Below are 115,639 nucleotides of genomic sequence, written 5' to 3' on the forward strand. Positions count from 1 at the left end.
TACCATTTGATACTTTCTGTCCAGATGGAGCTGGAGGTCCGAAATTCGGCATGAAGTTACACCTAAGAAATATTTGATATTTGATTCACCATTCGCACATTTTGGTACCGAAAATGATACCATTTGGTAACTTCTGATCAGAAAGAGCTAGAGGTCTGCAATTTGGCATGTATGTACAACTAAGAAATATATGATGAGTGGCAAAATGATCTATTCACCATTAGTACATTTTGGCACCAAAATTGGTACCATTTCTTACTTTTTGTTTAGAAGTAGCTAGAGGTCTGAAATTTGGCAGATGGGTACAATTAGGAATTATATGATTGGTGACTAAATGATCTGTAAAAAAATTATACATTTGGGTACTAAAATTGGTGCCATTTGGCACTTTCTTTACAGATAGAGCTAGAGGTCTGAAATTTGGCATGAAGTTACATCTAAGAAATATATAATCGGCGATTAAAAGATCCATACCAAATCCGCACACTTTGAATTTAGCGATTCTTGTCCATCCTGTCAAAATCGTTTTGCTAACTTTAGGAGTTAAATTAGGTTCTGGAAATTTTGCACAAAAACCTCTTCTTAGTGTTAGTCATTTGGGATTTCAAATGGTCAAAATTTTTTCATGTTTAGATATAGTCCCATATAAACCGATCTTCCGATTTCCACAACAATTACCTGATTTGGATGAAATCCTTCCCATGGTGTTTTTTTTTTATTATTTGCAGAAGCACTACCACGATTTCTTTAATCGGAAAGAGAGTAAAGTGTTCACCTCCTTGACGCTGACATTGTTATCCGATTTGGCTTAAGTTTTGAGCATGGTGCTTTGCTATGATTTTCAACATCGAAGAACGGATCTCGCATTTGACAAAGAAGTGAAAGTGGTAAGTTTTTCGAAGATAAACCATAAAACACAGGAAATATGTCCTAAATCGGTTTATAGGTGGATATATCACCAATCATTAATTATGCTGGTTTGCGTATGGAAAGAAATTTAAAGAACTTGAAAAATGTTATTTATAGAGGCTGAACTTCAGGTAAATCTCGTCTAATCCCGATAATAAGTTTCCCGACTTCCTACTTTGAAGACCTTTATCTTTTTTTAGGAAAATCTCGACCATATCCGATACAAAATATTGAGTTTTCCGACTTCCTACTTTGAGGACCTAGCAAGCCTACCTGAGGACCTTAAACGTTTTAAATTGTATCGGTGTCCAGATTTTACATCTTTACGGTACAAAAATGTATTTTTCATTGGGTTGCGATTAAATTGTGAATGAAGAGATGTATTACCATCTCCTACACTGTCCGAAAAATTTATACCAACGGTATTGATAGAAATGGAATACCAAAACAATATCGTATTGTATGGTGATGTGATGATTTATAAATAGCATACGGTATTGTTTTGGCATTAATTCACGTTGCTTTGCTATCAGTACCATTGATATCATACGGTATGAATTTTTCTTTGCAAAAGCAACAAAGGAAATTCAACTGTATGCATTATGTGCATACAACGACGCACAGTGGGCCAAACGGCAAAACAATTGGAAATAAGTCTACAACTTTTTATCTGTTGATCTTAGCGTTTGTTCTAGACATTTGTAGAGGAGAACATAAGCTTTCAGGAAAGTACTACCGTGGGTCCAAACCTTTAATACAGGGTGAGATACAGAGTGCCAAAGTTCACCACTTTTGACTTCGCCAACTCTCTGGCGCCATAACTTTTGATCTACAGAATCGATTTGCATGATTTGATATTCTAGAGAAAGAGCTTGACAAGATCTAAAAAAATATGCATGTCATGTGTATTGTTAACGAGTTATGAGTTGTTTAATTTTAAAATATCAAAATTTTGACTTGACTTAAAAGCATTATCATTTCTATCCATTTTTACAAAGTGGATGTGTTAAGAAAGATTTTAAGTGCTGATTTGACTCATTTCGATATGAAACTACCTCGTTATCTTAAGACAAATATGGCAAAATTTTTCAAAAGTTTCACTCTGGCAAAAAAGTTCCAACAGATTTTTTTAAATTTTTTTTGAGCTTGAATTAAAGTTTGAAATGTTCCCAACGATTTAAGGTATTTCTCGCCATATCCTAGCTATAACTGAGGTCATGGCAGCCAAAATACTAAAAAAATCGATTTTCAAGAAGTGCTATATTCACTGTTAAAAACCAAGTACTGTGTCTCATTTTATTGCAAATGTGTGTGTCAGAAACATTTTTCCTGTATCACTTCTACTACAAAGCACAGGAAAAATCATAAAAGTTCATTTTTCAAAATAGCCGAATATTGCAAATTATTTTTGTTCTCGTCATCATTAGCAATGAAAGCCGACCGCCATACGTACGCAATATAAGGTATTTTAAAGGAAATTTTCACACCTTTCCAACGATGTATAAAACGTTCCTCAACTCAAATTCTATCTGCCCTAAATTTCATCTAGGCTTCCTTAAACTCAATATAAAAATCTCTAAATGTGAAATGGAACCTTATATGGGGTCTATACTAAAATATTGATCGATTTGCAAATGTTTTGCAATATATATGTGTTAGACCAGAAAAAGATTTTTTGGAATAGAAATATGTGTTTTATAGCGAAAACACTTCACATCGCAAAATGAAAAATCATTTTAGTTTCGTATTACTTCATATAATTCTCTAGAAAATAGTCTGAAGTATCAAAATTGAAAAGCTCTTTAATTAGAATGGCACCGGGATCATCCTTATCTATATATCTTTATATATATATATATATATATATATATATATATATATATATATATATATATATATATATATTCGCTGCGCCTTCTTTAACTCTCTAATATCTTTTAGGGTGGGGACACATCGCCCTGAATACGGATATCGAATTCGTGCCATTGTAGCCTATGACGCTGAACGCGTTCGAAACCTGGCGGGAACATCAGACTAAGCAGTAAGGTACAATGCCATGCAAAGTCATTCAAAAAATTTTTCCCAAAGAAGTGTCGCACAGCGGGACACGGTTCGAGCTCGACTATAAAAAAAGGTCCCTTTTCGTTGAGTTTAAACTTGAAGTGGAAGTCACTCATTGATGTGTGAGAATTTGCCCCTTCTCGATGCCTGGTGGTAATATTCTTTCTTAGGGCATTTCGACTCAAATATGCACTTCCAAATCCCTGTAATTTGAGCCCCATATTGCCATGGCCGGTAAATATGAACCGTTTGGAGGGTGTTTTGGGACTGGGGCGGCCACCAGCACTTTGCACTGAAAGTAGATATCAAATTCGTTCTTTATTCAGAACGGAAATGAAGTTCAGTTTAGGGGGTGTTTTAGGATGTAACCCAAAACACTTGGCTCCAAAATTGGATTACGAATTTGTTTTCTACTCTCAAATACCTTTCATTTGAGTCCCATATTGTCATAATGGGTCAAATAACCTAATAATAAAGATACGAACGCAAATTTTAATGTCACATTCTAATCTACTCCCTAATACCTTTCATTTGAGTCCCATATAGCTATGGTAGGCTAATATGCCCATTTGGTGGTAGTTGGCGTTGGGCGACGGTCCACTTTAGATTTTGGGTGATGTTTTTGGGGTAATGGTGGAGGGTCCGCACCCGCCCGATATCAAAAAAATATATAGCCTGTGTTTCCTTCCAGGACAACATACACAATATGCGAAATTATAAAGCCTATTCGTACTTCCTGACCATATTCGTAATCTACTCCCGAATACCTTTCATTTGAGTCCAATATTGTCATGATCGTCAAATAAACTTATTGTAAGAGGTTTTAGGGCTGGGCGGCCCCCCAGGTACTTGGACCCAACTTTAAAATTCGCACTCTACTCTTGAATACCTTTCATTTGAATCCCATATTGTCTTGATCGGTCGATTTTTATTTTGGGTAGTAATTTTGGGTTAAGGGGGAGGGTCCGCTCTCTCCCGATATCAAAAAATTATATAGCCTATGTTTTATTCCAGACCAACCTACACAGTTTGTGAAAATGTCAAGGTAATCGGCTCAGCCGTTTTTTAATCTATACGGAACAAACACAAACCAATAACAAACACAAATTGAATTTTATATATAGCGGAATTTTTATGTATATCTTATATATCTTATCTTATGTATAAAATTAAATTTGTATATATATATATATATATATATATATATATATATATATATATATATATATATATATATATATATATATATATATATATATATATATATATATATATATATATATATATATATATATATATATATATATATATATATATATATATATATATATATATAAAGAGTGATTTGTTAAGAGCTTGATAACTTTTTTTTTAAAAAAAACGCATAAAATTTGCAAAATCTCATCGGTTCTTTATTTGAAACGTTAGATTGGTCCATGACATTTACTTTTTGAAGATAATTTCATTTAAATGTTGACCGCGGCTGCGTCTTAGGTGGTCCATTCGGAAAGTCCAATTTTGGGCAACTTTTTCGAGCATTTCGGCCGGAATAGCCCGAATTTCTTCGGAAATGTTGTCTTCCAAAGCTGGAATAGTTGCTGGCTTATTTCTGTAGACTTTAGACTTGACGTAGCTCCACAAAAAATAGTCTAAAGGCGTCAAATCGCATGATCTTGGTGGCCAACTTACCGGTCCATTTCTTGAGATGAATTGTTCTCCGAAGTTTTCCCTCAAAATGGCCATAGAATCGCGAGCTGTGTGGCATGTAGCGCCATCTTGTTGAAACCACATGTCAACCAAGTTCAGTTCTTCCATTTTTGGCAACAAAAAGTTTGTTAGCATCGAACGATAGCGATCGCCATTCACCGTAACGTTGCGTCCAACAGCATCTTTGAAAAAATACGGTCCAATGATTCCACCAGCGTACAAACCACACCAAACAGTGCATTTTTCGGGATGCATGGGCAGTTCTAATCAAATACTAATGCATGAAAATCCTAACCTCAAACAAGTAAAAAGGCGTTAAGTTCGGCCGGGCCGAACTTTGGATACCCACCACCTCGGGAATATACGTAAACCACCTTTCATCAAAATCCGGTCAAAATTGTATACCTGAATTTCGGCGACATTGGATAATAAATGCACCTTTTATGGGCCCAAAACCTTAAAAAGAGAGATCGGTCTATATGACAGCTATATCCAAATCATAACCGATCTGCGCCATATTGCAGGATTATGTCGAGAGGCTTAACGTAACTCACTGTTCCAAATTTCGGCGACATCGGACAATAAATGAGCATTTTATGGGCCCAAAACCTGAAATCGAGAGATCGGTCTATATGGCAGCTATATCCAAAATTGGTTCGATCTGCACCAAATTGATGAGGGATATCAAAGGGCCTAACACAATTTACTGTCCCAAATTTCAGCAAAATCGGATAATAAACGTGGCTTTCATGGGCCTATGACCCTAAATCTGAGGATCGGTCTATATGGCAGCTATATCCAAATCTGAACCGATCTGAGCCAAATTGACGAAGAATGTCGAAGGGCCTAACACAACTCCCTGTCCCAAATTTCAGCAAAATCGGATAATAAATGTGGCTTTTATGGGCCTAAGACCCTAAATCGGAGGATCGGTCTATATGGCAGCTATATCCAAATCTGAACCGATCTGGGCCAAATTGACGAAGGGTGTCGAAGGGCCTAACTCACTGTCCCAAATATCAGCAAAATCGGATAATAAATGTGGCTTTTATGGGCCTAAGACCCTAAATCGGAGGATCGGTCTATATGGCAGCTATATCCAAATCTGGACCGATCTGAACCAAATTAACGAAGGATATTGAGGGGCCTAACACAACTTACTGTCCCGAATTTCATCAAAATCGGATAATGAATGTGCCTTTTATGGGCCTAAGACCCTAAATCGGAGGATCGATCTATATGGCAGCTATATCCAAATCTGAACCGATCTGAACCAAATTTACGAAGGATGTCGAGGGGCCTAACATAACTCACTGTCCCAAATTTCAGCAAAATCGGATAATAAATGTGGCTTTTATGGGCCTAAGACCCTAAATCGGCGGATCGGTCTATATGGGGGCTATATGAAGATATAGTCCGATATTGCCCATCTTCGAACTTAACCTGCTTATGGACGAAAAAAGAACCTGTGCAAAATTTCAGCTCAATATCTCTATTTTTAAAGACTGTAGCGTGATTTCAACAGACAGACGGACAGACGGACAGACGGACGGACATGTCTAGATCGTCTTAGATTTTTACGCTGATCAAGAATATATATACTTTATAGGGTCGGAAATGGATATTTCGATGTGTTGCAAACGGAATGACAAAATGAATATACCCCCATCCTTCGGTGGTGGGTATAAAAAATCACCCAGTATATATATATATATATATATATATATATATATGTATGTACTTTATACGCAATCTAATTCTGTGAAACTAATAGTTTTTATATTAATGAGAAAAATATCAATGTCTTACCCATGCAATCATTGTATAGTTCGGCCTGTGCAATTGAAAACTCAAGCTTGAACTCGCAATCAAATAATCTATGATTTACTTTTATTAAATTAATAAAAACATTAATTAAAAGAGGAGACATCTTTCAAAAAAAAAAAATTATTTTACTCAGGTTATAACTGCTTTAATTGGATTTAGTCTGGTACATAAATCCATATTGCAAAGTTGTTAATCAATAATACAAATTTATAGATCCGATTTTAGCGAATTTTTTAATTGAATGCACTAATTTCGTTATTGAATCCAGTTTTAATTTTCTTGTGTGTTTACTCCATCAAAATTAAATGAAGCGTTTCTCCATCAATTGATGCAAAATTTTGTCATCAACTAGTTCACGAGCCGATTGGTACTGTTCCACAACATCAGTTACAGTCTGAAAAATAAATGAAACATGAATTACCATTTCCACGAAAGTAATTCTCACTCGCATGTGAGTCTTACCTGAATAACTTTTGTTTTAAGATCTTGAGATCTCTCAAGATCTCCCTTTATGAAGCAAAGTAGAAACGGATATAAGATGTCACTATCCGTAACGCCATCTTGCTTTTTAGAGTTGTAATATTTAGTAATTTTATCGGCAATTTGGTTAGATGTGTCAGTCAAAAAAATTGCAGAATTCTCAACACTCGTATCCAGCAATGGGGGAAGGAAAGCTGAATTTATTTTACCACATTCGGGCAAACCATAGAGTGGAGCCTTATTGCGAAACATGCGAAAATATGGATCGTGATCAACAGCGCACGGCATTAACAAGTATTGAGAGCTAACACTATTGAAAGTCACACATTTTTCCACTCGTATTATTTTCTGATCAAAATCTTGTCTGAAATTAAAAAAAAAAAACATATAAAATTAAAAGATCTACCAATATGGTTAATCTACCAATATGAGTTATTAAGCCGGAGTCGGAGTCTTATACGGAGTTAGGACAAGTTTACTTAACTTCATACCGGTCCCCGATTCCGGCTACGGCTCTAAAACCTCAACCCCGTTCGCGTTCGCCTCCGATTGCGATACGACAGAAACAACTTTCGAATTTTCATAACCGCTAATTCAGACATTTCAATTCAATAACTCAAAAAAATGAGAACCTGTTGTATTTACTTGTCAGTACGGGACACGCACAGCAGATAAAATATAGTCTCATTTGACTCGTCAAATTTCATTAAAGTTTTTCGCAAAATCTTATTATTATAAAAAATTTCTTTGGAAGAAAATCAAAAATTCAAAAAGTTAATTTTAAACATTCCACATCAATTCATTCTTGCTATTGACTGATAGATTTCGACTTTTAATCACTATGACTTCCATGTCAATTGCCTTAAATACTATATTGAGTATTATGGAATTCCAAGAAAAAACGAACAGATTTCATTTGAAATAATTATTTTAATATAGAAATTTATCAAGGTGATAATTTTTGCGTTTCTGGTGGGTGCCCCAACCCAAAACCTACCAAATACATATATATATACACCAATCACGACAATATGGGACTCAAATGAAAGGTATTTAAAATTAGAAAACATATCTGATATCCAATTGTAGGACCAAGTGTTTGGGTGACCACCCCAACCCCCAAAACACCCCTAAATCGGACATATTTACCAACCATGGCAATATGGAACTCAAATAAAAGGTATTTGCGAGTTAAATACGAATCTGATATCCAAATTTGGGACAAAATTTCTATCCACCCCTTTCCCCAAAGCACCCCCCAAACAGGACTTATTTACTGACCATTGCAATATGGTGCTTAAATAAAAGGTATTTGAGGTTAGAATTCGAATCTGATATCCAGATGTGGGACCAAGTGTTTACGACCATAGCAATATGGGGCTCAAATGAAAGGTCTTTGGAAGTAAAGCACGAATGTGATATCAATGTTCGGGAAAAGTTTCTATGGGGCCACTCCACCCCCATAACACCACCCAAATAGGAAGAATTTGCTGACCATTGCAATGTGAGGCACAAATAAGGAGTATTTTAGAGAAGAACACGAATCTGATATATATTTTCAAAGCCAAGTTCCGGTCATGTTTGCCGACTTTGGAAAAATGGAGCTCAAATGAAGAGTGTTTGGGAGTAGACCATGAATCTGACATCAACATTTGGGACCAACTGTCTAGCGGACGTCCCACCACCATAACAACCCCCAAGTAGTACGTATTTGCTCACCAAGACAAATTAGGTCTTCAAGAAAATGGAGCTTGATGTTCATTGATTTTAGAGCCCATACCCCAAACCGGACATATTTGCTGGCTTTTTCAATAAGGGGTTTAAGTGAATGGTGTTTGAGATTAGAAAACGAATTTGATATCAAATTTTAAGGCCAATGGCAATATGGGGTTTAAATATATGAGAATAGAGCACGTTGCTGATATATTTTCAGGGCTTAGTGATTGGGGGACCACCTACTCCCCAAAACACTCCCAAATCGGGCATATTTATCGAACATGTCAATGTGGGGCTTAAATGAAAGGAATTGGGGGGTATAGCAAGGATTGATACCCACTTTCGGGACTAATTCTCTGGGGGTCTATCCAAAATACCCCACAAACAGCAATTTTTTACTGACCATCGCAAAATGAGGTTCAAATAAAGGTATTTGGGAGTAGAATATGAATTTGATATCCAAATGTAGGACCATGTATTTAAGGCATCACCTCTTCTCCAAAACACCCCCAAAGGTTAAACATTTTTCGACCATGCCAATATGTGACTCAAATGAAAGGTTTTTGAGATTAGAAAACGAATTTGAAAACTAATTTTGGGACCATGTGTTTGGGGGACGCCTCATCCTGTAAACTCCCCCTCAAAACCAATGACAATATATGGTTTAAATAAATGGTATTTGAGAGAAGAGCACGACGATGATATTTTTTCAGGGACAAGTGTCTGGGGGACCACCTCACCCCCGAACACACCCCTAAATCAGCCATCATGAGAAATAAAGTATTTTAAGAATGGAGTACACCTTACATCCAAACTTAAATTCGTAGAACAATAAAGATCATATGGGATTCAAATAAAGGCACTTATATTGTTAAACTGTTTGTCCAGTGATATACAATTTTCGTAGCATGGTATTTTACTAAAAGCTCTTTAATTGTCGAAAACAAATATTCCAAGGAAAATTTTGTTCCATATAAAATAAAAGTAGGCGCAGCGCAGCGTGCCTGGTACAGCTAGTCCCCTATATAAACCAATCTCCCGATTTGACTTATTGAGCCCCTGGAAGCCGCAATTTTTACCCAATTTAGCTGAAATTTTGCATGTGGTGTGCCAAGTACGGACCAAATCTGACTGTAACCCGATATATCTCTCATATAAGCCGATCTCCCGATTTGACTTCTTAAGCCCCTGGAATCCGCAAGGTGTTCTGTTATGATTTCTTACAACTGTGCTTAGCACGGTCCATATCTGTCTGTTACCTTATATATCTCCCCTATATAAACCGATCTCCCGATTTGAATATTTTGAGCCCCTGAAAGCCGCAAATTTTTTCCGATTTGGTTGAAATTTTGCATGTGGAGTTCTGTTATGACTTCTAATAACTGTGCCTAGTAAGGTCTAAATCTATCTATATTCCGATATAACTCTCATATAAACCGATCTCCCCATTTGACTTCTTGAGCCCTTACAAGCCGCAATTTTTGTCCAACTTGGCAGAAATTCTGCATGTAGGACTTCCAATGTTATGACTTCCAATAACTGTGCCAAATACGGTCTAAATCGGTCTATAACCTGATACATCTCCCATATAAACCGATCTCCCGATTTGACTTCTTAAGCCCCTGGAAGCGGCAACTCTTGTCCGATTTGCCGTTAAAATGCGGTCCAAATCAGTCTATAAGCTCATATTGCTCCTTTGTAAACCGGTCTCTCGATCATCATTGTTCGGTTCCTAGAAGCTTCAATTTTTGCTGGTTTGACAAAAGTTTGGTATGTAGAATAAAATTATGCCCTTCAACTAAATTTATGTGGTATAAATATTTTGCAGAATCCACGATGGTGGGTTTCCAAGATTCGGCCCGGCCGAACTTTTACTTGTTTTTAATTAAGTACTACTAAATATTCCTTGGAAACCCCACTTATTATTTACTAACGTTTTTATACCCTCCACCATAGGATGGGGTATACTAATTTCGTCATTCTGTTTGTAACTCCTCGAAATATTCGACCTCATAAACTGTATATATTCTTGATAGCCGTGACATTTTAAGTCGATCTAGCCATTTTTTCCATCCGATTTGGCTGAAATTTTGCATGACGTGTTTCGTTATGACTTCCAACTACTGTGCTAAGTATGGTTTAAATTGGTCCATAACCTGATATAGCTGTAATATAAAACGATCTGGGGTCTTGACTTTTTGAGCCACTAGATGGCGCAATTCTTATCCGATTTGGCTGAAATTTTCGTTATGACCTTCAACTACTGTGCCAAATATGGTTTAAATCGGTCTATAACCTGATATAGCTGCCATATAAACCGATCTGGGATCTTGACTTCTTGAGCCTCTATAGGGCGTAATTAAAATTCGATTTGGCTGAAATGTTGTACAACTGCTTCTCCCATTACCTTCAACATACGTGTAAATATGGTCGGAATCAGTCTATAGCCTGATACATCCCCCATATAAACCGATCTCCCTATTTTACTTCTTGAGCCCCTAAAGGACGAAATTCTTATTTGATTTGGCTAAAGTTTTATAAAATTACTTCTAAAATGGTCTCCAACATTCAATTTGATTATAGTCCAAATCGGACCATAACTTGATATAGCTCCAATAGCATAGCAATTACTTTCTTTTATCCTTTGATGGCCTAAAAAGAGATACCGGGAAAAGAACTCGACAAATGTAAACCATAATGGAGGGTATATAAGATTCGGTCCGGTCAAACATAGCACGCTTTTACTTGTTCAAACTAACAAGCAAAATATTTTACTTAACGATAATCGTTGGATTTCTTTGTCCAGGTGAAACCAATAGGCATTGAATTTTCTTTTATTTAGAATAGAAAGCAAAATAAAAACCTTTTTAGAAGCTATCGAGATCGTGAATTCGAAGCTGTCCAAAGCTTCATGATCAGTCCGCTAAGCTCCAAAAAGATTACATGCTTCCACCTACTCACTAATTAGTGAGCTGTGCAATATGGTGGAAGCATGGCTCCTTGACACGAACATTGGATGATATTAGAGTACCTTTGTTCGAGCGCACTAAAAAACAAGTAAAAGCGTGCTAAGTTCGGCCGGGCCGAATCTTATATACCCTCCACCAGGGATCCCATTTGTCAAGTTCTTTTCCGGGCATCTCTTCTTTGGGAAAAAAGGATATAAGAAAAGATTTCCTCTGCTATTAGAGCGATATCAAGATATGGTCCGGTTTGGACCACAATTAAATTATATGTTGGAGGCCTGTGTAAAATGTCAGCCAATTCGAATAAGAATTGCGCCCTTTGGGGGCTCAAGAAGTAAAATAGAGAGAGATCGATTTATATGGGAGCTGTATCGGGATATAGACCGATTTAGACCATAATAAACACGTATGTTGATGGTCATGAGAGAATCCGTCGTACAAAATTTCAGGCAAATCGGATAATAATTGCGACCTCTAGAGGCTCAAGAAGTCAAGATCCCAGATCGGTTTATATGACAGCTATATCAGGTTATGAACCGATTTGAACCATACTTGGCGCAGTTGTTGGATATCATAACAAAACACGTGATGCAAAATTTCTTTCAAATCGGATAAGAATTGCGCCCTCAGAGGCTCAAGAAGTCAAGACCCAAGATCGGTTTATATGACAGCTATATTAGGTTATAGACCGATTTGAACCATTCTTGGCATAGTTGTTGGATATCATAACAAAACACGTAGTGCCAAAATTCATTCAAATCGGATAAGAATTGCGCCCTCTAGAGGCTCAAGAGGTCAAGACCCAAGATCGGTTTATATGACACCTATATCAAAACATGGACCGATATGGCCCATTTACAATACCAACCGACCTACACTAATAAGAAGTATTTGTGCAAAATTTCAAGCGGCTAGCTTTACTCCTTCCGAAGTAAGCGTGCTTTCGACAGACAGACGGACGGACGGACAGACGGACAGACGGACGGACATGGTTAGATCGACATAAAATGTCACGACGATCAGGAATATATATACTTTATGGGGTCTCAGACGAATATTTCGAGTAGTTACAAACAGAATGACGAAATTAGCATACCCCCCATTATATGGTGGAGGGTATAAACCGCCAATTCAAGAAGATCATCCAGCATCAGCAACACACACACTATAGCCAAACCCTGTCATTCAGCAGTCTTAGAGTAATGTTTCAATGCGTGTGTATTGCAGCATAAAAATCAATCGGTGTATCGTTCGTTCATTCACCTGTTTTTGCGCTGCTTTTTATTTTGGTAGTTTTATCTTATCGTTGGATTGCTTTAATCAGTTGGAATCTATAAGCTTTGATTTTGTTTCTACTTAGAATAGAAAGCAAAAAGAATCCTTTTTAAAAGTTAAGGCAAAATGTGGTGTGCTACAAATGCATTGCGCTCGTTACGAAGATCGCGATTTAGCCATGTCCGTCTGTCTATCTGTCTGTTGAAATCACACGACAGTCTTTAAAAATAGAGATATTGAGTTGAAACTTTACACAGATTCTATTTTGTCCATAAGCAGGTTAAGTTGGAAGATGGGCTATATTGGACTATATCTTCATATAGCCCCCATATAGACCGATCCGCCGATTTAGGGTTGTTTGGCCCATGAAAGCCACATTTACTATCCGATTTCGCTGAAATTTGGGACAGTGAGTTGTATTAGGCCCTTTGACATCCTTCTTCAATTTGGCCTAGATCGGTCCAGATTTGGATATAGCTGCCATATAGACCGATCCGCCGATTTAGGGTCTTAGGCCCATAAAAGCCTCATTCATTATTCGATTTTGCTGAAATTTGGGACAGTGAGTTGTGTTATGCGCTTCGACATCCTTCTTCAATTTGGCCTAGATCGGTCCAGATTTGGATATAGATGCCATATAGACCGATCCGCCGATTTAGGGTCTTAGGCCCATAAAAGTCACATTTATTATTTGATTGTACTGAAATTGGGGACAGTGAGTTGTGTTAGGACCATCGATATTCTTCTTCAATTTGGCTCAGATCGGTCCAGATTTGGATATAGCTGCCAAATAGACCGATCTCTCGATTTAATGTTTTTGGGCCATAAAAGACGCATTTATTGACCGATTTTGCCGAAATTTGGAGCAGTGAGTTGTGTTAGGCACTTCGACATTTTTCTGAGACTTGGTCCAAATCAGCCTAGATTTAAAGTCTTGGCTCCATAAAAGGCGCATTTATAATCAGATTTCACTGAAATTTTACGCTGTGACTTATATTAGGCTTTTCGCCTTCCGTTACTATTTTTAGATATAGCTACAAAAAAGATCAATATATTGTTATACACAATTGAACAATGACTTGTACTTATTAGTATTTCGTCCAAATCGGAACATATTTCAATTTAGCTGCTATGGTGTATAAGGTATGCATTTTTCACCGGATTTTGACGAAAGGTGGTTTACATATATACCCGAGGTGGTGGGTATCAAAGTTCGGCCCGGCCGAACTTAACGCCTTTTTACTTGTTTCATTTTAATATTTTGACGCTTTTTTCAACCAAATTTGAGTATTACTGAATAAATTCAATGACAAGTTTTAACTTAACATTTTGTTTAAAATAAAATTAGTTTGACAGATTTTGTAACAGAGATGATTAAATCCATTAACTTCTCAGTCATGCCAAAACTAGCTTTAATGCAATAATAAAGTTGCCTTCAAACACGTTGTTTGTCGGTCGTGCAATCATCACTCTATTAAAAACTTAGGATATCATAATACAAGAACGTTTGATTTATGACTTCACTTCCATGTTAGAAACCCTAAATAAAATGACATTAGAAACCTTTTAAAGTTTATTACTAACACAAATTCTCATTTGAAAACCAAAAGCCGCCTTTTACATTTACCTCTGTCCACCTCTGTCTACCTGGGCTGTGCAGGGTTATCAGCCGGTGATGGGCACGCTAACACAGCTGAAAATAATAAATTGCGTTTGTATGAGGGATAGTAACTCCCGAACAATCAACCAAGTGTAAAATAACAACAATGCTATTTGAAATTACAATAATGCGTCGATCGAATAAAGGAAAACGAGTTGCTTACACTGTCCGTGAGCTCTGTTTATTTTTCTGCCGTTTGTGCCGCCGACGAAAAGGCGTCAGCAACACACACACAGGTAACAGCTGAAAACCATGCAAACCATTCACGTCTCGCACAAACAGTATTACAAGGCTCAGTCTGATGTACGCATTTGCCAAGAAACCCACCACCTCGGATATATACCATAATACGGTGATCTCCATCGGTATATATATATATCAGCCATTTTTTAAAATACAAAGACAAGATTTTACTAAGGCCTGGGCTTAAGGCGGCCCTTTTTTTCTTAAGGACAAAATTGTAATGAAATTCTAGCTTAAAACCAAATTTTGTTGAAATTTTTTCAGAAATTTTTTTTAAGACAAAATTTCGGCCTAGGAAATTTTTGTTTTTTGGAACAATTTTCATTAAAAATTTTGCTGGAAAAAATTCCATGCAGATTTTGGCTTAAAGAAATTTTTAATAACTTTTTGATTAAAACAACCACAAAATTGTATCTTTCCAAAAAAATATTGTTCATTGCGATTCGGTCTTTAAAATTATTGCATTAACCCATTAACGACGAAAAATACCCAAGAACAGAGCTGCCTTGGAAAAATTCTAGCTCGAGTTAGAAAGAGGGTTAATGCAATAATTTTAAAGACCGAATCGCAATGTAATTTTTTGGAAAGATACAATTTTGTGGTGGTTTTATTCAAAAAGTTAATAAAAATTTCTTTAAGCCAAAATCTTCATTTTTTCCAACAAAATTTTTAATGAAAATTGTTCTAAAAAAACAAACATTTCAGACAAACAGACATTCGCGATTCGATTTCCTAACAGGGACGAATGGAGGGCGAATGCTGTACTTGAGGAGGATGAGACCTCTGGGCTGGATTGGGGGTCTACTCTGATGCACTCAATATTAGTAGATCTCTGAGACTGCCGGACGAGTGTACGGTCTTTCAGGCAGAGGTCTGTTCCATTGCAGTGGCCGCCAGAGAAATTCTGGAAAGGGGCTTACCGCCCTCGAAACTCAGAATTTATGTGGACAGTATGGCGGCGCTCAAGGCCTTGGGGTCGAGGATGGATAGGTCAAAATGCGTGGCGGACTGTTTGGAGACAATGGTAGGCTCCGGGCCCACGATGTGAAGCGAACATGAGTTCCTGGGCATGAGGGGATTCCAGGGAATGAGAGGTCGATGAGCACCTTGACAGAGGTCATAACCGGACACTGCGTTATAGGCCGCATGGCGGCGCGCATAGGCATACCGCACAATGACTTCTGTAGGTGTTTCCTCGATGAGGATGAAGAGGGGACTATTGAGCACTTGCTGTGTTCATGTGTGGGTCTGCAGAGACGTAGGCTCTCCTTTTTGGGGAGCCGTTTCTTCTGTAAACTGGGTGAACTTGCGAAGGTACCTCCGGTAGGTCTCCTATGATTTGTTCAAGGAACAGAATGGTTCCGATGGGGGCTGCCATAAGGAAAGCCAAAAGTCGGGCGATGCCGACTGTATAATACCCTACAATAAGTACTTTCTTTCAATGTTGCTCAAAATCTGGCGGACATATATATGGGAGCTATATCTAAATCTAAACCGATTAAGACCAAATTTCTTGGATATTGTGGTAGTCTTTGAGAAAAACGTTGTGCAAAATTTTAGGAAGATCGGTCAATAAATGCGCTTGCAGTGGCTCTTGGAGTGAAAATCAGGCGATATAGATATATGACTGCTATACCTAAATCTGAACAGATTTCGATGAAATTCAGCAGTAGCATTAAGGGAAAATACTTTCTGCCAAATTTCGGGAGAATAGGTTAACAAATAAGCACTTTATTGCAAAATTTCTCAAAATCGGACGAACATATATATGGGAGCTGTATTTTAATCCGAACCGATTTCGACCAAACTTTACAGATATTGTAGAAGTCGTCTAGGAAAGCCTTGTGCAATATTTTGGGAAGATTGGTCGATAAATGCGCTAGCAGTAGCTCTAGGAGTGAACATCGGGCGATATATATACATGAGAGCTATATCTAAGTTTGAACCGATTTCTATGATATTCACAAATAATGTCGAGGAATGGGGCAACAAATGCCCATTTTATTGCATTATCTGAACCGATTTTTTCCAAATTCAATGGCCTTCATCTTTTTGCCCAAAAGTGTATGTGCCAAATTTGAAGACTATCGGATGAAAATTGCTATCTGTACTTTGTACACAAATTAACATGGACAGACAGACAGACGGACATAGCTAAATCGAACCAGGAAGTGATTCTGAGTTGATCGGTATATTAGTTAATGGGTATATCTCTCTTCCTTCTGGTTGTTACAAACAAATGCACTAAGCTATAATACCCTGTACCATAGTAGTGGTGTAGGGTATACAAATATTTTAAATTTTGGTCTTTACAGAAATTTCAATAAAATTTTGTTTTTAGAAAATATAATATTGAAATTTTGTTTCTAAAAAATATCATTGTTTGTAGAAAAAATGTTATTTAATATTTTTTAGAAAAATTTAAAAAAATAATTTATTATAAAATGTTTTTGTTGGAAAAATATTTTTTTGGGGACCTTAAGCATGTGTTGCATAATGTTGTTTTTAGAAAACATTTCATCGACGTTTAGAAAATTTTTTTGTCTACAAAAAAAGGCAAATTTGAAAAAAAAAATTTTATTACAATTTTGTCTTTAGAAAAAATTTAATTGATGTTATGTATGTTTTGGCCAAAATTTTCACAGCAATGTCCTTAGACCAGTATCGGGTGGACCCGGTCCATAGAGACTGGGTAAACCATATGCTAAGGAACATGTGGAAAAATTGTGTGTCCCATGGCATAAATATAAGGGAGAAAGTGGCGCAGGGCTCGCCACACGGGGGGCACTCCTATGGGTGACCATCATAAATGACCTATTGCGGATGCTGACTGAGGAGCGATTTGAACCGTCTGCTACGCAAACAATGTTATTATACTTCCAAGAGGTAAGGATCCACACCAGCTATGCAGAAGGGCCGAAAGGGTCTTGCATATGGCATATGACTGGGCTAGAACCAGAGGTCTCAATGTTAACCCACAGAAGACCGAAATATGCCTGATCACGAGGAAGACGAGGTGGGCGAATTTAACGCCCACGGTTCCAATAATACGATCAATGACAAGGTCAAATACTTGGGTGTGATCTTGGACAGGAAACTGAATTCAGGAGCGTACTGAAAAGGTTCACAGATGTTGGGCACTATGTAGATGGGCCGTAGGCTCGAAATGGGACCTGAATCGGAGGATAGTCCACTGGCTCTACAGGAGCGTGATTAAACCAATACTTACTTACGCCTCAGTAGTTTGGTGGACTGCTATGGAGAAAAAGTGCAACATAAGGACCATACAACAGGTTCAGAGAATATGTTGTCTTGGTATAGGCGGAGCGATGGGACCACGCCCACTAGGGCACATGAGACTATTCTAGATATCCGACCCATTGACGTACAGATTAAGTGTGAGGCAGCCACTGCAGCTTTGAAACTTAAGGCGATGGGAGAATGGATTGAGGATGGGAGCCGCTCATACTTTCGTGGTATAATCGAGGCGATTATAGGAAACCTGGAAGGAAGGGAAGAGGTTTCCGATCGGATACCTGAGATGAACCTTGAATTCTGCTGCCATCGCCACAGTCTTGGATTGACGGAATCCTAGTATTGCCATCCGGAAGATCATGTTACACGGATGGATCAAAGCTAGAGGACAGAGCCTGGGCCTGGGGGTTTACATTGAGAACCCAGGAACTGATATCTGTTTTAGACTGCCTAACCATAATACGGTCCTGCAGGTGGAGATCCGGGCGATCACGGAATGCGCGAAGTGGTGTGGTGCTAACGCGAGTACATCGAGTATGTACATCTTTACCGACAGTAAAATTGCCATAAGGGCAATAACAACCCGGACGGTAAGGTCACGAACAGTCTTGCAGTGTAAGAAGGAGATTAACGCCTTCTCCGAGGATGGCAAAATCCGCATCGTTTGAGTGCCGGGCCATAACGGAGTAAGGGGAAATGAACGGGCATACGATTTGGCGGTGAAGGCCAGAGGACTGCCATCAATAAACTTGGTTAACCCGAAGCCTTTCGGGTCGACGCAGTCCGATTTAAAGGAGTTGGCGACGAATGCGCATGCAACATTGTGGAACAGCGAAACGGTCGGTAGGACGGCGAAAATCCTATGGGGGGATCCAGATAGTGAGAATACAAGTCTATTACTGAAAGGAAGCAAGAAGGAGGTCAGTATCATAACGGGACACATAGAACTCCGAGCTCACTTATTTAAATTCGGTGTGGCAAGTGATAGCATGATAATGAAGATAATGAGACGTTGGAGTATTTCATTGCCCGGCTTTCGCGTCGAACAGATACCGGCACTTAGGTGGAGACACAATACCAGACATGAACGAACTTAGGGGAGTGGTATTGAAAACAATTAAGGATTTTGTAAGTAGCACGGAATTCCTAACTTAGATTTTCTTTTTCGAGGTTACTTTATAGTTTTTAGAGCGCACAACAAGCCGATTACTGGCTTAAATATATGTCCATAGTGGCATGGGGCGGATTAATATCTGCACCCTCTTTTCAACCTAACCTAACCTATGTATGTTTCATTGATTGGGACTTTTGGAATTACAAAAATTCTCTTAAAATTTGTTTTTACAAAATGTGTCATTCTAATTTTGTCTTTAAGAAGCGTTTCATTAAAATTTTATCTTTATAATGTTTCATTATAATATTGTCTTTAAAAAAATTATTTTGAGGTGGCCGCTTAAGCCAAATTTTTTGTTTTTAGAAATGTTTTATAAAAATTTATTGAAAGTTTATTTTTAAAAATTTGATTAAAATTTTGTCTTAATTATAAATCTTATTAAAAGTTCGTCTTACATTTTTTAAATTTTTTTTTAGATTTTTTATTTTTTTTTTTGTTTTTGACATTTAGTCTTTAGAAAAAAATTGTTCTTTAAATAAATATTTTATTTACTTATTTATAAGTTTTGTTTTAAATTCTAACATTTTATTTATTTTAAATAATTTCAATTAAAAGAAATGACTAAAAATCTATTAGCATATAATTCGTTGATTTTAAAATGTTTCCTTCAATAGTTAAAAAATTGGAATTAAAAATCAGCAGACAGTGTTTCCTGATGTCAACAAACTTATTTCTATGGGTGTAATAAAAGAAAATTATTGATCATTAACTCGACTCTTTCACCCTTTGGGAAAAAATAATAACGCAAACAGTTTTTATTGGATGTCTTTGCTCTTGAAGGGCTCGGGGAATTAGCGATGCAGTTATCCCGCTGATACAATTTCCATGAGAAGAAAAAGTTCTATTAAAACCAGAAATTTTGTTGGAAGCAGAAGGTGTGACCACAAATGATGGCACTGAAGTAGTTCCAATGGTGTTGGTATTAAAGCGGGTGTTTTATTTTTTATCTGAATATCAATTGATTATTTTCCAATCGATTCTATCGGAAGAGTTAAATTTTTTGTTAATTATAACAAAAATAAGCAATCCGACACTGATACATCGCGCCTATAGAGGGCGCAATTTTCATTCGATTAGGCTAAAATTTTGAACAATGATATCATTCAACTGGCATAAATTTTGTTTTATTCAGTCTGTACATTGATATTGCTTTGACGTAAACCGATTTTGGGTCTTGACTTCTTGAGCCTCTAGAGGGCGTAATTCTCGTTAGATTTGACTGAAATTTTGCATGAGGTGTTTTGTTATGACTCCAAACAAATGTGCTTAGTATAGCGCAAATCGGTACATAACCTGATATAGCTGACTTATAAACCGATCTTGGGTCTTGACTTCTTCAGTTCAGGGAGCAATTCTAGTCCGATTTACCTGAAATTTTGCACGTATAGCTGTCTTATAAACCGATTTTGGATCTTGACTTCTTGAGTCGCTAGAGGGCGCAATTCTTACGATTTGGCTGAAATTTTGCATGAGGTGTTTTGTTATGACTTTCAATAACCGTACTTTGTATGGCGCAAATCGGTACATAACCTTATATATATTTAGCTGACATGTAAACCGATCTGGGATCTTGACTTCTTCAGCCCCTAGAGGGCGCATTTCTCATCCGATTTGGCAGACATTTTGTAAAACGGGTTCTCCCATAACCTTCAATATACTTGTTCAATATGGTCTAAATCGATCTATAGCTTGATACAACTCCCATATGAGCCGATGTCCCGATTTTGCTTCTTGAGCCCCTACAAAGCTCAATTCTTATCCGAATGGACTGAAATATTTCACAATGACTTCTACAATGTTCAGCATTAAATTCATATATGGTCCGAATCGGATTATAACTTGATATAGCTAGAATAGTATAACAGTTCTTATTCAATATTCTTTGTTTGCCTAAAAAGAGATACCGCGCAAAGAACTCGACAAATGCTATCCGTGGTGGAGGGTATATAAGATACGACCCGGCCGAACTTAGTACTTGTTTCTTCTCATTTTCTTTGGAAATATAGGCGATGCGAAATTAACGATGCTATCGATACAACCGATATATATTATTAGAAATATCGAATGTTTCGATTATCGATAGTTTGCCAGCTCTAGTTGGTATCAGAAATCATGGCTGTTTTTCTTAAATTTGAATATTCAGGTGAGGATCTATGCCAGTAATTAGTTTAGGTACGACCCAATAAAAGTCAAAAGGTCTCGTTTCTCTAGTGCTTAAATGTTGGGCTTAATGCCTAGGGCACCACAAACTTCTTTGTGACTTCTTGATTCTTCTTCTCAACTTAGCAACAACAATTTCGTATAAACAGTAAACAACTGATATGTTTTCACCGCTGGTATGAGTAAACAGCGCAGCCAAAACAATGTAAAATCCAAAAGAAAATAAAGAATAATTCAGATATTCCTCACGCCTATCTGGTCACAACTTAAATTTTTCTAGATGCAGGCACACTTTCCTTACAAACTTTCACTTATTTCCATAGGCTTTTTGCTGTACATCATAAGGTAAAAAAATGAAATCGGAGTATTAAAAAAACCTCCGCTTATACGACTAAAATTTGTTTGTGTTTACAAACAATCCAAGTTGTTTTATTAGCCTAACATTTTGAAATTTTAATCAGATTTTTATTAATCATCAGAAATTCATGATAACATGAACATGATAACATGAATTAAATCATCGACACTTAATTCAGAATTAATTGCTATTATGCCTACAGATAAGTATTTATTAAAAAGTAAGAACGTGCTAAATTCATTATACTAAAAATTTCCAAAAATTAACTTAGTTGAAGGGCACATATGTACTGTACTGTACGTACAAAATTGCAAACAAGTCTGCCAAAAGTTTAGGATCCTTGGGGACGTAGAAGACTGAATGGGAGTTCGGTTTATATGGAAGTCGTTATAAAACACACTGTGTACTTTGCAAAATCAGCCAAATTGGATAACAATTGTGGCTTCTAGGGGCTCAAGATGTCAAATACGGTGATCGGTTTATATGGAGGCTATATACACTTATGAACCTACATGGGCGGGATTTGGTGTGGATGTTGGATGGTCTAAACGTGCTTTGCGTACAATATTTTAGCCAAATTGGACAAAAACTTAGGCTTTTGGGGTCTCAAGAAGTCAACTCTGCCGATTTGGATCATACTGGGCACGATTGTTAAAAGTCAGAACAGAAGTCTTTGTGCAAAATTTCCGCCAAATGGGATGAAAATTAAAGCCTCTTGGGTTTCAAGAAGCCAAAATAGTCGAACGGTTTATATGGGGGCTATATGCAAATCTGAACCGATATGACCCAATTGCAATCCCCAACGACCTTCATCGGTAAGAAGTCGGTGTGCAAAATTTCGGGGGATATCTTTACTCGTTTGATAGCGGTGATTTCAACAGATCAACGGACGGACATGATGTGTAATACGGCACCAGATTGGTGCATATTAAAATATCACCTTAATTTATTTGAAGAATGGCGGACGGACCATCTTAGTAGTTGGACGATGAGTTAACAACTGATGATATTACATGACCTTGGAATGCAAAACAAATGGTTAGATGCCGATGTTGTTTGTTTTTGATGGGTAGATTAGTACACAAGTGCAAAGCAGATGGCTTTGTTTAAAGATGGAATGAACGAGCTTCAACATTTTGCCCCCTTGCACTAGTGCAAAGTCATGTTGATGTTGTCACTCGCATGCACAATGTTGTTGTAATAGTCAGGGACGTAGATCGGGCCGTCATGAAAGGTGATTATTGTCAACTTTTTTTATAATCACTGATGATACTGTTTCTCCACAGCGAAAATCAAAAAATGCTTCGATGGACTATGTATAATTCCCAGAAGAACTTCTGTATGCAATGGACTGTATAGGATTGAATGTGTCTCCCAGAAATGTAATGATGTAAAGCAATGAAGAAACAAGTAAAAGCGTGCTAAGTTCGGACGGGCCGAATCTTATATATCCTCCATCATGGATCGCATTTATCGATTTCTTTGCACGGTATCTCTTTTTAAGCAAATGAAGAATATTGAATAAGAACTGTTATACTATTGGAGCTATATCAAGTTATAGTCCGATTCGGACCATAAATGAATTGAATGGTAAACTTTGTAGAAGTTATTGTGTAATATTTCAGTCCATTCGGATAAGAATTGCGCCTTGTAGGGGCTCAAGAAGCAAAATCGGGAGATCGGTTTATATGGGAGCTGTATCAAGCTATTGATCGATTCAGACCACATTTGACACGTATGTTGAAGGTTATGAGAGAAGCCATTGCACAAAATTTCTGCCAAATCGGATGAGCATTGGGCCCTCTAGTGGCTAAAAAAGTCAAGATCCAAGATCGGTTTATATGGCAGCTGTAACAGGTTATGTACCGATTTGCGCCATACAAAGCACAGTTATTGAAAGTCATAACAAAACATCTCATGCAAAATTTCAGTCAAATCGGGTGAGAATTGTGCCCTCTAGTGGCTCAAAAAGATCAAGATCCAAGATCGGTTTATATGGCAGCTATATCAAAACATGGACCAATATAGCCCATTTACAATCCCAACAGACCTACACTAATAAGAAGTATTTGTGCAAAATTTGAAGCGGCTAGCTTTACTCCTTCGAAAGTTAGCGTGCTTTCGACCGACAGATGGACGGACGGACAGACGAACGGACATGGGTAGATCGGCTTAAAATGTCATGACGATCAAGAATACATATATACTTTATGGAGTTTTAGACGAATACTTTGAGGAGTTAAAAACAGAAAGACGAAATTAGAGTACCCCCATCCTATGGTGGAGGGTAAAACAAGTGAAAGCGTGATAAGTTCGGCCGAGCCGAACTTTGGATACCCGCCACCTCGGGTATATATACCTTTCGTCAAAGTACGGTAAACAAGTAAAAAGGCGTTAAGTTCGGCCGGGCCGAACTTTGGATACCCACCACCTCGGGTATATATGTAAACCACCTTTCATAAATATTCAGTGAAAATTTCATACCTTATACTCATATAAATTTCATACCTCATACCGATCTGAACTATATACGACACGGATGTCGAAAAGCCGAACATAAGTCACTGTGTCAAATTTCAGTGAAATCGGATTATAAATGCGCCTTTTATGGGGCCAAGACTTTAAATCGAGATATCGGTCTACATGGCAGCTATATCCAATATCTGGACCGATTTGGGCCAAGTTGCATTAACATGTCGAAGAGCCTAACATTAAGCACTGTCCCAAATTTCGGCGAAATCGGACAAAAAATGCCTCTTTTATGGGCCCTAAACCTTAAATCCAGAGATCGGTCTATATGGCAGCTATATTCAAATCTGGACTGATCTGGGCAAAATTGAAGAAGGACGTCGAAGAGCCTAACCAAACTCACTGTTTCAAATTTCAGCGACATCGGACAATAAATGCGTCTTTTATGGCCCCAAAACCTAAAACCTAGATATCGGTCTATATGGCAGCTATATCCAAATCTGGACCGATCTGTGCGATATCGCAGAAGTATGTCAAGGGGCTTAACTTAACTCACTGTTCCAAATTTCGGGGACATCGGGCAATAAATGAGCATTTTATGGGCCCAAACCCATAAATCTAGAAATCGGTCTATATGGCAGCTATATCCAAATTTGAACCGATCTGGACCAAATTGAAGAAATATGTCAAAGTGCCTAACACATCTCACTGTCCCAAATTTCAGCAAAATCGGATAATGAATGTGGCTATTATGGGCCTTACACCATAAATCGGAGGATCGATCTATATGGCAGCTATATCCAAATCTGGACCGATCTGAGCCAAATTAACGAAGGATGTCGATGGGCCTTACACAATTCACTGCCCCGAATTTCATCAAAATCGGATAATAAATGTGGCTTTTGTGGGCCTAAGACCCTAAACCGGAGGATCGGTCTATATGGCAGCTATATCCAAATCTGAACCGATCTGGACCAAATTAAAGAAACATGTCAAGGGGCCTAAGGCAACTCACTGCCCCAAATTTCAGCGAAATCGGACCATAAATGTGGCTTTTATGGGCCTTAGACCCTAAATCGGAGGATCGGTCTATATGGCAGCTATATCCAAATCTGAACCGATCTGAGCCAAATTGACAAAGGATGTCGAAAGGCCTAACACAACTCACTGTCCCAAATTTCAACAAAATCGGATAATAAATGTGGCTTTTATGGGCCTAAGACCCTAAATCGGCGGATCGGTCTATATGGGGGCTATATTAAGATATAGTCCGATATAGCCCATCTTCGAACTTAACCTGCTTATGGACAAAAAGAGAATCTGTGCAAAATTTCAGCTCAATATCTCTATTTTTAAAGACTGTAGCGTGATTTCAACAGACAGACGGACAGACGGACGGACATGGCTAGATCGTCTTAGATTTTTACGCTGATCAAGAATATATATACTTTATAGGGTCGGAAATGGATATTTCGATGTGTTGCAAACGGAATGACAAAATGAATATACCCCCATCCTTCGGTGGTGGGTATAAAAATGCATACCTTGTGCGCCATAGAAGCTATATCGAAATATGTTCCGATTTGGACCAAATACTAATAAGTACAAGTCAATGTTCAATTGTGTATAACAAACTGTTGGTCTTTTAAGTAGCTATATCCAAAAATAAACCGATCTTAACCATATACGACACGGATGTCGAAAAGCCTAACATAAGTCACTTTGTCAAATTTCAGTCAAATCGGATTATAAATGCTCCTTTTATGGGGCCAAGACTTTAAATCGAGATATCGGTCCATATGGCAGCTATATCTATGGCTGGTCTATATGGCTGGATCAATTTGGGTCAAGTTTATGAAAAATGTCGAAGAGCCCAAACAACGCACTTTACCAAATGTCGGCGAAATCGGACAATAAATGCGCCTTTTATGGCCCAAAACCTTAAATCGAGAGATCGATCTGGACCGATCTGGGCCAAATTGAATAAGCATGTCGAAGGGTCTAACACAACTCACGGTCCCAAATTTCGGCGATATCGGACAATAAATGAGCCTTTTATGGGCCCAAAACCTTAAATCGAGAGATCGGTCTATATGACAGCTGTATCCAAATCTGGACCGATCTGAGCCAAATCGAAGAAAGATGTCGAAAGGCCTAGCACAACTCACTGTCCCAAATTTTAACAAAATTGGATAATAAATGTGGCTTTTATGGGCCTTAGACCCTAAATCGGCGGATCGGTATATATGGGGACTATATGAAGATATAGTCCGATAAAGCCCATCTTCCAACTTAACCTGCTTATGGACAAAAAAGGAATCTGTGCAAAATTTCAGCTCGGTATCTCTATTTTTAAAGTCCGTCCGACTGTCTGATTTTAACAGACAGTCGGACGGACATGGCTAGATCGTCTTAGATTTTTATGCTGATCAAGAATATATATATTGTACTTTATAGGGTCGGAAATGGATATTTCGATGTGTTGCAAACGGAATGACAAATTGAATATACCCCCATCCTTCGGTGGCGGGTATAAAGATACGAAATCATCAAAAATTGTTTGGAAAATGTTTTTACACCCAAAATATCTGCAAAATTATAAATACCCAGCTTTTGGGTATAAATGGGTGGATACCCGGGTATTTACCCAATTTACCGGGAAAATACCTTTTGGGTATTTACCCATCGCCCATCTCAAATGATAGCATGCATTTAGTGTAGATAGATTAAATTACCGGCACTTCCCTCAATTCAGATCTAATTGCTGATTTCAACTGAAATGCTTAAAGCTACAGGTTCGGCCGGGCCGAATCTTGGGAACCCACCACCATGGATGATACCAAAAATTTACAAAAATTATTTTGGTTAAAGGGCACTCAACCAAATTTGTTATTCAAAACAGCAAAAATGTTTGCTACAACAGCAGTTTTATTCTGCTGAAAATGGGAAGCAGACATTAGTGCTGTTTCAGCAATCATAGGGCTACTGTATTAGCAAGAATTTCTTACTGCTATTTCAACCAACAAAAACTGCTGGTTTGAGTACACAAGTCTGCTGAAAAAGAAAATTTTTATGTTACTTTTTATGGTTGCCTGTTACATGTTTTAATTACTTTAGGCATTTTTTTCGAAATTTTCTTGGAAGAGGTTATTTTAATTTGTGAATTATTACTGTCAAGAAGCTACCTGATCCATCCATTGTTATACATTTTGGAATGTGGCTAAGTTAGCTCGCATTTTTTGTTATTGCTCTACTAATGTGCACATGACTGGCATGGCTTTTGTATCTTAATTTAAAGAAAGAAGGTTATGGAAAGTATGCATCCAGATTATAAACATCCACTGAGACACACAAATGTGTTCTATTATTTCTTCTAACATCCCCTTCATAATTAAACAGCGGTCAATTTCAGCAAACATCAGACTTTTCTGCAGTTAAATTGCTACTCTGAAATTGCAGTACTACTGCTGTAATAGCAGAACTACTGCTATGGCATGGCCTTTTGTTTCTGAATTTAATGAATAAAGATTATGGAAAGTATATGGATTATGGAAAGTATTCAGTGGTGATTACAAACATCCACTGAGACACAAATTTACCAACCACCATAGGATGGGGGTATACTAATCTATTCATTCCGTTTGTAACACATCGAAATATTGATCTAGGACCCCATGAAGTATATATATTCTTGATCGTCTCGATATCCTGAGTCGATCTTGCCATGTCAGTCCTTCCGTTCGTCTGTCGGTCGAAATCAAGATAGCGATTAAACGCGTAAAGCTAGCCGCTTAAAATTTTGCACAACTACTTAGTTTTGATGTAGGTCGTTGGGGATTGCAATGGGCCGGTTCAGATTTACATATAGCTCGCATATAAGCCGCAATTTATGTCCGATTTGACTGACATTTTGCACTGTGTTCCGTTATAACTTCCAACAACTGTGCCAAGTACCGTCAAAATCGGCCAAGAACATATTATAGCTCCCATATAAACCGATCTCCCGATTTCATTTCTTAAACTCCTGGAAGCCGCACTTCCAACAACTGTGTAAAGTACGATCCAAATGGGCCAACAACCTGCTCTAGCTCCTATATAAACCGATCTCCCGATTTGAGTTCTTGAGCCTCTGGAAGCAGCAATTTTTGTCTGATTTGGCTGAAATTTTGTATGTGGTGTTTTGTTATGACTTCTACTAGCTGTCCTAAGTACAGTCTAAATCAGTTTATAACCTGATATAGCTCCAATATAAACCGATCTCCCGATTTGACATCTTAAGCTCCTGGAAGCCGCAATTTTTGTCCGATCAGGCTGAAATTTTACACAAAGTGTTTTGTTAAGACTACCAACAACTGTGTCAAGTACGATCCAAATGGGCCAACAACCTGCTATAGCTCCTATATAAACCGATCTCCCGATTTGAGTTCTTGAGCCCCTGGAAGCAGCAATTTTTGTCTGATTTGGCTGAAATTTTGCATGTGGTGTTTTGTTATGACTTCCGCCAACTGCGCCAAGTACGGTCTGAATCGGTCTATAACCTGATATAGCTTCCATATAAACCGATCTCCCGATTTGTCCTCTTGAGCCCCTGAAAGCCTCAGTTTTCATCCTGTTATGACTTCCAACAACTGTCTTAAGTACAGTCTAAATCGGTCTAAAAAATGATAAAGCTCCCATATAAACTGATCTCACAAATTGACTTCTTGAGCTCCTGGATGCCGCAATTTTTGTCCGATTTGGCTGAAATTTTGTTCTGTTATGATTTTCAACAACTGTTCCAAGCACGGTCCAAATCACTCTACAACCAGATATAGCTCCAATATTTTAGCAGAATCCATTTTGGTGGGTTCCCAAGATTCGGCCCGGTCGAACTTAGCACGCTTTTACTCGTTTTTTTCTAACATCTGTACAGCAGTACGCCTGTTGCTCTGAAATTGCAGAACTACTGCTGAAATGGTAACAAAATTAACTACATAATGTCAGCAGACAGTGTTTGCTATTTTCAACAGACTTTTTTCTATGCGTATATGTGGAATCTATTAATAAACGCTAGAAAGAACAGAGCTATTTTGAGTTAAGAATTTTTAATAATTTTTTTAATGGTATAAATTATTTTTTCTTGATTTGAAAAGCAGAATTTTAAAACATCAAATTTGTGATTTTGGTCAATAAAGCAAACATGTGTAAAACATGCTTGGCTTTGCTAGTGATAAAACATTTAAAATGTGAAAAGAACAAAATGTGAATAAACTTAAAAGAAAAAAAATTAACAAATTATTTGACGTTCTTGTGGAATTTGACAACACTTTAGTGAACCCTGCATACATATGAACCACATACTTACCCCATAAATGAGAAGTCATTATACTTGTAGATGAAAGTCTTATTAACATCCAATCCCATGGCTATAACGCCTTTTAAGTCATTCCAAAATTGACTTCTTTCATTAAAAGTTTGAATGATCAACGGCATATCAATAGCATCTTGGAGATATCTAAGAGAAAAATCACATGAATTTCAATGAGTGCAGAAAAGTGATCTTTGGCTTTTTCGGAACTCACCCAATGATTGCGAAGAGAACCCAATGACACAATTGCAATGATTCCAATTTTGGGAGATGGCTCATAACAGCATAAAATTTTTCTCCATTTTTCTTCAAAGTTAAAAGTTTGTCTAATTCGCAAGTTGTCAAATATATTTTTCGCTGGATCAAATAATGAGCTGGGCGCTCTTTTATTTCTACCAAGTGTTTCATCAGTGTTGCATCTAAACAAGAAATGGGAAAATTTCGGTTTATTGAAGTTGTTTCTGTGTGTGGACATGGCTTGACTAAGAATGTCAAGCCGATCGAGAATATATGTACATTAGAGTGTCTCAAAAAACAGAGTTTTTTTTATGAAACCCATACACTCCAGTTTGTTTCCTTTTGATCCCACTAAGCAAGCCGACATGACGCCCAAAGTTGGATGTAACGTATGTGTGTTTGTTTGTTTGTTTGTGGTTTTGTAAATTTGTTTGTTCCGTATAGACTCAAAACCGGCTGAACCGCTTTCTTTCAAATGCCGCCCCGACCCCAAAACCTCCTAAAATAGAAATTGGGATGAAGTATGCGAGGGGTCGTCCAACCCCAAAAACTCCCCCAAACAAACATATTGGACGTAAATATCAATATGGGTCTCAAATGGAAGGTATTCGGGACTAGACTACGAATATGACATAAAAAGTGAGGTCCAAGTAATTAGGGGTCGCCACACTCTAAACTGGGACTATAATTCGATCATAGATGAGTCTTAAATTAAAGGCGTTTGGTAGCAGATTACGAATATGACATTGAACTTTGTGTCCAAGAATAAGTCGCCTCCAATAGTTATTTGACCCAAACTACAAATCAATGGGGGATCAAGTGATAGATATTTTTAAGTGGAGTGCGTCATTCAAATTTGTGCTCAGGTGGCAGTAGGAGTGAGGCGGCCCCCACCAAACGGCTGTATACACCAATTATGACAATATGGGGTTAAATTCAAATTGTAAGGTTGTGGAGTGGGAATATGATATCTTAATTATGCTCATATATCTAGCGGACCACCTCACCTCAAAACAGTTGATCAATTATAATGACCTAACAGGACACGGCCGCCGTACCCCCAAAGTTATGACGTTCCGTGTGATAGGAGCAGTTGCAAACCTTAACGTCAAGGTGGGCGCCATTTTTAGCTCATCGACAAGGAGCCTTCTTTTCCTAGACAAGTCCATCCAACGTGCTGCTGGCTAACTCTTTCAAGTTCAAAAGTTTTACACGGTTTAATTACTAAGAACTGTCGCCACCCCATCTAATATAAAGAACGGCAAATTAGTTCTTTACCACTGAGAATTGCTTAATATGGCAATTTTGAAAATTTGATTTAAAAAATATTTAATTATGACTATTCAGCAGGTAGCCATATAGTCAGTTATAGACAACTAACACATGATGATCAATGTTATAGGCGCCAAGCTGCTCCAAGCGAGTAGCAGCATAGACAAAGGAAATCTACAGACTCATAACAATATGTTAAAAAAAGCTCTAACAGATGGGAGAAATGTCAAATTCTTAATCGTCCATATGTGATTACGCAGGCATCCGGGGCGACATGGAACGGAGAACTTTAACTTTGGGTATTAAAGTCTAAACCTTTCCCTTATCGATAGTAGCACTAACATTTAAATAAGCGCCATCTATTCTGTTTGTAAATGGATCAACTGAATGGAGACGCCACCACGAAAAGAGAGAGGGCAGAGTGGTAAAAATTGATCATGCAGCATTTATCTTTACTATGGCATCCTATCGGTCCGTAAAATAAAGTAGGAATTTCGTTGCGGTTGTTTGCTATATTATTTTTTAAATTTCCCACCCTAACACGGGCCCTAACAATAGGTGGTTCAGGTACTTTTAGTGGCTGTCTTTGCCATAGATACAAATTTATTTAGTAGAGTGCGAATATCCAAGTTTGTGTTAAACTATTAGTAAGGAAGGCTCAATGAACGTACACAGAATCAGAGCAATTGGAGAGTAGGTTACGTTACAGAGGTGACATATTTCTACGTCTTGAAAGCGAAAGCTCAGTGGAGCGGGTTTAATTGAAAATGTAGCTCAAAGATAAGAAGCCTCCTTTTTATAGACGAGCCCAAGTGTCGTGCCGATAAGCACATTGTGCAAATTGTCAGCAAAAATTGGATAAGAATTGAGCCCCATAGTGGCTTAAGAATTAAAATCGGGAGATCCGTTTGCAAATGAATCAACTGAATGGAGACGCCGCCACGAACAGAGAGAGGGACAAGTGGTAAAAATTTATCATGCAGTACTTATCGTCGTTATGACAACCTGTCGGTCCGTAAAATAAAGAAAAATAATATATAGGAATTTCGTTGCGGTTATTTGCTATATTATTTTTTTTTTAAATTTCCCCATCTAAGACGGGCCTTAACAATAAGTGTTTCAGGTAGTTTAAGTGGCTATCTTTGCCATATATAAAAATTTATTTAATAAAGTGCGAATATCCAAATTTGAGTTAAACTGTTAGAGGGGAAGGCTCAACGAACGTGTACACAGAATCAGAGCTATTGGAGAGTAGGTTGCGTTAAAGAGGTGACATTTTTCTACATATTGAAAGTGAAAGCTCAGTGGAGAGGATTTGATTGAAAATTTAGCTCAAATATAAGAAGGCTCCTTTTTATAGCCGAGCCCAAGTGGCGTGCCGATAAGCCCACATTTATTTTTCTTTTTTTCTGTTTTTATGAAGGGAAAATAGCCGTTTTCAATGACTAGGCGAACGAATCGAGTGACAACAAGTAAAAGCGTGAAAAGTTCGGCCGGGCAGAATCTTACATACCCTCTACCATGGATCTCATTTGTCACTTTTTTGCACGATATCTCTTTATAGGCAAACAAAGGATAATGGATAAAAATTGCAAAGCTATTGGGGCTATTTCAGGTTATCAACCGATTCGGACCATGCTTGGTTTTGCTGTTGGAGACCATAGTAGAAGTCATCGTGCAAAATGTCAGCCAAAATTGGATAAGAATTGAGCCACTATAGTGACATAAGTATTCATTTGGGAGCTATATCAGGTTATGGACTCATTCAATTGCACCCTCTAGAAGCTCAAAGAGTCAATTTAGGAGATCGGTTTATATGGGAGCTTTAAATCATTTTTAAACCGGTTAGAACCATACTTACCACAGATATTGGAAGTCATAACAAAATATCTTTTACAAAATTTGATATCTTGTTATGACTTCCAATGTTTAGGGGCTCAAGAACTCAAGATCCAAGATCGGTTGATATGGCAGCTATATCAAAACATAGACCAATATAACCCATTTACAATCCCAACTGACCTGCAATATTAGGAAGTATTTGTGCAAAATTTCAAGCGCCTAGCTTTATACCTACGAAAGTTAGCGTGCTTTCGACATATGGACGGACCGACATGGCTAAATCGACTTAGAATGTCAAGACGATCAAAAATATACATATATACTTTGTTGGATCTTAGATGAATATTTCGATGTTTTACAAACGGAATAACAAAATTTGTTTATGAAAGAAAGAACAAATTTAGTGGTCTAGGCCGAAAATTTTTGCACTGAATTCTTAAATGGATAATTATTTACAATTGTCGCATCTATTATTGAAAGAATATCCAGCGCTGAAAAATTTTTCTGGTATTTATGGCATGCGTAAGCCGAAAATGCTTAACTATGTGCAACTGTGACAAAAGTGGAAATTCAATTGAATTCAAAAATGATGGCAATCTGATGGGAATCAACAGCCAGCATAACCACCAACATATTCAGCGCCATCTATTGGATGAAAGTAATTATTTGAATAGCCAAGCAAACGCGAACAAAGAAAAAGAGCGCGAGAGGTACAGGAGACTGTTTTCAAAGTTGATCATCTGCTTTTCACTTACTGTTTTGACAAGTTGTCTGTCTTTCGAATAAATAAAATAAAGGAACTAACCTTTGACTGTTTTCGGTTTTATTTTTTTAACCCTCTACTCTGGGACAAGCTTTCACATTAGTCTAAAAGTTATATAAAAACATGGCCGAAAAATATATAGGTAACTTAGTAAATGCAAAGGAGAGTAATTGAAAAGAAAGTTATAATTCATATGGTGTTAAAGGAAGCGCAGCGAAGCGGGCCGAATATGACGAATTTGCTTTCAAGCCTAGGTGGCGCTTTTCCTCCTAAAGTTACGTCAAATGGGTTATTTGACCCACTATGACAATATGGGACTCAAATGAAAGGTATTTGAGAGTAGAAAATGAATTTGATATCCAATTTTGAACCCAAATGTTTTGGGGTACGCCCTAAAGTACCCCCTAAACTCAACTTTATTTCCGTTGGGAATAAAAACGAATTTTAAATCTATTTGCTGTGTAAAGTGCCGGTGGCCGCGTTTAGCACGAGTTCGATATCCGCAATCAGGGGAAATTGTGCCCACCCCAAAAAGATATTGGAGGGTTGATGAAGGCGCAGCGGTGCGGGCTCGGCTCGGCTAGTATATATATAGATGTTTGTTTGTATGTTTGCTAGTGGGTTTGTAAATTTGTTTGATCTGTATAGACTTAACAAGTTAAAGCGTGCTAAGTTCGGCCGGGCCGAATCCTGGGAACCCACCATCATGGATTCTGCTAACAATTTATAATTCTGCGATAAATTTAGTTGAAGGGCATAATTTTATTCTACAAACCAAACTTCTGTCAAACCAAATTAAAGCTCTAGGAACCGATCAAGGATGATCAAGAGACCGGTTACATAGGAGCTATATCAGGTTATAGACTGATTTGGACGGTACTTAACACACCAGAGGCTCAAGACGTCAAATCGGGAGATCGGGTTTTAAATGGAGCTATATCAGGTTGGACCTTACTTGTCACAGTTGGTGGAAGTCATAACGGAACACCACATGCAAAATTTCAGCCAAATCGGACAAAAATTGCGGCTTGTAAGCGCTAAAGATGTCAAATCGGGAGATCCGTTTATATGGGAGCTATATCAGGTTATAGACCGATTTGGATCATACTATACAAAGTTGTTGGAAATCATAACAAGCACTAAACGGTCAATTTCAGCCACATCGGACAAAAATTACGGCTTATAAGGGCTCAAGAAATCAAATCTGGAGATTAGTTTATATGGGAGCTATATCAGGTTATAGACCGATTCGGACCGTACTTAAAAAATTTCAGCCAAATTGAACAAAAATAGCGGCTTCCAGGTGCTCAAGAAGTTAAATCGGTAGATCGGTACGTTTACGACCGCTATTGCGATTTCGACAGAGGAACGGGCATGGCTAGATCGACTCAGAACGTCAAGACGATGAATAATATATATACTTTATGGGGTCTTAGACGAATATTTCGAGATGTTACAAACGGAATGATTAGATTAGTACACTCCCATTATATGGCGGTGGGTATAAAAACGGCTAAACCGATTTCTTTGAAATTGACAGAGATTGTGGGGAGTGGCCCGGAACGAGCAATAGGCTATATGATTTTTTGATGTCACACAAGGGGTGGACCCTTCCTCTCACCTCTAAAGTACCACCCAAAAATAAAAGCACACCGATTGGGACAATATGGTACTCAAATGAAAGGTATTCGGGAGTAGAATATAATTAACGATATCAAAAGTTGGGTCCAAGTACCTAGGGGGCTTCCCCTACCCCAAAACCCCTTCAAATAGGCATATTGAACGATAATGAAAATATGGGACTCAACTGAAAGCTATTCGGAAGTATATTACGAATATGGACTAGAAAGGGCAATAGGCTATATAATTTTTTGATATCGGAAGGGGCGAACTCTCCCCCGTCACGCCAAAAACATCACCCAAAACCGAAATTTGACCGATAGAGACAATTTGGGTATCAAATGAACGATAGGAAAGTAGAATACGAGAAAGAGTTTGCTAAGTGCGGCCGGGCCGAATCTTATATACCCTCCACCATTGATCGCATTTGTCTAGTTCTATGAGCGGTATCTCTTTTATGACAAACATAGAATATTGAATAAGAACTGTTATGCTATTGGAGCTATATCAAGTTATAGTCCGATTCGGACCATAAATGAATGGTGAACATTGTAGAAGTCATTGTGTAATATTTCAGTTCATTCGGATAAAAATTGCGCCTTGTAGGGGCTCAAGAAGCAAAATCGCGAGATAGGTTTATATGGGAGCTGTATCAAGCTATTGATCGATTCAGACCTTATTAGACACGTATGTTGGAGGTCATGAGAGAAGCCGTTGTATAAAAATTTCAGCCAAATCGGATGAGAATTGCGCGCTCTATTGGCTCAAGAAGTCAAGATCCAAGATCGGTTTATATGACAGCTATACCAGATTATGAACCGATTTGAATCATACTTAGCACAGTTATTGAAGGTGTTACCAAAACACTACGTGCAAAATCGGACGAGAATTGCGCCCTCTAGAGGCTCAAGAAGTCATGACCCAAGATCGGTTTACATGGCAGCTGTATCTAAACATAGACCTATTAAAACCATACTTGGTGTAGTTGTTGGAAGTGTTACCAAAACACTACGTTTAAAATTTCAATGAAATCGGACGACAATTGAGCCCTCTAGACGCTCAAGAAGTCAAGACCCAAGATCGGTGTATATGGCAGCTATATCAAAACATGGACCGATATAAACCTTCCTTAGCGAAGTTGTTGGAAGTGATACCAAAACACTACTTGCAAAATTTCAATAAAATCAGATAAGAATTGCGCTTTCTAGAGCTCAAGAAGTCAAGGCCCAAGATCGGTTTATATGGCAGCTATATAAAACATGGACCGATTTGGCCCATTTACAATACCAACCGACCTACACTAATAAAAAGTATTTGTGCAAAATTTCAAGCGGCTAGCTTTACTCCTTCGAAAGTTAGCGTGCTATCGACAGACAGACGGAGGGACGGACAGACGGACGGACATGGCTAGATCGACTTAAAATGACATGACGATCAAGAATATATATACTTTATGGGGTCTTAGACGCATATTTCGAGGTGTTACAAACAGAATGACGAAATTAGTACACCCCCATCATATGGTGGAGGGTATAAAAATAGGATCCAAACAATTAAAAGCGTGCTAAGTTCGGTTTATATGGCAGCTGTATCAGGTTATGGACCGATTTGAACCATACTTGGCACAGTTGTTGGATATCATAACATATCGTTCCAATCGGGTAAGAATTGCGTACTCTAGAGGCTCAAGAAGTCAAGACACAAGATCGGTTTATATGACATCTATATCAAAACATGGACCGATATGGCCCATTTACAATACCAACTGCCCTACACTAATAAGAAGTATTTGTGCAAAATTTCAAGCGGCTAGGTTTGCTCCTTCGGAAGTTAGCGTGCTTTCAACAGACAGACGGACGGACGGACATGGCTAGATCGACATAAAATTTCGCGACGATCAAGAATATATATTCTTTATGGGGTCTCAGACGAATATTTCGAGTAGTTACAAACAGAAGGACGAAATTAGTATACCCCCATCCTATGGTGGAGGGTGATCCGTCTATATGGGGGCCGTCTTCAAACTTAACCTTCCTATGAATAAAAAAAAAATCTGTGCAAACTTACAGCAAATTATCTCCATTTTGAAAGCCTGCAACGTGATTTTAACAGACGAACCGACATGGCTAGATCGCCGGAATGACAAAATTGATATACCCCATCCTTCGGTGCTGGGTATAAAAACTATTTAACAGAAATTCGGGAGTTTGTCTATTGACTAATTATTTTTTTTTAATTTTTGGTAGGATTTAATAGAAACCGTTGAGGGGAGCGGACGTGATTCCATTTTACTTCTTGAAGAAGAAAAAATCCTTATCTCAGAATAAGTACCTATTACGAACAATTTTAAAGCCTTTCATGAGTAGGCTCAAAACAGACTCCAAAGACCACACAGCTGCGGTGGTGGCATAACCCCGTAGCATGTCTGATGCCACAACCGCATCAGATGCCTTGGCACCAGAAGTCAAGAGTAATGCTTCAAGCACCAGTCGTCAGACTAACAAATGAGAAATAGACGGATAAACCAGAGGGATATTCGTCCCCAGCCTTTGAGTAAAGTTGGGATTTCCGTTTCAGATCCAAACAGCGACATTGTTAACGAAACAGTCATCGCAGTTGAATCGAGAGATTAGGATAGCGGGATGACGGCAGAAGTGAGCGATGGATTTGCTAAGCTCACAAGCAGACTGAGGAAGCGATCCGGTCCACGACAAAGCGGACCGAGGAGTGTGTACCGGCAGCGCAATCGAGCGAAAGCGCAGGATGCTGGAGAGGATAGAAGTAACATTCCAAGCTCTTCTACAGAAGCTGGAAAGAGCATCAGATCTGCCGAAGAGCATGACACTGCCAAGACGCTGAAGAAGAAAAAGAGCTCATCCCTTTCAAGTACTCTGGGAAGACCAAGCCTGCCCCCCGCAATGGAGAAACCAGCCAGTGTCCCGCGGAGGGAGACAAAGTCGGAACAGCAACAAAGGAAGTGCGCAAATAATAGGAGGAGTAAAATCAACGAACTTATGTTGGTTATGTATACTTTATTATTTTAAATTGATCTTGTCGTTAATGTGAGCCCTGATAGTCCCGTCTATTTTGCCCATCATTATGTCCACTAAGTCTCTATCGACATTTTCTGCGTTATAAGTTGATGATTTTAATGGGTCAAATGTAAACATTTGAGATGTAAATACTTTGTTCAAAAATAGAAAAAAAAATTCCCAATTACCAAATTAATAATTGAATACTTCGGCATACGTTTTCCTTGGTTTTAGGTATTAAACAATTTTCTCCTTGACATCGTTCTAGGATTAATTATCGTGGTCGCCAGGTCGTTCTGTTATGTCTCTTGCAATTTTCTCGTTGATGATGATTCCAAGTGCATACTTTGGAAGCGATTCGTTCTGGCCACATAAGTTGAATGTTGATTCAACGGACTTCACAAAAGCGACTGGATCTAATATTGTCGATAACGATTTTTGGTTACATCAACTTCCAACAGATGCACAAAATCATGTGTTGTAATTTGTCACAGAATGAATGTCTGTCATTACACAAAAATACATGCATTGGGAAAAGTACAACTAATAGACAGGGTTGTCGAGCGTGGGTAATGTGGTAATTGTAACCACATTACCCACGCTCTGTAACATTGTAACATAGATGAAGCCATCACACCCAATATGGTTGAAAAGTCTTCTAACCAAAGACGAAACGCGTCCCATAGTGGTTGGTGTGTGTTGCTATCCTTGGTTTTCCTTTTTCATTTGCATCTCCAATCATTGAGCTCGTCTTGAAAGAGAAACAAACAAAAATTGTAAAATTTAATGATCTTCGCCCTAACAGGCAAAAAACTTGAAAAACTGAACCTGTTGAAATTGTTGCTCTTGAAGTTGTTGTTGCTTCATCTATTGAGTTTGGAGCCGTTGTTGTTGGAGCTGAATTCGTAGCGTATTTATGATTCTCGAAGTGTTCCTGCCTTGAAATCTCTTTCTTTTTTATACAATACACCACAACTGTGGTACAGGGTATTATAAGTTTGTGCATTTGTTTGCAACGCTAAGAAGGAAAACGCTAGACCCATTGATAAGTATACCGACTGACTCAGAATCACTTTCTGATTCGATTTAGCCATGTCCATCTGTCCGTCTGTGAGTCCCTATATTCTTGTAATCAAAGTGCAGGTCGTATTTGTTGTCCAATCATCACGAAATTTTGCACATGTCACTTATTTGGCCCAAGGAAGAACGCTATTGATTATGATAAAAATCGGTTCAGATTTAGATATAGCTCCCATATATATGTGTCGTCCGATTTGCACTTAAATGGCCGTTGTAGCTACAATTTTCTGTTTTGTTAGTGATCTTTACATATCTGCAAGATTTAATCAAAATCGGTTCAGATTTAGATATAGCTCCCATATATATGTGTCGCCCGATTTGCACTTAAATGGCCGTTGTAGCTACAATTTTCAACCGATCTGCACAAAATTTGGAACGGACTGTTTTGTTTCTGATCTTAACAAATCTGCAACATTTCATAAAAATCGGTTCAGATTTAGATATAGCTCCCATATATATGTATCGCCCGATTTGCATTTAAATGGCCGTAGTAGCTACAATTTTCAACCGATCTGGACAAAATTTGGGACGGATTTTTACTGATTTTAACATATCTGCAAAATTGAATCAAAATCGGATCAGATTTTTGATATAGCTCCCATATATATGTATCGCCCGATTTGCACTTAAATGGCGGTAGTAGCTACAATTTTAAACCGATCTGCACAAAATTTAGCACGGACTGTTTTGTTAGTGATCTTTACATATCTGCAAGATTTCATCAAAATCGGTTCAGATTTAGATATAGCTCCCATATATTGGTTGCCTAAAAAGTAATTGCGGATTTTTTTAAAGAAAGTAAATGCATTTTTAATAAAACTTAGAATGAACTTTAATCAAATATATAATTGTCATTTTGTTCGATAACCTTTTGCCATCTTTCTGGCAAATTTAGTATTCCACGCTCATAGAACTTCTGGCCTTTATCTGCAAAAAACTGAACCAAGTGCGATTTTATAGCCTCATCATTGCCGAAAGTTTTACCATTTAAGGAGTTCTGCAAAGACCGAAATAAATGGTAGTCTGATGGTGCAAGGTCAGGGCTCTATGGTGGATGCATCAAAAGTTCCCAGCCAAGCTCACTCAGTTTTTGGCGAGTGACCAAAGATGTGTGCGGTCTAGCGTTGTCCTGGTGGAATATGACACCTTTACGATTGACCAATTCTGGTCGCTTCTCCTTGATGGCTGTATTCAATTTGTCCAATTGTTGACAGTAAACATCCGAATTAATCGTTTGGTGCCTTGGAAGCAGCTCAAAATATACCACACCCTTCCAATCCCACCAAACAGACAGCATAACCTTCTTTTGGTGGATATCAGCCTTTGAAGTGGTTTGAGCTGCTTCACCATGCTTGGACCATGATCGTTTTTGACTAACGTTGTTGTAAACAATCCATTTTTCATCTCCAGTTATGATTCGTTTTAAAAACGGATCGAATTCATTGCTTGTGATAAGGTGCATATCACAAGCGTTGATTCGGTTTGTTTAATGAATTTCTTTCAATACATGTGGTACCCAAATATCAAGCTTTTTCACCAGTCCAAGACTTTTTATGAGATAATGAACGGTTGATTTTGGTATATTTAACTTCTCTCCTATCTCACGCTCAGTTACATGACGATCCAATTCGATTAATGCTTTGATTTGGTCATCATCAACTTCATTTGGCCGACCTGAACGTGGCTCTTCTTTAAGTGAAAAATCTCCAGAACGAAATTTGCGAAACCAATTTTGACACTGTCTTCCTTTTAAGGCTTTATCACCATACACATCTCGTACCTTTTTAGCAACCTGTTCCACGTTTTTTCTTTTACGGAAATAATAAAGTAAAATATGACGAAAATGCTCCTTTGTGGGCTCCATATTAAAATTGACGCCAAACAAACAAATGTAAACAAAGTTTCGCGCACTTTTTTTCTAAAGCAAGCTAAAAGTAACAGCTGATAACTGACAGAAGAAAGAATTCAATTACAGAGTCACAAGCCGTTGAAAAAATTTGTCAACGCCGACTTTATGAAAAATCCGCAATTACTTTTTAGGCAACCCAATAAATGTACAGTCCGATTTGCACTTAAATGGTCGTAGTAGCTACAATTTTCTACCGGTCTGCACAAAATTTGGCACGTATTGTTACTGATTTTAACATATCTGCAAAATTTCCTCAAAATCGGATCAGTTTTAGATATAGCTCCCATATATATAAATGGTCCGATTTGAACTTAAATGGCCGTAGTAGCTACAATTTTAGACCGATCTGCACAAAATTTGGGACGGACTGTTTTGTTAGCTCCCATATATATGTATCGGCTGATTTGTCCTTATATGGTCGTAATAACAACAAATTTCGACCGACCTGCATAAAATTTGACACGCATTGTTTTGTTACTTATCTAAACGTATATGCAACATTTCATTGTAATCGGCTAAGATATGAGTATATAGCTCCTATGGTTTTTGAATGTTTCTATTCTAATGTTCGTCAGTTTAACTTTCTATCTGTTTGTGTGCCTTCCTGCCTGCCCGTCTGTCTTCCCGTCAATTTTTTCTCTGTCTGTATGTATACCCTACACCACCACTATGGTAAAGGGTATTATTGGTTTGTGCATTTGTTTGCATCGCTAAGAAGGAGATGAGCTAGACCCATTGATAAGTATGCCGATCGGCTTAAAATCATTTCCTGAATCGATTTAGCTATGTCCGTCTGTCTGTCTTTCTGTCCATGTATTCTTGTGATCAAGGTACAGTTCGCATTTACTGTCCGATTGGCATGAAATTTTGAACATGTCACTTCTTTAGCCCAAGGACGAAAGATTTAGATATAGCTCCTATACATTTCTTTCACCCGATATGGCCTTTTGAGGCTGTAGAAGCCACAATTTTGGTCCGATCTATACAAAATTTAGCACGAGATGTTTTTTTTTAACGTCCTAATATATGCGGAAAATTTCATATTTCGGTCCAGATTTAGTTATAGCTCCCATATATATCTTTCATCCGATATTGCCTTTTAAGGCTTTAGAAGCCACATGAGACATTTTATTTGGCGTTCCAACACGTGCGCAAAAATTTCATTAAAATCGGTCCTGATTAAGATATAGCTCCCACATATATATTTCATCCGATATGGACTTTTAAGGCAGTAGAAGCCACAATTTAGGTCAGATCTCTACAATATTGGGTGTGAGATATAATATTTGACGTCCCATATTTAGATATTCTTCCCATATATATCTTTCATCCGATATTGCCTTTTAAGGCTTTAGAAGCCACATGAGACATTTTATTTGGCGTTCCAACACGTGCGCAAAAATTTCATTAAAATCGGTCCTGATTAAGATATAGCTCCCACATATATATTTTATCCGATATGGACTTTTAAGGCAGTAGAAGCCACAATTTAGGTCAGATCTCTACAGTATTGGGTGTGAGATATAATATTTGACGTCCCATATTTAGATATTCCTCCCATATATATCTTTCATCCGATATTGCCTTTTAAGGCTTTAGAAGCCACATGAGACATTTTATTTGGCGTTCCAACACGTGTGCAAAAATTTCATTAAAATCGGTCCTGATTAAGATATAGCTCCCACATATATTTTTCATCCGATATGGACTTTTAAGGCAGTAGAAGCCACAATTTAGGTCAGATCTCTACAATATTGGGTGTGAGATATAATATTTGACGTCCCATATTTAGATATTCCTCCCATATATACCTTTTATCCGATATGGCTTTTAAGGGTGTAGATATCCACAATTTTTGTTCTATCGTAAAAAAAGGTTCTTACAAGCTTATATTCGATAACTCAATAGGTATGCAACATTTAAGTCTGACTAGATTTGGAAATAAGTTCTATATATGAAAAGTAGTACAAATATGGTTCAAATCGGTCTATAACCTGAAATAGCTGCCATATAAACCAATCTGGGATCTTGACTTCTTGAGCCTCTATAGGGCCTAATTATTATCCGATTTGGATGAAATTTTTTACGACGGCTTCTTCCATGACCTCTGTATATGAAAAGTAATACGTAGGCTAGGTGGTGTAGGGTATTATATAGTCGGCTCCGCCCGACTTTTGCCTTTCCTTACTGGTTTCTCTTAAAATTCCATAAAATCAGCTGGTTTGCCTTTACCAAAAGATTCCTTGACTTGGTGTTGAAGTTTGTTATGCTTCTCTTTATTGACTGCTGATTTCCTCGTTGTCGTCTTCTCACTCAATACTGAGCAGTAAGATCCAAATAACCAGCCACCGTTAACCAATTTTCAATCAACTTGGACAAACACAAAACGCGAAATATGTTTAAATCTTATTTTTGTTTGTTTGGCAATCACACATTTAGTTCAATTTTCTTTATTTTGGGGTCACCTTTTTTTATGCACTAAGGTTTTTCGTCGTTGGAACTTTATTTAAATGATTTGTATACTCTCCACCATAAGATGGGGGGTATACTAATTTCGTCATTCTGTTTGTAACTACTCGAAATATTCGTCTGAGACCCCATAAAGTATATATATTCTTGATCGTCGTGACATTTTATGTCGATCTAGCCATGTCCGTCCGTCTGTCCGTCCGTCCGTCCGTCTGTCTGTCGATAGCACGCTAACTTCCGAAGAAGTAAAGCTAGCCGCTTGAAATTTTGCACAAATACTTCTTATTAGTGTAGGTCGGTTGGTATTGTAAATGGGCCATATCGGTTCATGTTTTGATATAGCTGCCATATACACCGATCTTGGGTCTTGACTTCTTGAGCCTCTAGAGTGCGCAATTCTTATCCGATTGGAATGAAATTTTGCACGACGTGTTTTGTTATGATATCCAACAACTGTGCCAAGTATGGTTTAAATCGGTCTATAACCTGATATAGCTGCCATATAAACCGATCTTGGGCCTTGACTTCTTGAGCCTCTAGAGTGCGCAATTCTTATCCGATTGGAATGAAATTTTGCACGACGTGTTTTGTTATGATATTCAACAACTTTGCCAAGTATGGTTCAAATCGGTTCATAACCTGATATAGCTGCCATATAAACCGATCTTGGGTCTTGACTTCTTGAGCCTCTAGAGTGCGCAATTCTTATCCGATTGGAATGAAATTTTGCACGACATGTTTTGTTATGATATCCAACAACTGTGCCAAGTATGCTTCAAATCGGTACATAACCTGATATAGCTCCCATATAAACCGATCTTGGATCTTGACTTCTTGAGCCTCTAGAGGTCGCAATTATTATCCGATTTACCTGAAATTATGTACTACGAATCCTCTCATGACCATCAACATACGTGTTTATTATGATCTGAATCGGTCTATAGCCCGATAAAGCTCCCATATAAATCGATCTCTCTATTTTACTTCTTGAGCCCCCAAAGGGCGCAATTCTTATTCGAATTGGCTGACATTTTACACAGGTCTCCAACATGTAATAATATATTAATAGCAGAGCAAATCTTTTCTTATATCCTTTTTTGCCTAAGAAGAGATGCCGGGAGAAGAACTCGGCAAATGCGATCCATGGTGGAGGGTATGTAAGATTCGGCCCGGCCGAACTTAGCACGCTTTTACTTGTTCAGTTTGATTTTTTTATGCCCTCCATCATAGGATGGGGTTATACTAATTTCGTCCTTCTGTCTGTAACGCCTCGAAATATTCGTCTAAGACCCCATAAACTATATATATTCTTGATCATGAAATTTTAAGTCGACCTAGCCATGCCCGTCTGTCCGTCCGTTCGTCTGTCCATCCGTCCGTCTGTCTGTCGAAAGCACGCTAACTTTCTAAGGAGTAAAGCTATCCGCTTGAAATTTTGCAAAAATATTTCTTATTAGTGTAGATCAGTTGGGATTGTAAATGGGCCATATCGGTCAATGCTTTGATATAGCTGCCTTTTAACCCGATCTGGGGTCTTGACTTCTTGAGCCACTAGAGGACGCAATTCTCATCCGATTTGGCTGAAATTTTGCATGGCGTGTTTGGTTATGACATCCAACAACTGTGTCAAGTATGGTTTAAATCGCTCCATAACCTGATATCGCTGCCATATAAACCAATCTGGGATCTTGACTTCTTGAGCCTCAAGAAGGCCTAATTATTATCCGATTTGGCTGAAATTTTGTATACCGGCTTTTTCCATTACCTCCAACATGCGTGTAAAATATGGTCTGAATCGGTCTTTAGCCTGATACAGCTTCCCTATAAACCGATCTCAATATTTTACTTCTTGAGCCCTTAAAAGGCCCAATTCTTACTCGATTTGGCTGAAATTTTACACGTATACTTCTACTGTGGTCTCCAAAATTCAATTAGCAAAGCAATTCTTTTCTTTTATCCTTGGTTAGTCTAAAAAGAGATACTGGGAAAGAACTCGACAAATGCGATTCATTGTGGAGGGTATATAAGATTCGCCACGGCCGAACTTAGCACGCTTTTACTTGTTTTTATACCCTCCACCATAGGATGGGGGTATACTAATTTTTGTCATTCTGTTTGTAACACCTCGAAATATGCGCCTAGGACCCCATAAAGTATATATATTCTTGATCGTCGTGACATTTTAAGCCGAACTAGCCATGTCCGTCCGTCCGTCTGTCTTTCGAAAGCACGCTAACTTTTGAAGGAGTAGAGCTAGCCGCTTTTTTTTGCACAAATACTTCTTATAGGTGTGGGTCGGTTGGGACTGTAAATGGGCCAAATCGGTCCATATTTTCATATAGCTGCCATATAATCTTGGGTCTTGACTTCATTACTGCCGCCATCGAATCTTACCTTGCAGTTTGTCGGTCATCGTTCTTTTCCCATTTATTTATGTTGCTATTGGTCGGTCATCGTTCTTGTTGCCTTTATTTAAGTATTTCTGCATGATTATGGTGACATCGTCGTTGCTAGCATAATCATGTGTAATACGTTGAGGATTAAGGTGCGGGTATGTAACTCGCACGACCCCTGAGTCTGGGGAGGAGGACTGTGACTTCCAAAAGGATGCCACAGCCATCACAGAAGGGGAAGATAGTCGCTGACGAAGGTATGGAACCGCCCTCTTACGCCGGAGTGGCAAGGAAGCCCAACAGAGATGAGATGACTTATGCAGTCATCGATATCAGCTGTGTATCCGGTAGGATTCCACCATATCGTTGGCCCTAGGTGAGGCATTTGGTAAACGAGCGGATTATCGAACAAGTGTTGAACTCCGACTTATGAACTGCGAGTAAAGGGGGGACATCTTAACGCTGCTGCGCTTAGCGTCAGCGGAATGCATTGATACCGTCAAAGGCTCGTTGGAAATATCCATACTTCCAGGGGCGCAAAGCTCGACATTGGGAAAAAGATGGACATCCCACAGCTCACAAAGGGGATGGTCTTCATCAAGGATGTGCGCAACGACATCGCGACGGAACATATGATGGAAGTCTTCAACAAGCAAAATAAGATTTGGTCGTGGAGAAATGGGTGGTTTTCCTCAGGGAGGAGAAGGAGGAAGGGACTCTCCACATGGTGGGCATTGATCAAGTCTCCGTGACTAGTTTGGCGAAGACTAAAGGCATGGTGTACTACGGGGCCAAGACCGTCTTTTTCAAGATTGGGATTACAAGGATAGGCAAATATCCTCATATTGAGCCATCAGGCGGTGCAGTGGCGGGACACTCAATATCACCTAACGGACTGGGGGCCAACGACGAGGTAATAACCGACACTCTCAATATTGGGAAGACTAGGAAAAGCAAAGATCCTAATACTAAAACATCAGGCAGTGAAGGGGTGAGAGATCCACTACAGCCTAACGAACAGGGATCCGACGACGAAACAATCAACGACTGTCTCGCGATCAGGAAGACTAGGATGGATAAAGATCCTAGGGCTGAAACATCAGGCAGTGCAGTGACAGAGAACTCAATGCAAACTAACGAACAGGGAGAAACGAGGAGACCATAACCTACTGAAAGAAGACCATTTACTCAAGATTTGGGAGACTTGTATAGGCAAAGATCCTTTTATTGGACGGTAGACTCAATACAGCCTAACGCATAGGGACCAGATTATGGAACCATTACCGACTTTCTCAAGATATAAAACATCAGGCAGTGACGGGAAACTCAATGCAGCCTAAAGAACTATCACCCACTCTCAAGAAGCCCATCTAATTGAGGACCAACGATTGAGGTCATCCAGATGAACCTCCACCGGAGCGAGACAGCTACTCACGCTCTGATGGAGAAAATCAGTAAGGGCAAGATTCATATTGTTTAATTCAGGAGCCATGGACGACCCAGAACAAATTTTCTCTACTGAACCATATCATGTACTATGCTAAGTTAAGTTCTGGACTGAACCAAATCAACTACCAATTATTCTATGCTAACACTGCTACTCGGCGAGGACCTGCGTTATTTGTCATACAAATTTAAATTATGTATTTTCCCCAGAGGGATAGGGAAACTTTGGAACATATTTGGCATCACTTTATCTGCCTTTCGACTCTCCACCACATTTCGTGGTGTAGTACCAACATTAATAAGCGAGGCCAAGCCATGGCAAAATTCTTGAATACTAACGACCTAATAACTCTTAATATTGGTAACACCGTGACAATATGTTCGGAAAATCTAACCGATGACTCCATGGGAGATTCCTTCTCAAACCATCATCACATTACTTTTAAAATAGCACGGCCAGAGCCGAGTTCGATACGCTTCAGGAATAAGTTGAAAACCAATTGGTCAAAATTCGGAAGTCTACTCAGAAGAAGACTTGGGTAAGATAATTTATATTGTCCAAGCATAGAAGATATTGACGACAATGTCAACAGGATTAAGACTGCACAAGTGAAGCCTCTCGAAGATAGTTGTACTCTTCGAAAAAAAATCAGCCCAAGTTGTACTCTTCCAAAAAAATCAGCCCAAGAAAAATCCTGAATGACCGGGAAGATTCCCTACATTGGGAAAGAGGTCCGCAAAAGTATAAATAAAGAGGAAGTATATTGGGATGTGTATTAAACACGGCTCAAGGAATACAATAAGATTACCAGAGCAGCAAAACATGCCTCCTGGAGGCTTTTCAGCGATCAGGTCGATGGCGTTAATGACCCCACCAAGATGAAAAACTTTCTCTCAAAAACCCATGTCCAAACTGAAACGTTAGTAGACGACATGGGAGTGAGAGCTGCGACAACCTGAGGACATGTTGAGGCTTTTAGTGAAAACGCATTTTCCACAGGATACGACGGGACTCACAGAGACAACGGAATCTTGGAATAATTCAGCCGTGACTACAAAAGGTTGTCGACTATCAGGCGCCTCATCTGGCCCTATTTTAATAGCGTGCCTAGGACTCGCATATACTCCGAAAGCCTGGCAGGAGCCAAGGGTGCTATTTATACCTAAGCCCGGCAAGACAAGTTATGCTACACCGAAGGCCAGCAGACCTATAAGCCTTACGTCCTTTCTACTCAAAACCATGGAACGTAATGTGGATACCATGATAAAGAGTAGGACATCCAGCGAACTGCTCAAATACAAACAGCATGTCTATTTCAAGGGAAGGTCGGTGGAGACTGCCCTGCACGAGGTTGTGCATAAAATAGAAGAATCCTTGATGCCAAGACGTACACATGGGAGGTTTGCATTGTCACCGAGGGGGCGTTTAATAATGTGCGGACCGACACATTGATCCAATCCTTAGACCAATACTTATTAGAGACTGGATAAACCATATGCTAAGGAACAGGTGGATAAGTAGCTGGTCCCTAGACATAAATATAAGGGAGAACGTGGCTTCCCATCGCCACTTATTTGGGTGACCATCATAATTGACCTATTACGAATGCTGACTGAGCAGGGATTTGAACCCGTCTGCTATGCAGATTATATTACAATACTTCTTTGGGGTAAGGATCCGAACCAGATATGCCGAAGGGCCAATAAGGTCTTGCATATGACATATGCCTGGGCTAGCCCAGGGGTCTGAATGTTAACCCAGAGAAGATTGAAATTCGCCTGTTCACAAGGAAGACGAGGTGGGCCAATTTAACGCACCACATTTCCTCAACATAACGATTTCGATATCTGACAGAGTCAAATACTTAGGAGTAAACTTGGATAGGAAACTTAATTGGAAGTGTCACATTCAGGAGCGTTCACTGGATCTATAGGAGCGTGATTAGACCAATACTTTCTTACGCCTCAGTACGCCATTGACATGCAGATTAAATGTGTGGTAACCATTGCGGCTAGGAGACTTAAGGCGATGGGAGAGTGGTTTGACAATGGGAGCAGCTCATACCATCGCGGTGTTATCGAGGCGATGATAGGAGGGAATGAAAGAGGTTTCCGATCGAATACCTGAGACGACACTTGAGGTCGAGTGCGAGGCACTGCTGCCAGCGGCACAGTCATGGACTGAAGGAACCCTAGTATTGCCATCTGGAAGATCATGTTACATGGATGGATCAATACTAGAGGACAGAGTAGGCCTGGGGGTCCACATTGAGAACCCAGGGACTGAGACCTGATTTAAACTGCTTGATTATAATACGGTCCTGCAGGCGGAGATCCGGCCAATCACGGAATGCGTGAGGTGGTGTGGTATTAACGCGAGGACGTCGAGTGTGAACATCTTTTCGGACAGTAAACAGGCCACAAAGGCAATAACAACTAGGTAAGTAAGGTCAAGAACAGTCTTGCAGTGTAAGAAGGAGATTAACGCCTTCTCTGAGTATGGCACAATCCGCGCACTTGGGTGCCGGGCCATAAAGGAGTAAGGGGGAATGAAAGGGCAGACTATTTGACGGTGAAGTCCAGAGGACTGCCATCAATAAACTTGGTTAACCCGAAGCCTTTCGGGTCGACGCAGTCCGAGTTAAGGAAGTGGGCGACGAACGCGCATGTAACACTGTGGAACAGTAACAGTCGGTAGGATGGCGAATATCCTGTGGTATGATCCGGTTCTTGAGAGGATGAAGCTATTACTGAAAAAAGGTAAGAATCACGTCAGTATAGCTTTAGGTATCATAACACCGGATGGGCAAGTGGCAGCATATGTAGAGTGTGCGTGGAAGAAGATGAGTCGTTGGAACATTTCCTATGCCATTGCCCGGCTTTCGGTGCTAAAAGTCACCGGTACTGAGGTGGGGATTTTGTAAGTAGCACGGAATTCCTAAATTTAAATTTTCTTTGGCATGGGGCACATTAATATCCACACCCTCTTTTCAACATAACCTAATATTTGGTACTATTGCTGAAAAGCACATTTCAAATCATTATCAACATTAAGACAAGACCGTTATTTTGACTTTATGTTTAAGTGTCGAAAGGCTTTTTTTCACTTTTTGCTTAGATATGAAGATGTGAAGACAAATCATGGATACAAATCATGATATTTTAACCGAGAATTTTCGGTTGAATTCAAACCCACTTTTTGAGTTCGAATCATTCTTCAAATTAATAGCTTCTTCCTGCATGTCCTCAAAGAAATTTCGGTTGAAATCAAACCCACTTTTTGAGCTCGAATCATTCTTCAAATTAATAGCTTATTCCTGCATGTAACCTTTTTTTGGCATTCAAAAAAAAAAAAGGGTTACGAAGCAACTTGTTTTGCAGCATTCATATCTGGAAAATATCTTCAACTCACCCAAAAGTGTATTCAAATGTAATAAAATTTCGTCGCCAATATTTGGGTTTGTCATATCGTTGGAAAGAAAAAAATTATATTTTGGGAGAGGCGATAAAATACGTTTCTTTTACAATTTAAATTTTTTTTAAGTTGTAAGTTATTTAAAATTTGTAAAAATCTGGCAGCTACGCCAAGAAAATAGTTGCATTTGGGTTTGTGAAACGATCATAAAGTTTTTCATTATTGGTACTTAACAAGAAAATATCTACCTCATATTTTCATATAATCATATAATCGCCCCAGCATATTTCCTATTGCCAGAGAGCAGACTTGGATATGAAAAAGGAAATTTTTGCCGTCAGCATTTAAATCTAGACATAAATTTCACAAAAAAAAAAAAACAAGTAAAAAGGGGTTAAGTTCGGCCGGGCCGAACTTGGAATACCCACCACCTCGGGTATATAAGTAAACCACCTTTCGTCAAAATCCGGTGAAAATGCATACCTTGTGCCCCATAGCAGCTATATCGAAATATGTTCCGATTTGGACCAAATACTATTAATAAGTTGAACAATGAATTGGTTCAATTGCGTATAACAAAATATTGGTCTTTTAAGTAGCTATATCTAAAAATAAACCGATATGAACCATATGCGACATGGATGTCGAAAAGCCTAACATAAGTCACTGTGGCAAATTTCAGTGAAATCGGATTATAAGTGCGCTTTTTTATGGGGCCAAGACTATATGGCAGCTATGTTCAAATCTGAACAGATTTGGGCCAAGTCGACAGCCTAACACAACTCACTGTCCCAAATTTCGGCGAAATCGGACAATAAATGCGCCTTTAATGGGCCCAAAACCTTAAATCGAGCGATCGGTCCATATGGCAGCTATATCCAAATCTGGACTGATCTGGGCCAAATTGAAGAAGGATATCGAAGGGCCTAACACAACTCACGGTCCCAAATTTCAGCAAAATCGGATAATAAATGTGGCTTTTATGAGCCTAAGGTCCTAAATCGGCGGATCGGTCTATATGACAGCTATATCCAAATCTGAACTGATCTGAGCCAAATTGAAGAAGGATATCGAAGAGCCTAACACAACTCACGGTCCCAAATTTCAGCAAAATCGGAAAATAAATGTGGCTTTTATGAGCCTAAGGCCCTAAATCGACTGATATAGCCCATCTTCGAACTTAACCTGCTTATGGACAAAAAGAGAATCTGTGCAAAGTTTCAGCTCAATATCACTTTAAAGACTGTAGCATGATTTCAACGAACATATGGAAGGACATGGCTAGATCCTCTTAGATTTTTACGCCGATCAACCGAGACGTTCAAGATACGATGGCGAGTCCTTGATGTTGTTGCGACTTCGTCAATGCGACTTTTTACTGCACTGAAAAAATAATTGTACTAATTTTAAAGATTCGAGCCAAAGATTAGCAAACCTAATTTAAAGATGATCAATTTTCCAAACATTTGGGGAAACATTACCTTTGGTGAAAACTATTTTCCTTCTTATTAAGGATTTTTTATTTTATTAAGTTATTAAGGACAAAAATCTAAATTGATGGTCAAAATATCGTTGAAAGTTAGGAAAATTACCAAAATAGCCTTACAAATGGGAGCGTCTTAGGTTAGGCTAGTTTTAAATGGCAGTCTGCCAACAGAATCACTTAGACGTTTTCGTCTATTGTGATACCACAGGAACAGAAGAAGGCCTAAAATCAGGGTTGTTCTCTTTCTTCGACTGCTCAATATTGATTACCGAAAATTTAATCAAGCGCAGTATCAGCTAATCACAAAAAAAAAATTCATATATTCGATAAGCAGGCCTAAGTAAATTAAAGATTCGGCTGGGGCGATTTCGAACCGATTTGAATCATACAAAATACAGTTATTGGAAAAGATACCTAAACACTAGGAGCTAAATTTCAGTCAGATCGGACAAAAATTGCGCCCTCTAGAGGCACAAGAAGTCAAGACCCAGAGTCGCTCTGTATGGCAGCAGTATCAAAACATTGGTCCATTTGAACCATACTTAGCGGACGGACATACATAGCTAGATTTACTTAAAATGACATGATGATCAAGAATATATATATACTTTATGGGATCTCAGACGCATACTTCAAGGTGTTACAGACAGAATGACGAAATTAGTATACCCCCATCCTATGGTGGAGGGTATAATAATAATAATTTTGCAAAAAATAATGGTTGGACAGCCATCTATGAAGTGAAATAAGAACCAATCAGCGATCTAAATTTGAAACGGATGACCACCGAATAGTAAAAAGGACATTAAAATTGAAGATTGCATCTTTATATAAAAGTTTGGGTTCAAATAAGGAAAAATCTTAAATTTTGGCCAACTCTTTTTTTCAGTGTGTATTATTCGAAAGTTGTTTCACATCATTGTTATCCAGCATTTTGGCAGCTGCAATTATGCTGGATTTGGTGGAAATTTTCTTTGTTTTTCACAACACAAGTAAATCAATATTTAAGGTATGCGACACTGTACAACCAGTTTTTGTCCTTTGATGTCATACTTGCAATGATGTAAAACTTTCATTTGACAATATCGAATACGCGCAAAAAAACCAAAACGCAAAAACACATTGTCCTGTGCGTAGAGATAGGAAATTTGAATAATGATGAGTGAAAAGCACAAAGGCACCAACTGCAACTAATTTCTCACTTTATAGCTATGCACTATGTTCGTGTTTCACCGTTGAAAACTCATGTTTTTCACGATTACTTTTTTGAAACACTACACAAAAACAATGATAAAATATCAATTTTATAAAATATTTCGATAAGGATTGAGGGAATGTCCCACTGATTGAAATCAGCAATTTTCTATTACCTAAAAAAATTAATCAGCGACAAATAACGAGAAATGCTAATATAGTATCAGCCTTTAAGTTATAAACTAACACCGGTATTCACAACACTTTATGTTCCTTTGAAATAGGTTAATTTCAAGGATTTCCTTTATAGAAGTGTATTAGTAACCTCTTTTTAAGGCTTCATTAAATTTTGTTTAAATGTTTGGCACGTTCGGGTGAAATATATTGTTGACATTTCATTGAAATCAAATATTTGTGTTATTTGGACAAATTTGATGATTCAAAACCTGCTCATCCTGAAATTACGCTGCTCCTTACTTTTGGGAAACTATACTCACGACTTGGTGGGCTATCCTTTCTGCCAGAAATAGATTGTTGTTTTGCAGGAAATTTGTTCATTTCACGCCAGCAAAAATAATAACAATAGAAATTACAGTAGTAACGGCTAACAAAATCAAACGCTACTGAAACTAACTATCCCATACGACTGTTTTATATGCGATCTGCAATGAGTTGGCTTAAAATTAGGGTTATTCCCTTACTTTGACATAATAATATTTCTCCTGAAAAATTATAATCTAATCACATAAAAAACAAAATATTTTATATTCGATAAGTCGACTTAACAAGTAAAGGCGTGCTAAGTTAGGCCGGGCCGCATATTGGGAACTCACCACCATGGATTCTGCTAAAATATGGGCGCTATATCCGGTTATAGACCAATTAGACCCGTACACAATTTCATCCAAATCGGACAAAAATTGCGGCTTTCAGGGGCTCAAGATGTCAAATCGGGTGATCGGTTTATATGGGAGCTATATCCAAATCTAAATCGTTATGGCCCATTTGCAATCTCCAACGACCTACCTGCATATTAAGTATCAGTGCAAAATTTCATGCGGCTAGCTTTACGCGTCTTACAGCTATCGTAATTTCGACAGACGGACGGACGGACATGGCTAGATCGACTTAGGATATCGATATCAAGAATATATGGGGTCCTAGCATAATATTTCGATTAGTATACCCTCATTCTATCGTGGTGGATATAAAAGGAACATTCCATTAAGGAACTGGGGCAAACTTCCTACATATAAATGAGTGCTGTCCGATTTAAGTTGAAGCTCAATGATAAGGGGCCTCCTTTTATAGCCGGGTCCTGAAGGCGTGCCGCAGTACGACACCTCTTTGGGGAGAATTTTTTACATGGCATAATACCTCACAGATGCCGCCAGCATTAAGAGGTGTTAACCACCGCTGACAAATTTTTTTTTGATATTCTCGCCAGGATTCGAATTTGTAAATGGTGTAATTGTAATTGGTTTGGTATTTGAGAAAGTTAATGGTTTTTGTCTAGATAAGATATTTAAAAAAAATTGCAAAGAGCGTATGCGACCAAGACATACGGTCTGCTTGGTCTTCCTAATATCGTAAAAGTGGCACAGTTTAGATTCATGCAAGTTGGCATGTCGAATGCAACATTTTATCCATTCCTATTTTTGTTCCTTTATAAATAGAAAATTTATTTATAAATTATTACGAAATTACGTTCAATTGTGTTGAAAAATTTGTAAAAAATTAAAATAAAAATTTTCTTTATCTTGTGGCACTGTTTATAGCAAGATTAAGCGCCTATTTTTTATTTAACGGGAAAATTGCAAAATGTTAACATCATACCACAAGCAAAAAACAGCAGTTTCACACACGTATGAACCTTATTTGTACGTCTTACCAAAAAAGACGACAAAGCAGCTTGACCATCTTGTAAAATTCCCATAGCCTTTAGTTTAGATTCATGCAAGTTGGTATGTCGAATGCAACATTTTAACCAATTCCCCTTTATGTTCTTTCGTAAATAGAAAATAAATTTGTAAATTATTACGTTCAAATATGTTGTAAAAAATATATAAATAAACAATTTTTTTAACTTTTCTGCGACTTACTAAAAGAGAAAACAAATCAGTTTGACTGACCATCTCGTATAATTTCCAAAATCTTTGGCTCCAAACGTTTTGTTTGAGCTTTTAATCATCATTAGTTAACATTAACATTTGAGCCTAAAAGTGCACTATAAAAAAATTTTGAGGCATCTTATCTAGACACAAACCATTAACGTTCTAATATACCACACCAAGTACAATTACACCATTTACAAATTAAAATTGTATAAAAGATTAACCAATTGTTAAATCTGAATTGTAAAAAATATATATAAAAAATAAAAAAAGACTTTGTAATCATGATATGTTCAAAACCAAATTATCCTATACAAGAGCTGGGGGAACCAATGGTTGTTTGCTGGCTGTGCCTATCACACTAAATGTTCGGATTACGCGAGGATAGTGGCCCTCGCAGGTGCTGCATTAATATTGCAATATGCGAAATATTTGATGTGGAATTTTATACGTTTCTTAAAAATACCCACACGGAATTCCAGTTGATCAACAAAGATCTCATTGCTATGGCCGAAAAATTCTCAAGATATAAAAATGCTTTTGAAAATGCGTCCTGATAACTCGTTGCAGAAACGTAAAAAACCTTCTAAACAGTAATTACTAACGAAACTTTTTGTACTAAAATCGATTAAAATTCTAATAAAGCAACAAATAACACGTCGAACATTCCTCAATCAAGTTCATCAAATGCTACGTTATCAATTTCATCAATCAATGTAAATGCATCACAATCATCCGATCCATCTACTTCAAACCCGTCCCCAACTAATCGTTCCCTTGTTGCAGCTATCATCAATACAACGCCTTCCGGTAGTAACAGATACCATATTCCTTTAACCTTACCTGTAACGACTGTACCTCCTAAACAGCTACAGGTTATTGCACACAAAAAGACAGTATTTGCGGCTAGGTTCGCGGCTGAAACAACAGTTGAATATGTCTCTTTCTACATAAAATCTAAAATAAATGCGGAAATCGAATTAAATGTCATTAAATTTCAATACCGAGACAGACAAAACAAATCAACATTACTGTTCATGAGGAAATTTTGGACACTGTAGAAATCCAAGTTTTTGGTCACCTTAAGCACTTATTAAAGAATACCTCAATAACCATCTTCCCCGTAATGATTTTGCTTTTTTGCCACATGCCTTGCACTATGTTCCAAAAAACTAGAAGCTTTCTATAATTACATTTCTATAGTATTACAGGTTTCGAGGTGTCTCGAACCACTTGATCCTTCCATCGGACTTTTGATCGTCCCGGTTTGCGTGTACCACCGTGTTTGCCTTCGAAAGATTTCTTTGCTGGAGCTTCTTCATCCGTTCTTGCCAACGCAGCCGTTGTATTGGGTTGCCCAAAAAGTAATTGCGGATTTTTTAAAAGAAAGTAAATGCATTTTTAATAAAACTTAGAATGAACTTTAATCAAATATACTTTTTTTACACTTTTTTTCTAAAGCAAGCTAAAAGTAACAGCTGACAACTGACAGAAGAAAGAATGCAAAAATTTGTCAACGCCGACTAAATGAAAAATGCGCAATTACTTTTTGGGCAACCCAATATTTTGATAAGTGTAACTATGCTATCGTCGTCATACAGCTCGTGCTTCATACGACGTCTATATTCTCCATTAACGCAAACTGGCCCATATATTTTACGGAGAATCAATAACCAGAGATGCAAATGGAAAGGAAAGCTAAGGATAGCAACACACCAAACACTATGGGACGCGTTTCGTCTTTGGTTAGAAAACATTTCAACCATATTAGGTGTGATGGCTTCAAAGGCCGTGCGTTGGTATGATGTATTTGAATCATATTAATAGCGAAAACGTATCTATGTTACAATTTCCACATTAACCACGCTCGACAACCCTGTCTATTAGCTTTACTTTTTCCCAATGCATTTATTTTTGTGTAATGACAGGCATTCTTCGCCTCGAAAGAGAAACAAACAAAAATTGTAACATGTATCTTCGCCCTAACAGGCAAAAACTTGAAAAATTAAAAAAAAGGAGAATCTTTCTCTCAAACACTCCAAGCCTCGTCTGCTTTCACAAGTACCCATGTAATAGATATTTTAAAGTGGAGTGCGTCATTTAAATTCGTGCTCAAGTGGCAGATATATCTACCGGACCACCTCACCCCAATACAGTTGATCAATTATAATGACCTAACAGGAATCGGCCGCCGTACCCTCAAAAGTTATAAGTTCAGTGGATAGGAGCAGTTGCAAACCCTAAGTCAAGGTGGCCGCCATTTTTAGCTCATCGAGGAGCCCTCTTTTCCTATACAAGTCCAAACAACGTGCTGCTGGGCAACACCTTCATGTTCAAAAGTTTTACATGGTTAAATTACTAAGAACTTTCACCACCGCACCTATTATAAAGACCGGCAAATTAGTTCTCTACCACTGAGAATCGTTTTATATGGCAATTTGATTTGATTTAAAAAAGACTAAATTATGACTACTTAACAAGTAGCCATATAGTATGTTATAGACAACTACCACATCATGATCAATACTATAGGGGCTAAGCCGCTCCAAGCGAATAGCAGCACAGACAAAGGAAATCTATAGACTCATAACATATGTTCAAAAAAGTTCTAACAGATGGGAGATATGTAAAATTCTCTGTCGTTTATATGTGATTGCGCAAGCATCCGGGGCGACATGGAACGGAGAACTTTTAAGTTTTTTTTGTTTATATTTTGGTTATAAAAGTCTAAACCTTTCCCTTATTGAAGGCAGCACTAACATTTAAATAAGCGCAATCTGATCTGTTTGCAAATGAATCAACTGAATGAAGACGCAACCACGAACAGAGAGAGGGCAGAGTGGTAAAAATTGAACATGCAGCATTTATCTTTGTTATGGCAACCTATCGGTCCGTAAAACAAAGAAAAATAAAGTATGGGAATTTCGTTGAGATTTATTGCTATATTATTTTTTAAATTTCCCACCCTAAGATAGGTGTTTCATGTAGTTTAAGTGGCTATCTTTGCCATAGATAAAAATTTATTTAGTAGAGTGCGAATATCCAAGTTTGTGTTAAACTATTAGTGAGGAAGGCTCAATGAACGTACACAGAATCAGAGCTATTGGAGAGTAGGTTACGTTACAGAGGTGAAATTTTTCTACGTCTTGAAAGCGAAAACTCAGTGGAGCGGGTTTAATCGAAAATTTAGCTCAAAGATAAGAAGCCTCCTCGAGCCCAAGTGGCATGCCGATAAGCATACATTTTTTTTTTCGTTTTGTCACTCGATTCGTTCGACAAGTCATTGAAAACAGCTGATTTTATAAAGGGAAAATAGCTGTTTTCAATGACTTGGCGAACGAATCGAGTGACAGCAAGTAAAAGCGGGAAAAGTTCGGCCGGCCCGAATCTTACAAATCCTCTACCATGGATCTCATTTGTCATTTTTTTGACAGATATCTCTTTATAGGCAAACAAAGGGTAATGGATAAAAATTGCAAAGCTAATGAAGCTATTTCGGGTTATCAACCAATTCGGAACATGCTTGGTTTGGCTGTTGGAGACCATAGTATTGTAGATGTCATTGCGCAAAATGTCAGCAAAAATTGGATATGAATTGAGACCTATAGTGCCTTAGGAATTCAAATCGGGAGATCGGTTCATATGGGAGCTATTGGGTTGCCCGAAAAGTAATTGCGGATTTTTCATATAGTCGGCGTTGACAAATTTTTTCACAGCTTGTGACTCTGTAATTGCATTCTTTCTTCTGTCAGTTATCAGCTGTTACTTTTAGCTTGCTTAGAAAAAAAGTGTAAAAAAAGTATATTTGATTAAAGTTCATTCTAAGCTTTATTAAAAATGCATTTACTTTCTTTTAAAAAATTCGCAATTACTTTTTGGGCAACCCAATATATCAGGTTATGGACCCAATCAGACCATATTTGGCCGTATGTGGAAGGTCATAGGAGAAGTCGTTAAAATAATGTATAGCCAATTCACATAAGCATTGCGCCCCCTAGAGGCTCAGAGAGTCAAATTAAGAGATCGGTTTATATGGGAGCTACATAAAGTTTTAAAGCGGTTTGAACCATACTTAGCACATGTATTGGAAGTCATAACAAAATATCTTATACAAAATTTGAGACAAATCGGATAAGAATTGCGGCGTTTAGAAGCTTAAGAGGTCAAGATCCAAAATCAGTTTATATGGCAGCTATATCAACACATAGACCAATATGACCCGTATAGACTCAAAAACGGCTGAACCGATTACCTTGAAATTTTTACAGATTGTGTAGGTTGGTCTGGAAAAAACATAGGCTATATAATTTTTTGATATCGGGAGGGGGGCTGACCCTCCCCCTTACCCCAAGAGTACTACCCAAAAATTAAAGTAGACCGATCGGCACAATATGGGATTCAAATGAAAGGAATTCAAGAGTAGAGTACCGAGTACGAATTTCATAATAAAAGTTGGTCCAAGTACATGGGGGGCTGCCCCAGCCTTAAAACCCCTTAAAATACGTTTAGGTTTAGGATTTGATGGTAATGACAATATGGGACTCAAATGAAAGGTATTCGGGAGTAGATTAAGAATATGGTCAGGAAGTAGGAATAGGCATTGTAATTTATTGGTAACGGAAGCTGCCGCACCCTCCACCGTTACCCCAAAAACACCACCCAAAATCACTGATAAAGACATTATGGGTATCGAATCTGGCATACAATATCTTTACGAAGTATAGGGGGTCACGCCATCCCTCAAAAACGCTATTAGACCCATAATGACTAAATGAAACTTGACTGAACCGATTAACTTAAAATGTTAATAGATTGTGTAGGTTGGTCTGCAAGGAAACATAGACAATATATAATTTTTTGATATCGGATGGAGGCGGACCCTTCCCTTTACCCCAAAAACGCCACCCATATTCGAGGTCCGATGGGTACAATAAGGGTATCAAATGAAAGGTATTGGAGACCAGAAAACGAATATGGTATTAAAATATGGGTCCAAGTACTAAGCGGGCCCCTCCAACCCAAAAACTCCTCTAAACAGATATATTCGAAGTTCATGTTAATATGGGACTCAAATGAAAAGTATTAGGCAGTAGATTACAAATACGGCATAAAAAATTAGGTCCATGTAATAAAGAGGTCGCCCAACCCAAATACCCCCTAATGGGCATATTAGTCGACTTTATGGGAAAGGTTGTTGTTGTAGCAGTGTGTTGTACACTGAGGCGGCAGCCCTTGCCGATGGAGAACTCCATCGGGACAATCCGGTACGTACATTCGGCTGCCATGGGATTGATGGGAAAGGTATTTGAGAGTATATTACGAATATAACATTACAATTTGCGTTCAAGTCTAGGTGGTACTTTTCCTCCTAATGATACGGCAAATGGTTTAATTGACCCATTATGACAATATGGGATTCAAATGAAAGGTATTTGAGAGTAGAAAACGAATTTGATATCCAATTTTGGAGCCAAGTGTTTTGGGGTATGCCCTAAAGCACCCCCTTAACTAAACTTCATTTTCATTTGCAATATGGAGCTCTACTCAACGATACTTGGGAATTAAGAACGAATTCGAAATTGATTCAGTGCAAAGTGCCGGTGGCCTCACCAGCCCTAAAACAACCTCTAAATGGTTCATATTTGCCGACCCTGGTAATATGGGGCTCAAATTAAAGGGATTTAGAAGTGCAATTTTTAAAAACGCCAGAAACCGAGCAGGGACATTCTTCTCACACATCAATGAGTGCTTTCCGATTCAAGATTTAACTCAATGATAAGGGTTCTTTTTTATAGCCGAGTCCGAACGGCGTCCCGGAGTGCGACACCTCTTTGGGGATAATTGTTTAATGACCATGCATGGCATTGTACCTAGCATCTGTCGCCAGCATTAAGAGGGTATGACGACTGCTTTGTAAAATGTTCCCGCCAGGATACGGACGTGTTCAGCATCATAGGCTAAAATGACAAATAACAAGTAAAAGCGTGCTAAGTTCGGCCGGGCCGAATCTTATATACCCTCCACCATGGATCGCATATGTCAAGTTATTTTCCCGGCATCTCTTCTTAGGCAAAAAAAAAGGATATAAGAAAAGATTTGCTCTGCTATTAGAGCGATATTAAGATATGGTCCGGTTTGGACCACAATTAAATTATATTTATGTTGGAGGCCTGTGTAAAATGTCAGCCAATTCGAATAAGAATTGCGCTCTTTGTGGGCTCAAGAAGTAAAATAGAGAGATCGATTTATATGGGAGCTGTATCGGGCTATAGACCGATTCAGACCATAATAAACACGTATGTTAATGGTCATGAGAGAATCCGTCGTACAGACAAATCGGATAATAATTGTGACCTCTAGGGGCTCAAGAAGTCAAGATCCCAGATCGGTTTATATGGCAGCTAAATAAGGTTATGAACCGACTTGTACTTTATTTGACATAGTTGTTGAAAGTAACAATAAAAAACGTCTTGCGAAATTTCAGCCAAATCGGATAGGAATTGCGCCCTTTAGAAGCTCAAGAAGTCAAATCCCCAGATCTGTTGATATGACAGCTATATCAGTTTATGAACCGATTTGAACCATATTTGGCACAGCTGTTGGATATCATAAGAAAATACTACGTGCCAAAATTCATTCAAATTGGATAAAAATTGCGACCTCTAGAGGCTCAAGAAGTCAAGACCCAAGATCGGTTTATATGACAGCTATATAAGGTTATGAACCGATTTGAACCATACTTGGCACAATTGTTGGACATAATAACGAAACACGTCGTGCAAAATTTCATTTCAATCGGATAAGAAGTGCGCACTCTAGAGGCTCAAGAAATCAAGACCCAAGATCGGTTTATATGGCAGCTATATCAGGTTATGGACCGATTTGAACCATATTTGGCACAGTTGTTGGATATCATAACAAAACACGTCGTGCAAAATTTCATCCCAATCGGATAAGAATTGCGCACTCTAGAGGCTCAAGAAGTTAAGACCCAAGATCGGTTTATATGGCAGCTATATCAAAACATGGACCGATATGGCCCATTTACAATACCAACCGACCTACACTAATAAGAAGTATTTGTGCAAAATTTCAAGCGGACAGCTTTACTCCTTCGGAAGTTAGCGTGCTTTCGACAGACAGACGGACGGACGGATGGACGGTCCGTCTGTCCGGCTAGATCGACATAAAATTTCACGACGATCAAGAATATATATACTTTATAGGGTCTCAGACGAATATTTCGAGTAGTTACAATCAGAATGACGAAATTAGTATACGCCCCATCTTATGGTGGAGGGTATAAAAATGCAAATTTTATCCATGAACATTCCACTAAGAAACAAACTTCTCACATATCAATTAGTGCATTCCGATTCAAGTTTAAGCTCAATGATAAGGGGCCTCCTTTTTAAAGCCAAGTCCGAACGGCATGCTGCAGTGCGACACCTCTTTGGAGAGAAGTTTTACCTGGCATAGTACCTCATAAATGTTGCCAGCATTAGGAGGGGAAAACCACCGCTGAAAATATTTCTGATGGTCTCGCCAGGATTCGCACCCAGGCGTTCAGCGTTGTAGGAGGACATGCTAACCCCTGCGCTACGGTGGGTACAATGGCACGAATTTGATATCCACATTCAGAACGAAGTGTCCCCATCCTAAACAGATATTAGAGAGTTAAAGAAGGCGCAGCGGAGCGGGCCCGGTTCGGCTAGTACTTTATATATTGTAATTCATTTGGAAAGTTACTCGATCTAATATTCATCAACCATACATCCAACATTTCTTTAGCATCTTCCAATCCAGGCACTTATCCAGAGGAGCGTTTCCATCCTCCCTTAAACATTACTATTTGTTTCCCATCCATACATCCTTACACACTATTTTTTTCCTAAAACAAGCTCTTCCTAAATATCCATCCCCTAGAAAAGAATATCGCTTCGCTAAAACTAATCGTACTAATCTCAGATGCCTGTTTTCTGCTACTAATTTGGATAACGTTTTGAGAACGGATAATGTTGATGAAAATATTTCAAAAAGATACTCTATTCCACAGGAATGCTTTGATAAGTCAGTCCTTCGAATTATTGTAGGTGAATATTCAGGACCACCTTGGAATACAAAAAAATGTATCGAAATTGAAAGATAACAAAAATAAACTGTATAAGAAATTTAAAAAATCGGGAACTTCTCAAACTATTCATAAGCAAGATCAAAGTATAATAGGAAATCAAGCTGGCTCATCGCAATTATTTGAATAAAATGATATCGGACTTAAAATACAATCCTAAGGTTTCTACAAATTTGTTAATTCTTAGTGCCGCTTTAGTGGTTTACATAACTTTCTTAAATATGGTTCAGTGTCAGTGTCAGCGGACACAAATTTAGATACCTCAAACATTTTCGCGGATTATTTTGATAAATATTACACACGCGACTATGAAAATCCTAATATAATAAGAAATTCTATAAGTATAGATATTCCTTTTGATAGGTCAAGACACAATAGAACAAAACTAGAGATCAATAAAATCTACATTTCTTGCTGGTCGGATGGTGCTCCGGCTAGCAGTGTGCCGATCAACCTTCCTATTCTTGATTGATACTGTTTAATAATTCATTAAAATCTGGATATCTAACGAAGATATGAAAAAAATCTTTTATTAGTCATTGTTTAAATCAGCCAGTCGTAATGATGCCTGTAATTACAGGGGTATCTCCATACTAAGTGCCATTCCCAAGTTAATGAAGAAGATATTGACTGAATCTATTTCATCATCAGGCTTCCTCATTGCTCTCTTCATGTCAACACGGATTTTAGTGAAGCGTTCGACATACACATGGCGAGGAAAGTACGATCTGATCCGTACTTGGGTACCCAAAACCTCCTCCAAAAAACCCATGGTACGACCAAGAGTGTCGAGATGCTACTGAAGAATGCGGCATATAGAGCAACCCTGCAATCAGTAGCAACGCGCCAGATGAAGGAGAGGTATCGGGAGAAAAGGAGAGAGGAGAAACGTCTATTCCGCAGAAAGAAAAAGGAAATGGAAAGTCGTGAGTGCGAGCGAATTGAGATGTACAGGAGTCAGAATGAAGTCCGGAAATTCTACCAAAGAATTAAACACCAAACCGATGGCTTTGGTGCAGGCACATCCTCCTGCAGAGACAAAGAAGGAAATCTGGTAACTGACACAGACAACATGCTGAGGATATTTAAAGAACATTTTACCCAACTGCTAGTGTCCGATATTGGCGGCGAAGAGGATACCGCAGAACCAATCCCTGATGATGGTATAGAATGTTTACCTCCTAGTCAGAATGAGGTCCACGTAGCAGTAACCCGACTAAAGAACAACAAGGCAGCAGGAGCCGACGGGTTACCCGCTGAACTATTTAAGACCGGAGGCGACACGCTGATAAGGCGTATGCATCAGCTTATCTGCGCAATCTGGCTAGAAGAACGCATACCCGATGATTGGAAACTCAGCATACTATGTCCCGTACACAAGAAAGGAGACAAAACGGAATGTGCCAACTACAGAGGAATAAGTCTCCTCCCCATCGCATACAAGATACTCTCGAGCGTACTGTGTGAAAGATTAAAACCTAAAGTCAATGAGATAATTGGGCCCTATCAATGCGGTTTTAGACCTGGTAAATCCACCCTAGACCAGATCTTCACACTGCGCCAAATCCTGGAAAAGACCCGAGAAGGACAAATCAACTCCTACCACCTTTTTTGTTGACTACAAAGCCGCCTTCGATACTCCTTTACGTTCAAAGGTATTTCAAGTCATGTCTGAGTTTGGTATCCCTGCAAAATTAATAAGACTCTGCAGGATGACACTTGCTGATACGCGTTCCTCAGTAAGAATAGGAAAGAATCTCTCCGAACCATTTAATACCAAACGAGGTTTCAAACAAGGAGACAGCCTATCGTGTGATCTCTTTAATATCCTGCTGGAGAAGATTATACGAGATGCAGAAGTGAATAGATATGACACACTAATCACAAGAGAGCACATGCTACTTGCCTATGCCGACGATATCGATATCGATATATCGGTCACCGGAAGTAGTAACTGTAGCCTTTGAAAGAATCGAAAGAGAGTCAGTAAAAATGGGTCTGGCAGTAAATGGAGATAAGACGAAATGGATGTTCTCCACTCCCAAAAAGCCTTGTACAACCGAGCAGATGGAGAACATGGAGAAAGTTGGGAACCACAACTTTGAGATAGTCAGTAACTTTATCTACCTCGGCACTGCCGTAACCGAAACGAATGACACCAGTTTTGAGATAAAGCGAAGAATAATACTGGCAAACAGATGCTACTTTGGACTAAGTAAGTAGTTTAGAAACAAGGCCATATCTCGACAGACGAAGACTACACTTTACAAGACACTGATACTACCCGTGCTGTTATATGGTTCTGAAGCATGGGTACTTGTGAAAGCAGATGAGGCAGTGCTTGGAGTATTTGAGAGAAAGATTCTTCGTAAAATATATGGACCAGTTTGCGTTAACGGAGAATATAGGCGACGTATGAACCATGAGCTGTATGACGACGATAGCATAGTTACACGCATCAAAATACAACGGCTGCGTTGGCTAGGTCATGTTGTCAGAATGGATAAAGAAGCTCCAACAAAGAAGTCGGGAAGACCAAAAGCCCGATGGAAAGATCAAGTTGTGGGAGACACCTCGAAACTTGGTGTCAGAGATTTTAGAATGAGCGCAGAAGATTGAGGCGCTTGGAACGCTATTCTACGTTCGGCTAGTGGAAGAAATATTCTGTCATAGCCAATTAAAGTAAAGTAAGTAAGTAAGTTCGACATACACTTCTGATGATGACATTAGATTATGTAGCTTCAGTAGTTCGGAGTTGAAATCGCTAAGCTCATATCTGATTTGTTGTATAGAAAATGTGAAGCTTGGTAATGCGATCTCTAAAATCATCATGGTTCCCCAAGATAGCCATCTTGGCCCGATCTTGTTTTGTCTTTTTATTAATGATTTACCCAAAATAATAAAACATTCTAATATTTTGGTGTTTGCCGATAAATGTGAACATTTTTAGGTATTTTAATGACTCAGATGAACAGTATTATCTTCAGTCTGATTTTAATCTCTTTTATGAATGTTAAAAAATTAACGTTGTGCAACTGATGTTTCCAAATGCAAAACAAGTAAGAGCGTGCTAAGTTCGTCCGGGCCGAATCTTATATACCCTCCACCATGAATCGCATTTTTCGAGTTCTATGCGCGGTATCTCTTTTTAGGCAAACAAAGAATATTAAATAGAACTGTTATGCTATTGGAGCCATATCAAGTTATAGTCCGATTCAGACCAAAAATGAATGCTGAACATTTTAGAAGTCATTGTGTAATAATTCACTTCATTCGGATAAGAATTTCGCCTTGTAGGGGCTTAAGAAGCAAAATCGGGAGATATGTTCATATGGGAGCCGTATCAAGCTATTGATCGATTCAGACCATATTAGACTCGTAGCTGAAGGTCATGAGAGAAGCCGTTGTACAAAATTTCTGCCAAATCGGATGTGAGTTGCACAATTATTGGAAGTCATAACAAAACACCTCATGCAAAATTTCACCCAAATGACAGCTATACCAGATTATGAATCGATTTGAATCATACTTAACACAGTTGTTGAAAGTGACGCCAAAACACTACGTGCACAATTTCAGTCAAATTGGAGGAGAATTGCGCCCTCTAGAGGCTCAAGAAGTCAAGACACATAACATTACATTAATAAAAAAATTTCAAGTGGCTAGCTTTACTCCTTCGAAAGTTAGCATGCTTTCGAATCGACTTAAAATGACATGACGATCAAGAATATATATATTTTATGGGGTCTCAGACGCATATTTCGAGGTGTTACAAAATGACGAAATTAGTATACCCCCATCCTATGGTGGGGTCCCATCGGATCCCATGAGCTTCAATCAGTCGATTCATTTAAAGACCTTGGGCTACTTATGGATCCACGTTTAAACTTTCGTAACCATATCTCTATGGCAATTGGTAAAGCTTCGGCGCCCTTGTAAAGTAGGAGCAGAGAAATAAATGATACTTCTGAGATAAAAAGTTTATACACGTCTTTAGTACGTTGCAACCTCGAATACGGATCTATAGTATGGGATCCTGGGATGCCACGCTGAACGCCTGGGTTCGAATCCTGGCGAGACCATTAGAAAAAATTTTATCGGTGGTTTTCACCTCCTAATGCTGGCAACATTTGTGAGGTACTATACCATGTAAAACTTCTCTCCAAAGAGGTGTCGCACTGTGGTACGCCGTTCAGGCTCGGCTGCAAAAAGGAGGACCCTTATCATTGAGCTTAAACTTGAATCGGACCGCACTCATTGATATAGGAGATGTTTACCCCTATTCCGTAGTGGAATCTTCATGGGCAAAATTTGCATTTGCATATGGGATCTGATTGAATCTGTTTAAAAGCAATTCCTTTTGTTTTGCCTCCGAGGACGTGATCGTCAGTCTCTACCATCATATGGTTTAGACTGGATCTAATTAAACTACCTACATTGTCAAACAGGAGAACTTTATTGAACGTTAATTTTGTAATAAATATCATCCATGGAAAAATTGAGTCAGAATTCCTTCTAAGTAGAATTTTCAATGTCCCGGTCAGACCTACCAGAAATTTTGAATTTTTACGTATTGTGTATTATGCAACAAATTTTGCAAACAATGATCCCTTTCCTCCTATATGCTATCAATTTCGCAAGTTCTATAATATCATTAATCTATCTGAGAATCGAGACACTTTAAAAATTAAATATTATATTGCGTTTAAACAGTTAGATTTTATATTTTATATGTTATATATCATTTTTATACCTACCACCATAGGATGGTGATATACTAATCTAGTCATTTCATTTGTAACACCTTCAAATATACGCCTAAGACCTCATAAAGTATATATACTCTTGATCGTTTCGACGTTGGCTATGACTGTGTGGTGGCACACTTTGTGAAAATAACTTTGTTTCTTAATTTAAAAATTTATCAAGTAACCTTAGAATAATTTTATTATTTCGTAAAAACAACTTTGTTTATTATTCTGAATATTTATCACATAGGCTTAGTATAATTTTGACAATGTACAAGAAATTCATTTCTGTATAATAAAGTTTAGTTTTGAATTAGTTTTTATTACGAACACATCTATCCATTCCACATTGGTGAACCCGAACGAAAAATATACAGATTTTATTCTTTTCAAGCATGGCTACTGAAAATGAAAATAATGCATTGGAGTTATCCCGTGTAGCGGTTCGAGTTCCTCCGTTTTGGCGACAAAATCCGCGGCTATGGTTTATACAATTGGAGTCCCAGTTTGTTACATCAGGAATTTCCTCGGACGAAACGAAGTTCCATACACTAGTTGGGTCCATGGAAAGCGGTATTTTGAACCATGTAAGCCATATTGTGGAAAATCCTCCAGCGGTCAACAAATACGAAGTCTTGAAGAAGGCATTGCTTGATGAATTTATGGAATCTGAGGAAAAACGCCTTCGACAACTTTTGGAAAATGTATGTATCGGTGACAAGAAACCTTCAGCATTACTAAGGGAAATGATGGAATTGTCCTGTGGAAAAGTGTCAAAAGAGTTATTGAAAACATTGTGGATCCAGCGCCTTCCATCAACAACAAGAGCCATGCTGTCGGTAAGCAATGATGGAGTAGACAAGTTAGCAATCATGGCAGATAAAATCCATGACCAGTCTGATGCTTCTGGTGTAGTCAATGCTGTTTCAACTAAGGATGAAGATGGTTTTGGAAAGGCAAGTAAGTGAACTTTTATCGAAAATTGATGCCTTTTCGTTCAGAGGTGGTCAAAACGAAAAAAGGAATTCCACACATCGTTCACGAAGTAATTCACGCTCTCGTTCAACATCTTCTATGTGTTGGTACCACTATAAATTTGGACGGAAAGCGACAAAATGCCGTTCGCCCTGCTCGTTCAATTCGACGGAAAACAATTAGGCACCTCATCTAAGGTGGCAGATGAGTGCGGCCAGCATATAAGTCGCCTTTTTATTCAAGATGCAGAATCAAATTTAAGATACCTTATAGATACCGGTGCCGACATATCTGTTTTACCTCGCAGAAACGATGAAAAAAACAAAACGTCAAATTCTTTTGTTTTGTATGCAGCGAACAATACGAAAATACGAACTTATGGAACAAGGGTTATTAATTGCAATATCAGTCTACGACGAAGATTTCTCTGGTCATTTATTGTAGCTGATGTAACACAGCCAATAATTGGATCAGATTTTTTGAAGCATTTTGGACTCCTGGTGGATATGAAAAACAATCAACTAATCGATTCAACAACAAAACTCAAAGTATCTGGATTTTGCTCACTTCAACCGACTTTATCGTTGAAGGTAATTCCTGATGAGCCAGGAGAATGTAATTCAATTGTTTCCGATTTCATTGATGTTACTACGCCCAGTATTTAGTTACCACCCGTTAGTCATCCAGTTATACATCATATTGATACAAATGGACCAGTAATTTCAGTGAAAGCACGACGACTATCTCCAGAAAAGTTAAAAATTGCGAAAGATGAATTCGACTATATGATGCAACTTGATATATGCAGACCATCAAGAAGTCCTTGGGCGAGTCCTCTTCATATGGTTCCAAAAGGTGATGGTATGTGGCGTCCGTGCGGAGATTATCGTGCCCTCAATAAGATAACCGTTCCCGATCGTTATCCGGTACCTCATATACACGACTTTGGTTATATGTTAGCTGGTAAGAAAGTATTTTCAAAAATCGATTTGGTCAAAGCGTACTTTCAGATTCCTGTAGCTGAAGAAGACATTCCAAAGACGGCTATAATTACACCTTTTGGTTTGTTTGAGTTTACACGGATGCCGTTTGGTCTCACGAACGCTGCTCAAACGTTCCAGCGTTTTATAAACGAAGTTCTTAGGGGACTGGATTTCTGTTTTGCTTATATTGATGATATACTCTTAGCGTCTGAAAACGAAGCAGAGCACGAGATACATCTTCGGCAGATTTTTTCTCGTTTGCAATCACATGGCGTAACTGTAAATAGAGACAAATGCGAATTTGGCAAGGATTCCCTTATTTCTTTGGGATACTGCGTAACTCGAAGTGGTCTAGTGCCAAGTCCAGAACGGGTATTAGCCATTCAACAATACAATTTGCCAAAAACTGTCAACGAGTTAAGTCGATTCCTTGGAATGCTCAATTTTTATCGTCGGTTTATCCCGAAAGCAGCTCAAGCTCAGGCAATATTAAACTCCCTGAAGTCCGGCCAGAAGAAAAATGATAAAACACCAATTGAGTGGACACCAGAATTGCGTAATTCATTTGAAGAATGTAAGAATCAACTAGCGAACTCTGCACTTTTGGCATATCCCGTTGAGTCTGCCGAAACATCTTTATGGGTGGATGCGTCCGATATCGGTATGGGAGTTGTTCTTCAACAACTCATTGATGGTGAATGGAAACCGCTTGGATTCTACTCAAAGAAGTTATCAGATACTCAGACTCGGTATAGCGCTTATGATCGCGAGCTTTTGGCGGCGTACTCTGGAGTCAACATTTTCTTGAGGGACGCCAATTCTGTATCTATACCGATCATAAACCATTAACATTTGCTTTCAATCAACGTCACGATAAGGCATCTCCACGCCAGCTTAGACACCTAGATTTTATTGGACAGCATACAGTGGATATTCGCCATGTACCTGGAAAAGAAAATATCACTGCAGATGCTCTATCACGACTTAATGCAATATCTTTACCATCTTCCCTGGATTATTCGGAACTTTCCAAAGATCAAGAGAATGATGAAGAACTCAAACAACTACAATCAAATCCGCAATCATCAAATTTGCTGCTGAAGTATTTCCAAATTTCTGACTCGAAAACGAAAGTTCTGTGTGATGTGTCAACTCATAAAATAAGACCTTATATCACACCTCGTTTTCGATAATGCGTCTTCGATATGATACACAACGTTTCTCATGCGGGCTCAAAAGCCACAGTTAAGATGATATCAACTAGGTTTGTATGGCCAAACACGAGGAAAAATATTTCCATTTGGACGAAAACTTGTCTGTCAACAAGCCAAGGTGGGACGTCATATAAAAAGTGCTATTGGCCAATTTCCAGTGCCGGATGATCGATTTAAAGTGGTCAGCATCGATATTGTTGGACCTCTTCCGCCATCGGAAGGGTACAGGTACTGTCTTACCTGTATCGATAGATTTACACGTTGGTCGGAGGCTATACCATTGCAAGACATAACAGCCGAATCTGTGGCTAAAGCATTTCTTAGTGGATGGATAGCAAGATTCGGAGTGCCTTCTCAGGTGGTGACAGACCAAGGGCGACAGTTCGAAATGGAACTGTTTCGAGAATTTTCAAAGTTGCTTGGAATTCGTGTTACTCATACGACACCTTATCACCCCCAGTCAAATGGCCAAATCGAACGTTGGCATCGAACACTTAAGGCATCTTTAATGTGTCACGCAAACCCACGTTGGTCCATGGTTTTGCCAATAATAATGTTGGGATTACGTTCATCTATCAATCATGATTTAAGCGTATCGCCTGCTGCGTCAGTATATGGTATGGAGCTTACATTACCAGGTGAATTCTTTACTGAATCGAAATTTAGTAAATTGCGTTCTGATTGGGTTGCACAATTTAAAGCTGATATGAACAACGTCAAAGCAAAGAAGGTTAACCGTCATGGCGATTCAAATATTTATGAGCCAAATGCATTGAAAGAAGCAGAATTTGTATTCATCCGAAACGACGCTGTGCGAGCTTCATTACAACCTCCATACACAGGACCTTTTCCTGTTCTATCTAGAGGAGCAAAAACATTTGATGTTAATGGAAAACGAAAGACGATATCTGTTGATCGCCTTAAGCCAGCCTTAATCTTGAAAGACGAAATGCCAACGAAATCCATATCACCTCAACCAGTACCAAATGGTTCTCATTCACGAACTCTACGATCAGGAAAAACTGTGAGAATTATAACTTAACGTTGTCACTGGGGGAGGAGTATTGTGGTGGCACACTTTGTGAAAATAACTTTGTTTCTTAATTTAAAAAATTTTTAAAAACAACTTTGTTTATTATTCTGAATATTTATCACATAGGCTTAGTATAATTTTGACAATGTACAAGAAATTCATTTCTGTATAATAAAGTTTAGTTTTGAATTAGTTTTTATTACGAACACATCTATTCATTCCACAACTGAATATTTGTTCCACTAGCCGAACATAGAATAGCGCTCATTCTTAAATCTCTGACACCAAGTTTCGAGGTGTCTCCCACCACTTGATCTTTTCATCGGGCATTTGGACTTCCCGGTTTGTATGTATCACAGTGTTTGCCTTCAAAAGACTTCTTCGCTGGAGCTTCTTCATCTATTCTGACTACATGACCTAGCCAACGCAGCCGTTGTATTTTGATGCGTGTAACTATGCTATCGTCGTCATACAGCTCGTGGTTCATACATCGCCTATATTCTCCATTATCGCAAACTGGTCCATATATTTTAGTATCTTGTATGCGATGGGGAGGAGACTTATTCCTCTGTAGTTGGCACATTCCGTCTTGTCTTCTTTCTTGTTTACGGGACATAGTATGCTTAGGTTCCAATCATCGGGTATGCGTTTTTCTAGCCAAATTGCGCAGATAAGCTGATGTATACGCCTTATCCGCGTGTCGCCTCCGGTCTTAAATAGTTCAGCGGGTAACCCGTCGGCTCCTGCTGCCTTGTTGTTCTTTAGTCGGGTTACTGCTACGTGGACCTCATTCTGAATAGGAGGTAAACATTCTATACCATCATCATGGATGGGTTCTGCGGTATCCTCTTTGCCGCCATCATCGGACACTAGCAGTTGGGTAAAATGTTCTTTCCATATCCTCAGCATGTTATCTGTGTCAGTTGTCAGATTTCCTTATTTGTCTCTGCAGGAGGATGTGCCTGAACCAAAGCCATCGGTTTGATGTTTAATTCATTGGTAGAATTTCCGGACTTCATTCTGACTCCTGTTATATCAATTCGCTCACACTCACGTCTTTCTATTTTCTTTTTTTTCTGCGGAATAGACGTTTCTCCTCTCTCATTTTCTCTCGATGCCTCTCCTTCATCTGTCGCGTTGCTACTGATTGCAGGGTTGCTCTATATGCCGCATTCTTGGCTTCTGTAGCATTTTATCACTCTTGGTCGTACCATGGGTTTCTTGGAGGAGGCTTCCGGTACCCAAGTACGGATTTCGCGACATCTGAACAAGGAGTGCTTTCATCAAGCAGTTGGGTCAGTCGAGTGGAGTATGCCGCTGCCATCTGTTGTGTTTGCAGCTTTTCAATGTCCAGCTTCCGTGCAGTGTCAGATCGTACTCTCCTCGCCATGTTCAAACGGGCACGAACGTTTGCTGCAAGAAGGTAATCATCCGAATTAATATTGGCTCCACGGATGGATCGTGCATCTCACACGCTGAACAAATTGATATAGCTCCCATATAACAAACTGATATAGCTCCCATATAAACCGTTCGCCCGATGTTCGTTATGACTTCCAACAACTGTGCTTAGTACGGTCCAAATCGTTCTTTAACCTGATATAGCTGCCATATAAACCGATCTCCCGATTTGACTTCTTGAGTTCTTACAAGCCGTAGTTTTTGTCCAATTAGGTTGACATTTTCCATACGATGTTTTGTTACGAGTTCCAACAACTGTGCCAAATACGACCAAATTCAGTGTATAACCTGATATAGCTCTCATGTAAACCGGACTCTCGATCATCCTTTTTCGGTTCCTAAAAGCTTTCATTTTTGCTAGTTTGGCAGAAGAATTGTAGGTATGTAGAATTAAATTATGCCCTACAACCTAATTTATTTTGTATAAATTTTTAGCAGAATCCAAGATTCGCCGCTCAGCCGAAATTAGCGCGCTTTTACTTGTTATAATTAATCCAATTAAAAAATTAAGTAAAAACTTCAAAAATGTCAATAACTTTTTTAATTGAATATGCAATTTTTTAAATTGAATATTTTTATACCCTTCACCATAGGATGGGGGTATACTTATTTCTTCATATATATATAACCCCATAACGTATTTATATTCTTGATTGTCATGTCATTTTAAGTCGATCCAGATCGTTTAAAAAAGCTCAGTAACTTTCGAATGTTCACATCCGCTAAATCAGACAGGTTCTAAAAAAAATGAGAACCTAAAGTGGAACACCATTTAACTGCTAGTCCGGGACACACACACAGAAGGTGTTCTATAGTCTCGTATTCCTCGATGTCCTCACAGCTTCTGCAAAAGTCATTGCTGGCGACCTTCAGTCTGTCAGCATGTTTTCTGATTAGACAGTGACCTGTTATGACGGACACAATGATTGAGACGTCTGTTCTAGCCAATGACAGCAAGGCAGTAGACCTCTTCAAGTCAAGATGAGGCCACATAGTTTTGGAATGCTCAGGGGGCTGTGAGCATCTATCATTCGTTGCCCTTCGGTTCATGTCGCTAGAGGCATGGTAGTTCCTAGTCTCGCAAGTTCGTCTGCTTTAGAATTTCCTGGGATATATCTGTGGCCCGGCACCCAGAACAGGTGAATTTTGAACTGTTCAGCCATCTCGTTGAGAGATCTGCGACAGTCCAGGGCGGTTTTTGTGTTCAGAAATACGTCCTCCAGGGATTTAATGGCTCCCTGGCTGTCTGAGAAAATATTTATGCCAATTGTCGTAATGAAATTATATCTTATATCCATACCATCACTTCCTTAATTGCAAGGATCTCTGCTTGATACACACTGCAGTGGTCGGGTAATCTCTTCGATATGACCAGTTCTAGATCTTTAGAGTACACCCCAAAGCCCACCTGGTCGTTTAATTTGGTACCATCCGTATAGAAGTCTATGTAACTTCTGTTATCAGGGATATCGTAGTTTCAATCGATTCTATCAGGAATAGTGTTATGTGTTTAATAGATTTATCCAAAAGCGGCTCAGGTAGGGTGTAATCCACACTGCCTGGAACATCGGATATTGTATCAAGTATAACACAGTGTCCATAGTCGCCACATGACCAATGAGAAAGGTCCCTTAACCTCACGGCAGTGGAAGCTGCAATTTGTGTAGCCAGAATGTCTAGAGGCATAAGATGTAGCATTAAATTCAGTGCATCAGATTGTGTCGTCCTCAGTGCGGCTGTGATGCACAAACAAGCCATCCTTTGGATCCGGTTAAGTATTGAGCAGGAGGTGGATTTTTGAAGCGCCGTCCACCAGACCACAACACCATATGGCATAATAGGTCTGACAACTGCAGTATATACCCAATGCATGACACGCGGTCTAAATCCTCAACTTTGGTATCACTTCCAATAACTGTGTTAAGTATGGTTCAAAGCGGTTCAAAATCTGGTATAGCTGTCATATAAACCGATCTTGGATCTTGACTTCTTGAGTTAATAGAGCGCGTAATACTCATCCGATTTTGCAGGAGGCGTTTTGTTATGACTTCCAATAACTGTGCTAAGTATGGAGCAAATACATAACCTGATATAGCTGCCATATAAACCGATCTGGGATGTTGACTTCTTGAGCCTCTAGAGGGCGCACTTCTCATCCGATTTGGCAGAATTTGTATCAATAGCTTGATACAGCTCTTATTCAATATTATTTGTTTGCCTAAAAAGAGATACCGCGCATAGAACTCGACAAATGCGATCCATGGTAGAGGGTATATAAGATTCGGCCCGGCCGAACTTAGCACGCTCTTACTTGTTTCAATTATTTTTTAAAAACGGTGATTGTCATTATCATTTTCGTGGTTGAAGCAGTTTCCATTAAAAAATTTATTGGGTCAATTAATTTCGTGATTGAAACCGATTTTTATTTTTTTATACCCTACACCACTACTGTGGTACAGGGTATTATAACTTAGTGAATTAGTTTGTAACACCCAAAAGGAAGAGAGATAGACCCATTGATAAGTATACCGATCGACTCAGAATCACTCTCTGATTCGATTTAGCTATGTCCGTCTGTCTGTCCGTTCGTCTGTCTGTCCGTCTGTCCATGTTAATTTGTGTACAAAGTACAGGTCGCAGTTTTCATCCGACCGTCTTCAAATTTGCTGCAGTCATGTTTTTCCGCCTTGAGACGAAGCCTATTGAAATTGGAAAAAATCTATTCAGATCTGAATATAGCTCCCATATATATGTTCGTCCGATTTTCAGTAATAATGCAATAAAATGGTCATTTGTTAACCGATTCTCTCGAAATTTGGCAGGAAAGATTTTTTTACTACTGTCGACATTACTGGTGAATTTCATGGAAATCGGTTCAGATTTAGATATAGCTCTCATATGTATATATCGCCCGATTTTCACTCCTAGAGCCACTGCAAGCACATTTATTGACCAATCTTGCCAAAATATTGCCCAACGCTTTCCTCCATGACTACCACAATATACTTATATATGTTCGCCCGATTTCCAGTAATCTTCTTATATATAAAAATCAATTTGTGTTTGTTTGTGTGTTCCTTATAGACTCAGAAACGGCTGAACCGATTTTCTTGAAATTTTCACAGATAGTGCATAATGACCCCATGGTGAAAATAGGGAACTACATTTTTTGATATCTGAGGGGGGGGGGGGGCGGACTCTCCCCCTTACCCTAATTTTCAGAAACGCCAGATCTCGGAGATGGGTGGTGCGATTTAAGCGAAACTTTGTGTGCTCTCATATAGTACCCTAAAAATAAAAATTTGATATACAAATTTCGAATGGGATACCTAGGGGGGCTGCCACACCCTAAAACCTACCAAACATATATTTAGACCAATCACGACAATATGGGACTCAAATGAAAGGTATTTAGGATAAGAAAACGTATCTGATATCCAATTGTCGGACCAAGTGCTAGGGGGACCACCCCAAGCCCCAAAACACCCCTAAATCGGACATACTTGCCGACCATGGCAATATCGGACTCAAATGAAAGGTATTTGCGAGTAGAATACGAATCTGATATCCAAATGTGGAACCATGTTTCTGGGGGTCAACCCCTTTACCAAAACAACCCCCACAGAGGACTTATTTACTGACCATGGGAATATGGTGCTTAAATAAAAGGTATTTTAATGTAGAATACGAATCTGATATCCAAATTTGGGACCAAGTGTTTGTGGGGCCGTCTCTCACCAAAAACATCCCCCAAAGGGGACAAATTTACGACCATAGCAATATGGGGCTCAAATGAAAGGTCTTTGGAAGTAAAGCACGAATATGATATCAATATTCGGGAAAAGTGTCTATAGGGCCACCCCACCCCCACAACCACACCCGCCAACTGTCTGGCGGACGTCCCACCACCATAACAACGCCCAAGTAGGACATATTTGCTCTCCAAGACAATTTGGGTCTTAAAGAGAGTGGAACTAAATATTCAAAGGTTTTAGGGCCAAAACCCCAAACCGGACATATTTGCTGACTTTTACAATAAGGAGTTTAAATGAGATTAGAAAACGAATTTGATATCCAATTTTGAGGCCAATGGCAAAATGGGGTTATATATATGATATATGTATATATATATATGATATATGAGATATATATATCATATATATATATGATATATGAGAATAGAGCACGTTGCTGATATATTTTCAGGGCTTAGCATTTGGGGGACTACCCCAATCCTTAAAACACCCCTAAATCGGACATATTTACCTACCATATAAATGTGGAGTTTAAATGAAATGAATTAGGGGGAAAGGCATCAATTGATACCCATTTTCGGGACCAATTTTCTGGGGGTCTACCCCATTCCCAAAATACCCCACAAAAAGCAATTTTTAGTGACCATCGCAATATGGGGCTCAAATAAAGGTATTTGGGAGTAGAATACGAATTTGATATCCAAATGTAGGACCATGTATTTAGGGCATCACCTCTTTCCCAAAACACCCCCAAAGGAAAAAAATTTTTCGACCATGTCAATATGTGGCTCAAATGAAAAGTATTTGAGATTAGAAAACAGATTTGATAACCTATTTTAGGGCCATGTGTTTGGGGGACGCCTCATCCTGTAAATTCCTCTTAAGCCAATGGCAATATGGGGGGGTTTAAATAAATGGTATTTGAGAGAAGAGCACGATGGTGACATTCTTCGGGGCTAAGTATCTGGGGGACCACCTCTCCCCCGAAAACACCCCTAAATCAGACATCATGAGAATATCGGGCTGAAATGAAGTATTTTAAGAATGGAGTACACCTTACATCCAAACTTTAATTCGTAGACCAATAAAGATCATGTGGGATTCAGATAAAGGCACTTATATTGTTAAACTGTTAGTCAAGTTTGCATGGTATTTCATTTAAAGATCTTTAATTGTCGAAAATAAATATTCCAAGGAAACTTTTGTTCCATATAAAGTAAAAGAAGGCGCTGCGGTGTGGGCCCGGGTCAGCTAGTATTGCAATAAAACGGTCTTTATTAACTGATTTTCTCGATATTCGGCAGGAGGGATTTTCTCTTGACTCTCAATATTACTGGTGAATTTAATGGAAATCGGTTCAGATTTAGATATAGCTCTCATATGTATATATCGCCCGATTTTCACTCCTAGAGCCACTGCAAGCACATTTATTGACCAATCTTGCCAAAATTTTGCACAATGCTTTCCTCGACGACTACCACATTATCTGAGAAGTTTTCTCGAAATCGGTTCAGAATTAGATATAGCTCCCGTATATACGTTCGTCAGATTTTCGGTTATTTGCCATAATGTTGTCATTTGTCAATCGTAGTTTTTACAGATTGAACATATTTGCTTGCCGAGGTCCATCGAAATTGGTTCACATTGTACTTATAGCGTAGGTGTAGGGTATTATACAGTCGGCACCGCAAAACTTTTGCCCTTCCTTGCTGGTTTTGTGGATAAACACTTTTAAAGATGCTCCTATTTGTAAAGCTATTTTGCGTCTACTACAGTTCACTGTTGTCCTGTCCCAAGGTCAATTTCCTAACTTTCAACGATATTTTGAAATTAATTTTAGATTTTTTGTCTTTGATAACAAGGAGCAAAGTTAAGGGAAGGGAATGTTTTCTAAAAAGTTGGAGAATTGATCATCTTAAAATTAAGTTTGCTAATCTTTGGCTCGAATCTTTAAAATTAGGACAAAAATTTGTTTAGTACATAAACAAGGTGGCTTTTAAATCAAAAAGTGGCTAATTCATGACTAACGTTCAACCGTGGAGGGAAATGAAATACTACAAATTTTAAAAATCCCTCAAAACAGATTTGTTTGTCGCAAAGATTTCGCAAACGTGTTTTTTTTGAGGACAGGATCATGCTACTTTCTCGGATACACTTTTTGTTTTTTGCATCGAAAACAAATTTTGTTTTCTGTGTCAAATTTACCGCAAATTTCGATAAAAAATTTTTGAGGATGGAGAAGTACAAACAAATAATCCCAAATATTAAATTCACTCTCTACATCTTCTTCTCTACACTGTAGTGTTTTGAATATAATCAACGGGGAGAGCAAAATAAAATTACTAAGACTATTCAACGTATAGCTGTTACCATGCCAACTTGTTCATTAAGAATTACTTGTAAGAATAATTTTAATCTCCTTAATACGAATAGTATAATCAGCAAATGTGAGTAAACAATTATAAAATCAAACGATATCAGTTAATGTGCTGAACAAAAATTGTATCTAACTGAACCGTTTGTAATTTTATATATGTGTTAGCACGTTTGTAAACCCACGACATAGTTTGTAACTTACTGTAAAACCCCATCCCAGAGTATTGCAGATAGATTAGTATGCCCCTCTAACGACGAGATCGTCACCATTCCCTGTATAAATTATATTTTCATCTTGCAGACAAATGAAAAGTCTTAATGAAATAGAAAATTGCTTATTCATTTAAATGTTATTCATCACCAAAGAATTTGGTGATTTGCTATATATTCACATATGCATTACCTACTCAATAAATTATGATATATTCTTGATCGCAATGAAGATTCAACCTTTCACCTTTTGGTCATTTTCATTAGGCTGTTTGGTGTGTTTGACGCTATCAATGAGGCTTTAGACCTGGTAAATTCATCATTCTGGAAAAGTCCCGTGAAGAAATACGAAAGAGACTCTCCGAACCATTCAATACCAAATGAGTTTTCAGACGGGTAATCTTGTGATCAATTTAATATCCTGCTGAAGAAGACTATACGAGATGCATATGTGAATAGGTATGGCACACTTCTCAAAAGGGAAAAGCCAAACCAAAAAAAAAACTAGTTTTTGACCGAATTGAAAAAAAAAACTAGGAAATTGATTAAAACTAGTTTCAACTTTTGCGAATTTGTATACCCACCACCGAAGGATGGGGGTATATTCATATTGTTATTCCGTTTGCAACACATCGAAATATCCATTTCCGACCCTATAAAGTACATATATTCTTGATCAACGTAAAAATCTAAGACGATCTAGACATGTCCGTATGTCTGTTGAAATCATGCTACAGTCTTTAAAAATAGAGATATTGAGCTGAAACTTTGCACAGATTCTTTTTATACCCTCCACCATAAGATGGGGGGTATACTAATTTCGTCATTCTGTTTGTAACTACTCGAAATATTCGTCTGACACCCCATAAAGTATATATATTCTTGATCGTCGTGAAATTTTGTGTCGATCTAGCCATGTCCGTCCGTCTGTCCGTCTGTCCGTCCGTCCGTCCGTCCGTCCGTCCGTCTGTCTGTCGAAAGAACGCTAACTTCCGAAGGAGTAAAGCTAGCCGCTTGAAATTTTGCACAAATACTTCTTATTAGTGTAGGTCGGTTGGTATTGTAAATGGGCCATATCGGTCCATGTTTTGATATAGCTGCCATATAAACCGATCTTGGGTCTTGACTTCTTGAGCCTCTAGAGTGCGCAATTCTTATCCGATCAGAATGAAATTTTGCACGACGTGTTTTGTTACGATATCCAACAACTGTGCCAAGTATGGTTCAAATCGGTTCATAACCTGATATAGCTGCCATATAAACCGATCTTGGGTCTTGACTTCTTCAGCCTCTAGAGTGCGCAATTCTTATCCGATTGGAATGAAATTTTGCACGACGTGTTTTGTTACGATATCCAACAACTGTGCCAAGTATGGTTCAAATCGGTCCATAACCTTATATAGCTGTCATATAAACCGATCTTGGGTCTTGACTTCTTGAGCCTCTAGAGGGCGCAATTCTTATCCAATTTGAATGAATTTTGGCACGTAGTATTTTGTTTTGATATCCAACAACTGTGCCAAATATGGTTCAAATCGGTTCATAACCTGATATAGCTGTCATATAAACAGATCTGGGGACTTGACTTCTTGAGCTTCTAGAGGGCTCAATTTCTATCCGATTTGGCTGAAATTTCGCAAGACGTTTTTTATTGTTACTTTCAACAAATATGTCAAATAAAGTACAAGTCGGTTCATAACCTGATATAGCTGCCATATAAACCGATCTGGGATCTTGACTTCTTGAGCCTCTAGAGGTCGCAATTATTATCCGATTTGCCTGAAATTTTATACGACGGATTCTCTCATGACCATTAACATACGTGTTTATTATGGTCTGAATCAGTCAATAGTTCGATACAGCTTCCATATAAATCGATCTCTCTATTTTACTTCTTGAGCCCACAAAGGGCGCAATTCTTATTCGAATTGGCTGACATTTTACACAGGTCTCCAACATAAATATAATTTAATTGTGGTCCAAACCGGACCATATCTTGATATCGCTCTAATAGCAGAGTAAATCTTTTCTTATATCCTTTTTTTTTTGCCTAAGAAGAAATGCCGGGAAAAGAACTCGGCAAATGCGATCCATGGTGGAGGGTATATAAGATTCGGCCCGGCCGAACTTAGCACGCTTTTACTTGTTTTTCCATAAGCAGATTAAGTTCGAAGATGGGCTATATAGGACTATATCTTGATATAACCCCCATATAGACCGATCCGCCCATTTAGGGTCTTAGGCCAATAAAAGCCACATTTATTAACCGATTTTGCTGAAATTTGGGACAGTGAGTTGTGTTAGGCTCTTCCAAATCTTTCTTTCGGTTCAGATTTGAATATAGCTGTCATACAGACCGATCTCTCGATTTAAAATTTTGGGCCCATAAAAGGCGTATTTATTGTGCAATGTCGTCGAACTTTGGGATAGTAAGTTAAGTTAAGCCCCTTGATATGCTTCTGAAATATGGCACAGATATAGCTGCCATATAGACCGATCTCTCGGTTTTAGGTTTTGGGGCCATAAAAGGCACATTTATTTTCCGATGTCGCTGAAATTTGAGACAGTGAGTTCAGTTGGGCTCCTCGACGTCCTTCTTAAATTTGGCCCAGATTTGAATATAGCTGCCATATAGACCGATCTCTCGATTTAAGGTTTTCGGCCCATAAAAGGCATTTATTGCCCGATTTCGCCCAAATTTAGGACAGTGAGTTGTTTTAGGCTCTTCGACATTTTTCTGCAACTTGGCCCAAATCGGTCCAGACTTGCCATGTAGACCGATATTTCGATTTAAAGTCTTGGCCCCATAAAAGTCGTTTCATCCGATTTCACTGAAATTTGACACAGTGGCTAATGTTAGGCTTTTCGACATCCGTGTCGTATATGGTTCAGATAGGTTTATTTTTAGATATAGCTACCAAAAAAACCAATATTTTGTTATACACAATTGGACAACCACTTGTACTTATTAGTATTTGGTCCAAATCGGAACATATTTCGATATAACTGCTTTAGGACATAAGGTATGCAATTTTCACGGGATTTTGATGTAAGGTGGTTTGCATATATACCCGAGGTGGTGGGTATCCAAAGTTCGGCCCGGCCAAACTTAACGCCTTTTTACTTGTTGAGTATGGCAACGTGCTCCTATAACAGAAAACGTCTGACTTCTAATCCTGACGGGAACATAAATCACCTTTTTTTACCCACCATCATAGGATGGGGGTATACTTATCTAGTTATTCCGTTTGTAGCACCTCGAAATATTGATATAGGACCTCATAAAGTATATATATTCTTGATCATCTCGAAATACTGATTCGAACTAGCCATGTACAGGGTGGCTGATGAATATTGCTACAATGATGAATATTGCTACATTTTTTTTTCGGTGTATGGAATACATTTTTCTTTTATTCATGTTAAATTAAATTATTAAATTAATTATTAAATTATTATTAATTAAATTAATTAATTAATTAATTAAATTAATTATTAAATTATTATTATTAAATAGAAAAAAAGTTATTACATTTTTTTTTGGTAGCGGCTTTCATCAGCCACCCTGTATGTTCGTCCGTCTGTCGAAATCAGACGAACGCTATCGTGATTGTGTTTGTTTGTTTGAGTGTTCCTTATAGATTCAAAAACGGCAGAACCGATTTTCTTGATATGTTCACAGATGTTGCTTAATGACACCGTGGGGAAATAGGGTTCTACATTTGTTTAATATCTGAAGGGGGGCGGACCTCCTCCTTACCCTAATATTCAGAAACGCCAGATCTCTGTGATGGGTGGTGCGATTTAAAAGAAATTTTGTGTGCTCTCTTAAAGTAACCTAAACATAAAAATTTGGTATCCAAATTTCGCATGGGGTATCTAGAGGGGCGGGCCACCCCCTAAACCTACCAAATATATGTATATATATTGTCCAATCATGACAACGTGGGACTCAAATGAAAGGTATTTAAGAGTAGAAAACGTATCTGTTATTCAATTGTCGGACTAAGTGTTTGGGGACCACCCCAAACCCCAAAACACCCCTAAATCGGACATTTTTACCGACCTTGGCAATATGCGACTCAAATAAGAGGTATTTGCGAGAAGAAGACGAATTTGGTATCCAAATGTGGGACCAAGTTTCTGGTGGTGCACCCCTTCTGCAAAACACCCCCCAAACAGAACTTATTTACTGATCGTGGCAATATGGGGCTCAAATAAAAGGTATTAAGATGTAGAATACGAATCTGACATCCAAATGTGGGACCACGTTTCCGGGGGTCCACCCATTTCCCAAAACACCCTTCAAACGGGTCTTATTTACTGATCATGGGAATATGGGGCTTAAATAAAAGGTATTTGAATGTAGAATTGGAATCTGATATCCAAATATGGGACCAAGTGTTTGGTGGACCGTCTCTCCACAAAAATATCCCCCAAAGGGAACAAATTTACGACCATAGCAATATGGGGCTCAAATGAAAGGTCTTTGGGAGTAAAGCACGAATTTGATATCAATATTCGGGAAAAGTGTCTATGGGGCCACCCCACCCCCTCAACACCACCCAAATACAATAGTAAGTATTTTATGACCGTTCAATATGAGGCTTAAATAAGAGGGTTTTTAATGTGGAACACAAATCCGATATATATTTTCAAGGCCAACTCCTTGAGTGGCCGTCCATCCCCCAAAACACCCCCCAAGCCGGTCATGTATGCCGACTATGGAAATATGGGGCTCAAATTAAAGGTATGTGGGAGTAGACCTCGTACCTGATATCAATATTAGGGACCAACTGTCTAGTGGACGTCCCACCACCATAACAACCTCCAAATGGGACGTATTTGCTCACCAAGACAATTTGGGTCTTAAAGAGAGTGGAACTAAATATTCATAGTTTTTAGGGCCAATACCCCAAACCGGACATATTTGCTGACTTTTGCAATAAGGAGTTTAAATAAGACTAGAAAACGAAATTGATATCCAATTTTGAGGGCAATGACAATATGGGGTTCAAATAAATGAAATATGAGAATAGAGTACGTTGGTGATATATTTTCGCCAAAACACCCCAAAATTGGGCATATTTACCCATCATGTCAATGTGGAGCTTGAATGAAAGGTATTGGGGTTAGAGCAAGAATTTATACCCATTTTCGCAAGAATTGATACCCAAAATACCTCACAAACAGGAATTTTTTAATTAACCATCGCAATATGGGGCTCAAATAAAGGTATTTGGGAGTAAAATACGAATTTGATATCCAAATGTAGGACCGTGTATTCAGGGCATCACCCCAAAACACCCCCAAAGGGAAAAAATTTTTCGAACATGCCAATATGTGGCTCAAATGAAAGGTATTTGAGATTAGATAACGAATTTGATAACCTATTTTGGGGCCATGTGTTTGGGGGACGCCTCATCCTGTAAACTCCTCTTAAGCCAATAGCATTATGAGGTTTAAATAAATGGTATTTGAGAGAAGAGCACAATGCAGATATTTTTCAAGGCCAAGTATCTGGGGACCACCTCTCCCCCGAAAACACCACTAAATCAGACATCATGAGAATATCGGGCTGAAATGAAGTATTTTAGAATGGAGTACTCCTTACATCTAAACTTAAACTCGTAGACCAATAAAGATCATATGGGATTTAGATAAAGGTACTTATATACTTTTTTCGTAGCATGGTATTTCACTAAAAGCTCTTTAATTGTCGAAAATAAAAATTCCAACGAAACTTTTGTTCCATATAAAGCAAAAGAAGGCACAGCGGAGTCGCACCTTTTATGGCCTTATTGTCCCATATCGGGAGGTCGGGTGATCGGTCTATATGGTAGCTATATCCATATATTGTTCGATCTGCACCACATTGCACTGTGCCCAATTTTACCGAAATCGGGTAATAAATGCGCAATTTATTGCCTCAAGACCTTAAGTCGGGAGATCGGTCTATAGATATAGTTGTTAGATATATAACTATAGTCCGATTTTATGATGTCAGAAAGTCAGGTTTATATACAAAGAATAAGAAATCATCAAAATTTCTTTGGAGAATGTTGTATATAGAGACTTTATAAATACGAGCTTTTGGGTACATATGGGTAATTACCTGGGTGTTGAGCCAATTTACCGGGTAAATATCTTTTTGGGTATTTACCCATTGTCCATCTCTGCCTATGAGTGTTCCACTAAGTGCAGTCCGATACTAATTTTTAAGCTTAATGGCAAGGGACCATATTTTTATTGCTTTCAGCATAGTGACATCACTTAAGAAGTTTATACAGCAATTTATCTAAGGAAAATACCTCACAAGTGTCGCCAGCACTTTTTATTAAAAAACAATTGTTTTCCTCTAAAATGGGGAAGCAAATAAAAAACAAAACAAAAATCAGCTGTTTTTCTGCAAATTTTTATTGCAAGTTGTTCGCGTACTTTTGCTGGTAAATTTTTTAAAGAGAGTGTAATGGCTCTTACATTCCCGCAAATTTTACTGAAAAATTACGCGAACATACCTTTTATTGGTTGACAAATACTTTTACTTAAATTTTCATGAAATAACGATATGTGGAGTAAAAATTATTGGCATGAGATTTAAATCTCGAGTGGAAGTTACGCTAGGTTAGGTTAAGTTGAAAAAAGGGTGCAGTTATTAATCTGCCCCATGCTACTTTATACAAACACCTAAGCCAGTATCTGGCTTGTTGTGATCTTGAAAAAATTAAAAAGTAACCTCGAAAAAGAAAATTTTAAATTAGGAATTCAGTGCTACCCACAAAATCCTTAATTGTTTTCGAAACCAATTCCCTATGATGGTTCATGTCTGGTATCGTGTCCCCACCTAAGTACCGGTGTCTGTTAGCCGCGAAAGCCTGACAATGACATAGGAAATGCTGCAATGTCTCATTATCTTTCCCACATGCCATATGTGTAGTCGTCGCTTGCCGCACCTTTGCATAAGTGAGCTCGTAGTCCTATGTCTCCCGTTATGACACCAAAAGCTATACAAACCTCTTTCTTACTTCCTTTCAGTAATAGCCTCGTCCTCTCACGATCCGGATCACCCCATAGGATTTTCGCCGTTTTACCAACTTTTTCGCTGTTCCACAGTATTACATGAGCGTTTGTCGCCCACGCCCTTAAATCGGACTGCGTCAACCAGAAAGGCTTCGGGTTAATCAAGTTATCGACAGCAGTTCTCTGATCCTATAATTCAAATGAAAATCCTTTTACCCTTTTACTCTACATCCTTAAAAAATTGAGATATTGAGCTGAAATTTGGCACAAATACGTCTTTTTGATGCACGCTGGTTAAGTTCTTGAACGGAAATTTGAAACAGTGAGTGATATGGTTCAGATCGGACTATATTTAGATATAGCTGCCATGTAGACCGATCTGTCGATAAAGGGTCTAATGCCCATAAAAGTTTTATTTGTTACGCGATTTCGCTGAAATTTTAAAAAGTGGATTATTTTAAGCCTCCCGACATCTGACCTAAATTTGGTTTAGATCGGACTATATTTAGATATAGCTGCCATATAGACCGATCTCCCGATAAAGGGTCTAATGCCCATAAATGCTTTATTTTTTATCCGATTTCGCTGAAATTTGAAGCAGTGAGTAATTTTAGGCCTCCCGACATCTGACTCAAATATGGTTCAGATCGGATTATATTTAGATATAGTTGTCATATAGACCGATCTCCCGATAGAGTGTATAAAGCCCATAAAACCTTTATTTGTTACCCGATTTCGCTGAAATTTGAGACAGTGGGTTATTTTAAGCCTCCCGACATCTGACCTGACATTTGGTTTAGATCGGACTTTATTTGAATATAGCTGCCATATAGGCCGATTTTCCGATAAAGGGTCTGAAGCCCATAGAAGCATTATGTTTTATCCAAATTTTCTGAAATTTGAAACAGTGAGTAGTTTAAGGTCTCTCAACATTTGACCCAAATATGGCTCAGATCTGACTATATTTAGTTATAGGTGCCATATAGACCAATCTCCCGATAAAAGGTTTGAAGCCCATAAAAGCTTTATTTTTTTACAGATTTCATATAGACCGATTCCAATTTAGGGTCCTAATTCCATAGGAAGCAGATTTATTGTCTGAAAATGTTACTTGTATATGAGTTCTTGGGACCTGAATAAAATATGATCGAGACCAGCCCCTATTAAGATATAACAACGTATATAGTAGCGGAGTTATAATAAAAAAGGATGGTTATTCTATCGTTTAATTTGGTCCACATCGGTCCAGATTTGGTTAAGGGTGCCATATAGAAAGAACTTTCGATTTAAAGTCTTGGCCCTATAAAAAGCGCATTTACTATCCGATTTCGTTGAAATATGCCGCAGTGACTTATGTTAGTTTTTTCGACATCCGTGTGCTTTATGGTTCAGATCGGTTTATATTTGGATATTGCTGCCAAAAAGAACAATATTTTGTTCTACAAAATTGAACAGTGACTTATATTTGTTAGACCACTCAATGTCCGTGGCGAATTTAGGTGCATATGTTGTCCAATATTCACCAGATTGTGATGAAAGGGGTTTTACATATATAGCCAAGGTGGTGGTTATCCATAGTTCGGCCCGGCCGAACTTAATGCCTTCTTACATGTTTTTTATACCCTCCACCATAGGATGAGCGTATACTTATTTCGTCATTCTGTTTGTAACACCTCGAAATATGCGCCTGCTGTTGGGATTGTAAATGGGCCAAATCGGTCCATGTTTTAATATAGCTGCCATATAAACCGATCTTTGGTTTTGATTCTTGAGTTTCTAGAGGGCGCAATTCTTATCCGATTGGAACGAAATTTTGCACGACGTGTTTCGCTATGACTTCCAACAACTGTGGTAAATTAGGTTCAAATCGGTCAATAACCTGATATGGGTGCCATATAAACCGATTTTGAATGTTGTCTTCTTCAACCACTAGAGGGCGCATTTCTTATCCGATTTGAATGAAATTTTGCACGAAGTATTATGTTATGATGTCCAACAAATACGCCAATTATGGTTCAAATCGGTCCATAACTTGATACAGCTATCATATTAACCGATCTGGGGACTTGACTTCCTGAGCTTCTAGAGGGCGCAATTCTTATCCGATTTGACTGAAATGCATGGCGTATTTTGTTATGACTTTCAACAACTGTGTCAAATAAGGTTAAAGTCGGTTCATAACCTGATATAGCTGCCGATCTGGGATCTTGACATCTTGAGCCTCTAGTGGTCGAAATTATTATACGATTTGCCTGAAATTTTGTATGATGACCAACAACATACATGTTTAATATGGTCTGAATCGGTCTATAGCCTGATACAGCTGATTTAACACCCGTGATACCAAATGGCATTTCTAATGAATGCATCGGCATATTGTTAAATTTTGGTCTTTTTCAAATTAATTACATAAACAATTAATTTTCTAAATTACTCGATCTTATTTTCGTTAATCAACCATTTGAGTTATGTTTAAGTTCTAATGATCCGGTTGTAAGTCCTGAGGATAGATATCATCCGACACTCAAATTACTTATACCCTATCCCACTCTTAAAGTTAAAAAAGATATAGCAATTGATAAAGTGTACTGTACCAGCAAATCTTTTCTTTTATCCTTCTTTTGCCTACGAAGAGATGCCGGGAAAAGAACTCGACAAATCGGTCTATGGTGGAGGGTATGTTAGATTCGGCCCGGCCGAACTTAGCACGCTTTTACTTGGTTTTTTTTACCTGCCTACGCAGCAACTAATAGAAATTTCTTTAGCATTGCTTTTTATGACATCGTTGTTGAGCTTATCATTTGGCAAAAATCTAAAGATTACTTGCTGGTGACGTACACTTGCACAAAACTTGATTAAAATTAAGGTAGTCTAAACTTAAGTTCATAAATGTAATCCATAAATAAATAAATAAAAATAGAACATAAAAGATGGAAGCAACAAACTTTTATTTCCCCAATATCAAGGTCTGGGAATTTCCATGACGACATTGTCAATGTGGGATAATTGTATGGAAAATAACTAACAACAACACGTAGGATTTTCGTATCAATCGATTAAAGGTTGTTGAAATTCGTTTCGATTGGTATTATAACAGGTCTGTAACTTCAACCAATTATTTACATTTTCAAAGGTTTCTTAGATGGTCGATATGGTTATCAAACAAGAAACTGAAAATTGGGAGAAACAATATCTGCAAAAGCTACGTGCACTGAGGATAAGAAGCCGACAACTTCAATAGAAGAAATATCGATATGTCTTGTGGTGCAACCGTAAAATTTCCACATTAGATTCTCATTACTTAAAGAAACTTCTTTGACTGTAAAACATTTTCTAACTACAAGTATTAGTATTCCAAATAGATAATTTCATTAGGAAAAGTAAGAACAATTTGCCTTTGATCTACAACACACAAACCATTCCGTATTTGATTTCTGTGAAATCGTCTTTTATTTTATCACTCAACACTTAGTGACGTATTTGTATACAGCATTATAATAGATTTACTGGTAAATAAGGACCATAAACATATTTCATAAAACTCGTATAAACTTTTAGTACCTGAGTAATAAAAATGTTATCCTGGGAATTTCCATGACGACCCAGTGAACAAGAAGCACTGAGATAAGGAATCCAATCATATGATTTCGAGTTATAACAAGAATCATATTATCTTCTATTGTATATTGGAACCTGTATAAATGTGTGTATTTGATTTCTGTGATATCGTCTTTTATTTTATCACTCAACACTTAGTGACGTATTTGTATACAGCATTATAATAGATTTACTGGTAAATAAGGACCATAAACATATTTCATAAAACTCGTATAAACTTTTAGTACCTGAGTAATAAAAATGTTATCCTGGGAATTTCCATGACGACCCAGTGAACAAGAAGCACTGAGATAAGGAACCCAATCTTATGATTTCGAGTTATAGCAAGAATCATATTATCTTCTGTTGTATATTGGAACCTGTATAAATGTGTGTCATTGCCATTTGTTTTGAAAAAGTATTTTATTTTTAGTAAATTGCGAGTAAAGTATTTTTAATTGTTTACATACGAGTATGTACAATATCAACAGGAATTGTTCTAATTAGAGTAATCAAACAAATTTTGTTTAGTTCTTTAATATTTGAATAACTTTTTAATTCTTTCGACTCGCTTTAATCTCCAATCAAATAAGCTCACGACGCGTCGTGACACTTAGTTTGTACCGTACCTGGTTCAAACTGGCTTATGGAAGAGCGTCTGTTGTACCTTACACTAGGGGATGGGGATGATAATAACTTTGTAATGCCGTTTGTAACACCACGATATATTTATGTTAACTTATTATTACCTTATTACTCCCATCACCAGAGGATGGGGATATCCTAATCTAGTCATTCCGTTTGTAACACCTCGAAATATTGATCTAGGACCCCATAGAGTATATATATTTTTGATCGTCTCGACATTCTGAGTCGAACTAGCCATATCCGTCCGTGCGATTCTAGAAATCACGACAGCGGTTGAACGCGTAAAGCTAACCGCTTGGAATTTTCGATAGATACTTACACTACGGTCTAAATCAGTCAACAACCTGATATAGCTCCCATATAAACCGATGTCCCGATTAGATTTCTTGAATCCCCGGAAGCCCCAATTTTTGTCTGATTGGGCTGAAATTTTGCATGTGGTGTTCTGTAATGACTTCCAACAATTGTTGAAAGTAGGGTTCAAATCGGTCTATAATCTGACATAGCTCCCATAAAAACCGATCTCCCTATTTGACTCCTTAAGTCGTTACAAGCCTCAATTTTTGTCCCATTTGTTTGAAATTTTGCATGCGGTGTTCTGTTACGACTTCTAATAACTGTGCCGAATACGGTCCAAATCAGTCCATAGCCTTATATGACTCCCATGTAAACCGGTCTCCCGATCATCCTTGTTCGGTTCCTAGAAGCTTAAATTTTTGCTAGTTTGACAGAAGTTTGTTAAGTAGAATAAAATTCTGCCCTTCAACTGAATTTAATTTGTATAAACTTTTAGCAGAATCCCTTGTGGTGGGTTCCCAAGATTCGGCCCGGCCGAACTTAGCACGCCTTTACTTGTTATCTTATCAAACTGTTATTCAAACATGCAATGTGGTTTGCTAAAACAGCAGTCTGATGATGACTGTGCTTTCAAACATTTGACAGCTGTTTTAGCAACCATTTCGCTTTGCTATTTTAATTTATAGAATCTGCTGTTAAAGCTACAAAATATGCTAAAATATTGAACAATAATTGCAACAGAATCGATAAGCCACATTCGATACAATAGCAGAGCAAATTATCTGCTATTCAATTCATCAAGATCCAAGATCGGTTTATAAAACAGCTACATAAGGTTATTGACCGATTTGAACCATACGCAGCACAGTTGTTGAAAGTCATAACGAAACACGTCATGCGCAATTTCAAATCGCCAAATCGGATAATAATTGCGCCCTCTACTGTCTCAAGAAGTCAAGAACCAAGATCGGTTTATATGGAAGCTATATCAGGTTATATACCGAATTCAACCATATTTACAGCTATTGCGCCCTCTAGTGGCTTAAGAAGTCATGATCCAAGATCGGTTTATATGGCAGCTATATCAGGTTATAGACCGATTTCAACCATACTCAGCACAGTTATTGGAAATCATAACGAAACACGCCTAATCGGATAAGAATTGCGTCCTCTAGTGGCTCAAGAAGTCAAGATCCCAGATCGGTTTATATTGCAGCTATATCAAATCGTATACCGATATAGCCCATTTACATTCTCAACCAACCTACACAGGTAGGAAGTATTGTATTTGTGCAAAAATTCAAGCTCCTAGCTTTCCTCTTTCGGAGGTTAGCTTTCGACAGACGGACCGACATGACAACATCGACTTAAAATGTTATGACGATCAAGAATATATATAATACTTTATGGGGCCTCAGACAATTACGTCGAGGTGTTACAAATGGAATGACGAAATTCGTATACTTCCATCCTACGGTAGATGGTAAAAAAATAAATGTAGAAAACAATAAGTGTAGATAAAAAACGTGTTTGGGTATGGAAACAAAAACATTTGACTACTGTCAAATTTCGCTCGCGAAGCAATTAAAAATTTTACCGACTTCTCCGACAGCAGAATTAACCAACCCTAGGTCGTGATTTTCTTATGAGTTGGTTCGTGATTTTCTTTCTAGTCGTGATTCACGCTCACGCACGAAGAATTTTAATTCATATATTTCGTGTATTGCCAGATCGGGAATTTCTCGTTACAATTATGGGAATGCGAAGCTTCGCTGTAATGATCCCAATTCGGATCGATCATACGTCTAACACGATGGATGAGTGCCTTACATTAATACAACATGCTTTTTATACCCACCACCGAAGGATGGGGGTATATTCATTTTGTCATTCTGTTTGCAACACATCGAAATATCCATTTCCGACCCTATAAAGTATATATATTCTTGATCAGCGTAAAAATCTAAGACGATCTAGCCATGTCCGTCCGTCTGTCCGTCTGTCTGTTGAAATCACGCTACAGTCTTTAAAAATAGAGATATTGAGCTGAAATTTTGCACAGATTCTTTTTTTGTCCATAAGCAGGTTAAGTTCGAAGATGGGTTATATCGGACTATATCTTGATATAGCCCCCATATAGACCGATCCGCCGATTTAGGGTCTTAGGCCCATAAAAGCCACATTTATTATCCGATTTTGTTGAAATTTGGGACAGTGAGTTGTGTTAGGCCTTTCGACATCCTTTGTCAATTTGGTCCAGATTTCATTCGGTCCAGATTTCGATATAGCTGCCATAGAGATCGATCCTCCGATTTATGGTGTAAGGCCCATAATAGCCACATTCATTATCCGATTTTGCTGAAATTTGGGACAGTGAGATGTGTTAGGCCCTTTGACATATTTCTTCAATTTGGTCCAGATCGGTTCAAATTTGGATATTGCTGCCATATAGACCGATTTCTAGATTTATGGGTTTGGGCCCATAAAATGCTCATTTATTGCCCGATGCCCCCAAATTTGGAACAGTGAGTTAAGTTAAGCCCCTTGACATACTTCTGCAATATCGCACAGATCGGTCCAAAATTGGATATAGCTGCCATATAGACCGATATCTAGGTTTTAGGTTTTGGGGCCATAAAAGACGCATTTATTGTCCAATGTCGCTGAAATTTGAGACAGTGAGTTTGGTTAGGCTCTTCGACGTCCTTCTTCAATTTTGCGCAGATCGGTCCAGATTTGAATATAGCTGCCATATAGACCGATCTCTGGATTTAAGGTTTAGGGCTCATAAAAGAGGCATTTATTGTCCGATTTCGCCGAAATTTGGGACAGTGCTTAGTGTTAGGCTCTTCGACATGTTTATGCAACTTGGCCCAAATCGGTCCAGATTTGGATATAGCTGCCATGTAGACCGATATCTCGATTTAAAGTCTTGGCCCCATAAAAGGCGCATTTATAATCCGATTTCACTGAAATTTGACACAGTGACTTATGTTCGGCTTTTCGACATCCGTGTCGTATATAGTTCAGATCGGTATGAGTTATGAGTATAAGGTATGAAATTTTCACCGAATTTTGATGAAAGGTGGTTTACATATATACCCGAGGTGGTGGGTATCCAAAGTTCGGCCCGGCCGAACTTAACGCCTTTTTACTTGTTATGTTTTCTCACAGTTTGAGAAACCATAATAAGCATATCAGACGGCGCTAAAATGTATACCCACCACCATAGGAGGGAGAGTATATTTATCTAACCATTCGCTTTGTAACACCTTAAGTGTTGATCTGCGATCCCATAAAGTATATATATTCTTGATCGTTTTGACTTTCTAAATCGATCTAGCCATGTTCGTCTGTCGGATTCATGATAGCCTACGATCGAATAATGATATCCGGTTGAAATTTTGTACATTTACTTCTTATTGATGTAGGCCTTTGGGAATTATAAATGGGCAATATCGTTTCAGATTTGGCTATAGCTCCCATATAAATCGATCTTCCTGGTCCAAATATTTGACTAATCTCAACATACCTTTAGGTCTTGCGTTTTTGAAGAATTCCGACTAATCCCGTCTTGTAGTATAAAGTTTCCTGACTTCATGCTTCGAGGACCTGGCAGGGCTAAGCGTACTGTGTGTCAATGAGGCCTTAGACCAGATAAATCAAATATTAACACTGCGTCAAATCATTGTAAAGACCCTAAAGAGGCAGGTACTTACCATATTTTCGTCGATTACAAAGCCGAATTCGACATCCACATAGTTTCAAAATACTTTAAAATTTCAAGCTAAGCCTGAGTTTTGTAACCCTTCAAAATTAATAAGACTCTGCAAGATGACGCTTGCAGATATACGTTCATCAGTAAAAAAAGAAACATCCTCTTCCAAACGATCAATACCAAACGAGGTTTCTGACAGGAAGACATTTAGTAATGCGATCTCTTTAATATATTGCTGGAGAAGATAATTTGAGATGCAGGTGTGAATAAGTATGTCACTTTATTCACAAAGGAACACTTGATGTTCGATGAGGCAGTACTTGAAATGATTGATAGAAAGATTCTTCGTAAAAGTTATGGACCAGTTTGCTTTAATCGAGAAAAATGATGTCGTAAGAACCACAAGTCAGTTGAGAGATACTACACTACTACTACTACGGCTACAAAACTATAACAAGTACGTATGCGTATATGTAGTAGTTAAATGGGGGTAGTAGTTGAATACCTAGTAAGGGTTCAGACATTCTTGGTATACCTAAGACACATAAAATATATAACAAGTAAAAATGTGCTGAGTTGGGCCGGGTTGAGGCTTGGAAATCCATCACCTTGGACTGTGGTGTAAAAATTGATTGCAAAAATGTACACAACCGAACTCAGTTGAAGGCAGGGCTGCGGAGTCGAGCAATTTTTACTCGACTCCGATTCTGGGAAAATTGCTCGACTGTGAGCCCCGAGTCGACCTCGGGAACTTAAAACTGCTATGTTTTTGTATGTAAATCTTGCCTATTCGTTTTTTAAGACACAATTTTTAGGAATTTGTTTTTAAGAAATTTTAATGAGATCCTTTTCAAAGATTACAATTTAATTAAAATATATATAACACATAGTTTCAAGGACAATATTTTAACGCAAATTTTTTTGATTACTTTTGAAAAAAATTTCTCTAAAGAAACATTTTCAATGAAATTTTTTAAGGACAAAATTTCAATGAAACTTTTTCTAAACCCAAAGTTTAAAGAATGAAAATTTTCAATTTCGATGAAATTTTTATACCCTGCACCACCACTGTCGTACAGGGTTTATAACATAGTGCATATGTTTGTAAAACCCAGAAGGAAGAGAGATAGCCTCATTGATAAGCATACCCATTCGATTTAGCTATGTCCGTCTGTCCTGGGGACACTTCGCCCTGAATGATGATATCGAATTCGTGCCATTGTAGCCTATGACGCTGAACGCGTTCAAATCCTGGCGAGAACATCGGACAAAGCGGTGTTTATCCCCTCTTAATGTTGGCGACATTTGCGAGGTACAATGCCATGTATGGTCATTCGAAAAATTTTCCCCAAAGAGACGTCACACTACGGGCCGCCGTTCGTACCGCTGGGTACTTGGATCCAAATATTAATACCATATTCGTTTTCTGGTCTCCAATACCTTTCATTTGAAACCCTTATTGTGCCCATCGGAGCACTTTCGGATATGGGTTTCGTTTTTGGGGTAAGTGGGTGGTTCCGCCTCCACCCGATATCTACAAATTATATAGCCTATGTTTCCTTCCAGACAAACGTACACAATCAATGAAAATTTTAAGAAAATCGGTTCAGCCAATTATCGTATAGTCATAATGGGTCTAATGGCGTTTTTGAGAGGTGGCGTGACCCCCTATACTTTGATCTGATTCTGTATACCAGATTCGAAATCTACTCCCGAATACCTTTCATTTAAGCCCGCTATTGAAATGAACGTCCAATATGTCTGTTTGGGGAAGTTTTGGGATTGGGGCAGCATGATGGGTACTTAGACTCAAAGTTTAATACAATATTCGTATTCTACTCTCCAATAACTTTCATTTAATACCTATAATGTCCCGATCGGTCCACTTTTAATTTTGGGTTGTGTTTTTGGCATAAGGGGGAGAATCCGTCCCCCTTCCCTTACCGAAAAATTATAAAGCCTATGTTTCCTTCCAGACCAACCTACACAATATGCGAAAATTTTGAGAAAATCGGTTCCGCCGTTTTTCATTCTATACGGAACAAACAAAGCGAGTCCGTGATCCGTGATCAATTGGGTCATTACTACTTGGACGTCATTATATCCCAAACTGCTACAGTGGCACAGCGTATTAAAACTTTGTGAATTTGTTTGTAACACCCTGAAGGAAGAGAGCTAGACCCATTGATAAGTATACCGATCGACTCAAAATAATTTTCTGATTCTAATTTTCTAATTTAGCTATGTCTGTCTGTCTGTATAATTTTTTACCAAGTACAGTTCGCAATTTTCTTGCGATCGTCTTCTAATTTTGAACGGGCTCCTAGAGACAAAGCCTATTGAAATTAGAAAAAAACGGTTCAGATTTCCATATAGCTCCTATATATATGTTTGTCTGATTTGGGCTGATATTGCAACAGTATTGTCATTTGTGAATCGATTCTCACTAAATTTGGCACAAGGGAGTCTATTATGAGTCTCGACATTACTGGTGAATTTGATAGAAATCGATTCAGATGCAGATATAGCCCCCTGATATATGTGTCAACCGATTATCACTTTTAAATCCTTTGTCAGCGTATTTCTTAACGTATTTTATCTAAATTTTAACAATATATTTTTCTATCATTTTAACTTTACATGCCCATTTTGTTAAAAGTCTGTTAAGAATTAGATATAGTTCTCATATATATTTTCGTCTGATTTTGACTTATATTGCAATAATTTGCTCAACAAATGTTAACCGATCCTCACAAAATTTGTCACTAAGGTATCTCTTATAACTTTTCTGATCACTGGTAAATTTCATGGAAATCTGTTATAACTCCCATATATATGTATCTCTCGATTTTGTGGCCTTTTTAAGACCTTTTTGTCCTACGGTTTTTTCCATAACTCCCACAATATATTCGGATTTTGATCGAAATTCTACATTTCAAATTTAAGCTAATTTAAGTTTCGACGACTTAACCTGAATACCCAATGTGGTGCAGGGTTTCAAAAGGTCGGCTTCGGCCCACTTTAGCCCTTCCTTACTTGTTTGGAGTATGGTTCTGCAGTATTTTTGTCGCCGCCACAATCGTATGTATCTTCTTCCAGATTTCCTTTTTTTGTATCTGGACCTAGAATTGGCTTAACCCAATGAGTAGAGGTTTAAAGTAAGAATCCTACGGTTGCAGGATCAGAAATAGCATTTTTTGTCATCGATTTGAAAGAACAGAATGTAAGGTTGATGTAATTTTGGGATTAACTAGTTACGCAAATCACCTCCGGTGAATAAGCTAGGCATTTTGTTTATGGAAATTACCCAAATTACCAATGGAAATAACCCATGTTACTTATGGAAATAACCCAAAAAGCCATATGCTCTCATTTTGATTTGGACTGCGACAAAATGGTCATTGAATTAAAAATACCACAGAAAAAAATTTCCATTATGGAATAATTATGCGCATTTTCCACAAACGAACGAAATTTAAGTAAATACTACTCACATATCTTTGTTCTGTTGCCGAGGTAAACTTTGTGACACCTGTTGGATTCAGTGTCCCGATGTTTAAGTGTTAATTATCTTAGTAATTGCTTTGGCTAATCAACTGTACGAGTATATTGTTGACTTATTATCACAAAGATATATAGATACTCGTATAAATTTGGAAGTAGAAGTTCAATTACGTGTGAATATCTATGTACGATATGCAAACACATATATGTTTTGAGTGATAAATGCACATACATACAATATATGTGTTGAGTGATAAATCCATTGGAACCTAACCTTAAACCCAGAGAGACTAGACTGCTAATATCAGCAAACACTGTCTGCTGATTTTAAATGACCAATTCTCCTCTTTTGAATGATATTATTCCAAATTTCCAAATGATATTATTCCAAACAACAATTTAAGAATCTGGTATATAGTAAAATAATTGTTTGCAAAATTGGAAGAAATGTTGTCTATATTAAATCTTAAATCTTCCTCTTTTATATAAAAATCAATTTGGGTTTGTTTGTTCTGTATAGACTTAAAAACCGATTTTCTTGACATTTTCACAGATTGTGTAGGTTGGTCAGAAAAGGAATATAGGCTACATAATTCGATATCAGGAGAGAGCAGACCCTCTTCGGGACAATATGGGAATCAAATGAATGGTATTGGAGAGTACAACACAAATATGGTACTACAATTTGGTTCAAGTACCCATTATGGGACTCAAATGAAAGGTTTTCGGGAGTAGATTACGAATATGGCATAAATAAGGATGACCATGTAATTGGAGACTCCCTACACCAAAACCCTTCTCCATCCTTTGACCCCCAGTTTCAAGGTGTTGCTCTCCAATTGGTCAACCAATCGGAGTTTTGGTCTTCTTTTTGGGATTCTATTATCGTCGCCTTCAAAAGGCTTTTTTGCCGGAGCTTCTTCATGCATTCCGACAACATGACATAACCAGCGCCACCGTTGTACCTAACCGTCGTCGTTATACTGTTCGAGGTTAATACAATGCCTATATTATCCAAATCCATCCATATACATCCTGATACATATATTCGACAAAAGATTTTTCTCTCAAACGCACCAAGTTAAGCCAATAATATCCTTCGTTTTATTTCTAGACGGTTGTCATTTGTTTGGTTATGGCGGTGCCGAGGTAGGGAAAGTTGCTGACTATCTCAAAGTTGTGGTTCCCAACTTTCTCTATTTTCTTTTTCTGATCGATTGTATAGGGCGTTTAGGTGAATGATAACATCCATTTCGTTTTATCTCAATTTACTGCCAAACCTATTTTTACTTATTCCCTTTGGATGCTTTTAAAGGCTGCAGTTACTACTTCCGGTGACCGATCTATGATATCGATGTCGTCAGCATAGGCGAGTAGCATATGTTCTCTTTTGAGTAGTGTGTCATTCCTATTCACATCTGCAGCTAGTATAATCTTCACCAGCAGGATATATAAGAGATCACACGATAGTCTGTCTTCTTGTCAAAAACCGCATTTGGTATTGAACGGTTCGGAGTTCTTTCCTGTTTTAACTGTGATACACGCTCCTCAATTAAAACAGGAAAGAACCCCTCCGCAAGCGTCATCCTGCAAAGCCGTATCAGTTTTGCAGGAATACCAAACTCAGACATGGCTTGAAATACCTTTAAATGTATAGGGCTGTCGAAAGCGGCTTTGTAGTCAACGAAACTATGGTAGGTGTTGATTTGTCCATCTCGGTTCTTTTCCAGGATCTGGCGCAGTGTAAATATCTGGTCAATGGTAGATTTACCAGGTCTAAAGCCACTAGGGCCTAAATATTTTATTGACTTAAGACTTTAATCTTTCACAAAGTACGTCTCGATAGTATCTTGTACGCAATGGGGAGCATACTTATTCCGCTGTAGTTGGCACATACCATCTTGTCCCCTTCCTTGTATACGGGACATAGTATGCTGAGGTTGAGGAGGTGTTGTCTCCGGTTCAGCCCGCAACCCATCGGCTTCTGCTGCCTTATTGTTTTTCAGACTGGATGGTGCATATTCTAAACCATCATCATCAGGGATTGGTTCTGTGATATACCCATGGTAACCATCATCGGATACTAGACGGACATAGTTCACGATGGTGCCGATGAGATAATGAAATGCAATTATCGAAACGCGTGCACCAGTGGGGTTATATGTGTCCTGCCTTGTTTGAGGAACTAGCAATTTCTTTTCTTCAAAACTCATTAAACAATCTCTTCTTTGGATGTTGAATTCGCTTGGCCATTAAGCTCGACTTAAAAATCATTCTTTTTAATTTGGTAATTAATTCTTTGGTAGAAATTTTCTAATTTCATTTGGGCTTCTGAACATCTCGATTCTCTCACATTCACGTCTCATTTTCATTTCTTTCTGCTTCTTGCGGAAGAGACGTTTCTCCTCTCTTCTTTTCTCTCGATACCTCGCGTTGCTACTGACGGTAACTTGCCCTATGTGACTTCAGTAGCTTTTTGACACTCCTGGTCCTACCATGGTTGCCTTGGGGAAGGCTTTTGGCAGCCAAGTCCGAATGTTGCGGCTCTTTCCATGGAGAGAGAAATGGTTTGCATTGCGTTGCAGTACTAACGGGACAGGGAGTTTTTTACTCAAACAAATGGAGTATGCCGAGCCGAGTGGATATATCGTTGCCACCTGTCCAGCTTCCATGCAGTGTTAGATCTTACATTTCTCGCCAGACTAAGAAGTGTGCGAATCTTTTATGCAACAAAGTAATGATGCGAATCGATGTTCACCTGCTGGATTGATCGTACTTCTAACATGCTATTTGGTTTCTCGTGTTTTGATGTTGCAATCTGGTGCTGCTTACTTCCATGTTCTTTGCCGCGGTGAAGTCTATCCATTATCGGAAGTTTATTCGTGTAGGTTAAATTTTCCTTCTATTCGGCCAAACGATTTTAATATGGGCGGTGCAGCGGTCATATTCACTTTTTAGGCGCACGTAAAAATTATCCTTGGTCTGTTCGTTTTCCGTCGGGGCATGGATGCTAATAAGGCTGATGTTAAATAATTTGGCTTTTATTCGGATTGTGGCTAGCCTCTAATCCAGCGGAGTAAATTTGGTGACAAGCAGTTTTCCTCTCTGACTAATCACAAATCCACAACCAAATTCATGCCTCGTTTTATGGTAGCTCTAATATAGGGTGTCACCTCTCGGTTTTGTAATGGGACCCTTCCCGAGCCATCGTACTTCCTGTATGGCGGTAATATCTGCGCTATATTTTTCCAATACATCCGCCAGTGCGTACACTGTGCCTTCTCTATAAATAGATGCCAATACGCAAATCATGGTCCTTTTTTAGTTTGCGGGGGTCGTCAACATATGAGGGATCCGTTTTTTTTTTATTTAAGTCTATAGATAATAAAAAACCCTTACAGACTAATAACAATATATTTACAAATGTATTAATCTAAGAATTTCAAAATAATATAATTTTCCTTTTTAAACTTTCTCGATTCTCAGATAGATCTATAATATCTTTCAGTTGATTAAATTGATAACATAGGTGCCGAAAAGGATCATTATTGGCATAGTTGGTTTTATAATAAGAAATTTTTAAAAGATCAAAATATCTGGTAGGTCTGACAGAAACGTTAAAGAAAATTCGACTCTAAAGAAAGCAGGAATCTATTTGACCATGAATTAATATAGTCAAAAACGTAATGTTTACATTGGTTCAACGACCTTTTAATATAGGAAGCTTTATAAGATTTAATCGGTACTCATACGAAGGTAATGAACTTCTGTCCCACCCATTTCGACGGAGAAAAAATAGCAGAAATTGTTTTTGAACTGATTCTATCAAATCAGAATGAATATTGTAGTACTGATCCCATACCACTGAACCGTTCTCGAGATTACTTCTAACTAGCGACGTATATAAGTTTTTCGTCACAGAGAAATCGTTAAGTTCTTTACTCCAGCGTTTCGTGAAGCCAAGAGCACTACGTGCTTTGTTTACAACCATTGAGATGTGTTGACGGAAGTTTAAGCGTTGATCTAGAAGAAATCAAAGGTCTTTAAAGCTATAGACTACTTCAATTTGATTGGAACCCAAAAAGTAGCTAGTTTTAAGAGAGGTTATTCTTGAAAATAATATGTGTTTGCATTTGCAAATATTAAGTTCCATAAAGTTCTGGTTGCACCATTCGTAAAGAGTATCAAGGTCATACTGAAGATAACACTGTTCATCAGAGTCTCTCGTTGACCTGAAGATCTTTACATCATCTGCATACATCAAAATATTCGACTGCTTTAAAGCAAAAGGGAGATCGTTTATGAACAAACAAAACAGCACAGGGCCAAGGTGAATACCCTGTCGAACACCAGAAGAGACAGTAATTGATTTGGAAACTGCAGTACCAAATTCAACTCTTTGAGTACGTCCAGTCAGATATGATATGATCCACTTTAGTAAAGATGGACCGAAACCAATAAAATCTATTTTTCTTAACAGAAGGTTGTGGTTGACTTTATCAAATGCTTTACTAAAATCGGTATATATATTGTAGTATCCGTTTGGTAAAGCCATCGTTGACTAAACAAGTAAATTCTAAAATATTTGTTATCGTCGATTTCGATTTCCGGAACCCATGTTGGTAGGGAGACAATATAGAAGAGACTTGATGTGAAATAGTGTCAGTCAGAATTTTCTCTAATAGCTTCGGAATAGCATTCAAAATTGAAATGACCCTGTAATTAGATACCTCATTGCGATTTCCGGCTTTAAATAACGGTCTTATATAAGATTGCTTCCACAATTCCGGCAGATATCCATGCTTTAATGAACTGTTGAAGAGTGTACAAAGGGGTACGAAAGTTCGAGAGCGCAATGCTTTGAAATGTTGGATGGAATTCCATCTGGACCGGGATTAAAAGTTGTCTTCAGTGACCTTAAATTTTCAAGTACTACGTTTTCGCCAATCTCAGACACGTCTATAAAAGCTGAATTGTTGATTGTGTATGGATATGTTCTACATAAATCATAATAATTATCTGAGTAGGTAGCGCTAAAAAAGTCAGCAAAGATATCGGCAATGCCCGAATCGTTTTCAGCTACTTTAGCTTTATATCTTAGAAAATTCGGTAAACTATTACAACGGCGCATTGAATTCACAAATTTGTAGAAGGATTTAGGATTTCATTTCAATTGATTTCTAATTTTATTCAAATAACTACCATACGCCAATTTGTTTTCTTTATTATATTCGCATCTTGTTAATGAATACATCGAAAAGTCAGACATTGGCCCTGAGCGTTTAAACCTTCTATTGTATTCCATGGAGGAACCAATGTAAACCATTGGATGTATTCCATGGAGGACCAGATGCGTTGCAAAAAGTAGTTTTAGGGACAGATTGAGAAATAAAGTCAAGTATCACAGTATATAAAGTTGAAATCATTTCATTGATATCTTTAGATCTGAAAATTTCATTCCAATGAACAGATGAGAGTAGGGAGTTCAGTTTGATGTAATCAGTTTCAGCAAAACAGTACACGTTTTCAATTGCTACATCTCTTTTAACTTTAGAAGTGGGATAGGATATAAGTAATTTGAGTGTCGGATGATATCTATGTCCGTCCGTCCGTTTGAAATTTTGCACAAATACTTTTTATTAGTGCAGGTCGGTTGATATTGTAAATGGGCCAAATCAGTCCATGTTTTGATATAGCTGCCATATAAACCGATCTTGGGTCTTGACTTCTTGAGCCTCTAGAGGGCGCAATTCTTAACCGATTTTACTGAAATTTTGCACGTAGTGTTTTGGGATCACTCCCAACAATTACGCTAAGGAAGGTTTATATCGGTCCATGTTTTGATATAGCTGCCATATAAACCGATCTTGGGTCTTGACTTCTTGAGCCTCTAGAGGGCGCAATTCTTATCCGATTTTATTGAAATTTTACACGTAGTGTTTTGGTAGCACTTCCAATAACTACGCTAAGTATGGTTTAAATCGGTCCATGTTTTGATATAGCTGTCATATAAACCGATCTTGGGACTTGACTTCTTGAGCCTCTAGAGGGCGCAATTATCGTCCGATTTATCTAAAATTTTGCACATAGTGTTTTGGTAGCACTTTCAATAACTGTTCTAAGTATGATTCAAATCGGTTCATAATCTGGTATAGCTGTTATATAAACCGATCTTGGATCTTGACTTCGTGAGCCAATAGAGCGCGAAATTCTCATCCTATTTGGCTGAAAGTTTCATAAGGTGTTTTGTTATGACTTCCAATTACGGTGCTAAGTATGGCGTAAATCAGTATAGAACCTGATATAGCTGCCATATAAACCAATCTGGGATTTTGACATCTTGAGCCTCTAGAGGGCGGAATTCTCATCCGATTTGGCAGAAATTTTCTACAACAAATGTCTCTAATATGGTCTGAATCGATCAATAGCTTGATACAGCTCCCATATAAACCTATCACCCGATTTTGCTTCTTGAGCCCCTACAAGGCTCAATTCTTATCCGAATGAACTGAAATATTACACAGTGACTTCTACAACGTTCAGCATTCATTTATGGTCCGAATCGGACTACAACTTGATATAGCTCCAATAGCATAGCAGTTCTTATTCAATAAACTAGCTACCCGGTTACAACGCGTGGTGGTTTGTGTTCACATTTGAGATGAAGGAAGACAAAGAAAAGCCTTTGCCAATTTAAAATCAATCAGAACTGTTGATTGGTTTCCAACATACCCAAGCCATCCAAAAGCATTCCTCATTACCCTAAATTGCAAAAATAATAGTAATAATAAAGGTATGAGAGCGTTAAAGAAGGCGTAGCGAAGCAGAACCGGTTCGGCTAGTTAAAAGATATAATAAAAAAAAAATTTTTTGAGTATTTAATGTAACATTTGTAGGCTATTTTAAACTTTTTACCTTGTTCTTACAAACAAATTTCGTTGGGTGTGGAACAGGGCAAATGGACATCATGTTTAATTGTTGTTGTTGCTGCTGTTGTTGTAGCAGTGTGTTGGTCACAGCCTTTGCCGATGAATGACTCTATCGGGTCAAGTCGGTACATACAACCGGCTGCAAAGGGATAGACTTCGTGTTATAATTTGGCTCGTGTAAACCAAAATCAATATTAGCTTGAATATTATATATGAAGTAAGATAGAATCATTGAGCAAATCATTTGAATTTGTTTTTATTTCGTAAAGGATATCTTGATTGTAATGAATTTAAACTATTTATTATAGTTGTAAATGTTAAATCAGAATTTTGAATACCCAACACCACCACAACTTTGCGCATTATAGCAAGTTATCATTGCAATTTTTTAAATCTGGATTTAATTAAATCCAAAAACAAATCCTGTTTGTTTACACTGCCGTTTTGGGTATGTAAGTGACATACTCAAGCGTATATGCGTATACATGAATGTGCATATCACACACAACCATACACAATTCTTGAAAACAGTTGCATATTTTGGCACTTATCGATTATTCAGCCATGAAATCGGATTTATTTTGGATTTAAAAACAAATCCTGCAAAACGGGATTTATTTTTGTACAGTGAAACCTGCAAAAAAGCACTGGACTTAGCACTTAAATCACGAGAAGGCCACAAATCCGGATTTAGGGGCCAATGTAAACATACTTTAAGTCTGCAGCGACAAGTTGGAGAGGAAATAGAATCACATCTACACAATCACTGAGAACATTGCGTGCCAAAACTGTGGCTACTGAAGCCTTATAAGTGCTTATCTGATTAAAGATATACGTATATGGGCCATATATATCTTAATCTGATCCGATTTTGTGAAACTTTGCACACTTATCGAGTCATCGAATAAAACATAATTTGTAAGATTTTGCAAAGATCGGACTATAGTTTTGGCAACAGCAGTCAAAAAAGCGCATATAGAATAAAAGATATATATTAAAGGTACATATTATTCAAAACTCATTCTATGTCGATCGGTATACTTAGATTGGGTTAGGTTGAACAAGTAAAAAGTCGTTAAGTTTAGCCGTCCGAACTTTGGATGCCCACAACCTCGGGTATATATGTAAACCACCATTCGTCATAATTCGTTGAAAAATGCATAACTTATGTCCCCATAGCAGCTATATCGAAATATGGTCCGATTTGGACCAAATTCGGCACGGCCATTGAGTGGTCTAATATGTACTAGTCATTGTTCAATTTTGTAGAACAAAATATTGGTTTTTTTTTGTAGCTATATCCAAACATAGACCGATCTGAACCATATACGTCATGGATGTCGAAGTCATAAGTCAACGTGTCAAATTTCAGAGAATCGGATTATAAATGCGCCTTTTAAGGGGCCAAGACTTTAAATCGAGAGATTGGTATATATGGCAGCTATATTCAAATTTGAACCAATCTTGGCCTAATTGAAGAGGGATGTCGAAGGGCCTAGCATAACTCACTGTCCCAAACTTCGGTGAAATTGGACAATAAATGCTTCTTTTATGGGCCCAAGACCTTAAATTGAGAGATCGATCTATATGGAAGCTATATCCAAATCTGCACCGATCTGGGCCAAATTGAAGAGGGATATCAAAGGGCCTAACACAACTTACTGTCCTCAATTTTGGCAAAATCGGATAATAAATTAGCCCTTTATGGGGCCAAGACCTTACAACGAGAGATCGGTCTATGTAGCAGCTATATCTATATGTATATATGTCTCTATGTATAATATATATACTATATGTATAGTCGATGTCTCCAAGAAAGTCGTTTATGCCCCAGCATATGCCATAGGGTGCCTAAGCATTAGCTGCTTCTAATATGGAGTCTAATAAAATTAAAAATAGCGTCGGCGATAGGATGCAACCCTGCTTCACTCCGTTATCAATCCCGAACGGTCGGCTCTCTTTTCCATTGAAGCCGACTGATATTTTCAGGGATTCTCTTATTTAACAGCGTGCTCAACATTGAAATTCTCGAAACTGTGTCAAACGCACGCTCGAAGTCGGTCAATAAAAGGTGTAGGTGTGTATAAAGTTCTGCAGACTGCTCAATAATTATGCGCAGGGAGTTAATGAGATCGGCACAAGAGCGTCCTGGCTGAAACTCTGTCTGTTCCTTCCTCAAAATGCTGTCAAGTGCAGGCGAAATAGGCTGATGTAGGAAACTTGGCATCTTGTATCCCAGGCCACTCTGATTGTTGGGGTGATCGGTGGATTTATGAGGTATACTCCATACCGCAACAGTTCATCAGGTATGTTATCAGAACCGGCTGTTTTGCCGTTTTGGAGAGCCCAGAACGGCTACAATTTCTTCGCAGGTGGGTGGGCTGTAGGTATAACCCTGCGTGGGTTTCGATGCACTGGGGATTAGGAGGGCCGGAGTTTGCGTCCTCGGTTGCTGGTCCTTCGGAGCTGAAGAAACCGTGCGACCGCTCTGATTGCTGTTCTGGTGTTGTCATCAGTGGGTAAACTGACAATCAATCTGCGATCGTAATTCGAAACGGCGTCCATAAGTAACTTAAATTTGTAGATAGCATCTTTATTTTAAAGTTTTCGTTGTTTGGCACGTAATCATTAAATCTTAAATTTTCTGTCAATTTTTTTTTGTGCACTAACAATCGGTGGCTTCCGTAGCGCAAAGGTTAGCATGTCCCCCTATGACGCTGAACGCCTGGATTCGAACCCTGGTGAGAAGATCATGAAAATATTCAGCGGTGGTTATCTCCTCCTAATGCTGTTGATATTTGTGAGGTACTGTACCATTTGAAATGACAGCCATGTAAAAACTTCTCCGCCGTTCGGACTTGGCTATAAAATTGAGGTCCCTGATCGTTGAGCTTAAAACTTGAATCGGACAGCACTCATTGATATGTGAGAAGTCTGCACCTGTTCCTTAATGGAATGTTCATGGTCAAATTTGCATTTGCATCAAATTTCATTAATCTTTTCCTCACAACGCGCCTAAGAAGCTTCATTGCTGGTACCTACCTAAGTGCCGGTGTCTGTTAGCCGCGAAAGCCGGGCTGACATAGGTAGTGCTCCAACGCCTCATCATCTTCCCCACATGCCCTACGGTCGTAGTCCTATGTGTCCCGTTATGATACCGACAGCTATACTGACCCGATCACGATCTGGATCTTTCTTTAGGATTTTCTTCGCCCTAACGACCGTTTCGCTGTTAAACAGTGTTACATACTATTTCGTCATCCGTGCCCTTAACATAGACTGCGTCGCCCCAAAAGGCTTCGGATTAACCAAGTTTATTGACAGTCTTTACTGCCAAATCGTCTGTGTTCTGGTGTTGTTGTTGTAGCCACATTTGCATGTGGAAGTTGCAATCCTTATGCCCTACAGTTGCAGTTCTAATTGTCTTGTTATGATACCGACAGCTATACTGAGCTCCTTCTTATTTCTTTTCAGTATAGCATCGTTTTCTTACAATCTGGATCTTCCCTTAGGATTTTCGTCGCTCTACTGACTCTTTCGTTGTTCCATAGTTTTACATGGTAGTTCGTCGCCCATGCTCTTAATATAGATTGCGCGGCCCGAAAGGATTCACTGCCAAATCGTCTTTTTTATGTTGTTGTTGTAGCCACATTTACATATGTAAGTAGCGAATCTCATCAAGCTCCTATGGCTGAGCAAGCTTGTTCCTTTTCAGACTGATCGCCGCAGGAACTGGGTTATTTATAGGCGCCAATAATTCACCTTGTCGTATCGAGCATCATGGGCATTCAGTATTTAAGCAAGATCCGGTGCCGCTTGTCCTCTTACTGAGACGCTCAATTCTAAACCATCGTTTGCTTTCTTATTCCCTCTTACTCTGCTATGGTCCGGCGGATTGTATCATGCTCAGAGAAGGCATTGATCTCCTTCTTACACTCCAACACAGTTCGTGACGTTACCAAAACTTTGCCGCTGGCAACAATGCCTCGCATTCGATTTCATGTGCCGTCTCAGGTATTCTATCCGAAACCTCTTCCATTCTTTCACAGTTTCCTATCGTCGCCTTGATTATGTCGTGATGGTGTGAACTTTTCCTATCGCCTTAAGTCTCATAGATGTAGTGGCTGCCTCGCTTTTACTATGTCTGGTCGGATATCTAGAATAGAGCCCAGTGCCCTAGTGGACGTGGTCCTCATCGCCCCGCCTACACCAAGACAACATGTTCTCTGAACCAATTGTAATTCAACTATGCTGCACTTTTCTCAATCGGATTACACCAAACTGCTGAGGCGTAAGTAAGTATTGGCCTAATCACGCTCTGATGAGTCAGTGGGCTATCCTCGGATTCAGGTCGCATTTCGATTGGTTTTCTCCTACAAGGATTTCGAAAAATATGAAAGTCCTAGGCACGCTGTGAAAATAGCGGTCAGATGAAAATAGCGGTCAGATGGGGCTCTTGATAATCAGCTTCCTTATAACGCTGGAAATTTTCCAACAGGTCTGATTCACTTAAATGGTTGAAAGCTCTTCAAGCCATGTATTATGTAATGATAAGCCTTCGATCAACCTCATTATACCTACATTTCGGTGTTTCCAATAGTCCTAATAATCTTTTGGCATTCCTTGTACCGTCACAAGCCATATCCTATAAAATCACAATAAACTGTAGATTTTTTACAATGTGATCTGTTGCGAATCTCCCCGGTCATCTAGGGTTTCTCCTGGGCCGATTTTTTTTCTTGAGAAGGACAGCTATCTTCGAAAGTCTCCACTATTGCAGTCGTAATGCTGTTGACTTGGAGCATCGAAGTACCTTGCTCAAGTCTTCCTCTGAGCAGTCTTCCGAATTTTGTCCAGTTGATTTTCACTTATTCCGGAAGATTATCGGATACGGTGCCTTAGACCTTACTAAACCTTATGTAGCGATGGTTCGATAAGGAGTATTCCATGGAGACCTTTCAATACTGAACCTCATCGGTTAGATTTTTCTGACAGCTCCGACGTGGGTGGCGGTGTCGGAGAGTAGAAAGGCAGGGAGTTAGGCTGTTTTGAGTCTCCTGTCCCTGCATAGCTTGGTGTCTTTATAATAGGATCTTAACCTACCTTAGTCTTTCCATACCTGAAAAACAGCCTTCACCACGAAAATGTCAAGCATTTAAACTTGTCATGGAATCTTGGTCAAGGCACACCACGAGGAGAGTTCATTCCTTCCTCTTTCTCCTCTCTGTGGAAGGCCTACCATTTCTCCGCAGCCAAATGTTCATTTCGCTTGCCTAGTACTTGCGTTCACCATGCGTTCTACTGCGAATTTGCTGCCCCATCCTTTGATGTAGTCCGACGCACTTTTGAGTTGGGAAATGTCCATCTTTCCCACTAGGTCGAGCTTTGCGCACTCCCAGGTAGTGTAGATTCTTCCAATGAGCTTTTTGAGGGTATCAATACATTCTATTAACGCACAACGCAGCATAAAGATGTCCCCTCTATACTCGCAGCTTATAATTTGTGTGGGTGGACACTCACGAGACTTCAACACTTGCTTCAAAATTCGCTTGTTAACCAGATCTTCCACTTGGTACTGGTGATCTGGTGGAATCTTACAGAGTGCACTGCTAAGTTTGATGACTGCATACGTCAGCTCGTCTCTGTTGTGCTTCCTGGATACTTTGGAAGTCGATTGCATTCCCAGTCTTCTTGAAAGCTTAGCAAAACCTATTACTCGCCTACTACTACCATTCCGCTGATTTCGTTCCTCGATTCGACTGCGATGAATATTTCATTGACACTATGATTGTCTGAATCAGAAACACCACTTTTTCTTAAATGCTGGGGATGAAATGCGCATCCGTCTGCGTTATCCATCTCTTCCTGAATCGTTAGTCTGACGACTAGTTGTGCGCTTGAAACATTCTGTCGACTATAGGTGACAAGGACCCACACCTGTAGAAGGGGCGAGCAACATGATGCGGTCTAAGGCCATTACCGCAGCTGCTGGGTTTTTGGAGTCCATTCTGCGCCTACTCCTAGCCTTAAAAACTACCGCTTCACTCGAAACAGGGGCACATAACCAACTGCCTAGTGGATAATCCAATCGTAGCAGTTCCGAACACAGATATTTTTTTGATTAGCGATATAAAAACACGTACACTCCACACTCCAACGGTTACATAAATGATTGAGTAGAGCAGCCTTTTAGTGAGGATGCGCTGTATATGGAGCAACGGAAAATATTGTTTCCCGAAATATAAACATGTAAAAGCGGGCTAAGTTCGGCCGGGTCGTATCTTGGGAACCCACCGCCATTTATTCGGCTTAAAATGTATACAACATATATATAGAGTAAAAGGGACATTAATTGCGGCTTGTTAATGCTTAAGAAGTCAAAGCGGGAGACCGGTTTATATGGGTGTTATATCAGTCTAAGACCATTTTGGACCATACTTAGCAGGCATGTTAGAAGTCTTAGCGGAACATTACGTAAAAAATTTCAGCCAAATTGGACAAAAATTGCGTCTTCCAGGGGCTCAAGAAGTCAAATCGGCAGATCCGTTTGCATGGGAGCGCCTTTTATGGGCCCAAAACCTTAAATCGAGAGATCACTCTTTATGGCAGCTATATCCAAATCTGAACCGATATGGGCCAAATTGAGGAAGGATGTCGAAGGTCTTAACACAACTCACTCACTGGCAGCTATATCCAAATCTGGACCGATTTGGACCAAATTGACGAAGAATGGCGAACAAACAAAACTCTGTATTCCAAATTTCGGCGAAATCAGACAATAAATACGCCTTTGATGGGCCCAAGACCTTAAATCGAAAGATCGGTCTGTATGGCTGCTATATCCAAATCTAGACCGATTTGGACCAATTTAAGGATGTCGAATGGATTAACACAACTCTCTGTTCCAAATTTATGTGAAATCGGACAATAAATACGCCTGTTATGTGCCCAAGATCTTAAATCGAGAGATCGGTCTATATGGCAGCTATATCCAAATCTGGACCTATCTAAGCCAAATTGAAAAAGGATGTCGAATGGCCTAATACAACTCTGTGTCCCAAATTTTAGCACAATCGGATAATATATGTGGATTTTATGGGCCCAAGGCCTTAAATCGGCTGATCGGTCTATATTGGGGCTATATAAAGATGTAGTTGGACATGGCTAGATCGTCTTAGATTTTAACGCTGATCAAGAATATATATTCTTTTCCCGGAATATCTTTTTAGACAAAACAAGTAAGAGCGTGCTAAGTTCGGCCGGGCCGAATCTTATATATCCTCCACCATGGATCGCATTTGTCGAGTTCTTTTCCCGGAATCTCTTTTTAGGCAAAACAAGTAAGAGCGTGCTAAGTTCGGCCGGGCCGAATTTTATATATCCTCCACCATGGATAGCATTTATCGAGTTCTTTGAGCGGTATGTCTTTTTAGGCAAACAAAGAATAAAAACTGTTATGCTATTGGAGCTATGTCAAGTTGTAGTCCGATTCGGACCACAAATAAATTGAATGCTAATCATTGTAGAAGTCATTGTGTTATATTTAAGTCCATTCGGATAAGAATTGCGCTTTGTAGGGGCTCAAGAAGCAAAATCGGTTAATATGGGAGCAGTATCAAGCTATAGATTGAGATAGATTGAGTCATGAGAGAAGCCGTTGTACAATTTCAGCCAAATTGGATAATAACTGCACCCTCTAGAGGCCCAAAAAAATCAAGATTCCAGATCGTTTATAGGCAAGCTAATTGAGGTTATGTACTGATTTGCGCCATACTAAGCATAGTTGTTGAAAGCCATAACAAAACACCTCATGCGAATTCGGATGAGAATTGCGCCCTCTTGCGGCTCAAGAAGTCAAGATCCCAGATCGGTTTATATGACGGCTATATCAGGTTATAAATCGTTTTCAACCATACTTAGCACAGTTGTTGGAAATCATAAGAAAACACCTTATGCCAAATTTTCGCCAAATCGAATTAGAATTGCGCCCTCTAGTGGCTCAAGATGCCAAGGTCCACACTTATAGGAAGTATTTGTGCGAAATTTCAAGCTCCTAGCTTTACTCCTTCGAAAGTGAGCGTGCTTTCGAATGACAGACGGGCGGACGACGGATATGGCTAGATCGACTTAAAATGTCATGACGACCAAGAATATATATATAATATGGGGTCTTAAACGAATATTTCGAGGAGTTACAAACAGAATGACGAAATAAGCTTACCCCCCACCCTATGATGGCGGGTATAAAAATGATTGATTCAATTAATTGAAAACTTCCATTTTTCCAATTAAAATTTTTAATTGAAAAAATTGTTGTGTTATTGTTTTGTGAGTAGACATTCGTACCCCAGGGGTATTAGGCATTCGATGTGTGCGATGCAGCTTTTACATTTCGATTGCGATGTTTTGTAGGGTACTGATACCGATGCCAGAACAACATCTAAAATAGCTTCTATATCATTTGCTTAGTTTTATCCAGTTAAAACTGAAATCTTACGTTGCAGCCTTGTGTCGGTTCATCTCTAGCATAGAGTTCCGCATATGTGATTCTCCTTCTTCCTATATCTGTTAGTTATATGACTTTAATACCCGCCTTATTTGGTGGAAGTGGCAGTAGCTAATGCATATAAAAGTTATCAAATGAATGAATTTGTTTTTATATTTCAAAATGCAATTTATCTCATGGGTGTGTGCATTTTATGTCGCCAGATAAGATCGGTCATTGCAAGCAGCAGATTTGTGTACTATTTTTAGTAAAAGGTAACTGCTCTACCATGCAGCATCACCACCAGCCCCCACTAATATAAAATGCTACTGTTGAAGAAATGTGAGTTGCTCGCTTGTTATGAATGCCGCCAAATACCGCAGTTTATGCGGTTCACACCCTCTCAACTCCCTATTTATCACCAGAAGGGGGGCCATCATAAATTTTCCGGTATCTGCACGACGCGCTTTATCTTTTGCTCGACAAAGCCACAAGTTATTTGCTCGACATATGTACGAATATTTATTTACTTCAAATGGAAGAGTTCATTTGAATGTGTGGAAATTTCGTTCACACACCCACACACTACTAAAATCCGTCGATGGAACCACAGTATGTGACAAATTTGATGTCAACTGGAGTAGATAGAGATGTAAGAAGCATGATGCTAAAGCTC

General features: G+C 38.5%; 1 protein-coding gene across 1 annotated transcript; it reads right to left on the reverse strand.

Annotated features, from left to right (window-relative positions):
- Positions 1 to 6,642: 6,642 nt before the first annotated feature.
- LOC106091063 (tryptophan--tRNA ligase, cytoplasmic) lies at positions 6,643 to 54,346 on the reverse strand. Its single transcript, XM_013257471.2, has 5 exons — positions 54,263 to 54,346; positions 29,822 to 30,026; positions 29,605 to 29,754; positions 6,967 to 7,348; positions 6,643 to 6,898 (listed from the first exon to the last, which is right to left on the reverse strand). The coding sequence occupies exons 1-5, from the start codon at positions 54,321 to 54,323 to the stop codon at positions 6,806 to 6,808; spliced, it is 891 nt and encodes a 296-aa protein (XP_013112925.2). The 5' UTR covers positions 54,324 to 54,346; the 3' UTR covers positions 6,643 to 6,805.
- Between the last annotated feature and the right edge of the window lie 61,293 nt (positions 54,347 to 115,639).

The sequence above is a fragment of the Stomoxys calcitrans genome, chromosome 2 (assembly GCF_963082655.1).
Source record: "Stomoxys calcitrans chromosome 2, idStoCalc2.1, whole genome shotgun sequence".
Classification (NCBI taxonomy): domain Eukaryota; kingdom Metazoa; phylum Arthropoda; class Insecta; order Diptera; family Muscidae; genus Stomoxys; species Stomoxys calcitrans.

Coding starts and splice junctions, on each gene's coding strand:
- LOC106091063 (XM_013257471.2), bottom strand. CDS start 54,323: ATGAACAAATTTCCTGCAAAACAACAATCTATTTCTGGCAGAAAGGAT. Junction 29,755..29,821: donor GTTCTCTTCGCAATCATTGG/GTGAGTTCCGAA, acceptor TTTTTCTCTTAG/ATATCTCCAAGATGCTATTG. Junction 6,899..6,966: donor TTAAAACAAAAGTTATTCAG/GTAAGACTCACA, acceptor TTTATTTTTCAG/ACTGTAACTGATGTTGTGGA.